The sequence below is a fragment of the Argiope bruennichi genome, chromosome X2, assembly GCF_947563725.1.
Source record: "Argiope bruennichi chromosome X2, qqArgBrue1.1, whole genome shotgun sequence".
NCBI lineage: Eukaryota > Metazoa > Arthropoda > Arachnida > Araneae > Araneidae > Argiope > Argiope bruennichi.
In genome coordinates, this window is record NC_079163.1 from 121446210 (window position 1) to 121590388 (window position 144179).

The window sequence follows — 144179 nt, forward strand, 5'->3', positions numbered from 1 at the left end:
ATAACAGATGGAGATTCTATAAATTTAATCGATTTGCTTTATTTATGGATTATTTTAATTCTTTTGTTAAAAAGAAATGTTATTTAATGTTCAGATATCATCCAGACAAAGACATTTTATTTCTTACCTTGCGATGAATAAAATTGGTGATTTTTAATAAAAAATTTAAATAATTATGATTGAATAAAGAAATAAATTCCAAAAAGATCTTACTTATACTAGATTGCCTGAAATTCTGCTTTAAAACTGAGCAAAGAGCCTTTATATCCATTTAAGGGATTTTTGTAATATCATCAAGACATAAATTAATTTTATTAACATAATAAAATTAATGTTATTTAATTAATTAAAATTAACATAATAAAATTAAATTTTTAATCTCAAAAGAAGCCGTCAGAATTCTCTAATATTTAAAAAATAATACTAATAACTTACCGTAATAAGGAAAAAAGTTTCAGGTAAATCATTGTTTAATAAATTTTGGAATTTAAATTTAAATCAGATATGCAGTTTAGGTAGCCAATTGGAGTTAATATATACGCTCTTATCTTTTATTAAGCAAGGCTATATAGAAAAGTGGAAATTAATTTCCTTTCATGTCATTTATCCTGCATTCTTTTATGATAGAATTCCTGAGACTAGAATATAAAGAAAGAACTTTTCATTTCAACGACAAATTTGAAACTATGTAACTTAATTTTCGGGGATGTAAATGACATTATATTAATTGCGTGAGTTTCAACGGCGGCTATCCTAGCAACTGCAATTACCTTCATAATTTCGAATGCCCTTTCGCTAGGAGCACAGTAATTGCTCAAATCTTAAACACGTTGCCATGGGAACACCCGGTTTTAAAATTTCTGGTAGTATTTTTCATTGAATCGAGGAAATAAACTTTTTTTCCAAGTGCTAAGAAAATGGCTTTCCGTACTACCGCTGATATGGAGGTCTGTGAAAAGGCGAATCAATTTTGAAGAATGAAATTGCAACATTATATACTCACGTGAATTTAAAAGTCATTATATTTCGAAACGCCCAGATTTCGCTCAAATGTAGGAATTTCTGAACTGCAGTTTTTCTGGAAATGGTTTTTTTGAGAAAATAGTTCGATTTTATTATATATATATATATATATATATATATATATATATATATATATATATATACTTGTAAGACTGTTTTAGAGTTTGCTGAAATAGTTGAAATAATTTTTTAATGTGTTTACCCATTTGAAGATTAAATGTTTGAGATTTTAGAAAAAGTAGAACCACTTATTTCATTTATAAACCTCTTTTAGATAAAATATTATGTTTACTTGCAAAAAAAAATTCTTAAACAAGTTTTGTATTCTGTTATTAAAAGACTTATTTTAAAACAAAATTGATCTGTCATGAAGAGCTATATCTGTGTGTGACTGCGTCAGATATCAAAGTCTTATGAAAGCTTTAAGATACCTTAAGAAACTCGAATTTTTCTCAAAACTAATGGGCATGTTAGTATTAATAAGGATATGTTAGTGTTAATTCAAAACTCAATTAAAATAATATTTTTATTACGATTGTTATAATTTTTTTGCTGATTAGATAAATTTCCAAATTCTCTGTTCGTTTTATCCAAATCGATGAATATGGTTGCATTGTGAAGTTGCGAATCCTTTTTCTTTTGAGAAAGAGGAAAACTCCGTTTTAAAGAAAACTTTAATCGAATATTTTTGAAGACGAAGCAATTTCTGAAAGCTTTTCAGATGAAAGCAATCAGAATCTTCTTGAGATATATATGCATGCTTGCAATCAGATATTCATATTAAAAATGTTAGCTTTTTTTATAAAGATTTTCAATAATAAGGTTAAGTCATCATTTTAAAAGAAACACGATGTATACTTTAAAGTCAAAACTAAGTTTCTTTTTCTCCTTTAAATTAAATACACCCAAATGCAACGTAGAAGTAATTACCTCTTTTGTCAAAAATAAGAAAGACCCTTTTTTTGTGTATGTTACCCATGCATGGCATTCCATGTAAAAACGATATGTCTCTGTCCTTCATACCGAGCAGATGAGTTCTGAAATGCAGATTATTCTTCCGTGCTGAAATTTGGAACGTCACATCCTCAATTATAAGTTCCGTCCTGACACTGAGATTAATCAATTAGTCATCCTGTACTTGTCTAACGGCGAGAGAATGAAAGAGACATACTATACAGTAAAAAATGAAAGAGACAATATGGCCGTGACAAATTGGTTAAGTATTTTCACTAAAAAGGGAGGTTAAAGCGACTTTTTAATTCTGTTTTGCCATTTTTTTTATTACTGAGTGTTTTTAAAGGAAAAGAAATTGATAAAAAAATTAAAATGTGTTTTAAGGAATAACGGAATGCGATAGACATTTCAGCCTTGTGTGCCATTTGTGAAAGGTTCATTGTTTGAAATTGTTATTGTTGTCATTTTAGCAGTAGTTATATTTCCTTCTATTTATTTAAAGTTTAATAATATTTACAGCTAAAAGTGAGAAAATTCTCAAGGATAAAATAATGTATATGAAACGTTATTTAATCATTATAAGCATGAATTTTTATAATTTGTTATAATAAATAGTTTTATTTAGTTTAGACGTAGTAGATTACTAGAAAAATGCTAGAAAAATTTTATTTCTTTTGCAAATTTTCATCGTTTAACTAATTATTTAAAATTATTATGCAAAAAAGTAATGAATAATTTTTTTAAACATTTTGTTTTTGTCTTTAGTGTGTTAGAATGCATAAGAATTTTGATGAAGCGCATGAAAAACCATTCTTAGAAACGTTTATCGAATCAGCATCGAAATAATGAATATAAGAATATTTCTTAGAAAAAAATGTTTTAAAAAACTCAAAATTCTATAAGGATTTAACTCAGATTTTTTTAAACACTTCATTAACAAATGAAATGATAAAACTTAACATTGATATCTTACTTAATTTTTTCAAAAAATTAATTTTCTTTAGTAATTATTCATTTAAAAAATCAAAAAAAATGAATTATTTGATGAGTACAAAGAAGTTTCTTTGGAAAAGCATTTTAACTATGTTCAAAATTCTATGAGGATCTTAGTACGAAGAGGAATTCGAACTGTTAAACAAATTTTACTGCATTTTTCCAAAACGTTAATTTTTTTAAAACAGTAGTCAATTTCTTAAAATATTTTTATAAAACATTAGTTAATGATGAACATTTTTTTCATTTTTTTTCAGTTCCTCTAGTTTATATTTGAAAGTAATCAACAGAGAAGCTGCAGTTTCAAATCATCAACCGTAATTGAAGAACCTAATGCCATTTCAGTTAGTAAAGATTTATGTTATCTAGCTGTATATTTAATGATTCTATTTTTAACGAAGAATAGAATAGAATGATTTCGATTGTAATAGAGATTAGTTACTCAATATCATACAATATTAAGAGAAATATGATATGCATTTATTCATTCATAATTTGCGTTCAAAGCAAGGCTTTCTGTTAAATTGTGTACGGCAAAATCGTGAACGATTCGCTATTCTATAATAGATTCTCCTATAGAAGAAAGTAACAATAAACATGGAAACTTCTAAATTGAATAACTTCTTTGAAATATCAAAATAGATCGATCAAATTAAAATTATTTTTATATTTTATCATTTGGTATTTCATTTGTTTATTTATATGTTAAGTATGTTCACGAAAAGGTTTTTCAGACAAACTTTGAATCCTGGTTCTTCACCATTTTTATTAGGCGAAAAGAGACTGTTAGTTTAATTTATGTTGCATTGATTTAAAAAATGAATAATTGATTTTCCTGCACCGATTTGAAGGCAGCAATGGGTAATAAAGTGTTTGTATTAAAATTTTAAAACTATTATAATTTAGAGTGGTTTGAGTAAAAGTCAATGTAAAAAAGCAGCAAAATTTTTGAAATAAATTCTTAAGCTCTTTGCAATTTACAGTCGAATAAATAACAATTATTTATGTGTAATAGAGCCCATGCCTATCCTATACATATTCAAAAGAAGCTAAAGGAAGGATCACTCACAAAATACGAAGTAAAATGCCCTTGAATATGTTAATATACTCTGAAATTACAAAAATGAATGCGTTTTTTGTGATTTTTTTTATTTAAATGAAATAAATGAGCATTGTTTTATTTAGAAATTAATTTATTATATATCTAATAGATTTATTTCACAGAGTGTCCTTCTAATCGTGGTCCGATGGCTAATTTCTAAATCGTTAGAGATAAACATATGTTTACAGAGGGAAAAATGCTTTAAATGGCATAAGGAATCAGATTCTATGTTTGAGTAAATAAAGGAAATGTTGAAAAAATTACTAAATCTACATTTTTATGCAGTCTCCCGGTTCTTTAGGTCATATTTCGTAAAATATTTTTATTACAATAACATTGACTAAGACTAACTGAGTCATGAAACTTTGAATATCATTAGTTTAGACGATTTCACCTACAACCTCGAATAACGCTCCAGTCAACAGATTGCATTCTATCGAGAGTGCAAACGATTGTATTAATATCTTAAAATTCACTGCTTCGTACCTTGCTCAGTTTTAGTCGTAGAAGAGAGGAAATTTATTTGTGAAAAATGTTAGTGGGTCAAAAATATTTCATGTAGTATGACCAAGGACTGTATAAAAACTTAGATTTCATAATTTTAATAGTCATGTATTGATTCAAACAGCAATGAAATAATTCTTTGTAACATTTAAAACATTTCTCCTCTCAGAAATATTTGCTTATCTCAAACAGTTTATAAGAAATAGTTAAATATTGGGTTACGATTAAATTAAACATCCTGTGTATTTGAAAATAATTTTGACAAGAATAACAAAAAAGTAGTGATCAGAAATAAAATTTGGATTTAAATAAATGTAAAATAAGATTTAAAGTAATATAATTTCATAATAATCTAAAATGGGAGAGGAATTGGGTTACATTAAACTCACATGACAATATATTACGAAATGACATTACTTTATTTTCTCAGCTGCAACACGAATTGTATTTTGAAATAATTCGAAAGTACATCACCTGCCGCGTTTGTGTTAAATTTGGCAGAAACAAGCTTTCATTTAATCAGAACAATCAACTAACAATCTCTGCTTCAATTCATATTAAATTATTTAAAGTGTTATTTATTCAAAGGAATATGGATGTATGCATTCTAAAGCATTTTGCTGGAGAGAGCATCTGGAATTCGAGGATGGTGTTTTAAGATGTTCGTTGATTTAGCTTTTAATTATCTAGAAGCCTGAAAAGAAATAATTTCTTAACTGAATTCAATTATGATTGAATATTTCTGGAATATCAGCATCATCATTAGGAGAATATATTGCAGGAAATCTAATGATGGTATGGGCTGTGGTTTTCATAGAATTCACTTGTATGGCATAATCCATGTCAGTTTTTTCTGCTGTACATATGTATTTTACACTCCAATAATATCTATAAAATGTGCATATATATTTTTAAAAAGGATTTTTCAATCAAAATTTCAGAAAAACTTGCAAATTTCTATCTGTTCACATTTATCAGAATTTTTTTTTAGAAAGAAAAATCACAAAAGAATTCTGTGTTATTAAAAATAAGGTTATTATGGAAAAAGTACACATATTTTTTGCTAAAAATTCGAGATATGAGGATAATTTACCAATATTTATAATGAATAGAAATATATTGAATGTAATTTGCCTGAGTAGAGTGGCTTATAACGAGAATTTCGATTCTCAAATTTTTTTGTGTTGTTTAATTGATGAATAAAATTATATTTGATCTCGGATGAGGGATATTCTGACAGACTGTCTAATTTTTCTTTTCATAAAGGTTATATGATTTCCTCATTCATATTTAGAGAAACATTAAAATTTTAAACAGAGAAAGGTAGAATGTAATTTCTTATTCCATGAATCACATAGCATTCGAACCATTTAAAACCCAAAAGAAAAATCCCTGCTCGAAGATTGAACCCAATTTTCAATATTTAGTTTGTGTAATTTAGTTTAAATACTGAAAGAAGCAGCATTTATACTATTGATGGTATTGTAATTTACACATTTTATATATAAATATATGTTTTGGCATAAAGTGACAAAGACTGGTGTTGTTTTAATGCTTAAATTAATTTATCGCTACTAGAATAAATTTCAGTATGTTCACTTTCATAAATTAGCAAAAACCGAAATAATCTTGGTCTATTGTTTACTTTTTCTAAGAATTCGGTGAATCTAAATTTTTTTGGGATAATAAGTACCATGCAATAATGATGGATTAAGTATTATAGATTTTTTTTTATCTTTTCGAATATTCTAGAATCTTTTATAACTATTTTAAAAAGCTACTTAAAATTTTAAACGAGCTTTTGAAATTTCATTTCAAAATTAGTTTTATTTAAACTTTCATTAAAAAAGAGTTTTTGCAGAAGAATGCAGCGAAACTGGACGTTTAGTGGAAAGTATGTCTATACAATGGTTTCTACTCAGCTCTTTTTATAAAGCAACAGAAATTTTTTGTGTGAAATAGAATGTCGTGAGAAATAAAGGTGGATTACATGTATTCAACACAACAAATAAACAAAAAAAAACAGAATAAACTTATCGCAAAATTGATTGCTTATTTTTCATAGATAAAGCACATAAATGAAGTAAACAAACGTTAAAAGATTGTATACGATTCATCTAATCAAACATTTACATTTGAAAGATTATAGGCAAAGTCATTTGAACGACAAAGATACATTTAGTGAAAAAAATAGAGTGTAGAAATGAAACCGTCATTTTTTTAATCTTACGTGTAAAATCAAAAACTGAATATTCAGAAGTATGCACAAAACATAATTTAATACTCTCTTAAAAGGTTTAAGAACCTCGAAAGTAGCGATCAATTTTAAAATGATCTTTTTATTTTTATTTTAAATCCTGATTGTATATTCTAATTAATCCGGTCTTTCTTATGGCCCGGCGTTTCCAGAATTAAGGGCGAGTCAAGAGTGGTAAAAAGAAGACATGTCACTGGTATGGATTTTCGTGACTTAGGCGAGCTGAGAAAATAAGGTTTTAAATTACATTTTGGAATATTTATTATATGCATATGATGATTTTCTGTATAATTTGGTACATTTTGTATTTTTAATATTTTGTTTGCTGAACGTGGGTCAGACTATTAAAATAGGTTTTTTTAATGAAGTTCATGCCGACTATTTTAATTAAATTTTTCTTTTCTCTATCTTATAATTTGTTGCAGAAAATATCAATGCACATTTCTCTAAAAAAAAAAAAAAAAAAAAAACTTCTTTCTTTATTTGCTAGTATTCTTTATTATTTTGCTTCTTAGCTAAGAGTTGTATCGAGATTCATAATTAAATTTGTTTCAAATGCAGCTTTATATGCAAAATCTCTGTATTATTAGTATACAATCTTAACGGAAAATCGAATTTAATATATATTTTCTTACATTTTATGTAAATAGATTATTAATTATTGCCATTTTATTTCTTTTCATTAATAAGCATTTCCCTTCCGTAAGCAAATATTTATTTAACAAATTTCGCCGCATGAAAGAAATTTTTTTAATAGTTTATAATATAACGAATAGTTTTTATTTTTCCGATTTTTTAATAGAAGCATTCTTTGGCTTTGATTGAGAAGCTAGAAATAAAATGAAAGTAATAATGAACAAATAAATAAACACATCATCCATTTTTTTTTTGGCAGCGTAATAGGTTTTGGCTCATCTTTAAACACTTTCTAACAAGCGAATGCACTTCCGGCAATTTTCTAGCAAAGAAGGAAAAAGCACTCGCGATAAACGGCTGCGGTTAAGTTAAAATTCTAGAAACGATTAATTACTTAAAGAGAAAGTATTTCTTATGATCTATAATCGCCAACAGTTTTCTAAGGCGATCACTATTTCAGCCTCAAAGATGTTCAAGCACAACAATTTATTATGTTTCTTTTAATTATCGAATCAATTTAGCTATAAAATTTGCCAATCAAATTTACCAAGAGAAAAAGTAAATTGCCGTGTTTCAGTAAAATATTTCTTCTTCGGTGTAATATTAACAAAATACAATGGAATTAATTAATTAGAACGTTCTTAATTTGATTTTTTCGGTACTTCAAATTTTTCTGGTTTATTGATTTTCTAGTTAATATAAAGTTAATATATAGTCTATAATTTATTCGCAGTTTGCAGAAACCACATTCATTTTTTTTCAAAGTTTCATTTATCCTGTTTTCGGATTCTAATGGAATATTTTCATATTGTGTGAAGAAACGATGAGTATTAGAAAGTTTTTTTTGACCAGTATGCAAGAAACTGAATGAGTACAGGAACTGCATTAATCATTGACTCTTGTTGATACCAAATGGAATTGATAACTCTGAAAGATGGCTTTCTTTTATAAACGTTTTGTTTTGTTTTGCAGCTATATTAAAATTATAACTACTTTACTTTTGTTTTTCATAAAAACCGTCGTGATGTGAAGTGGATGTTGCTTATTGCTGTTGTTTCTTTTGGCACTTGCCATGGACAAGCCCGCTGTTACAAAGACAGCGATTTTAAGCCGGTGGGGGAGCGTCTTCTGTTTTTTTCAGTAGCGCCAAGAGTACGACTTTGCTACTTACGTATCTCTCATTCGCTTGCTCAACCCCTTTTTACAGGAAGGCACATTCACACATCTCACAGATAGAACAACCATGACCAAACCAGGACTCGAACCCAGGAAGCCCAGATCACGGGGAAGACGCTCTACCCCTATGCCAGGACGCCAACGAAGTGGATGTGATGAACCACAGTGTAAAAAAAGTGGAAAAAATCGTCAACCGTATGGAAGAAATCTTATCAATAAGAAATTGAATTAAGAAAGATTGATTAAAACTGAAAGTATGTTGCAATATATTTTTTGATACAAGTTAACAAATTTCCGGAACTGAATGCTATGCTTTTTACTGTCTCGTATTCGAAGTATGGAGGAAGTATTGTAATCATCAAAAAATTCAGACTCGAGATTTTGACGAGTACACGTACACGTTTCTACACGTTTCAGAATTCCCTGAATTCGGAAAACGTATTTTTGATATTACATATGTCTGTCGAAAAAAAGCCTCTAAAATACCAATTGGATTTTTGGGCACTTGTGTATTAACCTCAAGCTAGGGATTAATCGCCAAACATGGCACAATAGATTCAGTAAAAATATTAGATTCTGGCCAAAGGTTAATTTTTTGCAACTGTTGTACACCATTGCCTTGTAAAGTGTTCTCTGGGATAACACCTTTATTAGAAAGTATACGAGTATGTTTTGGGGTGACTATTCTCAGTATTGTAATTATAAATCCATTATTATAATGTTTCTGATATTGATAATCAAATTTATTTCTAAATTATTATTAAAAATTTATATTTCAGAATTCGCTCAGAAATGAAGTTAGATAAGATTCGATAATTATCAATACTTAATTGCAATGCAATATAGTATAAAACAGACAAGTAAATCCTTAAAATATCGAAGGCAAGTTTTCAGTGTAGTATTCTCTTCAATCATTGATATATTTTTTTACACGAGTCATAATGTCTAATTGTCATTCTATCACGTATATCAACGACTACGAATCTTGCTTAAAAGAACAGCAAACATAGTTATAATTGTTATAGTCCCAGTTGGATGATTTATTATGTTCCCCTTAAATCGCATGGACCGTGATTAAATGGATGGCTCCTGATGCTGAAATCTCCCCCACACTGACTGTTCTCACCAACTGGAGGATGTTGAACTCCCACTGAATTCATCCTGCACCAGTCCTTTGTAAATGGAATGTCTTTAGGGAAACCTTGTCTCGAACCGCTCCTTGCAGGTGACCCTCGTCTGTTACTTGATGACCAAAACTCAACCATCTAGCTACCAAAGGCCGCAGCGGACCACGGATTTGAAGAGATTGTTAGCGATTAGAATCCTGGACCTCATTTTTTAAATTGTTATTTAGAAAGAAACAATAACTTCTATATGTTGCGAAAGTTGGACGTATGGGAGATTTAAATTCATGCAGCATAGATGTGAATCAGGTCAAGAATACGCATACATTCTGAAACTAACACAACCATCACTCTATGTAATAGTTTAAGCTTATGCGGCTTAATAAAATCTTTCTTCCTCCTTCGGATGTTTCGAAAAGTTCTTTATTTATCCGAAGGCTGAGTAAATGAAATTAAATTATATTAACGTTAAATATAAAACAGAAATAGAGAATTTATCTGGAAAGCAATAAATGCTACAAAGTATCTTGAGAAAAAGATACTTTATATCATTATAATGATACAAGGTATATTATATGATATTTTGTATCGTTATAATGTTAAAGAGTATCTCCTAAAATAGTTCGTATCATTATAATGTTTCAAAGTATCATAAGAAACCTTTAAAATAAATGAACTCGTAGAGTGACAATAGAAAACGACCTTTATTTCATCAAAAATAAGCTTTCAATCTTCAACAAAAACAGGAAACAAGGTTTCAATTTAATACCATGAAACACATCATTATCGACCATCTTCATAAAACACTATATTGAATAAAAGCTCATTTAATCCGGTACAAATGATACGAGTTTTTTATTCTCGTCATTTCGTTGTTATCTCCGATTTTTGTCTAAAAATAATTAACATTAACTTTGAAACAGACATTGATTTCTAGTAATTGATATATTAACAAAATGTTGGAAATGAGATTGATTTAAGAAAGGAATTTTAAAAAATAGCTTATTAGATAAAATTAATATGGCCCACTAATTAGATAAGTTAATATTTAAGTAATTGATCATAATATTTCGTTATGGTTATAAGAAATTGAAGCATCCAGATATTAGTTTCATCAAAAATTTACTAGAAACTTATGGCAATTTTCTTTTTAGCTAAGGTATTAATGCGTTACTATCTCTAAATAGTAAAAAAAATTAATTTGATTTCAGAAGACCCTATTTTGTGGTCAAAGTGTATAATTATAATTTCTGGAGTTTTTTAAACTTATGAAAAGACAGCAGCTCTATAGACAGATGGTAAAATAGCTTGCATTGGACATTTACAAATTAATTTTCTGGTAAATATCGTTTATTCTGCCTTAGAATAGATAAAGTAAGCCCCGAATTTTATCAGGTTCGGAAAAGAATGTTTTTAAAATTCTTTTATGGAATTTAATTATTTCTAAATACATTTCATTTATTAAATTACTTTAATACCCTAATTCTCATATATTTGTTCACCAAGGCTTCGTTGATTTTTTAAAAAATATCATGTTTCATTTCAAACTGATTTTTATTTTAACTACAATGATGGGAAAACATTCTCTCAACATTTTAAATTTCCATATAAGCTTTATTTAAGTTGTACTGTTTTCAAAATTTATTTCACTTGGTGTTCATTTTTTAATTTTGGTGTGTGATTTTATAAACACAAGTGTAGTTCAATTTATTTTATGCCAATCGGTTAAAAACAATGCATGTAAAACGCAAATTCGATTTTCAGGTAATTACTGCTAAATGCCGAGGATTAATTGCCAAAAGAATTCGCCAAGGATCACACAATATGTTCAGTAAAAATGCTCAATTCAGGCCAAAGATCAATATTTCTCAACTATTGTTCGCCAACGCCGTGTAAGGTATTCGCTACCATACCCAAGGTGCACAATTTTATGCGGAACAGAGGGCTAAGGCTTTTATTAGATACTACGCGAGAAAATTTCAGGAGGACCACTTCCACAGGTTTTTCTTTATTGTATGAGGTACTGAATGGAATGTTTTTCACATTTTACTGATTTTTATATGGCTACAGTAACTCACAGTTTTAATAAACTGACCTACTAAAAGACGCAGTATGTGTTCTTGCAATAAATTGTTGAATGAATGGAGTGAAAGTCAGAAGTCAAATAAAAAATACTGACAATGGTAGTATTTCAGGTTATTTGCATAGTCATAGTTCAGAAGTGGCTAATAAAGCATTAGTTTCGTTTAAAAAAACATCATAAGCAATGAGAATACAGTTATACTCAAAAACTAAAGCCTTTCATGCAGAAAAGTTTCTATAAGCATTAAAAAAACGGATAACTTGAACCAATTAAAAATTTATGTTGAAGAAGAATTAGCTGATTTTTACAACATATTTTTTTAAATTACCGGCATTCAAGGAAATGCACAATATAGAAGATGAAATTTTTTAAAAAGTTGTATTGCTATGAATAGCGTTAAGATTATAATTATATTTCCTTTATACACTATGTCCATTGAAACAATATGAATATTAAATAATGTACCTGTCAGTTTAAAATTTATTATATCATTGATTCAGTGCAAGAAAATACTCATTGAGAATACAAACGGCAGGAGTCTCGGACCCCTTAAATCATTTTAATACAAAAGAGATTAACTGCTTACGTGAGGTTTCATTACAGATATACAAAATCTACCAGGTAAAAAAAAATTAATGTTTGCTTAATTAACAAATTTAGCTTTGAACTGATTGAGAAATTAACAAATAATTAAGTTATTTACTAATTATGTATTCCTTATTAAGTTTGTTAAATACTGAAAATAAACCGTATTCTGACATTTCTTTCTTTTTTGTGGTGCCTTCACCTTCGAATTTGCTACATTTCTGTATCAAGTTGTGATATTTTATCAATTAGAATTTAAGATTGGAAAATTGTATTGGATCATGGATGATGAAATGCTGTCAAAGTAAATAGGAAAGATAGGGAGTTGAATTAATATTGTGACTCTGTCAATATAAACATGGTAAATGTTTACGCCTCTTACTTTCTTTTATGTTGCTTGATGCATTTTAAATATTTTATCTATACTGATAATAAAGATGAATGTGTGTGTGTTTGTGCTCTACAAGTCACATCATTTGATCTAGAGCTGCTAAACTTAGCACATGTATACTTTGCACCTCAGAGCGATTTCTTTTTGAAACTATAATTAACTAAAAATTAAGCTGAATTGTGCTGTTTTTCCGCAATAATTTCAGAAAATATTATCGCACAAGAATAAATTTTACTCCCTTTCAAAATTTAAAAAAATTGTCTTTTTGATGATACCATTTTAATAGTCGTGCAAATTTTTGCTGAATTTTGATAATGTTTTAAAAATAAATTTTTGCCTGATTTCCAACAGTAGCACACCATGTTGTCCTGAAATTCAAACTGCTTTCAATGTTTCATCAAATACTTAATTGTGGGATTTTCTTCCATTGTTGAAACCTAAGGAAGGAAGATTCTGCTTAATATCTTTGTAGTTTACATGACAAATAAAAAACTGAAGTTACAATATCAAGAAATTTAGAAGGTAAATGAACCGGATATTTACATTTTAATAGCGTTTTGATGTTATGGGACTTTATATGGACAATAAACGGAACTTAAAGTAAGACAATTAAAGTAACGCAACTTTAATGTCAGACAGTTTGGGTAGAATCATGAATATGAAGTCATAAAAAATGATTTATCTGAAGTCAAATATAATCAATATTCCCGGTGAACCAGCTGGTGAGCAAGGAAAAAAAAAGCAAAATTATAATACCAGAAAAGTAAGATTACTCTGAAAGCTATGTATTTAATAATACTATGATGTTTTTGGATTTGATTCGATCAGAATACACAATGAAAAGAACAGATATGAGGCTATTAAAGTTGCACGGCTTTCATTTCATAATTTGATACGTACAAATATTTTTTTGGAGGAATCATGAGCATTAAGTTATGTGCACAAGAGATTTAATTGAAAGTAAAAGTTACCAATTTTCGCGACGAACTAGTTGGTCCACAAAGGCAGCTATTTTGGAATAAGCATTAGGATTGTAATGGAGTTACTGAAAATTAAACATTCTGTAAATAATTTGTGAGTGAATTTTGGATCATTAAAGCCTCAAGGAGTGACTTTGTTGCATGGGTATAGATTTATTTCCATTGTACAAAGAAAATGCAGCAGACAAAAAATGAAAGCACGATTTCCTTTCTGAATTCTAAATACGCAAATAAATTAACGATTTCGAAAACTTGTCTATTAAAATTTAGCAGACAGTTTTCCTAATGGTTTGAAATAGCGTAATGTATAAAAGAAAAATGAGTATTGAATTAGAAAATTGTGTGTGTGTGTGTTTAAATTTTATGTATAACATCAATTAATTTTTTCTTTCAAAGAAGGGGGAAAAAATCAATCGAGAATTATCAGGAAAGATAGCAGACATTTCCTTTTCAGCGAGTATCATGCACAGGAAAGATGGAAGATCATTTTCAGTTTGACAAAACTTAAATTTCTAAATAATTATTTTGTGAGATTCTCGATTTGAATACAATTTTCTTTGGAGGAACATTTTCTAATACATTTTAAAGCTAAAATAAGTCAAAATACTAGTACTTTAAGAAATTATTATTGTGCTCAGATGGTAAAATACTGCGAATTGGGTATAGATCTGTACCAAGTACCGAGAAAAGAACAGAAATTAAATATTTGTATAAGCATCTCAAATATAAAATATTTCTTGTATTCATTTTTTTTTTCCTTTGTAAACTTACTAAGCACAACAGAAAGGAGGCTTAAAAGATAAATTTAACAACAAACAATGATGGCTTCATATGCCATTACAGATGTTAATTTAATTCTTCATATATATTTTTCACACTTTTATGCGATGTGAAAGTTGTAGAAGTACAGTACCAGCACATATACCATCCTTCTGACTATTGCTCCAAATTGCAAATTATGTTTGAAACATCCTAATTTAACTTCAGAACTGAAAGTGAGTCATTCTGAAATCAATATTCCTTATTAAATGGGCATATAAACTGTAAATTCCCAACAGTAATATCAAAATATAAAATGATTTGGTCTTTAAATAATATTAATATTTTAAGTGATAGTAATTTTTTTTTATTATTAATTTGGTTAAGCTTAATATACTGAAAGTTATAATACCGAATTATAGCTATGCAACCTCTGCCTTCGAAATTCTTTCGAAACGCTAATTTGAAGAAATTTCATTATTTTAAATGTTACTTAGCACTGAAAAGTATTATTTGTCGATCTTAATATTTTTAAGCATCTAACTATGAAAATTATGTTGATAATATTTCAATGTGTAAATTAGGTAACTTGTGGAGCTCATCAGTAAATTTTAAGTAAAACCTGCTTAAAGAAATAAAATGAGAACGCGTCCACTGTTCAAACATGAATTAATTTGATACAAACAGGAACGACCTTAATTAAAAAGTCAAACACAGCTTTAAAATTTTTTGCCATTCTTAAAAAGTCTTCAAATGAGAAACCGATATTATGGTGCAACCTTTCTATTTTTTGCTTCTAAATTTATTTCAACACAAGAAATTACTTTTCTTTTTCCGTGCCAAAATACGCCTTAACGATTTTCGTCGATGCCCAATATCGAATAAACTTCAACCTTACGCGACCCCCTTCTTTCATTTCCCCTTCCTGTGTTATCCAATTTTTTCTTTCTTTTCATGCTACCCCTCCTCTCTCCAATTTCCTTAAGATCCCTCATATAACCTAGGCCAGGTTCTCCAGAATATCCTGTATTCCTCCCATTTGGTTTCATTCTTTTCGACAGGGCGCGTGCTGTGCTCACAGATTTGGCGAAGTAGCTCTTGGCGATGAAGCAAACCTTCGCCTTTCTACAATATAACCCTGTAGAAGAGCGTGCGGTAGGGGAAAAAAGATGTCATCTCAAAGAAAATGCTGCAGCTCTCACGGAAGCTTCAGATGAAGGATCTAGTTCTGGTTATCAGAAGGGCACGGCTATAATTCGGATCTTCATCGCTAAGGAGCATCTGATGTAGAATAATCTTCATACTCTGAGGTAGGTTTTCTTTAAATTTCATTATGCCACTAGCTCCGTATTGTGATTGAAATTCCTATGTAGAGGCCATGGCCGTTCACTGCACCGTTTTGTTGTGGTCAAGAGCACTGAAAAACAATTGATTGAAAAACAATGGATGAATTAAAAGTAATGAATGAATGAGTCGTTAAGTTTGAATGTCGGCATCTTTCGTCGTTGAAATTGGTGTAATGTTTAGAAACTCAATTCTCAAAGGGAAATGTGTTCTCTGCATCGAAGATTGGGCCAACCACAAAATCAATACAGGATGGCGGGCTCATTCTCGAGAGAAAAGAGCGTACTTCGCTCTGTTTGGAAGCAAAGTAATCGGTTTTCATAGAAGAGGTGTGATGTTGGGGAATCTTAGGGATATTTTTAGATATTAATCGATTTTATTGGCGAGAATTCAGTAAGGAATTGCAATGACATGGCCTGAACTGAAGTTAAACGGAATCGATCAGTTTATTTAATTGATGTGAATGAATAGCCTTGAATGCGGTTATTGACGTAAGTTCATACTTAGTTTTTTAAAAACATTTCTGGCACGAAAATTTTTATTAAATGCTAATTTAATTTATCTGATGTTTAATATGTTTTTGGTTCAATTTGAAAAAGTGAACATTTTTTACATTTTCATTTTACTCTTCGAATGTAGATTTCCCAAACCAGTTTGATTTTATTTAAATTTGTGTATTAAGTTTTGTGTTTATTATTGCCAAACATAGCATGTCAATTTAATTATATATCAGTTTCTGTATTAACAGCTGTGTGTGCAATCGAAGAAATAATTTTAAAGCAGTTTCTTTTATTTTGACGCATTTTGCAAACCAACTAAGTCTTATTTCTAATAAATAGTAAATTAAGTATCGTTTTATTATTTTTCCTCATGTTGTTACTAAAAATATGGCGGATATAGTCAAATCATTCAGAAAAAAAAAGAAGCGAGTATATTATTTTTAGTTTAGCTTATACTTCTCCTTCAGCTCTGTCAAGAGCTGAAATAAGATATGACGAGCAAACATTAAATCAAAACTGTCCGTGGGTGAAAAAAAAAACAAACTAGATGCGACTTTCCTTTTTTTGGTTTACATCAAAGTTTTCGTCGAATTAGACTCACGTGTTTTTAATATGTTCTTTGATGTCATAGTTATATATAAATGACAGCACATTTTGCAGACGTTTTATATTGGTATCTTTAATCTTGTTAATACTTTTTTTTTGACTGAAGAGACATTTAAATCTAACCCGAAGATTACTTTATAATTATTACTTGACGATTGAAAATAAATTTTGTGTATCACAATGTAATCTTGATATGCTCAAACAACATATTTTCTTATTTTTATGTAGCTTCATCAAATAAAAAAAATCCGTACGTCTATCATGCGCAGTTTTGGCATGCAAACAATCTAGAGTGCTTGATTTTTATATGTCTCATGGGAGCAGTTGTATCAGCAATCACATCACTATTGTAATAACCTCTGCACGCACTATTAAATAATTGAGTGTTATAGTGGTCTTTATGCGGAGCAATTTTTTTTCAGAACAAGTTGCATTTAGATGTACGTTTATTATACGTTTTGTGATCATATTTTGGATGAAAAAATATTACATAAATTTTTCTGATATAAAAATAAGGCTTCGAATTTTTTTAAAAGCTCCTTTTAAATGCATATATAATAATCTGTTTATGAATCTTAAGAACTGAACGAAACTATAGTCAGTTATTGAAAATGCGATGCAGTTGTCCGAGATAGCTGTTTATTTAAAACATTTAAGTGAAAAGGGTAAAATTTTGCTTGAACAATTTTATTATTGTTAATTTTTATGATGATTTAGCTGATTAAAATCAATTACTCTTTTGTTATTTTAGTGCTGACTTTTTCTTTATTGTACGATCTCTAAATCTTTATATGATTTCTTTATACCTGAATAAAAAAGACATAATAACAGAAAAATAAATCAATAAATATAATTTGCAAACAAAAAAAATGTAACCCCAAGATTATCACTTCAAATAAATGAGAAAAAAAAAAAAAGCTCCTGTCAAAATAAATACTTCGAATTTAGTATAGATATTTGTATTTAGTTTTTCCTGTATTGTTTAGTATACCTTTTCTAAGCGTTCTGTCGATTTATTTTAATAAGATATTATTTCATATTTTTATTAATAAAATGCTTAATAGTAGTTTTTCATGATAATTCGAACCAAAACCTTAGTTTATTGAAATCAAAAAGCAAAATTGGATTACATAAAAATATTATATTCTGATGCAAGAATTCGTCTTAGGATTGCATATGAGTAAATTTTACATTAAAAATCAAGACATCTGGTTTTTTCATCCTTTTCATATCAGCTTTATAATTTTTTTTATTTATAAATTTGTGATCTATCCTTCTAGTTTTTATTTGCCAAAACCTATTTTTGGTTGGTGAATTAAACACTTTTGGCTGATTTTTCGAGAAAAAAAATATATATATATATATAAACTTATAGCTGTTTTTTAAAAAATTGGCTTAATGATTAGTGGAGAATATATTAAAATGCCAGTTTTTACAATAATCATAATTTTCAGTTTTAAAAATTACTTAACTTTTAATATTTCTTTTATATTGAACATATTTTTTCAAGATTTTATGCCGTCTTAAAACTATATGACTTATCTTTAGATCAAAATACGAAAAATTCTTCAAATTACCATTATTAACTATATTTAAATATCTAATTAATTAAAGAAATAGATTTATTCAGTGATTAACTTATATGCGCAAACAAAAGATTTAAAAATTTAAAGCATCTATTAATTTTTATATATGAATAACATTAAAAAATGAAATTTTATTTCTTTGCAGCCTTCTTAATATTTCTCAAAAGATTTCTAGATTTATGAAGAATATTCAAAACTGGTTTCTAGTTGCACTTTCAAATATTTATGGAATTGTTAAAAAAATATCTTATTAAGGTTACAAAGAAAAACTTTTAGCTCCTAGTTTTGAAAGAAAACTTTGAAATCGCGTGGCACCAAATCGAAGAAACTTCTACTCCTTTGAAAAGAAAACATCATTATTTTGGTTACCATGGGAACCTTACATGTTTACTCTTTTCACATCGTTCAATGAGAGCGTTCCGGGTAAAAAATAACACAATTGAAAATAGTTTCCATTCCATAGTGAATAAATGATAAAAATAAATAAAAAGGAATGTTCCAAGAAGATGATTTTAAATATTTTAACGTTCTTATCATGAATAAATTATTCGTGGATTTATTAATGAGCTGTTGATTAGGTTTATTGTAGGTGAAAAAGATTGGTATTAAAATATATTTTTGCTGTGCGTGAGAAATTTCGGGATATTTATAAACGAAAGGACTGAATTATGAATTGCCAGAAAAAGGTTTTACGCTCTGGCACGAAGCACGCATTTATAACTGGGAAAAAAAAATAGGAAAACTCCAATAGAATGCCTTATGAATATGCAATGCAAAAACAAATTATAGGTTTAGATAATCACAATACTAGTATGTATAGAATAAAATAACTTTATACATGGTTGAGTTCATATTTGTGCAAGTCTGCGTGTCGTTAAGAACAATTTTCTGTTATTTTTTAAATAATAAATTAAAATAATAAATAAAATAAATTGTGTTAATTTAAAATAATTCTGTATTTTGAAATCTTGAAAATCATGCAATTAAGTTTAATAATGGACACCGGACAATTGTGCAGCATCTTTAAACAATGTTTATATATGGTATTGCTTCATGTGCATACTAATACTTTACCAATGCAATAAAGCAAAAGAGGGGAAAAGAAACTGATTTAATTGTCATAATATCTTAATTGCAGAGCTTGGTTATTTATATTTTATTAAATTTTAAAATGATAAACAGATTTATCTAATAAAACTGGCTAAATTGGATAAGAATGTAGTTTCGAATGAAAAAAAATCTTGTTGTAAAGGTTCGTAATCTGTAACTAACGGATACAATTAAATCTAGATTTATTTTTGGGGAGGGAATGCTTGGTGGTCTATTTCAAAGATATTGCATTTGTTTAACAATGTCTCTTGTTCAAATACGAGATTTCCCGAAGTTTAACAATACATGGGAATATAGTACTGGCAAAATCGATTCGAAGGTATATTCGAATTCAAACTATAAATTTAACTTATGAGGAAGTTCCCAATAATCCACATACATTTTCAAAATGGAATGTTGCCTGTGAAGTTTCATAAAAATAATTTTTAAAAACACATTTTTATTCGTACGCTAAAATGAATAACTTTTTATTTTATTTTAATTGTTTTCTATTTTGAAGCCTTTAATTTATCTTTCATTTTTGTTAATATTATAGAAATATTATAGTCTTGAAATCATTTTTCTTAAATTTACTTCTAATAAACGTCATTTATATGGAATAAAAATTTATTTAAATTAATTGATCAACTAAGGAATAAAGAAAGAAAATTATTTAAATACTTTTTAATACTTTTAAAAACGTAACTTTTCAGTTAAATAATTATTTTTTGCCTTTTAGTCTTTCGTGTGTATGGTATCACCTTTCCAACTGGCATGGTATCACCTGCCGGTAATGAAAATGCTTGATCATTTGTAAAATTTATACCGAAAAGACAACTAAGCAGATAGAGAAAAAGGCAACAATGTGTTATCATTCAATTTTGAGTTATGTTTAAAGTTTCAATTCCTTAACTCATTGGGAAATTACTTTAAAATCGATTGCAAAATTTGCACAGAATACATACAGAAAAAAAAGTGACTTAATTAAAAAGTGTTAATAATAATAATAATACCGAATATGATATACTAGCATCATATATCGAATAAAAATATACAGAAAAGACAACCAAACAGACAGATAAGAAAGCGAGTTAATAATGCATTGTCATCTAGTTTTGAGTTATGTTTAAAATTTCAAGTCTAATTCATCGGAAAGTTAATTTAAAATCGATTTCAAAATTTGCACCGAATACAGATAGAGAAGAAAGCGAGATAATAAAAACGTTTTAATAATAATAAACACTTGATAGAAAGTAAATTATCGTTTAAAAATACAATTATTGTAAGATAAAAATTTTGAATTATCTTAAAATGAAATCCATTTGGTATTGCGGAAGGGATGTATTGTGGGGTTTGAACGAAAGAGACTTTTCGTTGTTTTAATCTTTTTATTTTTTGAAGGGAAATTGTATTTAGCATTGTTGTGAACAAAAAGACATTGAGAAAGAATGAGATGACATGGATTACCTAATAGCGAAATGAAATAAGTCAAGCTAAATAGTAGTGTATTGATTAACATACAATATGGTTAAAGACAGCAATACTTATAAAAAGTTCTAATAATTTTAAAAGAAATTCATTTTTCTTTTGTAAGATTTAAAGGATTCAAAACTTGAATCTTTTTGTAAAGGAAATTCAAAATTTTAAAGAATAAATTGTCTTGAATACACCTTCAAGATATTATTTTCTTTTTTTTTCACAATACTTCTTTTTTTGAAATAATTTACCACGAAAAATTTTCTAGAATCTATTTTGTTATAAATCTGTACAATGTAGCCGCGTTCATGGAATTTTTTTTCCTATTTCGGTAATTTTTAAAACAGTAACAAACTCGAGTATCCCAATTTGACCCAACACGGCAGACTTTGAGTCAAGAATTGCCATAATCGAATAATTATCTTTCCCATAATAACGTATTCTTGGCATGAGCATATTCAAACACGCAACAAAACAGTGCAAGAGGTCGCTAACCTAAAATGTTTCTTATGGTACCACAAATACAAAGTACATTTTTATTTTGGTTTTTCAAATTCGCCATTTACTCGACATCACTTAATTCCGTATTCAGCAAAAGAAATTTGAATCATTATTTATATTCTATAATAATTATATTGAATGAGCTTTAATTTTCGTTATTAAAATACCCACGATTAAAGCATACCGGAAGTTGATAATAAATATGTCATTGAGAGTGGTTATCATTTAATATTTACATTTCCTTTTTTTATATGATTAGTTCAAAGCACTAAAATAAGAAATGTTTTTTTTTTCAAGTGACAGAAACCGAAATTTAAATTCCGTAAAATAACATTGAATTCTTATTCTTTTCCAGGATGCGAATGAGTTATCAAATAATGTTCATCTCTGGGACCAATTTTCAAGATGCTTTATTCAATTGATTTTTCCGACCAACACTGCGCTTTTTGTAACAACTCAAGATAAAACATCATTTACTTTTATGACTCTAGATTTACGACAAAGTTTTAAAAGGTAACTACTTATTTTGTTCCTTGAAGATTAAAAGAATATGGCCAAATCAGCCAAATCACAAAGACTTGTCAAAGGTAGGAATGATGGAGCTGCCAGTTGTCAAAGGCCATCGGTTAACAGCCAGTGGTCTGTATGGTATTGTGTCTTCGCTTTAGGATTGCAGATCTATATTATGGCAACAAGTATTCAAAGGTTTACTCGCTACGTTTCTCTACCATGGCCTCCTCAAGGACAACCTTATTTTGAATTGAACGCCTACGTTGCCTTCATTGGAGCTGCCGTTGTTTTGATGCCATTTTTCGTGATATTAGGTCTCATGAAAGTAGGCAATTATGCTAATGACGGGCACAAAATAGGAAATGAAGAGCCCGATATGGTTGTCTATCAAAATTTACGAAAAAAGAAGTATTGTCGCTGGATGAAGTCTTTATGGAAGCATGGGGGTCCTCTTGCCCCTCTGGTACATTTAGCAGCTTCAATGTGCCTTTTACTTCCGAAGCTGCTTGTAGAAGCCCAGTTAATAAAACATGGTTTCCTTTCAAAAGGTAAGTTCTAGTTTCAAATTTTTTATTGATATATTATCAGTATAAAGCTTAAAATGACAAATCAAAAGAAAAGGGGAAAAGTTAATGTTTATTTGTATTAAAATTCGATCTCTGCTACTGGAAAAACACCGCATATCAGTATATTGCGTAAACGTTATATGCTGCATGTATATTGATGAACACACTTTTTTCTGTTACAGGAATGACATTTTAACACAAAGAGAACATATGAGCTCATTTTCTTTTCTTTTGATTTTTGGTCGCTTAGGCAGATGGTATATGAGCTTTGCTATTGTACAAATTTAATTTTAAGCTTATTTTTTTCTCATCATTGAGTTTTGAAAGTCTTTTTTGAAGTGAATTAGAAAAAAATAATGGAAGTGTTATTAAGGATTATAATTAATAACTATGAAGATCCTGATAATTAATTATTAAAATGACCTTAAATCAACAATGTTATGAATTCAGTTTTATTTGTTAAGGGAACAAATTATAAACAATAATGACAATTAAGGAACACACTTGCCCTAGTTAAGAAATCAGTTCTGAATTTACATCAACAATTTAGTTTATTGTTTAAACTTTTATTTTCAACTATATTTATTTTACATTGATAAAGAAAATGGAACTGTAATTCTTATTTTTGAATAGGAAAAGAAACCCTTCTCTTATTTAATCGAGATTTTAAAATATCTAAATTGCTTATGAAACAGGAAAGAAATTTTCGATCATAATCAATTTCTTTAAAATACGAAAAAAAAAAAAAAAAATACCTACTGAAGCAAAAGCTGGTCATTAGCATCCCAGAAAAAAATATGAAACTTCTGAACATTACGAAATCTCATCCTTCGAAGTTTTAAATTCTGTAAATGGATTTTATATAATGCATATCCTGAGTATCATGATATCAACTTTTTTACTGTTAGTTTTGCAATTTTTTTTTATTACATACTATAAGAAAATAATTAAAATGGTAACTAGCATTTTATTGGTTAATAGTAATATTAAATTCAGAAATAATGGAAAAGAATTCAGGTTAATTTTAATAGATTCAGCGGTAAACTTTAGTTTAACAAGAATGTACTTATTGTTTCAACTTTTTTTTTCAGGCAGAACTTTGTGAAAGCATTTTAATACTTATGAACTCTTTCCTAAAAGCTATATAAGCTTGAAAACCAATAAAAAATTATGAGTGAAAACTAATTACAATTTAGTTTTTAAGTGTTGTTTTTAATCTTAGGAAATAAATATTATTTTACTGAAGGCAGACAACTTTTTTTAAATGCAAAATCTCTCCGTCTCTTTTTTTTAACAATAAAATTTCTATAAAACTAATTGTTGAAACATTTAAGGAGGAATTTATCAGCTTTAAGAAAGTTCTGCCATAAAAATGAAAAATTTTGAGAAAACGCATCATAGAGAAATCGTATATTATTTAATCATTGCCTAACTTTTTTTAAGTAAATGTTTTTCTTATGGTTATAACTTTTATTAATAAAATTAAATGGGGAACATGTTTAAGCTAAATTTTTTTACTGTTTCATTGGAACCTTAACTTTAAATCCCAAATGAATGAGATATTTTACGTAAATAATGTATTCAATTTACATAAAGATGTTTTGAAAACATGAAATTACCCAGTGTTTTGTGACTTGAAGTCACTGTGCTAGTTCTATTATGAAAGTGAATGTAATAATAAAACTGATGACAAAGAGAACATTGAGTTGATCTTCCTATTCTCAGTCTCATCCGTTTTTCCGCTCTGTTCGGTTGAAAGCCTTAATTGCTGGTATGGAATAGCTGATTGGCTATCCCTTGTGTTGTCAAGGCCACTTGACAATTTTCTGACCTCCGTCTCATGCGATGTGAAGATGAGTCGCATCAATACAGCTCTGTAGCGTTCTTTCTCTACAAGTAATTAGAAAGTAGCATATGTGACGTCAAGATTTTATGACATCCTTCAGCTTGATGAGATGCACTTTGGAGTCAATTGTTCTCGGGAGTTTGATTAGGATCCAAGCCTACACAATACAAACAACAATTGAGAATATCTGGGTAGCAAACGTACAGGCAGTTAAGCTTTTGATATTTAGTATTTCCCACGGAAATATAAACACGAAATATTAAGCTACTCGCTGTTTTGTACAGGGGGGGGGGAGAAAGAAATCCCCCAAACACTATTTTAATTAAAAAATAATAGTAATAAAATTGGTTTACGTCTATTAGAAAGTTGCATAGAATCAACAAAAGTTATTCTTACTTATTACTTCCAGAAATTTTTATAACGATAAAAAATAGAAACAATTTTATTGAACAATTAAAATTAAATCTAATAATTTAATTTCATGCAAAAGGGAGGAATAAAAAAACTCTTTATAAATTTAGCAACATAAATGAGAGCTGCTCAACATAGCCTTCATAACATAAAATAAAACTGATTTGAGTAATTATTTCCAAATATGTGGAATAATTTTAATTTTAATTTCGAATAAATTCAAGTTGGTTTTTATTTCCAATAAATACTTCCTCCCTACAGATATTGTGTAGTAAAATTGGTGTTCTCCAATATTTTTTAACCAAAGAGTTTAAATAAGTATATTTTAACTAATGTTATTTTTTTCATTATCCATCATAAAATTACCCATTATATATTATTAATTAATTCTTTCAATGGATATAAAATTATCCATTGAAAGAATAATTTTTTAAAATGAGGTTTCATCCATTTCTCATGAAATCTGTTTTTCAGCATAAACTTTATTTTAGATAATGCGAAACCCTTTTTAAAATTTTGTGTCTCTGGATCTGTAATTTTTTCTAATGATAATGCAATTCTTCAAAATAACGATTATAAACGAATTTTAAATTTTCAAAACAAATTATTGAACGCAAATTGAGACTCAAATTGCTAAATGGATGCAGTAAATAAAATAAAACTTCATTGACTAAGAAAAATCACACACTAGAAGCTACTGTATGCTGATATTAATATGCATAAACTGTAGTTTGTAACTTGATGTTTTTTTTATTTCACTCTTTTTCGTAAGAACATTTATTTTCTTGTGAGAGAATGATTTGGGTCAGATATAATCCTATCATCTAATTTGTTGATTTAAGCTTTCTCATTGCTTTATATATGATTTGTTATTGATCATTATTTCGGATTCAATGGAATCAATTCATGGTTAATTAATGGACATCAGATATGTCACATCAATTATACTTTGTAATCCGATGCACATTGTGCATAATTAAAAACATATAATCAGAGTACAACTAAGATAGCATTGTGTTATATGTCATATGACATATGCGCCAACGTTTGTCATGTGATTATTTATGTAAAGGGATTTAATATAAGAATAAAATGTAGTTTGAAGTATTGATTATGAATTTAATCCATGCTATATGCGAAAAATATTCGTGTGAATTTTAGATATAATATAAAATGCATTACTTTTTTTTTTTGCTTCTTGTAAAGTTTATAAAAAATGGAAGTACGTTTGATCTCGACTTTTTATAATACGTTGTCAGACTCCCTAATGAGGCAAGAATATAATTGCTTTTTTTAAATGAATATTTAAACGATTTTTAAGAGATAACCATTATATGTAATAAGATATTTGACAATTAGAATAATTACTGGAACTTAATATACCTCTTTATATCAGATTTACTATTTAAGTCTATTCAAAATAAAATAATAATAATAATAACATGTTTTTACTTATTCTGGGCAATCAGTACATGTATATCCATTGTAATTACATACATGTTGACATAGCATTTCATAAATTTATAAATTAAGAAAATTTAAAATTCTTAATGCTGAAACTGTGTTTCTACTTAATTTTAAATGCTTTGATAACTTCAAAACAAGATATTAGTAAAAGAAAAGCCTTTTCTATTTAATGATAAATTTATAATGGGATACTCATAAATAGTTCATTTAATAACATGAATAATACCTAAGTAATGGGCTTTTAGAAAACATTCTAAAATATATTTGAAATCTGTTTTATTTAAGTCACTATAAAAAAACAACAACTAAACCACTATTAAGAACTTACTTTTCTTTAAGCTTCAAATAAAATTTTCTTTTCTAGTTTGAAATAATTTTTATAAGTATTCTTAAACGTGACATTATTCTTAAATTCTTTTAGTAAACAAGACGTAAAATAATCTGTCATAATTGCATATTTAAGAACAATTCAATAATAAAGGTTTACGTTATTTTTAACATGTTTGCTCCTAAATTACATTTTAAGTAATTAATCTATGTTTATCAACTAAGCTCATTTAATTAAATTTAATGCTTCCTTAAGAGAGCGTAGCTTTTAAGCCAAAGAAAGTTAATTAAGAATTTTACTGCTTTATTTTTAATATTTTTCATGTAAGAAAATATGGCCAATCTGAAGTTTTTTTCTTATAAAAGAAAAGAGAAAAAAGTTTTTTTTCTTTGATCTGAGATAAAACTAAAACTCATAAAAAAAGAAAATTCTTTCCCTTAATATCCTGAGTATTAAAATCTGTACTTCTCGTGACTTTTAAGCCGCTCAATACCAGGTTAGGAAAGAAAGGCCTCTTTCAAAGTGAAGACATTCAATTTGTGAAAGGAATAGAAAAGAATCCTATTCCCGCGTCAAATTCCTTGCATACCAGGGCGCCCTACACAATAATAATAAAAAAAAAGCAAGGTAAAAGCTCTTGCGAACATTATGGGAAATAAAAGAACTAAAATAAAATATTTGAACATGCTTTCTAAAAGTAGTATTAATTTTTGCAGGATTTTTTTTCTTACTTGAAATAAAAACAATAAGCTGTTTTGGCGTTTTAATGTTTTCGATCGAATAAGGAAAAAATATAGATGTCTTTTCAAATTTTAATTAAGTGTGGTCTATTATAGGTTTTCATTATGGTACTTCTTCTCTTTTAAAAATAAATACATTATTTTTTTGAAAATATTTTCATATAATTGTTGGTATTAGTAATTTCGACCAATTAATTTTAATCAAAATGATTTTTATAGACTTTTAATGAGATATTATTAATTGTAAGCTGATTGTTTTTTGCCTCTCAAAAATAAATTTTTTTGATAATTTTCTGGTAAAAATATGTTAATTTGATTTAGATTAGTCCGAAAATAATTTTTTTATGTAATCGAGGTATTATAATATATGGCACAAAGATGATGAGGAGCTGTTACTTTTTATATTTGTTTTGTTTTCGAGAAGTTACTCTGATAGACTTCACATTTAAATCAGTTGCTTAATTAAAAGTACAAAAGCTTTGATTGCAATCACAATACAATAAATATTAAGGGTAATTCTTTTCTTATTGCTTTGGAAAAAGCATTCATTTTTATTATGACATTAGCTTTTATTGCAACGTTAAATCTTCTTTATTGTTCATGTTCTATGTGGAACACGTTTAAAATTCAAGTTCAAACCATTTGTTCAAATGATGAATCTTTACTGAATAAAAATGTTAAAAGTGCCATATGCTCGATCTTGAATAGCGCCGACTATGTGATACATATTTCATGCCTAACACGTACGTTTTCATTGTAATGTTAAATAAACTTCATTATGTTATCTCATTTAAAAAGCAGTGGACAGTTGATCTTCTTCTCCGAAGAAGTGCTAACATTTATTGAATAACTCTTTCAAGAAATTATTTATAACTGAAAATAATCTATTCTTTTATATTTGTTTTTGATTAAAGATCACAAAAAGATTTTAATTAAATAAATTACTATACTTTTTTTTTGTGAATGTCGATAAAAATCAGAAATCTCTGTTATATGAATTGAATGGGATTGTCACAAGTTCTGTTAGATCAAACAAGATCTTACTCAATGTACTTTTATTATTATTATTGCAATAGTTTTCTTAAAAGTGTCCTTTCATTTTATTCTAACTGAAAAAATATATTTAAAAAAATATATTGCGGGATAAAAAATGTTTATTCTTTTTTTTTTGCATTATTAAAAACTTTTTGTGTATCTCAAAGAAAAAAAAAATTAGTGTATCAGTCTTAGTTATTTATTTAATGTTTATAACAATTCTACATAACCACTTCGGATAATTAGAAACCCGGTTAATTTTGAATCATGATTATTTTTTGTCAACAAGTTTACCAAAATTGTTTATTTGAAATTACAGAAATAGGACCTCAAATACTACAATGTATTAATATTTTAACAAACTTTTTTATTCGTTATTATAATCTTATTGGAAGATTCTCAAACATAACTGATTTTCGGTGTGTCCCTTGTTTTCTCCCAATGATTCTTTAAAAGTATTTTGATGAGAATATTTCCACACTTAACAATGTGAAACTTCCAAAATGTACTGTACCATTTTTCTGTGAAAATGTGTATAATTTACTCACATCACTATTTAATTACTGTAAATGAAACCTGATTTAAAAAGAATTAAAATTTTCTCTAAATAATTTTTTGTGTGGTAAAAGAACATTTTCTAATCACAATACTCTTCATATCTTTGAATCATGAAAATCCTTTCCAATGCCAACTTTAACATTTTTCCATGAAAAATTCGATTTAAAAAATGGAAATATATTTCGATTTTCTAGTACCAGGTATGTTAACAGAGATCTCCTTTGATAGAGGCCCGGATAATAATGTTTTTTGCTGAAACAGGCCACAAAAATAAATTCATTTAAATATAAAAAATTCCATCCAAATGTCTAGAGCATGATTTACTTTCGAAAGAATTTTAGTTTAGATTTTTCTTTTTATATTTATCTTTTTTTCTAAATCTGTGAGGTAGTCTTTGTGAAGGAAAGTGGTGATATATGTTTTTCAGCTGGAGATTTTTGTGCTACAATATGTTGATACCGTCCTATAGCCAAATTATTAATAATTAGATTTGCGATTTTTGATAAATATCCCTGAATCACTGCTTAATTATTTTGTGATAAAAAATAATTTAATTAAGAATTATTTAGCAGTAATTTGATTATCATTATACTATCTGTACTGAAGATGAAATGATTATTTTTGCAAAATATTAAAGGCTTAAATATTGCACACATAACGTCTGGATTATATTTTTCGCAGAAGTGGCATACCACCTGCTGGGAAATAAATGTATTGTATTTAATTGTACAAAGTCGAAGCTTCAAGTTATAGGAAAGTACTTAAGATACAGTTAATAAATAAGATATGATTTCTGTGTTAGTCGGAGAATTTTTCAAGGAGAGAAGAATTCGATTGTTTAGTGTCATGTCCTTGGAGTTCTCCGAACACTGACCTATTCATAGTTTCTTATTTATCCTTTCATTTGGGTGTCATTCATCGTTTGCAGACACACATCCGCTAAGGAACATTTCTTTTATTGCTTGTTCAAAGATGAGTGATAAAAGTAATTTACTGCCTGTATGGAGCTTTGAAAGTGATATGGACTTGTAACATGAATGCTTGAAAAAAGTATTTATAGATGTAATGCCATGTTTAGTGTTGCTGTTTGTGCAATCTTGTTGTCATAAACACGCTAGAATCCATAAAGAATTGAGAGATCTAATACCTTATATGATTTGTATTTTTTAAGTTTCGTTTTTAATGCAATTTCAAACTTTGAAAGTACGACATGAAATTGAACTAATTTAATTTGATATTTAATATGTAAAATTTGATGGCTTTCATTTTATTTTATTTTAAATACAATCAATTGTTATAATTTATTTTTTGAGAACAGGCAGATCTTTTAATCTTTAATTGGAATGTAACACAAAAGGTTTTATGAATAGTACTTGGAATTTTAACCCTTCTCAGCAGTTTATTCTCATAATATAAACCTGTATGAATTTTTTTTTATTATTTTAATAAAAGAAATTGACGAATAAACAACCATTAGATGAGCTTTCACAATAGTGAAAATGGCTTTGTTAAAGATTAGAAGATTAAGATTAACTTTATTAAAGATTAGCTCCCTTCAGGATTAAATACTCGTATTACAAAAAAAAAAAGCATCAATCTGTAATAACTTTTTTTATTAATAAATAATGTTTTCATTTATTTTGTGTATGGAAATTCAAAAATATTTTAATTCATTTCACTATTTTTCACCTTATCCGTTGCTTCTGAAGGATTTATTTGAGAATCAACTTGACATGTCTTTGGAGAAAAATTCGTTTGCATGACATTTGATTATTCTGGCCTTGCATTTTTATTTTTGCTTTACTAACAATTTATTTAAAGGACATTTCCGCAACTGCACTCCATTAACATAACATAGAATGTTAGTTTCGTTTTGAACTATATCTAAGTAAGACTTTAATGATATTTCACTTTATGTTCATGTTAGAAACAAATAATAAAAAATAACCACTTAGTAAATAGAAATATGTCGATCAAATATAATGGAGTATCTGACTGAAACAATAATGAATTTAATTTTTTCATTGTTACAAAATCTATTTTATATAAATTCACATAATCAAAAGATGACTTTTGTAATCATTTAACTGTAGGAAATTTATCTTTTCTATCAGTAATAAAAAGAACAATAAAACTCATTTTATCTTTCTTTTCTTAAAGTTTTCGAAATGCTGTATAGTTGTTATGATTACTTTTCCTCTTTATTAAATTACACTTTTTAAAGATTTTTGTTTGTTTTGTTCGTTAACCTCGAAGTCAACGGGTTAATGTTAATTGAATTTCATTATTCATTTTTTCTTTCTAGGAGCAATATGGAGAACAGATCTGGATTTTCTTATAGCTCACAAAGATCGCTTGGTAACCCTGCGTTTCATTTCCACTTTAAATGTAACTGAAGTATGGGGACAACAAGTTGATGATTCACCAAGACCGTATCTTAGATCAGAAATTCAGTCGGAAGAACATGCTGTACTTTCCACTGAGCTTATAAATTATGCTATAGCTCTGCTCGTATTTGCTGTTCGGTATCCTGCTGTTTTCTGGAGTGCTAACAAATGCTACGGATTCTTGTTCAGTTGTTATATGCTGTTTACAGCGTCTCAGCAGCTCTTGGTGTTTGCTGGATTCACAATTTTGTACAAAGTACACATTTGTGGGTCAAGAGATGTTTTGCTGAGATTCAGCTCTTTGCTGCTTAGTGTAAAACTAACCGTGTTGATATTTTTTCTGTACAGCATACTCTTAGCAGTATCTGGAACCGTTTTGTATTTTTACGGTCTTCAAAAGTATAAAGAATGGGTGGACAGTCGATTGCAATGTCAGCTTATTCGTTGGAAAAAAGAATCTCGACGTTTGTGGGGCGTTGCACCACATTTGACTGCTTTCCTGTTGCTTATATCCACAGCGGTATGTGCAGGGCCATTAATGTACGACTATACACTAGTGTATTGTGGAAGTTTGGATGGCATTGTCTTGGCTGGCGTAACGGGTACAATAACTCATTTGTTCCTTTGGATTGTTCTGTGGCTCATTTTAACAATTAAACATAAATGGATGTTTGTCTCGTCTTCTGTAAGCAACAACCTCCAAGCCAACGGATTTAAAGGCGCTGGTCAGGATGCTCCACTTCTCGTTATAGATCATGGTCAGACTTATCAAGTCAGAGAAAGAGATTCAAGAAAAGCTATCCTTAATGTAGTTCATAAGTCAATTGCTTCTATTCCAAAGATATCTCCAACCGAAGATGATGATATTTATTGGCTCAAACCTAAACCTCCACCTCCGAAGGATGAGCGAACTTCAACTTGGCATAAAAATCAGAGAAAATCTCCAGGACCGAAACATAAAGTCATATTTCAAGATGGTCTTCTTGGGTCTACAGCTACTTGTAAGAGAACTAGGTCTCTTAAAAAGTCTCCAAAAGTTGCCGGACGTTTCAAAAAGCAGAATGTGAAATTCGAAGAACTGTCAGATTCTGATGATGGAGATTACGCTACTTTAAGAGACATGACAGTAGTCAGAGAAGAGGGAGATGGTGAGGATGGAATTCTTTGCAAGGTAGGGATGGCATTTAAGTAATTTTTATATTCTTCATTGCTTCCCTTTTTATTCTTTTTTATAAAGTAAAAAAACTTTGAAGATAACAAAATAGCTAATACTTTTATATTTAAAAACAGTCTGCACTTTCATTATTTTCCTTAAAATATATCTAATTCTAAATTTTAGGACCTAATCCATTGATGATAAAAAAAAGAAATAACTTAGATTATTATATGAGGAATAATAATTTTATTTTAATATAATAGATTTAATTTATTCTCCTGATTAATGAATAATCGAATGACTAACTCAGTTTTCCATCCGTTGTAGAGGCTGCGCCCAAGAGAAGGGGATGATGTGATTAGAAGAGATTATGAGAACTTAGAAGTTCCAGCCTACTTCTCGAAATATGATGAGCATAAGGATGAAGGAAATATTAAAGATTTTGAAAATCCATTGAATTCTCATTTACGAGTACCAGTATCTGTTCATCGTCAGCCATCTAACGTTTCGAGGAGAACTGATTCTGGTGTTTCCGGAGGAGATGCTGGTGATATATCTCCAAGATCTGGTTCAGTCAGCGAATCATCAACTTCTCCAGAAAAGGGAACCAGTGAATCTTCAAGCGGTGTACATTCTAATAGTAGTGCAGGAAACAAACGTTCATCTAGTATGGAAAACGTGGGAATAATTTCCTTTGCTAAGCCTCCTTGGAAAAGTATGTCTTTACAGAGAGGTGTGGTTCCACCAACTAATGAAACGCCTTATTCCCATGTTTTCAGACAGAACAATGCAATGACTATTCAACGAAAACCAAACGAGGCTTCCAGCGCTTATGTTGAGCCCTTTGGAAGAGCTACTAACGTGAGACTGACATCCTTCACAGACCATTCGGATTTTCCTCCTCCAGTCATTAATAGTGGTAGTTCAAAGTCTCCTCTGCAATATACGTCAGGAAATCTGCAGACAATTCCTACCCATCAAAGAAGAGACTCTGCAAATTATTCTCTCGCTTCATCAGCTGAATCTGAATCTAGTGTGCAACATACATAAACATGTACAGTGTTTATTGTGACTGGAAGTTTTGTGATCTGTATGTGCATGTGTGTATCCATGATAAAATAATTACCTGACATGAGATAAATACAATACTATGCAAATCCTTATAAAAATATGAAAGTGGTCCTTTCCAATATTGTACATTCCTTTGTAAAATCATCTATTCTAGCGTAGATGCTCAATATCTATAAAATCTAAACTGTACTTTCAATAATTTTAATATCTATGTAATGTTTACCAGTGTTTGTCAGCATCTCCATATCAGTATGTGTGAAAATCACAAAAAAGTGGTGCAAAGTGAATTAATTTCATTCCTTTTCTGTGTACATGTTATCGCACAATATGCTCGTGTAATAACCGTTTAATGAAGCATTACAACTTTTAATTGGGGAATAAAAAGCATATACGGAATTATAATTCCATAAGAGTAATAATTTTGAAATTGTTTTCGTATGAAAGGTTGTGTTTTCAATGTATGTGTTTGACCTTAATGTTTAAAGGATTTTAAATAATATGTTGTCGCGTAATCTAATATTATCTTTTTAATTCTCTGAAATAATACAATAAATACCATCTCTCCTCTATATCAGTTATTAAGTACTCAACTGTTCATGTTTTTAAACAAACAAACAAACAAAAGAGACAAAAGGATTTCAAAAGAACCTCTTTTATCGGAAATATACGTAGACGTAATTTTTTTTATTTTATACTATGCACTCCTAATAACAACACTGTGTATATAATTCAAGTAGTTACTGTTATATATACTCTTAATGTCACCTTAAATGTTAAAGAGTGATTTGAGAGAACATTTAATTCCTTCTCTCGTATAACAGCATATTTGTGGCTGCAATATCGTGATAAAATAAGCGTAGTTTTATTACTTCCTTTACGTGTCATAACCCCTATAAAAAATTGTATTTGACTATATGATTGCGATTTTAAACAGAAAACTACTGCTCCCATTTTAACAATGTTCAACGCTGCATTTATGTTCACTGCTATTTATAATGTTCGTCCGTTTCGCTGAAATTTCCTAATAGAATTAGTAAACTATGTACGGCAGTGGAAATCTGTTACCTGAGTGTTGAATTATTTTCGATATTGCAAATTTTTTGAGCTTGTACGTATTTTTGAATCACAATTTACAAAATCGTTTTCGTTGTTTTCAACAAAAAATTGTAATAGAATGTTCAGTCTTGAATACCTCATTGATATAACTTATTAAAATGATACATTAGCCTCTGTATGTGCTATATTTGTGCTTCCATTCTCTATTAAATACTATTAAAACTGTACAACTCATGCTTAAAAAAAAGGGGTCTGTTTTTAAAACAATTCCTTTTTTAATTCTTTTTCATGGCATATATCAAAAGTAACTGAAATAGATGTGTAAATGCAATAATAAAAATACGTGTAAAATAGCAAGTCGGCTCATCAATTTTGTATATTCTTTTTTTTTTGTATTGGGCAAATATATTTGTATGAATTTTATTATAACATAAAATTAAAATAAGAAAAGCAAATATAGATGTTAGCCTTTGTTTTTAAATATAACAATAAAGTATCAGTAATTTTTTTATTTATTATTTACTGATAATCAATAAATTGTTGAAATCTTTTATTATGCCTAAATTTGATTTTTAAATAAAAAAAATATTGCTAAGGAGAATGAATATTTCTAAAACTGATGTTCTAGATTTTGAATATTTATATTAGAATCAGTTCTTTAGAATTTTCAGTATTTGAAAATATCCTGTCTGTATGAAAATTTTTGAAATGAAAAAAAAAAAAAAGTAAATCTTTGGAAAATATCTTCATAAAAACCAAATGTGTGTTTATATTGTAGTCTAAAAGTCATTTATAGTCACTTTTACTTACATTTTAATAAAAATCTTCAACATGTGGTGCATATTTCAGAGCATGTGCTTTAAAATGTATGCCTTTCTAAATAAAACAGGAAATGTGTTTCTTATTAAATTTACCATGCAACTTTTTTTATTGAACTTTCTATATAAATTTTATATACTATCATTTGGAGCATAATTATCATACTGAAAGTGAAATGAATTATTTGGTGTTAATTTTTAATATTCTTTATGGACATAATAGCCTTTTAACTAACAATTGGAGTTTTATTGTTTAAAGCATGTTAAATTATATTTAATTAAACATCATTTTCGGCTTTGTAACATCTTTTCATGTGCCTGTCGGAGGAAGTAATTGAAATCAAATCCTTATAACAATGTCAGCAGTTTGTTAGAGTGAGTATGGAAAATGTTTATGGTGTGTACAAATTCAAAACTATATTTCAAAAACCTGTGAAGTACAAAACTGTGCATTGTATTTAGCAGCATTAGGTTTATTGTCGAAAGTACCAAAATTTTGCTCAATAATTTTATATGTGCTAATTATACTATATCTTTTACTGTGTAGTTTTGTGATCATGCCTTTTAAGAAGGCAGTCCATTGTTTTAATTTTAACTGTTGGTTTGGGATTACTCTGATTATATTTTCTTTTTTTATAAATTTAAAAAAAAAACTGAAATATTTTTGAGTTTTGATTTTAAAAAATGAATAGTTAATATTGTGTAACTTTCATTCGTAAACTAATAATTTAAAGTAGCATAAAATAGCAAGAGTTATAATTTTTTAAATTGGAGCACAATAGTGGATGACTGAATTTCATATATTCTTTTTGGATATTTTCCAAGAAGAGTTGATTGGTCTGCAGAGTGCTTTTCAGTGTTATGTGAAAGAACTATTCAGGAGTTGAAATGAAGTGCCTGTGAGGTGTATATTAATTATTTGTTATTTTTTCTAAATAATTATTTTCAATTACTGTAAATCAAACTGTTATTATTTAGTTAGAAAAATTATTTACATCATTTAATTAGTTGTTTTTCCTGATCTTTGACAAGTAATATCGAAACATTGGGAAGAATGTTTAGCATTTTCAAATTTTTAAACAAATTCAATTGTAAATTCTGTTTTACAGAAATCTTTGTTAGCTCGACGGTGTTATTAACTTGCAAATAATTTCTTAGCAATAAATGAATAAAAATAATGTTTCTAGCTAAAATAAATGCCATATTTTTGACGATTATGATTAAAAGATGCTTTCAGAACATAATAAAGATAGGCAAAATTTGTTCTTTATCTATAATATGCAATGTACGGTTCAGCAAAAATAATGCATCGAGATTTAAAAGTTTTTGTCATAATTGAGTGCTGTATGCAATAGGAAATTAAATGGATATAAAAATAACAAAGGTGAATAATTATTTTCATTTCAGAACACTTTTTCAAAACTGTGAAAAGAAATTCGTAAAGCAAATAAAATGAAAGATTTCATTTTTTCAATTTTTGTTTTACGAGTAAATTTTCGTAGCTGTTATTTCGTAAATGCTAGCTGTTAATTGCAGCACTGCGCAAAAAACTAAGGGAAAAACGCAGAATTTAGCATTCATTAAGATATTATATGAATAGATCTGATATTTTTAAGGATTATTTATAACAAAAATACACCTTTCATATAAAAAAATTAATACAATAATTGAAACGTTTAATTAATTATTGTGTATAAACTAAAAATAAACTTCAAAAATATTATAAATGCTTGGTTCGTTTCTAAGGAAAAAAAAGTATATAAAAACCATAATTCTGTAGAACTACCAATTTGCTATTATTAAATGCTGTTGAATAAGTAAACTGAATGTTTATATTCACATTATGTAGGTTTGAAATATATATTTTGATACCAATTATCTGTTGATTAGATTAGGTTAAAATATGCAATGTCAAAAACTATAGTTGATTATTTGTTTTAAAAATGTATACTTTTTTTTCTGTAAATATTATATTTGTTTTGATGCAATGTAAATTATTTATGTTGGTGCATTTTCTTGAAAGTTTATAAATAATTTAAGATTTTATCTGATATTTTGATGTGGAAAACTATTTTTTATTGCTATGTGGAATAAGTAATTTTTTTCGTGATGTTGCATGATGAATTTTATTAGTTCTCTGTGAAATCATGCATTTGTTGCATTTCATATTTATCTTTCCAAGCGGCCAAGTTGACTTTTTTTCATTATTTGTATTCGGTTCCGAAACAGTTGACTCGTATTTACTTGTACAATTGCTTAATATTCTCCGGTGATGAAAGAATTTTTCAGGTTACAAACTTCAAATTAAAAATACGCTTTCCAATTTGAAAGCTCAATGTCAAAATTGTCTGATCAAAATAACTGGCCGCTTAGAGGATTCTTGTAGTTATCATCAATTTCTTTGGTTCCTTATGCAGTTTTTATTTGAATATCTTTTTCCTGATTTGTTTTGATATTTTACGCTCTGATTAGTTTAGAATCGTGAGCATTTAAAATTGTGAGAAATTTTGATGCACACTTTGTGAGAGCCATTAAATCCTAAGCTCATTTCCAAAGTTCAAAGAACATTAGTTTATGCAACCGGAGAAATCGTCCGACTAAATAGTTAATAAAATTCCGGGTAAGATAGAGTATTTTTTTTAACTTCAACGAATATCTTAGCATTTGAGTGGAGTCTAACGGTAGTTTTACAAAGATAATGCTCTCTGGGAGCAAAATTTTGTACTTGGGTGAGCTTGATTTTTTGACGTATACGTTTCGATATGCTGCCTTTGATTGTACATGATAAACTTTTTTTAATTGAAAGTGAAAGTCTCTTTGTCATTTCTATCGCATGGATGAAAATTTGTACCAAACATTTCTTTAGAGTTCTTTTCTACAGCATTCCCTATGTTTTTGAACTAAAGCATTTGCTTCGAAGATTGTGACATGATCTCTTATTTTATATGTATAAATGTAAACTTCTGTGCCAAATAAAATAATTGATGTTAATTCTTTTGACATTCTTCTTTTTTTTTTTTTTTTTTTTTTTTTTTTTGCTTAACATTTTATGGTACAACTTCTTGCAACTATTTGAAGCTATAAACGCGATTTGTATGTTTCACTTTATTTTATGTATTTTACATGGATTCGGATCATACTCACATAATACATGTTAGATGTTCCGCCTAAATTTAATTTTAAAATTCTTGGTAGGATTTTAGAGTAAAGATATTATTACTCAGACTGAATGTAAAAGCATTAGAGGGATAAACATTTATGGAAAGCATTTAGAGGCTTAGTTATAGCAGGTTGCGTTAAGATTAGATTAGGATACAAATTTACTTAGATTTCTGGATACAAATATGAAAGAAAGAAAAAAGTTTTTATGAAAGAAAATAGTTCTTTTCAGAAGAAGAGACCATTTGGTTCTAGAGGGTTCTAGAAAGGTTTTTGATGAAATCTTCAATTTTCGGATTTTCAAGATCTCTGTGAAGAACATCATTATGGGTGAAACAGAGTATATTTGCCATGATTCTAAGTGATTTGTTTTGCAATATTTTCACTTTTTTGATATGTGTCTTGGTTATGAAAACTCAAATACTTGATGCATGAGCGTTTAATCCATTTCGCCTCTTGCCTTAAGAAAAAGAATGGTACTTCAAAATACAGCTTAAGAGAAAACATGCAGGAAATATCAAATAATATTCTCATTTTTTTAGTCTTGCCATTGCGATGTTATAAAAATGTTACATATATAGATACACTGAAAGTAATGTTTTAGTCATTTAATATGTTTTTCTAGTGAAAAAAAAATATATAAATCAAAGATTTAAAAGAAATTTATTGCTAACCGTGTTATTAATGGAGAAAAAAAATTTGGTAAATAATTTGATGATCTCTCTCTCTTTTTCTATTTTACAAGATAAATGGCACATTTATTAAACAAAAAAAAAACAACGCCAATGTTTGTATATAAAATTTTACAGAATTAAAGGGCTTATTTTCAACGGGATGAATGTATCTGGTGCTTCAGTGGAGGAAAAATTCAAAATTAAACAATTCAAAATTTGTTAATAATTAACTAATGTTATTAAGGAAACAAATAAAAATGTGTAACTTATTTAAATATTTTCCCCATTTTCTTAGTTTTCAAAAATCGCTTTTATGCTGTGAAAAAGATAAGAGATATTAAGGAATACATCTTTCAGCTAAAAATCGTTAAAGCTCAAATGTTAAAGGCAGCACTTTATTATTTTCATTTCCTCTCTTATATAGCACTAAAACTTTTAGTTCATTTGTGCAAACAGTTAAAATGACGAGAGTCAGTTATTCATGCAAATTATTATTATTTAGAGGATAAAAACGAAAGTTTTACCATTCTCACATTTGATGTAAAGCTCTCAAAAAATATTTTATTACATGCTTATCAAAATCCACGAAAATATTTCAAGAGAGAAATGTAAGAAGTTTTTTGAATGCATCCCTCTTTTGATGCCTTTGCTATTAGTTAAAGTTTTTTAAAAGGCATTTGAATAAGTCTATTTATTTCTTTTATATAAAAATTATACATCAGATGGGTTACGAAATGAATAATTGTAGTTGATGAATAAAAAATGAATCAATTTGATTTCTTTGTACTGAAAAACATTTCTATAAAACCTACATCCTACATGTAACTTGTTGAATTGAGTGCGAAAAATCTTATGAATGTTGATGACTATGAGGCCATCTTCGCACTGTAAATATGTTGATAAAGAGAAGCAAGTATAGAATGCTATTATTTGCAAAAGGAAAAAAAATGACGACTGAAAATGTTGATTAAAATAATTTTTTTTTGCTAACTTTTAAAATAAAATGTTTACTGAATGTAGTCAGGGACGAGGCGAAGGGGACTGAATAGATAAAAGGAGCTACATTCCTCTAGAATTCTTCCCATATCTTCAAAATTTGGTCATTCATCGACAATATTTGAAGAGATCATTGGGCATAAATTTAGGATAATTTTGAATCACACTGAAATCGAACTCTAAAGTAAAATGTTCACCTATTTAATGATCCCATCATCAGAATAATATGCAAATGACAGGATTCTACTAGATGACACCGATAGCAAGTCACGATGACGAGAGTGTAAGGCAGGGATATAGTATAAGGAATGGTGGCAAAGAAGTAAAATGGTTCACAAACTTTCTGTAAGCTGTTCAATGCTATAATCGAATAGTTATGACACAGAAGACGCATGTGGATGATTTTTAGATTTTTTAGAATTATCATCCGTCTGGAATGTGAACATACTCAGATGGTAAGTATCCGAAAGAAATTGGAATCGGTCAAAGTGTCATGTCTAGGCTTTGGCAACGATTCCAAGATGATGGATAGATGTAGATGTCTAGTAGTTGTCAGTAGATGTCAGTAGTAGCACAGCATCAGACCTGTCTCGACAGATAACTTCAGTCATGGGTACGACAGTTTCAAACAAATTGTGCACAGACGTTTGGGACATATTGGTTTATATGCTCTCATGCCTGTCAGATGTGTTCCGCTCACGGCAACTCACTGTCGCCAGCGGTTAGCCTAGAGTATAGAACATGAAATATTGACATCGCCATAGTGGGCTTGTGAAATTTTTCCCAATAAGTCCAGGTTTAGTTTGCAGTCTGATTCACATCACTGTCTGAGTTACGTCGGACTTTCATATGGAGAACGCCAGGTACCCATTACCACCAAGCAAACATCATTGAACAACACCATTACTGTGGTGCAGGATTGTTCGTTTGGGGTGGAATTATACCTGGTTCCAGAACAGATCTGCATTCTCAAATCGGAACCATGGCAGGCTAAATTTATCGAATTATCATTCTGGAATAACATGTACGTTTGTTTAGGTGTGCCATGGGCGCAGAATTGGTGTTTATGGATGACAACGCTCATCCTCACAGTGCAAGTATTGTAAATGATATCACCAGTATGGAAGGGGCAGCATTCTCACCCTACTTGAATTCGATAGAGCATGTGTGGGACATACTTGGCCGACGATTTATAGCCCGTCAACCACCTCCTGTATGTGTACCAGAACTTCAGAGAGGATTGCTTGATGAGTGGAGTAATCTTCTCCACGATCAACTTGACTGTATTTCATCGTCTGGGAGACATACAATGTATTAACCATCGTACCAACCATGTTAAGATAAGTTTTTACGATATATTTTTGTAAGGAGTTTTTGGAGATATTTTTTGTAATTGCTCCAGGGAGTAAGTTTTTATGAATGGTATCATACATGCACCCTCTTTTTTCTCATTATCCTTTGTTTAATAATTGGGCCTTATGATTAAGTCACGTTTGTTTTGTTTCTGACCCCGTATTATCCTTAATTTATGGACATGAGTGTAATTTACTTTGCACATCGATGACATAAATATGGCAGGAGTAAAAAAAAAAAAAAAAGAAAAAAGACAGTGAAATTTTACTTTTCAATTCCGAATTTTTGAAAAATATGTAAAAGAAAAAAATGTATCTAGAATTTTTTGAAACAATTCAGTATCGAAAGAAAAAGTGTTTGCGAAAACGTTAAAACTATGTTTGTTCAGCGAAATTTTTTCTTTCTTTCTATTTCGTGTGAATGCAATATTCGTATTCACCAAACTCAACTTTTTCGTAGTAGATTCAAAACTACCTTTCAAATTTTTATATAGACTAGTAGATAGATCAAATTACTGATTTAAAAATCTATCAATTCTCTAGAGTAATTATATATCTGTTGGCATAAATAATGAGATTAATCAGCAAAGGGTGTTCATGCTAAAGAAAGTAATTAAATGGAATTGCATAAAATTCGTTATTTTAAGAAAGAAACAAATGCCAAAAAAATTCAGCCGATAATTTTTTTGGAAGACATACTTAATTCTTAATAAAAGAAATGCAATTTTTATTGTTTGTACAATTATTTTATTTGTATAAGCACAAATGAATGCACAAAAATAAGAAAAAATGACCGATTATTCTGTTATAAAATTTCATATCGATAATAACAGAAATAACCAGGCTACAAGCACACATATTCAATACAATTTACAGACATAATGAAGAAGTTAATTCTGTAATTGAGAGCAAGTTTGCATAATGCACTGGAAGCGAATCTTGGAAGGTGTCTTAATGAAAAATATTTTTTACTGGTTTTAATGACAGGAAACAAAAATGCCACTCATATCTTCTTCAGATTTTAAAAATTACCCAGTTACTTTTTAGTTCCTGCAGCTGTTCAAAGAATTCCATTTGCTGTGACGTTTATCTCATTGGAAAGTTTTTATACCCTAGTCCATTGAGGTTTTCTTTTTATTATTATTAAAACAATGTCAAAATATCGTCTATAACACTAATATAATAATATATTAATGTAATTCTATATACTAATATTCTACATTCTAATCGTCTATATACTAATATACTTTTGTCATTTCAATATATAAATTAAAACGTATTTATTTCTCAATTCTTTTTATTACTTAAATATATCCATTCTTTGAATTTTCAATGAGCTTTTAGGAATCATTTTTATATTTTTTAATTCATTCAATTTAAAAGTTTGCAAAAAAAAAAAAATTAATAAGCAATTAGCGAGAACAAATTTTAAGTGATTGGAAATCCAGTTCCTTACAATTTGAAATTTTCCTTTTTCCCTCTCCGCTTTAAAATTTTTAATCCATAAAATCAATTTTTACTTGCACTGCGTTAAAGAATGAATTGAAAACGTACGATATGGAAAACAGAATGCATAATGATACTCTCCTAAATATTGTATTACCTCTCTACACAGAAAGGATTTAAATAAAATGCATTATCACAATATTGATTGAATAATTAGATATTTATGAAGCCCGGTGACATGTCCCAACACACAGGTCCGAGGTTCGGTCCTCAGGTTGGGCAAGGTCAACTAAGCTTTTCATTCCTTCAGTGGGTCGATAAGCTGAGGACTAAGCTTGCTTGGGAACCAAACACTGGGGGAGCCGGTTAGGCTGACCACCTAACCGGACATATGCCTTGCAACCCAGGGCTCTCGGTCAAGAAAGCAGATATGGGCACTGTATTCCTTGGCCCACATGGGCCGTGGGATTTTGAGTTTTCGAATCTTTGAAACATTTTGCCATTTCAACAAAGATAAATTTTTATTCAATTAAATCAATAAAATTGATGCAGAATTTCATTTTAAAAACAGGACTGTTTACACGATGAAACTAAAATGCTTCTAAATTCAGAAAACGAGTGGGATTTCTCCGAAATTTTTTCGCTTACTGTCTAATAAAGGTGATATCCCCCCCTCCCACCTTGGCTTTAAAATTGTGGACCTTGGTCAAGGTCATGATTCCAACGAATACTCAGATTTTAATTTTTCCTAGCCCTTTACACGAAAGTTTTGTGTTTCGTAATGTAGCAATAGTAAACCGAATATGTATTTTTGATGCTTTTTTCGATCTATAGAAAAATTTGACGTAGAATTACAGTTTCAGTCATAAAATCATATAACAAATTTCATTTATCTAAGTTGGCGTGTTTTTAAGTTATCGCATTTGAATGCATGCAAAAGTACAGACCGACAGACAGTCAATTCCTTGACAGATTTGGCTCAAAATTTGATGCAATTCTAGAAAATCTGTGAACCAACTTTTATTCATCCAGCTCGTGTTTATTTTTACTCGGGCAGCCAAACAGACTTTCTGTAATTGGATTTCTTTGAAAATCAGTAGAAATCTATAAATTTGGTGTTAAGATCGAGTGTCAATCCATCTAGCTCAAAGCGTTTTTATAGACAAACAGATATAATTTCAAAAGTTTCTTTTTCCGATTCAAGGAGGTGTTCTTCAAAATCTCAAGAACAAATCTTTTGACAAAGATTTGCTCTTTCTCTTTGTATATTTCGCATAAGAGAATGGAGAAATGTTTGAATTTTGAAGAAGTTGTTTGTTTTAAAGATGGGGTTTAAATTTCGAAACGATTTGCCTTTCAAAATCATTTGTATTATTATAATATTATCTTCAGAAAGGTGATTTAGTGTACTGAGTTTTATTTTCAAGCATATTCAAAAGAACATAAGTAACATAAATTAAGTAATACTGCTTTTTTTCTTTAAAACACGAGGTGACAGACTTGTTATTCATGATGTTGTTAATAAATGCTCTTAATTAATATTCAATAAAGCAAAGCTGCAGATCAAAATTAATTTAAAATTAAACTCCATGAGATTATTACACAGCTGTATAATATTATTAAAAAAATAAGTTGGATCTTGATGGAATTTTTTTTATAATAATCATTCATGAATTTTCCTTTTTACATTTTTAACTCCATTAAATTTTTTTCGAGTTTTCTCATTACAAAAAGCTCTTCGCTTTTTCATTGCTGTATCATTACTTTGCATGATCTTTTATCGTATAATAGACTTTGCATAAAATAAAATTTTCCAATTTTCAATTAAAAATGAAGTTAATCAAAAATGATGTCATACCTCACACTCCCCCAAGTACGATTATGAGCTAACAATATAAAAATAATTGTTTCATATGACAACTTTCATCTCAAGATGTTTAACTCTTTCAATGAGATGCTCGCCACTTTTTTTAATGTGCTTAAAAGACGTTCTTTTTAATTTGAAAAAAAATCAGCCATACATAAAAATATATTTTTAGTTTGAACTTCTGAAATATCTAAATGAATGACAAATACGAAATATTTAAAAATATTTAGCAGAAATGGACAAAAAAGTAATATATATATATATATATATATATATATATATATATATATATATATATATATATATATATATATATATATAATAAAGCGTTTTATTAATAGGAAAATAATGCAATATGATGCAATTCGCATGATTGACGAAATATTTATAATGAAAAAAATTATTTTTAAACAGTACAATGCAGATAAAAATAACAGAGTACTGCCTAATTTTTACAAAAAAATTATACACTGCTTCCACTAGAGTAACTAGCACATTCTTTACAAAATAAACATTGAATTCTCTCTTCACTGGTGTCAATACGAGAGTTTCCGCTAGGAAATGCTTCAGCGAAGTCTGGAGATATTGTTTCAGGGAAATTTGGTGTGTCAAGTTACTCTTGAACACTGTAAGAGACATGAGAAACCTCGTTTGATTTTTTTAAAACCATTTTTTCATGTAGTTTTTCAGTTGTTTTTTTGTTTCAGCTTTCAAGAGATGGCTTCAAGGTGACAAATAAGGAATGCTATCCGAAACTTATCATCCTTCTAATATTCCATGTTCATCATCTACTGTGCATTTGGTTTGTGAGATTATAAATATTGATTTGGTAATCGAAAAAACAGACTTCAAAATGTAAACTATTAACCTGAATTAATATCGCAAGCCAAGAAATAAAAGTTAAATATGGAAATAATAGGGAAAAAATGACTTACAGAGATTAACATTTTCCAAAAAATAAAGACGTTGGTTCTAGAAACTGCTAGATAACTACAGCAGCACAGATAATTCTGATGTAATGGCGGCTTAAAGGGAAAGTGTTTGCCTTGTTTATATATAATCGCATCTCAACAAAGGATAAATCGACCTTTTCCACGTTTGTCTTTCTTTAACTATATTTATTTAAGTACATTTTCTTGTTAATAAAGGCTTTCTTTAGTCTTTTCCTGTTTAGTTTAGATAACTCATCGAAATTTAATTATTTAACTTCAGTTTCACTCCTAAAATCTTAGCTAAAGCAAATAATTTTGTATTAGATATTGTGAGTTAAACATATTATTTATGCGATTTCACAATAAGATCGATTTGGGTGCAGGAATATCATAACTAAATGCTGGTGCTCATTCTGAATTGTTGCTAAAACTATTTTTGATAGACATATCAAAACCGTAATGACTAGGAATGAAATGCAAAAAAAGAAAAATGAAAAGAAAAAGAAATGAGAGAAAAAGGGGAAAAAAGAAAGAAAAGGAGGGGGAAAAAGAAAAGAAAAGAAAGGAAGAAAGAAAAGACAACAGACAAAAAAAGGTTAACAACCATCTACAGCCATATTGACTGTGATAAGAATTTTAAATAAGTTAAATAAGTTAAGTAAATTTTAATAAGTTAAATAAGTTTTTAAATAATTTTTAAAAAATATTTACCAAAGTTCCAAATACTATGAAAGGACTTCCGCATGGCTTCGCGAAGTATTTACTATGCGTAGGAACCATTTTGTACTGTGAGGGAAACAATATTTAATACGGTTGCGATGAAGTTAGAATCCGTTTAATAAAAAATGAAAGTAATGAAATGTAAAATAAAGCACCTCATTAAAATAATTGTAATTGAAAAACTGGTCAAAAAATTTTTAGACGTTTTTATTTAACTTGTTTTCTTATAAATTTGCAACTTTTGTACTTATACTTGTTGTTTTTCATTCGTGTCTTCATGCACTAAAACTATGAAGTTTTGTAGAGTTGTGAGAATAAAATATTTAAATATTTTCATAATTAAATTATTAATTAATAATTTGAATTTAATCATATTTTGTTTCCACATGAAATGCCCCTTTTGGTAGTGAATTCAATAAAAATCCCAAAATTTCATATTTATAATAATGAATAGTGAAAAATATTAAAGGTGACTAAGTAAGAAATAATAAGAAAACACAATCTTATTTGTGTACTACAATTAGAAAAAAAAACCTTTTAAATCAAAAATATACAGAATAAGGCCAAATCTGAAAGCAATACTGTAAGGAAATGAAAGGATAGTAGAGGTTTTGTAGCGACAACCAAAAAGGGGTCTTCAAAGTTTTTATTTTCTTTCTTCATTAAAATTTCATTTTCTTTAAAACTCCAAACTTTAGCCTTGAAAAAAAAAATCATCTCAAGGATCTAAAGAAAAAATAAGAGGGACATAAAATTGTGTTAAAGATGAAAATATTGTTTTTGTCTTATATGAGATATTCCCTGCTATAAAATCAGACCGCATAAAAGGTTCGGATTTTCTAAATTTAAAAATACCTTGAATGCTGAAAAGATAGTGCTTTTAAAGAATTATATTATTATTATTGCTATTGAATCGGCTATCCCTGCTATCCTTAGAACAGTGTACAAACATACAGAAGATACGGACATGTTTTAAAAATATTTCTTTTTGCATCTTGAAAATACCAGAAGGACTGTAGATAGCTGCCATCTAGGGATGAGATTTAAAACTAAAAAGAAAGTTTTAAAAAACTGAATTAAATATACATTAAAAAAATAAACAAAAGAGAGATGAAGGAGCGAAATTCTTAAAACCATTTTTTATGAGCTTGTATGAATTTTTTTTTCAAAATTCTATATTGTGTATTGTTATTCGAATAAATTCTTCTCCAACAAGTACAATACAGAAACGCGACATTAGTTCCACTCTTTTAACAATCACCATATTTCAATTATTTCTTATTTATTATACTCAAGCATATACACAAGATTAAAATTTTTAATTTTATCATATAGTTATTAGAACTTTTAGAATTAGCCTAGTTTCTTTTTTTAAAGGAAAAATACAGGTTGATTGACATGGTGCCGAAAGCGAGTTAAAGCAGCTCATTGTTTCCATATTAAAAAAATAAATTTGACCATATAACAAAAGTTCTAAATTGAAAAATGCATTTTATAAATTATATTTTGCGCATTAAACTTAAATTCTGTTTAAGTTTATTGTCAAAAGATTGTTCACTATTGCATGAAGGAATTCACGAGTAAATTAAAATAAAATACTGTCTCACTCTCATAACATTAATGACCTTTCTTTTTAATAGATGGCGACAGGAGCAATGGTAATTTATTTTTCCAATTCCTGAAACATCTCTGAAACTTTCCCATTTACAATACCTTTTCTCGACGAAAGAAAAAAGTTTGTTAAACAAACTTTCGTTTTTAGTCAAAAGCATTACTTTTTTTACTATTTTAACTGCAAAGAAGTAATGAATCAGCAACAAGAAATCATTTCAAAAATTTCCTCGATTCTTAAGGTTAAGTTGCACGATTTTATTTTGGGGCGCGATTTACAAGTGACCAAATAAGAAAACGAACATGATTTATATTATTGATTGTGTTACTTCCAGGTTTATCAAGCATAACATTACAGATTTATTAATTAATGACACCCATAATTTGATGCACAGAGAGATTAAAAAGTAATTCAATATGTAAGTTAAATTAATGACACTGGCAATTAAATAATTTACTTTATACTTTTCAATGAAATGACGTTTCTTATAGAACATATTTTTAATAAATAATAAAGCGTTAAGTGGATATTCTTGTGGAAGTATGCAAGGTATTAATGCCCCCTGTGCTATCAAAAGTAATTAATTAAAAATATTAAACTTTCAGAAAATAAGAAATGCTTAGAGTTGAGGCAAGAAAACATGTACTCATATACATTCCTTCTTTTATCTCGAGTGCCATATGATTTACTTTCAATACACGAGATAAAAAGAAATCTAAATAACTAGAAAAAAATCCCGTAGATGAAATCAAAGTAAAAAATCTAAAAAAGTATCCTTAAGTGCACTTTTCACTCTTCATGCCATTTTTCTGTTGGTGGGTTGTTTAATGTCATGCTGCCTTTTTACATGGTAGTTTTGCTTGAATTTTCCATTTTAACAGCTACAATGGATAATCAAACACCTGCAATCAAGCATGGTCAATCTGCTCTCCTATATAACATGGCACTTTTTACATAGCAAGCTTTTTCTTTAACAAGGTTAGAGGATTAGTGAAAATTTTCGAAGGTGGATCAAAATTTCAATCTAAAAGAATTCAATGAACGAACATCGGAAAATTGAAAATTTGCAAATAACATATTAAATACTGTCGATACTGCTTCGTTCAGCGGTAGCGGGATGGCATGCTTTACACAAGAAGAAGCATATAAAATAATAAAAACTCGGCAATAAAGATATCAAGAAAATTACAGTAAAATCAAGTGATGAAAGCAATGATGAAAACGTAGAGACAAATACAGATGGAATAATTTGTCATACATGGATGAATCGAAGAGATGATGGTATATAGCATTTGGACAATGACGATGAAGAGGAGACAGAAGAGATACCTGCAACAGCCCGCAAAACTCTGCCAGCTAATCGACTCTTAAGAAGATCAAGCCGATATCGTGCTGAATATTTTGCTGAACGTTATTTATGTGAAGGGTTTACTCAACGGATGCTTAACCTCTTAATATTCCAGATAATTTTTGATGAAAATTTTAAAAAAACGAAATAGGTATGAATATTTTTCAATATATATGATATTTTTTTATAATTAAATATATATGATATTTTTTGGCCTCTTTGCATTACTACACAATTGTATTATCTTTAAGGTATTTTGGTTGCACAAATCATTTAAATCACTTTGAGCTCATGTCAAAGTGATCATTACAATCGGCGTCCGCTGTACATAGGAAAAACAAATGGATGAAAAGATCCTAACATTATTACAAACAGTGAGCTATCGCTAACCAATTACCAAAATCATCTGTTTAAAATCCAATTTACCGTAAATTGAAACAAAAAGAAATACTTGTACGTTTCGGAACATCTAATGATTTTATCTCCACTCTCAAAGATGACTGTTGGAATGACAGAAGCCACTGCAATAAATGCAGGGATAATGGCTTGTTTTCTCTATTTGATGTGAAGAAAATCGATTTTAACGTGTTACATACTTTATACATCAAAGATAACAATGGATCAAATTGAATTCTGCTAATTTTCGAAAAATCTTTTATCAAATGTTTGTAGCTCTCTATCAACCGATTTTTCCATTTACTATTCAAACATTATTTGACGAATGGAGTATATTTCATTAAAAATCTGTTCACTTATCAAAGAAGAACTGTGGGAGATAAATTTCTTGAATTGTATCGCTTTATTTTAAGAAGTAAGATAATTTTGATTAATAAAGTCTTAAAAGAGTTTTTAGGGAATATTTAATGATTAAACAGAAACATTAATGATATTTCTATAACTTTATAACTATTCTCTGCATTCATAAGGAAATAGATTTTTAGACTGCTATGCAACATCATTACATTAATGTTGTGATTAAGCAAGATTGAAATTGCGCTTTATTAGAATTATTACAGCGTAGTTGGTTATTTTGGACAATAAATCATTTTTTAGTGTGTGAATCCTTATCTTAAAAATTAAAATACATAATAAAGTCTTAAAGGAGTTTTTAGGGAATATTTAATGATTAAACAGAAACATTAATAATATTTCTATAACTTTATTTCTATTCTCTGCATTCATAAGGAAATAGATTTTTAGACTGCTTATCATTACATTAATGTTGTGATTAAGCAAGATTGAACTTGCGCTTTATTAGAATTATTACAGCGTAGTTGGTTATTTTGGACAATAAAGCATTTTTCAGTGTGTGAATCCTTATCTTAAAAATTAAAATACATAAACAAAAAAAAAAAAAAAATTGCCAGAAATATATACTTACATAAAGATAGGGAAAACGAAGATTCTTCACATGCATTGAACTTGGTTTTTATGCCATTAAAAAAACAACAACAAAAATAAACTCTCTATTTTAAAAGCTCTTTTCTTTTCAGATATATTGAAAGAACTCTGAAGAAATATTATTTTTTGTACATTTCACAGAATTAGAAAAACGGATGTTATTAGAAGTTTTTGAGTGGAAAAAATAACTCTTCACATTCTAAGTTACTTGTGTGGAACCTACTTATTTAAGCGAGTGAATTAATTTTGTCTTAATCACGGAAACTTCCATATGCTTATATTGAGTAAACGGAATTCAGTTAAATTTAATAGCATTTTTATCCTTAGAAATCTACTGATAAATACTTTGATTTGATCAGTTGTTAAAAAAAAATAATCAAATTTTCTTGCTAATTTGCTAACTTGTAAATCAATATCTTAAATAAAATATATTATCCTTTTTGGCAAAACCTTAAAAAAAATATTATTTTCAAATAAGTGGGAACATAAATAGTTTAGAGAATAATAGAGTTTTATGCAGTTCTTTTATATCATTGTTTTATGGTATATTTTTAAGATATTAACTTTTGTGATAGAAAAGAAAAATATATATATATAGAATTCAACAAACTTTCTCTTGTCTCGCACTTCTCTTAATTTTTGTTACATAATGAGTTAACGAATCAGACAATTAGATCTTATTGTTATATCGTTATTACATCGAAAAATGCTATGGGTGAGTTTGGCTTCGTATCTTTTCGGAACAAACTTTGGTTTTTTTTATAGTTTAAAAAATATATATATTTAAAAATATAATCTCATAAAATTATTCTCCTCTGCAAGAAATTGTAATTCCCTCATCCCCCTCTACTTTGTCTCATTAAGAAGTTTTTTTTTTAGTTCGATATAGTACCCTCCGTTTCATATGAACTTTATACCGTTATTTTGAGACATGTTTTCACCATTTTGTACTTTCTTTAAAATTCTAAAATGATTAAAATTTTTATTCGAGGAATTAATTGTAAATAGTGAATTATCTTGTAGATTATGAAATTATTGTGAGAATAATAAAACATGTGAGAGTTGCGGTAGTAATAAATACATGCAAACAAAATTTGCATGAAATAAGAGTCAATATCATCAGGGAACATTTTATTCTGATATATTGATAATAAAGATGGGGAATCACAAAAAATTTCAATTACAATAACTTAAAGCATAAAAAGCCTTCAGGGTTCCACATTTCAATTTTCCACCTAACATTATATTCATCATGTACATGAGCTGTGCAGGAGAACATATTTCATCAAAAAAAAAAAAAAAAAAAAAAATCTGATCCAAAATATATAAATCCTTTTTTACTGTTTGGTATCACACAAATGGGTACACATTTCAGGAAATACTTCTATGAAATATAAAATCATGCAAATGGTATTCACGTAGATATTAAACACTTTCATTGGGAAATAGTATATTTTCATTCATTGATTTTCAATGAAGAGGATTCGGCAGCTACAAAATATTTTAAATCACAATAACTTAAAAGAAAACAATTCTTCAGGGTTCTATATTTCAAAATGTCTTTTACACATAGCATAACACTCAGCATGTGCAGCATAATCTGTGCATGATTACCTATTTCCTCCGAAAAAAATTGCTAATACAAAACATATAAGTCATTTTTTTACTATTTGGGGTCACATAAACAAAGGGTAAACATTGAATGAAATATTTCTATGAAATATAAAATCATACAAATGGAATTCACATGGAATATGAGACAGTTATCAGGAAATATTGTATTCTGATTCACTGAAGCACAAGGAAGCAGATTTCACAATTACAAAAAATTTCAACTTACATTAATTTAAAATCAGTAACCAGAATTCTACATTTGAAAATATTTTTTCCGTTAAATATTATACTCAGCACGTACATAAGCTGTGCAAAATTACCTATTTTATCCGAAAAAATTTTTGATCAAAAATATATAAGCCATTTTTCACTGTCTGGTGTCACAAAAATGGGTTCACAACCAATGAAATATCTCCATGAAATACAAAAATCTTGTAAATGGAATTCACATGGAATATGAGTTACTTTCATCAGGACACTATATTCTGATTCATTAAAACACAAATAAGGGTATTTGATTGCGACATAAGATTTCAAATTACAATTACAGAAAACAAAACAAGGGTTAAACATTTCAAAATAGTTTTTTTCCAACTTAACTACGTACTCAGCATGTGCATAAGCTATGTAAGATTACTTATTTCACCTGAAAGAAAAAATCTGATCCAAAATATAGAAGTCATTTTTCACTGTTTTGTGTCACACAACAAATGGGTATACATTTAATAAAATACATTCACGAGATACAAATCAACCATTTTTTTCCAAATGGTCAGAGAAATTCATTCCTGTTGGTTACCTGCCGAGCTATTTTCTTTTCTCGAAAGGAACCAAACCTTCATTGGTTCCTTCTTTCCTTTCATCGTCACAAGCCCACGATATTCGAAATGAAACTGAGGATCAAAATTTTCTGGTTTCATCAAATAACTGTAAAAGAAAATTGAAAAGAGTTATTAATTGTTTGATAGAAGCTTTTTGATTGTCGCCCTTTCATAAAAGGCAAGGTCTGTTTTACCATTAAGGAACCATAATTGTAAAACCGGCCCTTGCGATTATTTATGACAAAGTAGCAAAGGCAAAACAAGCACCACAATAAGTGTGCTTGTCTGTGCAATAAAACTCTCATATGTATATCCACACTCTTCGTAATAAATATTGGATCGCAATATGCATTTAACTATAACCATAAATTTATTATTAAATATATATTAATGGATTATTGATGTTTAAGAGAAAAATAATGAATATTACTGAATTTTTTGAGTAACTATTTTTATAATAATTAAGAAAGCAGCACCAAATTCTTTTTAACAAATCCGTTTATATTCACTTATGTCTGACTCTGCGTATGTATGAGTAAGTTTTGTGATGATTGGTGCCTTGCTAACAGAAAAATATCCGTAAAAGGGGTTTACTGGTAAATAATACATAATCTTTTTTTTGTATCTGTCTCCAAGATACAGTGAAATTTTAAACATGAGTTGGAAACGAAAAAGACAACGATGATGAGGAGGGAGAGAATAAGAAAGAAGAGGATACACAGGCTTGAAAAGTTACGTGGAAGCAAGCAGCCGAAAGATCGTCGATTTCGACAGAATTTGGGAACTAATACTCATCCCTGTTAGCACATGTTATGAAGCTTTATTGTATGTTTAAAGGATTTTTAAAACACTAATGACAAATTTGAAAACGGTTAGATATTCAGCTATATGTCGTCACACAGAAAAATGCATGTGATGATATGAACTGTAATTTTAAAATGTTATTGAGTCTTGCTTTATATAATTGAAAAATTACGCGTATATGCTGTACTTCTAAATAATCTGTTTGACGCTGAAAAATAGGAATAGCCGAATTATAGAAACGTATATTCAAGTATCCGAAAAATTCTATTTTCCATCATCGGCGAGGTTTCGTTGTTGCCGGTGAAGAGAGATTATACTGATATTGAATTAAGAGAAATTATTTTGTAAGTAGCTTCCTACAGATGTCTTTTGAATTATTGATCATAACGAAGGAAAACTATCCACAAAATCGTTATAAAATTTTTAAAAGAATTATATTAGATATAATTTGATGCAAGAATCTTTATATTTAAGGTACCAAAATTTTGGATTAATCAAGACAACAAGAATAGCATATACCTGTAAGCATCTTCAGATACATTTATTTTTCCAGATGCGCCTGTCGTCTCAGTTCTGCTAGTAAGATTGACAGTATTCCCAAAGAGACAATAACGCGGCATTCGCTTTCCAATGACACCTGTCACTACTTCTCCACTGTGGATTCCAATTGTAATTTCCTATTGAAGTATTTGAATAAAATGTTTTAAAAAGGAAAATGAAAACAGTTGAAGGTTTGTTCAGTTGAAAGTTTTTAAAATAGTTCTTCTTAATAGAAATTCTTGTTTTAATTAGTGAAAATAAAATCTTCTTTGCTTAAAGCCATCATTAGAAGAAATAATGTCATTTGACTGTGATCACGAAAAGGCAGTGGTGGAATTCGAAACTGTATATATACAAAAAATATTGCGCATTTTTGAAGCAGGTCTACACATTTTTAAATTAATCTTGCATTATTGCGTTTTATCTGGCTTAAAATCCCTTGCTTCAAATTAAGAATTGCTGAATAATTTTTTAAACAATTTTTTAATAATTCAATTTTATTTTAATAATTTAATTGCTGAATGATTTTTTAAACAATTTTTTAATAATTCAATTTTATTTTAATAATTTAATTGCTGAATGATTTTTTAAACAATTTTTTAATAATTTAAATGTAATAATTTAATTGCTGAATAATTTTTTTTTTCGAAAAAATACTTAGTAAAAAGCATTTGTTTATGCTTATTGGCAGAATGAATATCTGAAAGAATATAATATTCAACATAAAGATCATAAACAACAAAACAATGTATTATAAAATAAATAATAAGTAAATGTATAGCTATAAATATTGACTGTAAACAAAAGTGAGATGAAAGTAAAATAAATTTGAAATAAAAAGAAAAGAAAAATTACCAAACTGAGATAGGAATTTTTTTTATTATCTCAAAAATGCTCTTTATTCCAACGTCTTTGTAGAAGAGATATTAAAAGTTCGTGTATAAGTTTGCAGAATAGTATCTTTCCGTATATTCTTCGTAATAACTTCCCTTCCTATAATAAATGCGCAACAAAATGGTTCAAAAATCAAAGAAATATAAATAAAAATAATAAATAAAACGTTTTGAAAATCATATAAATACAAATAAAATGCAGATCCAATTTTTTTATTCTGTATTTTGGTGCTTAAATTAAAAACCTTTGACAGTGTGTCATTGGGTGCCATCTTTGCATGATAATCAACTTACCAGGGGATCTCCTTCTTCAGTCGTCACTTGCTTCGAAAGATCCATGAAATCCAAAGCCAAACGTGCAATGCATTTGGCATGACTTCCACATGGCTCTGGTAAGCCACTGACAGCCATATACTTATCACCAACTGTTTCTACCTTAAAGAAGAGGAGCAAAAATTTAGCATAATTTCTCATCAATTTATTCTTCATTAAATCAACGCTCTCTGAAAGAGAAAAGGGAGGGATTCATGAGACAAAAAAGTTTTAAGATAAAAATGGAAGAAAGCGTACATGTCATTTAGCATTTTGTCACACGTTGTCTTATAGTGTGTTGTGACGTCATATAGCTTCTACTTTCCTGCAAAATACGTGACGGCTTATAAAAAAGAATTTTTGTGACTCATTTGAAATGTACCACATGAGCGTGAATTGACTTCACTGACAAGTAATCAGAAACTGAAAACTAGGCCAATCAGTATAAAAAAGTAGCATGAAATTTAATCTTTTAAAATGAGAAAATAGATTCGTTTCGCATTTTGGCAAAAATAAGAAAATTCAGTGTTCATTGCATGTGAAATTTGTAATGTTTTTTTAGACGCTTGCTGTCATGATGACCGCCTATTATTGGAATCATCTATCTAACTAGAAGAATTCTTCTTTACTATTTCTTAAAGACATTAGAGAAGTGATAATCTAATTAGATAGTTGGTGTGAATCACAGGAGATGAACACGACAGCCATTGTGTTAAATTAAAACCTAAATAATTTCCTGTTTATAGTTCCGTTTCTATAAAATATATTTTAATCATATTTGATTCTGGAGTATTTCAAAACCTCGTTGCAAGTAATAATATATTACAAAAAATTGTAACTGCAGATAACTAAAGCAAAAAGGTTTCATCCTTACTGTAAAAAAAAAGATCTTTCTAATAGCACTTTGTTTTGAGATAGCGTATACAATTATTTCTTATAATCTGTATTTCATAGAATTGAATGTACAAACAAGACTGTATTTTTTTAGTCAAACTGACGCGTTATTTCGATTTACTTTATTTGGAAACGATAAAAAAAATTTTTTTTGAAGAATTTAAAAAAAAAAAAAAATAGAGTCGGAATGAAATGCTTGTTTAGGAGAAAATTTAAAGGAAAAATTGAGTTTTTTTTCCCTATTTGGCCTATTGTTTTTTTTAGGAAAGTGCATTCTTAAAATTTTAAATACTTATCTAGACAAAGTAGATACTGTAATGGGTGTATTGGTTCATATAGTATTCCTAGATTTGAATCTTTAAAATCGTATCTAAATAAAGGTCTAGTTTAAAGAAAAATCCTGATGCATTAAATTAATAATCCTGATGCATTCGATTTATGAGATAAATCATTTTTATTTCGGGAAATATAAACTTTACCTTATAAACATTGGGATTTTTCTTTGGATCAGTCAGTACATCAAAAGTGGTGTAGATTTTATTAAGCAGTTCCACTATTTTCCGAGCTCCGGTCGAGTCGGAATTTTTCGAACAATACTGGGTGAAACCAACGATGCCACTGAAGAGAATAGTAACGGCTTCGTATTTCTTAGCTGGTACAGGTCGATGATGACGGAGCTCATTGGCGACCGATGGTGGCAAGATGGAGTAGAGGAGTCTTAAAAAAAAGACAAATGAAGGTAAATATGCACACAATTCATTGACATGAAATAAAAGATCAGCTTGCTTTCCAAAGGTATAAAAATAAAACCAATGCATATATTTGATTATGAAAGGATATGCAAAGTTTTCTTTCATTACTTGATTAATAATCCTATACCAATGATATGATTAATAATCCAAACGGAAATTTTTATTTTCCTTTTCAGAGAAAGTATTGTAATATTCAAAAAATTCGAACTCGAGATTTTAACGAATCTCTAAGTTTTAGAACTCTCTGAATTCGAAAAACAAATTTTTTAGAAAATCTATGTCTATCTGTATGTGACAAAGATAACTCAAAATAGCTTTGAGCTAGACGGATGAAATTTGATATACGATATTTACATCCTATTTATAGATATCTATAAAAAAGAGAAAGCCTAGATTGATAAAATTCGGCACACAGATTTAACATCTATTGTGTAGATATCTTCCTTATTTTGAGCCAAATACAACCAAGGATTAGCCGTCTGTCGGTCTGACTTTGAGAAACATGTAAACATGGTAACTCAAAAATGCAATGACTTAAATAAATCAAATTTGGCGCAGGAATTTGTAACTACAAGCGTAGTTTTATGTATAAATTTGTTTTAATAGGTTGGGGGAAATGTGACTAAAATATAAATTCGATTTTTGGATATATTAACCACATGCTAGGGATGAATCGCCAAATAACTCGCCAACGATGCAAATGACAATTCACTAAACGCATAACAAATTCATTAAAAATTCACTAAATTCAAGCCAAAGATTAACATTTCTTAAATATTGTACGAGTTAACATTTTTATTAGACAATACGTGAGAAAGTTTTGGGGAGACCTCTGCCGCTGGTTTCTTGCTAAACTTTTATATGTGGGGAGCTCTTTATTTAGTTCTCTCTTTCAAAAATGAATGCTCTTTCGTCTTTTCATTAAGTCCAATTTTGTTAATTCTGAATTCATCCAAGGAGGAAAATGTATTCAAAAATAATTTGTTTAAGTTTGAAGAATTTGAGCGTGTTCAAACACTGTTAAAGTAATAATTTAGTGTGACTGTTAGTTTGTTTTCGAAATGATCCGAAGGCGGGTTTATTTTAATTATATTAACGTAAAACATATTTATGTTTGGTATAAAACATTTTTATCCTTTAAAGCAAACATTCAAAAAAAAAAAAAAAAAAAAACTTTAAAACTCTCAGAAGCAGAATACAATAATTATTTTTAACATAAATATTTTTATAAGTAAAATTTTAGGAATCAATATCATGAAAATTATATTTTTGCTTATATTCTAATTTGTAAAACTTTTTGTTGTATATTAAATTTCATATTGACAATTTTCAGATTTTTAGACTAGTTCTCTCTCTCTCTCTATATATATATATATGTGTGTGTGTGTTTAAACGAAACGTTATTTGAAAAAAAGTAGACTAGTTATCTTTTAAATATTTTCTTTATTTAGTTCATTTGTTTTCATTTAAAAAGTTTCATCTTTGAGACAATTAGATAGTTTTTGCCAAATAACCATGACTAGGAGCCTGAGTAGCTTTCTCTCATCGTCAATACCAAGACAGGAAAAGAGATCCAGAAAACAGAATCAACCCTTGTATCATTTTAAAAACGGCTTTTTCTCCAAATATAGCTGACCCAGATGTGTGATTTCAACATGATATAGAAGTTCGGCGATGGGCAGTTAAAGCTACCGAAATTTAAAGGGAACCATAACTTGTAGAGAAAACCAGAAGATAGTAAACAAACAAAAAAAAGTGCTTTTTAATTTTGAATTTTAGTGATTTTTAGTGAATTTTAATTAAAAATCATCACACCACACAGAAGAAGACAATCACTCCCTCCCTCCGTCACACACACACACACACACACACACACACACACACACACACACACACACACACACACACACACACACACACACACACACACACACACACACACACACACACACACACACACACACACACACACAGATAATACGATGATACGTTATTTTTGGGAATATTTACTTGTCAGTCTTCTTTTTCTCATCTTCTAATTCTCGGTATGTATTCTGGAGCTTATCGGTCAGAATTTCCAAATTTTTCGTCAGCTTGTACTCTGCAACAAAATGTTCAGACAGCAAAACCAGATCCCTCGTAGCATCATGGAGTGGGATATCGCTTAAGTAGAGACCTCTTCGGTTAAGATCATCCAAATTCAGAACACTCGGAGAACACAGGAACAGCATATAATCAGTTTCAGGAATATAAAGCATTTGTCCTTTAAGTCTCATGCTAAAAAAAAAAGAGAGAGAAGATGTTTTTGAAATCTAAAACGATTAGGTCGAGAACAATGGTAGAATTTATTGTAGCTAAGGATGTTAAAAAATCAGGGATATTTTATTAGGAACAAATTACTTTACCCCTGGTCATTGTTTTCTTTATCCGAAGTTTTTAAAACAAACACAGTGTTGATGTGAGCTAAGATGTTGTTGAAGGTGAAGCTCACATGAGGTCGAACCAATTGGAACAGGTCGTTCACTTGACAAGTTGGGTGCGTAAGAGCTGGCAGAACTCTTGCCACAGACGTTCCAGCCTGCCTGACGAAATGCTCGCGGTCAAACATGATGTGGAAAGGAAAAGCTCTGCAAAAAGTAGCTGGACTGATTTTGTTTTCTTTTGACAGTGCTTCAAATTCTTCCGTGTCTTGATCAGCTTGACTTTTAGCTGCATTCCGATCAGTGATTGCAAATTGAACATGATCACAAGTGACACTCTTTTGTTGCACCACTTCTACTTCTACTTCGGTGTTATGCAACTTAGAAGCGACAGCCTAAAGCAATAGAAGAATTTTAGCAGATTTTAGTAGACTTTCGGGTGTAAATAAATTAGAAGGTTTTTACAGATCACTATCACCTTATAAAGCTTAGTTTTATAAAATGGTAACTTAAGAGTTAGTAGAATGTGTTAAGAACAGATGAATCAATAAAAGTTTGGAAAATAACAGAATTTGAGTTCCCGGAAAGGATGATGAGAATTCTAATAAATTCTATCTATTATTCATTATTTGGAGTTCAGATACTCGTGTTTTAAATATGAAATATAAGTTTATTATTAATTAACTTATTGTATAGTAAATCAAGTAAACATACAAAACTGGCCTTATCTTAATATTATAGTACATGCACGGCAATGCTATAATGTAATAATACACCTGGTAACAAAGGAAGCATTAGTTCAATTATTTGTCCTTATTCGGAAAATTTTCTTCTACTTACTTTTCTTAAATTAATTCGTTTTTAATATATCATACTATTTTTTTTAACTTTAGGTTTTAAAAATTCATTTCGTAATATATTAAGAGATTCCTTCTTTTCTTACTCGAAGTTCATTGTGCATTTATTTTCGAATACTAAATGAATAGTATAACACTAAAAAACAGAACCAAAAGCTCGCTTCACTTTTATTAATGTAAAATTATCAAATAAATTATTGCCACTGTCGAGTTTTATTACTCCTTTAACTATTCTGAACGTAGTAAATAATTTTTTAAAAATGAATTTATTCACTGCGAACACTATTTTGACTCTTTTACTTAAAAAATTTACATAATTATTTTAATTATTGCAAATAAAAAACTTTAATCCATGTCTCACCTTTACTAAACCGATCACAATGGGTTCTAAACCAGCTCTTTCCGAATAATAGTGCAAGATCAAAGTCCCATCTTCAGGCCTTTCCGTGCATCGGAAAGAAGGAGCTCGCATTCCCGGATAAATGGTCGCCAAATGATCATGAAGGGCATCCAAATTTTGAAGGAAATCTCTTGGTGTGGCTCCCAATACTTTTAAAATTCGATCGTAACCAGATTCTTGACAAAAATCGAAAAACATCCGGCCGAAAAGCTCGAGAATATCAGCAGCTTTGATCCCTAAAGTGAGAAAAATGAGTTTAAAGTAAACCCCAAAACTGCAGTGTGTCGGTTTTTTTATTATAAAAAAAAAAACTCAAACAAAAAGTTTATAAAATCCATTTTTCTTATATTAAAATTGGCTAAAACGAAACTATTGGCTAAGTAATTAAATGCAATTTCTAGATTGCTTTCTTGTAATGTTTTCATTGCGTTCCTTAGTTCTTTTTTTAATTGCCTTCCTTTTTTTATGAACATCACAGGTTTTTTTTTATATTTAGTGATAATAATTCAATTTTTCATAAATTAAATTCATGATTTCTAAAGTTCTAAGTAAGTTCCCAAAAACTTTACTAAGAGTTTAATCTACAACTATCTTGCTATTAAAATCTATCTTGCTAGAATACAGTTCTCTCTAAATGAGCAAGGGAAATTTACTGAGGGGCCCAACTGTGCTAGGAAGAATGCAAAATAATTTCTAAGCTTTTCTTAGATCTTAATAACTAATCATCTCATTCATGATATTTTATTTCGTCGACTAATAATCATGTTTTGGCAGCGACAGAAGCATAAGTATGTACTAGCTAATCATAACTGCATTATGTGTATAAATTAAAATGAACTAAGCAAATAAAATATTAGTGAAATTATAAACAGCTTTTAAACTGCAAAATTGAATTTCTTTTTGAATTTTGTTTTAAGCAAAGGATATTTTTTGTAAAATTCCAGCTTCCGGATATATGGATCCTTTTAAAGCTATATCTTGATAATCAATGTTAAGATTTTTTTTTCAGTTTGAAACATTTCACAAATAAATGCTCATGAGAAATGAATATTTTTGAAGCAATACTGTAGTTTGTTATTTTAATTTCTTTGTATTTTTAAACATATCTTTCACCCTTCTTTCTATAATGTAGATCGAAACGATTTTCGGATTGAAGGATTTGCTTTGTACATAATATTTGGTTCACCAAATTTTATTTCGATATCACTATTTGTATTTTATTCAGCATTGAAACATTATTTTGAATTTCATTCATTTTTATACATATTAAATTAATAATCGATCATTCTCATAAAATTTACAAATTAACATGTGGATATTTGAATCTAAAAAAAATGTGAATATTTCATGAATACCACTGAATATCGTGTCAAGAAAAATAATAACATTCAAAGAAATTAAAAACAAATGACAATTGGCATCATTCCCATATTCAAACAGAGTCTGTAGAATGATATTTTCTATGAATGGTACTTACCGAGACATTTTTCAGCTGCAAAAACAAGTTGGTAGGTGATTTCATCCTCATAAATAATGCGGACTAAAAATTGTCCCTCCATTACAACATCCGCTTCTTCCCTAGAAAGAAGAAAAATGTTTGAATAGTTTTCTATCGTATATATTTGAATTGAAAACCGATAATATTCCTGAATACTTTTTTCCCAGAAACCTACAATAAAAACCTCGATGTTCAGATAAAGACGTTGCCAATCAAGATCATAGGTCACTATCGTTGCCCAAAACAAGTTCTGTGTTGCGGTTTGTTGGGATCTGTTCCTGGAACTTCTTCATATACCAAAGAATATTTTCAATTGAATACTTATTTCAAAATAATAAGAGACGAATAAAAAATAATACTATAATATATATATATTTCTCATAGAATGTCTTTATTCTATAGAATCAGTTTTTTTAACTTTAAAAGTAATTCGACCAAGAAACTATAATCCAAGTAAATATTGAAATAGAATGTTTAAGGATTAACAATATTATACAAATGTATCAAATATTCATATTTCCCCCTTTTTTTCTAGAAAACCATCTTTTTTACTTGTATTTATTTTCGATTAAAATCATAAATATGCATTTAAATTTTATGAGTCCTTTTTTCCACTAGGGAATTCTTTTACTCTGTCAATAATATTTCTGAAATATATGAAAAACGTTTCAAGTATTTCTATTTGTTTTTAGATCTTAATTTTTTTCCTCGTTTATTTTATAGTTTTTTCCTACTTTATTTTTTAAAAATAACACAACCATAAAAAAGTTATAACCAAAGCTGTTTAGCTTTATAAAAAATGCACACATTTTTACAAATTCTACAAATAAAGTGTTACAATCTCTAAACGTATTACGAAAACTGTTAAAGGAATTTAAAAGTTCCCACACATTTGCAATGATAAGCAAGAATTTTTAAATAGACTTATTTCCTGCATAAGTGTTTCCCAAATAAAAATAGTTTGTTCAGAAATATATATTAAAATGGAAGATATGGCCACAAAACTGGAAAATATATGATGATTGGAATTTGTTACCCCGATAGCATTGACTTTTAAAAACAACAGTTTGTTAAAATGAATGAAGACCATTTCTTGTTTCCTTTTATAAAAGAGCACAGAATGGTGTTTTGATTTCTCGAGAAACTCATGAAAAGCACTTAAATTCCAAAGCTTCGTCCTTAAATAGGTAAAAAGAAATTCTTTCGCCATTAAACTTGTTTTGAAAATTTGACAACACAAAATGGCTTTTATGAATCATTTTATTTTAATGAGCTCAGAGTTTAGAGAGAAGTCCTTCTTTTTATGTGAAATTTGCAACACTGCTTCCAAGCATTATTTGAGGATGATGAGATCGGCTTCATTTAAATGTTTTCTACCATTTTTTTCTTCCTTGGCAAAAGTCAATTTAAAACTTGGAGAAAGCTGTTCAAAACAGTCATTTTGAAATCGTAGTGCTTGTATAGTTGAAAGAGAAACATCTTTCCATTTTCATATACATAAACTAAAAAAAAAAAAATGTTTATATTTTTCAAAATGTTTTTCTTTTAAATTTATTTAAAAAGCTTAAGATTAAGAAGTTATCTAAGATGTTTTTCTGAGCAGAGAAAATTTTATCTTCATAAATATTCAATTTTATTCCTATGATTTGAACAATTTTTAAATTATTATGTTAAATATTTTATTGTTAGGCAAAGAACTGACTCATTTATTGTGGCAGTAAATAGTTTGTTAAATGTAAATATAGTTTAAAAAAACGGGCAGCATATTTCTTTCAATGGATATTAATAATTTACTTACTTAATTTTTTCCCACATTTCTTCTCCAAAATTGCGCACGATGAGTAGTTCAAGAGCATGATTGACGAATCCATACTGTAAAAGACGTTTTAGCTCATTTATTTTGCATGATATATACATAGTTAATCTAATGAAATCTATATATGTATGTTACCGTCAGTGGGATTAATTGGTTAGTATTAATTATTAATAATAACCGATTAATTGCATTGCGGATCACACACACACACACACACACACACACACACACACACACACACACACACACACACACACACACACACACACACACACACACACACACACACACACACACACACACAGAGAGAGAGAGAGAGAGAGAGAAAGAGAATTTCGGAATGGTCTAGCAAAGTGCATTACTGAACTTCAAAAAATATCTTTTGACCAGAATTTAAGAGTCTCAAATAATGATATTTTTTCTTCGTAATTTTTCCTAGTCAATTTCTCTTAAAACTTTTTTTCATTATAACTTCTTTCCATTTATTATCGTTATCTCCATCGCATTCACTCCAAAAGTTCTTAGCTATCACCTGGAGGCACTCACAGCATTCGCCGAAATATCGTTATTTGGTACGGAGTAAACATCCAATTTTCGTACACATAAACATGACCACCGCAATTTTTTTTATTTTAAATTCTATGACAAGTTTCTCAATGTTCAGTAAATTTGATTTGTTACTTTTCCATAACTATGGAATTTCCAAATATTATTGTGATTGAATGAGGAATAAACCACTTGTTTTTAAAAAAGGCAAATAATGAAGAACGTATTTAAGTCTTTCATTTTTTTCCTTTATATACAAGGTGTTCTAAGAATGTATGTTCACTTTAAATAATTATTATATTAATAAATAATAGAACATATTAAAGTTGAACAATGCGGTTGATATTTGTAACAATGCGGCTAACTTTTTCCTTTATCGCATCTGAATATGTAAACAAAACTTATTTCAGTATTTCCTCTTCCAAAAAGACATAACACGTTCATAATTTTTATGGAAGGGTTAGGAATTTAATTTAAATCGTAATATTAATTCGCTAAAATCATTATCTTTTTTTTTAAAAAATGAAAAACTTTAATATTTATTTCTGGCAGAATTATTATTTTTATACATTCTGAATTTGTATTATTTTAACTGTTAAACGTCTTTGGGGCAAGTATACAAAACATTTTAAAACATGTTATTAGATTCAAGGAAAAATATAATTTATTTATAAAGTATGCCTAAAATCATAAAAATATATTTTTGTTTCCAAATTTTGAAGTCCTCCAATATTCAAACTATATATCATCAACACAGTGATTCTATTGCCTATGCAAAGCATTTTAGCTTTCATTTAATAAGTCCGCTGTTTATCTGCACTTCTTTCTTTTTTTCATTCGTGCAAGTTTTATTCAGAGTTGAATGCGATACTTAAATTAATTAACTAAGTTAAAAGAAAATGGAGTGTTTAAACACAATTTTTAATTTATTTTACTGAGACTTTACCTATTTAAATTATATTTATTGCTTTAATTTCTTTTATTCAGTTTGGTTAGAAATTGCTTGAAAAAAATTTGTGTTGTTCACAAATACAATACTTTTGATTACTAGAAATATGCTTCTATCTGCCAGAAGATTGCACAGAATATTGTATCAAAAGAACATGTTTCATTCTATATTTACTAGTATTCTGTAAAAAATTTCACAGAAGTTATCATAAGTTTGTTAATTGGATTCCAAGAATTTAAGTTATAAAAATGTATTTGACTCAGCCTTGATAGACATAATAATTTTTGATATTTATTTACTGCAAAACGAAGGAAAAACTCTTTTTAAAAACTACTTGATATTTCTCTGGAGAAGATTTTAAAAAAATCAAGCATTTAGATATTACTGGAGAAGAAATTAAAAGAACAAGTGCTAATCACATGTTCATTTATATTTGTGAAGAGATGAGGATTGATAGTTGAAAGGAAATGCATAATAAACTAATAAATATAAATACCTAAAATATAAATTTTCTAAAATAATAGTTTTTACATCAATTAAAATTAAAATAACTCATAATAGTTGCATAAACAGAATACAGAAATGTATTCAAGAAACTAATACACAAACACACACATACAAAAATATTCAAACTTTACAATACTTTCCTATAATTAATTATTTTTGCTAATCTGAAGTCATATTTATAATATAGGTTTCTAACTATGTGAAAAGTTTTTGAAATAAAACCAAGAGTTACAATAAGTGCATAAAAATAAAAATGAATTAAAAAAAATTAAGTATTTATAACTTGAAAAATGTTAAAAAAAATAATTAATTATTATTAATAATCCAAATGTTTCATAAAAAAAACCCCATCATTTTTCTTTTGCATTATTTTTTTCTTATAAATATTCCAGAAGTTTTTATAGGAGTGACTAAAAAAAAAAATTCTTTCTAAGAATTAGCTTGTTTTAGAACAGCGTGAAAGAATATTTTCTCTTTAGATAGAAAAAAACTGCCACGAAAAAAAGGAGGAAAAAGAGAAAGAAACCTGCGGAGCGAAAAGTTTTGAACAGTCATTTTCCATTTTCATTTAGTGACTAGGTTTGAATACAGTTCATAGTTTTGAAATCAAAAGGATTAAATATGAAAAAAAAAAAAAAATTATCTGAAGTAAAAGGGGAAAAATCACTTACCATCTCTAACAGAATAAAAGAAAAAATTAAACTTTCCGCTTGAGCTGATAAGAAATGAAATCTTCTGATCTAAGTGAATATTCGGATGAGCTTCATGGAAAGGAAACTCTGCTCTACTGAAAGATGAGCAGCGCGCAATTCTCCTTTCAGGATGCTCTTCGTATTCACTGTATTGATCTTTTGCGACTAGCGACATCTACTGAGCGGAAAACAAACAAGAAAAAATTTGTTGCAATATTTATGATAAAACTTTAAATTTATATCTAAATTATATCTAATCTTTTTATATTTTAAATTTATATCTAAATCTTTATATGTAAATTATTTAATTTTATTTTTATAAAAATTTAAATTTATATCATACAACATGATAAAATATCCACAAAGAAAAAGCAGTCTTAGAATAAACTAAATTTTCAAAAATTAATAACTCTGTTTTTGTGTGAATGAAGAAGAGTAAGTTATGAGATGCTTTTGGAAAGGGAGTTGGAAAATCTTAAAGAGTCGCATTTCCATTAAAAAATCGGAAAAAAAGAAGAAAAATATTTTATGCACTTTAAAAATTAATAAAAAATAATAAAGATAAACCCATTGCAGCAAAAAGACCGAAGTGATATTTCAAATAGTAAATGAAATTTCTTAAAATGAAATAAGTATGTAGTCTGCATCATCTTTAACTTGATATGTTACTGAATAAATGAAAAATAAAATACAGCAAAAACATAATACAAATGAATACTTTTAAACGAAAAAAATTATTCTTTTCATACTTTTATTGGTACCCATTCTACAAATTAGAAAATAAATAAAGTAAATATAATCGTATTTTGAGTCTCATGTTTCAGAAGGAAGCCTTAATTTGCATTATTTTCTCCTTAGTTTTGTGCAGGCGCGAGGTAAATTTCTGGTTCACGCATTTTAAATTCAGGCAAAGTGATAGTGGTTGATGTGAAACTATTTAAAAAAGAGTTGATAAAATGATTCTTAAAATTTTTTAGATTTAATGATGGAGGAATCGTGATCATTCATCTTAAAGTATCATTAAGTTTCGGTATTTTTATTTATTTAGGCAGCCATATTGAAAGATGATAAATAAAAAATATTCCACATCGTACAAAATAGCTATTTCAGGGTGAGTAATTTTTCTATACGAATGAAATAATCGAATTTATTTATATATTTTATAAATAACAAACTTGTAACTAGAGGATAATAGATGAAACCTTCGTAATTTTTGAATGCCAAAAGGCTTTATCTATTTTTAAATTTTAAAAATAACATTTCTGCTTTAGAGAAGAACGGATTTTTTTAATGGAACTCTGAAACACAAGAGTAGTAATAAAGGAGTGTGTGTGTGTGTGTGTTGGCACTTTACAGAAACTGGCTGTTAAATCTACAGCTGCCATGTTTAGCACGGAAATGCCTTGGTGAGTAGGAAAGCGCATTTCGGAGCGATTCTTTTTAATTTTAAGAAATTAAATTAAAACAACATTTTGAAGTTTTTCTAGCATAACTGCTTTAAATGTACCAAAATAAATTTTTATTGTCTTAAAGTCCAATTTAGTACCTCTTCAATGATATTAAAGTAGTTGCTGCATGGGTTTTTTTTTGTTTTTAATTAATTTTTTTTGACAAAAAAGAGTTTGAGAGTCAAGAAAAATATTTCATCTTGAACTTTTTGTTTGTTGGTGATGAAGCTATGCAGAACGGTTTGTTCACATGGTGTTTTGTTTAAATGTGCTTTTAATAAACATTTTAAAATTGTGATTTAATTACAGTCAAGGTTTAATTTCTCAAGTAAGCAATTATGAATATTTTTAAAAATGTTTCGATTTTCAAAAACCGCTGCTTTTCATTTAATATTATTGCATGTATAAAAATACCGTCAGAATGATTAAAAAAAATTTAATGAATAATCCTCTGAGATATTAGATTTGAAAACTATTCTGTAGTACATATAAAACTTCAAAGTTGAACAATTTTACGTCCTGTCTTTTTAATTTTAATAAATGTGTTTTTGTTTCAGCAAGCATATTATTGGATTAGTTCAAGTTTAATAATTTACATTTTAAATTAAGGCTAAAAACTTTAGGTGAAATGACAGGAAGATCACAGCGCAATGAACAGAAGAAACTTCTAAAATAGTGAGTGTTCTATCAAAATTTGAAGTAAAAAAATGTGAAGAGTAAATCTTTTACAGCAAATTGCATAAAAATTTAGTTTTAAATTTGGCTATCATAATCCCTTCTGAGCCAGTTGGTTGCCAAAGGCGGTGAGTAAATAAATAAAGAATAAAAAGTACAGAAGAATAAAAAAGATAAGACAAAATCTATAATAGATAATTTGTTTGTGAAGTTTGAAAATAAATTCATTCGAAAGAAAACTATATAAAATATTTTAACTACATTAAAACTTATACATTATTTTTTAATTTCTGCATTAGACGCGAAGTTATTTTGTGCATTTCAAATTCTAAAAATATTAAATATTGCTTGAAATCTCTATTTTCTTTAAATTGTTAAAAGAATAGATAAAGTATCAAAAAATAAGTATCAATTCACCGTTCAAAGCTATTTCTTGCTTTTAAATGTTTTCTTGTAGAGTATCATTATAGCCCCAGTAAAACCTATTATTGATAGTTCAATGGAGAATTAAAATAATTTGCAGTGAATTAAACATTCAAAATCATTTAAAACAGAAAAATTATAATTTAAAATTATAGCCGAAAACCTTTAAACACAGTTAATACATAAGTATCAGGAAAATGAATATGCATTTCATAAACCTTTTTTACTATCGAACCGAAACCAAAATTTAACAATAATTACAAATGAAGTTAAAGATAACATACTAAATATTTAATGCATTCTGTTTTCGAAATAGCGCATCTACATGAAAGTGCCGATTAGCAGATCAACTCCTTGACTGATGTGATTCAAAATTTGATACGTACCTACACTTTAAATGTTAAATCTGTATACCAAATTTCATCTATCCAGCTCTCCTCGTTTTGCAGTTAGTATAGTAAATTATATTCTGAAAGGCACGATATACATTCTTCTTCTGAATGAATTTCATCCAAAATCTAACAGAAATTCTTGAAAAATTTGCTGTAAATTTTTGATTTGGTTTCATACGTATAGTTCAAAGCGATTTTAAATTCTCGTCTTCACAGAAAGACATAATTCCAAAAGTGCGATCAGACTTAAGGAGGTCTGAAACTCGTAGACTCTTCAAAATCTAGAGTTTGAATTTTTTTGAAAATAATAAAATTTTTTCTTCTTCATACACGAGGAAGCAAAATAGATAGTATTTGTATGCTTTCACACACTTGAATAGAGCCCGTGAAATTTTAAAAACCTAGAGAATAACAGTGTCAAAAACTTACCTTCTCATAAATACAACTGACTGAATTCTGCTTTCTTTGTAATGGCTCCCAGGACATTTATTCCTTTTCACTTTTATATTTTTACGTCACTGGCCAGGTGGCAACGATTGAGTTTCAATGGATGACGAGTACATTCAATTCAGTCCTATCCAAAGTTTAAAAAAGAGCAAAAATCGACCAGGGAACGAAACGAAATCCGAATTCTCTGTTTTCTTTCATGCCTGAAAACCGAAAGTCCGAGGAACAAAACGGCAGTTTCCTTTGACGGACAGGCGCCCAGCCATTTTCGTACCCCTAGGCAGTCGTTTAAAAAGATGTAACAGCAAATTCGTCTGTAACAAACTGTCCAACTATTCAAAAAGTTATCGCTAAAATCTATACTAGGAGGGTCTTGAGAGAGATTTCTTGGTGTAAAATGTTATTGAACGAGAATATTTAATATTTTATGGTTCGTACAGCACCTAAGCTATTATTACCTTTACAGATGAACTATTTTCTGTCGTAATAATATTTATACTAGCGAGTTTTTAAACATTTTCAAATATCCTCTGATTCGGGATTCGAAAGTAAAAAGGCCGGAATTCCATTAAAATGCGGAATAAATTTGGAACAGCAATCGATTTAATTCAGTATATAGTAATAGAGGGAATTCTACAATAAAGGAAATATGATTCTATTAAACGACTGGTTTTGCATTTAGATTCATTAATTTAAAAAAATGGGAACTTGGTTTGTCAAACTAGCATTTAGATTTTCAATTGCTGCATACAGTAAGTCACGAATCTATAAGAAATGACTCCCAGGGCAATTGCTAAAATGATGCTTCTCACCTCATTTAAATAAGAAAGCTTTAAATTCTCAGGTTTAATTCTATCATGGATGAAAATGTGCAATCGATATTCACTCATGTTCTGAAATTTTGTGCGATGAATGATAGCTCCCAAAGAAAATAAAATATTTTAATAAATTTAGAGACCTTAATTGCCACTTAATATATCGATTAAGTTAAAAATATTTTCACAGAGGAGTGCTTTTTGTTTATTAATTGGAGAAATATTAATTTTCATTACATTAATAACTATGAAATTTATTGAAGACCAAAAATATAACAAATATTCAAAATAGGAAGTTTTAAGCTCACTCTTATTAGTGTTGCATGAAATAGGAAATAGTGTTTTTTAAATTAAAAAATCAAGCAACAATATAAAGAAATATAACATATTCCATTCAACAGAGAGAAATTATGGATATTCATTGAAAATTAAAATGTATTATAGATATAATTAAAATTACAATTTATTTAGAGTTATTTTGATTTGAATTTTAAGATTTTGTTTTGTCATTCTTAATTTTGATAAAAAAACCCAGTTAAGTTTTGTTGTTTTAAGTTGTTAGTTTAAGGAAATTTTCTTCACAATGGAATTTTCGATAGCTGTTTAGAATATACATATAAACTTAAAATAAGCCAACAAATTTGGTATGGGGGTTTGCGTACGGTGTGTCAATGCTGAATGACTGCATTTGAACTCTGCATAAGACTTCCGTATTTTGCTATCTTTTTTAATCTAAATGAGCGTCATGACGAAATAAATCTAAAATCTGGATGTTGATAAATATAAAAAACTAAAAAAAGGTTTTGTTAGTGTATTAAAAAAGAAAGATAACTCCCCCAAAAAATCTGCAGATCAAAGAAAAAATCTTAAGTGTGGGGTACAAAAACCGATTGAGTTTTCTGAGTTAGATTTTTTAATACACTTGAGTTTAATACACTTGAATACACTTGAGTTTAATACAATTGAGATTGAGTTAACAAGAACACAAGAAATAATTTGACATAAAACAAAAACAGTAAGAAGAAACAAAGCAGTTTCTTCTTACTGTTTTTGTTTTATGTCAAATTATTTCTTGTGTTCTTGTTATCAAATAATTTTATTTCAAATCAATAGCATTCAGTTGGAAAAGCACAACTGCATTACATACAGATAAACAGCATATAAACAAAAACAAAGAAAACATATTCCTGAATTAGTCATTTCCTGTCCTAATGCTTTCTGGTACTTTATTAAGCTATTAACTGGTTATATAACCTTCGAATAGGTGCTATAAATCTTGATTTTATTCGCGTCCCCAGGGTCACTTTGATTTTTATTTTGCAATAAATACTATGTTTTTTGTCTAAGACTTCAGGGATTTTTACATTGATGCAAAATTCGGCAATTTACATGCATCTGTATTAACTATAAAACAAGTGTACATCACTTTATTCACTGCAGAAAAAGTGTACAAGAAGCTGATAATAGTCAATAAAATAATACAATGCAATTACCGTTAATGTGTATATACAAAGATTTTAAATATTATCCTTGAAGTTATGAATAGCTGATATTTTGGTATTGTAAATATGTAATAAAATAGGAATCATCGTTTGGCTGTTGAAGATTTTGAGTAATCAAATGTGAATTGTTATAATGTACAACACTTCGTAAGATTTAGAAAAGAAAGATAAATGAACATAATAGAAAAAAGGGAAATCACCCTCAAACAGAATCTGAAATTTGATACACAATTAAATATAATTTGGGTAAAACTTTTGAATTGTATTTATAGCGTAAAGTATTGGGAAGGAAAATGGAAATTTTCTACTTTATTAATGAACAATTAATTTAGGATAAAAAGCGTCATAGTTTTTTTTATTCTCTGCATTGGATTTCTTGCTACGCAATTAATTATTTTCTTTTCAGAGGTTAGAGAAGTTATAATGACTATCATAACTTTAACCAAAAAAGCATAAACTTCACATTATTTGAGCAATTTAATCTTGGAAAAAATATAAGCAAAAACTTTTAAAAAGTATAAAGAAAATAATGTCAACAAAATAAAAATTAAGAAAATAATGTTCATTAGGTTAGAATAAAAATATCTTTATAAAAATAAAAGTATTAAAAATAATTTTATTTTAAAAATAACTTTTCCTCATGCTAACATCGAAACTTGATAGTGATTACAATGGCTTATTTTTGTATTATATTTTATAAAATACTATTTTTATATAAAAGTACTTAGAAATTTACTGTTGCTTGCAATCAAAGAAACAGAATTTAAAAGAATCTCTTAATATTCTCATCTGTCCTATTCTATTCTATTGTAATGAACATACCATAATATTTAGGAAAACATTTTAGGTAGATTCTTAAAAGATGACTTTTTATTGCAATGGTTTTTATAGCAAGACTTCGGGAAAATTTCTTCACTTCTTCACCGAACATGGTCCCTAGAGCCTCAAACCCCAATTCGTTGAAAAGTTTATATATATATATATATATATATATATATATATATAAAGAGAGAGAGAGAGAGAGAGAGAACAATATCTCTTAATATAATTTAAATCTAAATTAATTTTCTAATTTTTATCTTATTCCATATTAACTTCATTCTAATATGTCCTCTTATTTCCTGATCCAATTCCACCTTTTTTTTATTTAATTAACGCTACACGCTCTCTGTAAAACTGCTTTAATCAGAAGTTTTAATTCACGCTCCGAGTGAAGAGATAAAAATCTGTAATGTTTGCAACATTCTTTTAAAGATAACTATATTTCCCTTTCCAAAATACACACCTGTCAAAGAAATCCTTATCAAAATTTCATTATAAAATCACTGAGGGAAAAATTTCTGTCGATCTTTTGCAATTGTATCGGGATGTGAACGGACGTCAGCTTCATCTTCGCATGTACATAATATGCCTCCCGGATGGAATAAATCGAAGTTAAAAATTTTCGAAAGCCTCTTCTATTCGGCCACACAACTGCTTAAAAAGTGTGTTTACACACACACACACGCAAACACATTATCTTGTAAACAGGATAACTATAATAATTTTGTTTGGATTTTAACTAGTTTGAAATATGTTGTTAGAAATGTCAAAAACTATGACGTGTTCGTAAATAGCTCATTTAGCTCAAAGAGAGTGGAAATGGTAGGGTGGGGGGCAGAAGTTTCATTTCTTTATAACTTTCTTAATATTGAAGATAGAAAAATAAATCCAATTAGCCAAATTTGAGCCTTATTAAGAAAAACAATTTTAGTATTTAAAGCTTTTCGATAGTTGCAATATCTTACAGGTTAAGAGTTGAAAAGTGATTTTCTCGAACTGATTTTGACTGTTTTGAACATCAACAATTTATGTTGCCAGATAGTAGATATAACGGAATATACCCTTGCCTTTCAACTTGCCTAGAGGAATTTTTAAAAAATAAAAACAGCTAATTAGGATATTTTCGGGAAAAATTTGGGTAATTAATGTAATTTTTAGGTCCAATTCATGGAATTCGAATGATATGGAATTCATGGGATTTCATATTTACGTATAAAAATACATAATTACAGAAATCTTTAGAACTTTTTTAAGATTTAACGATTTTTTAAGATTTAATTTTTTTCTTTTGTTCTATTTACATATTTGAGTATTCAGTCACAAGTATAAAAATTTCCCTCCTAATGCTAATAACTTTCAGAATTCATTTTTTCTTAACCTTTAATCTTAAAGGAACAGAGTTTCTGTTGAGTTCTTTTCTATGTTTTAATAGTTTTGGAGACATCATTTGATTTCAGTGGCAGTAAGACTCGTTTTTCAGGGCTATCTTTTACAATCTTTGCTTTAACTTTTGGCCCTAATTTTTATATGTTACTATTCTTCGCTGAACTTTAGCAAAATGCGCACATTTTCACAAGATATTTCTGTTGAAATCATTGGTGTATTTAAACTCATAAGACTATGTCAGAATTTGTGTGACACACATGCAATGATTGAAACATGAAGAATATTTGGATAAATCATCGGCCTGTCAGTTGAACTCATCAAAAGTTAGAAGGTTATTATTCAAAGTAATAAAATTTATAACATTGAATTCTCCCATGATATTATTTGGAGTCATATTTAGCAAGAAAATTTAGCCAATCATATATAACAAGGTTACCATTATTATTTGATATTAATATCCAGTTATTTATTGCCTGGTTGTAATGTTCCAAATGGGCTAAATACATCCTTATCGGACGGATGCGTTCCACTATTGCTATGAAGTTGAAATATCATGATAACCATACCATTTTTTCATTTCAATGACAGGAATAATTATAGGAGTTACATGAGTGAGAAACAATAACATTGCAGGTATTTCAGCGCTTGGGTGGATATGACGGATAAGGTGCTTAAATAATTGAAGAAAAATAGTCTTGTAAAATAACCTAATGATCGATAAGTAAACTAAAAGTCTAAAAGCTATCTTGTAAGAAAATAATTGTAGACGAAAAGTATTCTAAAGATAGAGTCATTTAAAATTAAGATATTGCGTGATATAGTATATGATATAATAGACTGAAATAATTCAGAAATAGGTTAATTGAACTTTCTTTCAAGAGTAAACTTCTGATTCACAGAGAAATGAAAACAGAAAATTTACTTCCGCCCCCCAAAAGATATATACCTTCCCGGATTTACAATTTTTTTTCCAATCTTTAATTGGAATTAAAATCTCTTGAAATATATCATATGATCAAGGGTCAAATAAAGATGGGATACACAAATTATCATCCACCTCACAATCAGAGAAAGTGATCTCGGATGAAATATCTTTAGAAATAAGAAAAATTGTACCTCTGACCTGGTAAAAGGAACAACACATCATGGTGGTCAATGTTACAACATGGTACAGTTTCACATTTAAACCTCAATAACTAATTTTTGGTTACGAATAGAAAAATCGGAGTATGCACAAAATAAGATTGTTGGTCGGTCCATAGTATGCATACACTAATATCATTTCTTAATTGTATAAAAAAATTCTATGAAACAGAAGGTTATGTTTGTAATATTTACTTTTTAATAGTGAATCAGATAAACATCTTTATTTAACAAGGTAAAAATTTCTTGAAAATAGCAACAAGTTAAATTAAGTAACTAATAGTTAATTTTTGTAATAAACACAAATACTTTCAAAATGTGCCACTTGTTGCCAACATAGACAGAAGTGGTCAAAAGTACGACACTCTTCCCTATATTATCATCAAAGTTTTTATCTTTGACATGAACAAACATGACGGATACAAACTCAAGATCCTGTCCTTGCCTATTGCTTGTGGATTTACTTCTACAAAGAACGATTGCCACTCATCATTAGATCGAGTTTTACCACCCTCGCATCATGAAAAATGGACTTTATTATGACATGTTCCCCAAAAAGAAGTTATTAACCCCTATTTTTGTGATCACCCTCCTGCGGAGGGCAAATCTGAGCAAAATCAATTAACCTATGCACGTTATTTAGTCCTCCCAAAAATTACAAAAGTTACATTTCTTCTGTTTATCAGATCAATAATGATTTATGACAAAAAAGAAAATACAACATTTGTAATATTGATTATGCATATTTTTCTAAGCATAATATCATAAACATATTTTTCCAATTCTTTTATATTTGAAGATGGATTCAATTATATCACATGCCACAAAGACTCGCATATCCCACAAGTCATCTATAAACCATGACAGAAATTACTTATTGCAAATGGACTCTTCAATGACAGGATCTCAATATAAATGATTTTTGTGATCCCTTTACTGCTGAGTACAAACACGAATATGACAATTTCATTTTCAAAAAAAAAAAAAAAAAAAAAAAAAAGGAAATATTTTTATATTTTCTAAATAGTTTAAGTTATCATAAAAATTTCATGAAATATCATACTTTTTTTATAAATGTTGTTAATATTTAATTATTATTTAATGCCATACAGGTAGCACAATATAACAGCGATTAGCGAGAGATGGAGACCTGAGGGAATAGAAGGCCTTCGATTTACATGTTGAAAAATTAAATAAAATGCTTGCATTTAAAAATCGTGCTTATAAAATTGGATTTCAATAACTATCCTACTTATTCATAAAATATTTTTGTGAACTCTTTCAATAAGAATCATAAAAGCTCAATTTTGTATTTATATATTTTATTTTTAATATACTCGTTACTAATTTCAAAACAAACTGTAGCGATGGAATGAGTATACAACAAAATATTTATTTTTTATTTGCTTTTGCTAATTTTGAATAAATAAATAAACCCCTTTCAACAAATCTTTTAAAATTTCTCAAACTATCAAAATGTTCCCAAACATTTTTTGATCATTAAGCGTTAAAGTTTTAGAATTAGAAGAATAAATTTTCTATTATACATATAATGTTGTATGGTCTCTTAAAACATTTCAATTACGACTTTTGAAGTTTTATCTTATTTTTATTTCATATTTCCTGCTCGTAATTAATTTATTTAAACAATATTCCTGGTCGATTTATGCCCAAAAACTTGAAGAGCAAACGTCTAACAGTCATCTCTTGTGTTTTCAAGTATTAATAAAGTTTGCGTATTTATAAAGTTGGAAAATTCTTTTGAGAATAATAAATCACACTTTTATGCATTAGCTAAAATAATAAAAAATGCTTATATAAGAACTTTTTCTACTTTGAAGTGCAAAGCCTTAAAAGTTTATTGAAATTACTGGAATACTGAAATTGAAAATGATTTGAGACAATATCTTCTTTACCAGAAGTGAAAGAAAAACTTCGCTTGAATAAATTGTTAAAATAACAAAAATTTCGAATCTCATTATTTTTATGTTACCATTCACAGTATATTCTTCTAATTTTAATAATTTTCTTTCATTAAACCCATTCCGGGAATTGTAAACTTTTCCTCTGCTTTATTTCAAATGATAAATAGTGTTTTTACCATAGGCACCAAGCTTGATTTGCTTATTTAATTGACAAGGGAGACAGGAATGAATGCAGCAATTTCTTGAAGTAAATAAATTTTAAAGGAAATATTATTATAGATTACGAATAACAGGACTTTCCCACATTTAACATTTAAACACACACAATGAATCTATGCAGCGAAAATGGATACACATTCAGTTGCATCTCAGTGGTTACGAAAGGGCTGAGAGTGTAACTGATTTTTTTAAAGAGAACACTTTCTTTAAGTGTGTTTATTTAGGAAGGCAGGCATATTATTTCTTTACTTTCTCTTTGATTTTCGACATTTTATAAAAGTTAATAAAAGTGCTTTTGAAAGGAGGAGGAAGGTTTCCAATTAAATTTCATTCAGCTACATTTCCTAAAAACGAAATTGAAAAGGAAAATAAATTCATCTTAAATAATAATAATAATTCATCTTAAATAATAATAATAATTCATCTTAAATAATAAATATAATAAAATCTGTTTCTCGAAATATAGTGAGTGAAAACATAAGATACATGTTACTCTTTGAGACGCTTTCAATAATGGTCCCATTTATACACAACTCTAATGCAGGACTCTTTCCCTTTAAAGGTTAAAGGGAAAGAGTTTATTTGTAGACACGTGTACCTATGAGCGCGTGTGCTTTCTGAGTATTTAGGAACAGCTATTCTACTGTTGCTTGTTTCGATAACTTAATGCTGAAAATGTTTTTCATGAAATCATCTAATAATGTCCATTCTCTCAGGTTTAATTAAAACGGTTTTTATGAGAAAGCAATTTTATTTAAGGGATTATATATTCACGAATAGATTATAGTTCTTTATTCAGTTAAAAATTGATTGAAAACCCATAAGAATCAAGAAATCAATCAAGTAAAAATACATTGAACAATGAGATATTCTGCATACAGCATTGCATCCAATTCCAAGAAAAAAAATTAATTTTCGAATATACAATGTGTAACTATTATACTATTTACAATAAAATGATATACAGGGTTTGGATTTTCCCATTGAGAAACTTAAAAACATGTTTACACTTTCTTAGATACCCCCCTCTCGATAGTCATATTTTGTATTCTTGACCTCTATAAACTGTAATTTCTTTGATTTATTGCCTACATCTAGCCAATAATTTTGTCAAAAAAAGAGAGGCAAATATCCGTCTACACTTTTCTATATTTTCCATCTACATTCCTCTTCCTCAACACTGTTTTTTTTCCTGTAAATTTGTTTATTCATTCTTCGTCCAGCTGGAATCAGTCTCCCGCGCACATATAAGATATCCTAAGTTGAATTATCATTTCCAACTCTGTGCTTAACCGGCATACTATTGATATAAATACTGCAAACATTAAAAGAAGTTTTTTTGAAATTCTTTTCTCTTTATTTGAAAATTGCTGAAATATTATAAATTTAAAAATAACCTAAATATTAGCTCAGTTTTCTTCCATTATCGGTTATTAGTATTATAAAGCACAATGAAACAACAGAATTGCAAAATCAACTCATGTCAAATTTGTCAGAGAAGTGCACATATAAATAGTTCGATTCATTGACCTCTAATATATGTATGGATAAAAACAGAAAAGTAACATTATTTTCCCGTCACATTTTGATACTTATACTTCAATCTTTACTTCCTAGTTGTTTCCAATGTCAAAGGAATTTGCTACGAATTTGCATAGAACATCCAATCAAAAGTTCTAGGAAATATTTTATTCTTGGAGGTATCCCGCCGTAAATCTTCAGAAATAAAAAAACAAATCTGGGCATTTGAGGAATACAATCTAATTTATTCTTGATTTAAATAAAATCCTTTATTTCGAGGTAACGCATTCTGATTTCAGTAAAAGTATTCTATTTTAATTTTCTTTACAAGAAAGTATGTAGTATGACTTTGAAAACGATAAACGAAGCTTTTTACTATTGATTATCTTAAGAATGTTTCATTTTAGAAACTCATTGTTATATATGATTGAGCAAATTTTTTACAAAGTGCTGGGTTTTTCTAAAATGATTAAGTGAGCTTGTTTCGCATTACCAGTAGTTTGATCAGTTTTACTGAAGTACTAATTTGTACAATCATCTGCTTAAATTAAATAACAGATACAGCCAAATAACAACGACTCACAAGGGCAATTTAATTTTCCAACAGAATTGGCAGCACTTTCTTGTTTGTGTGTCACAAATTCTGTGCAATTGGACATTAAATTATGCATATTCGAAAATCGCTTTATTTGTTCATTCTCTATTGTATATAATCAATACAGATCTGCTAAATCTTATCGGCAAGAAAAAAATATTTCTTTCACAAGTATAGTAAAGCTTTTCTGAGAGAATATTCAGAGAGAACTTTCTTCAGAGAGAATTTTCTGCTGTTAGCTAGAACCATTTTTTGAATTTGTGAACTATTTCTTAGATTGCTACTTATGATTCGGGTGGAATCAAGGAAATCTACTCAAAGATAAAATGCATAGAAGAATACCTTTTAACATAATTTAGTAATTAAAATAAATTAACCCAAAGATTATTTCACATCTTATTTCTAAATAAAACTAATCTTCGAAAAAGTTAATTGTTTCATTAAATTTTTTTAAAACTAAAAACGTTTCCTTTTCAGGTGGAAAATATAATAAAAATATTAACCAATTTTTAAATGCCTCTTAATTAATCATAAAAAATGCAAGAAAGGCAATGATGCAAATGAAAATAATTGTATAGAGAAGGTTTAATGCGGCAAGATTCTTTAATCACTCAAAATTTCGGCTATCTTTCAAAATATTTCTCTTTTTAGACGTAAAAAAAGTGTTCATAAAGACCTGATCATGAAATACAATTTTTATAATAAGAATAAAATGCTACGAAATGCTTTATATTTCTTAACATGTCAGAAAATATATAAGTGAGTTTGCATATTAATTTTTCACGATTTAAAGGTTAAATTCATTGTACTATTCTTATATTTGAATCTTAAGGATAATAATACTGTATGAATAAGTTTAAACAATTGAATAACAAATTCCACTTCGAATAGAGTAAAGAATCATGATTTCGGGAAAAAAGCAAAATTTGTCAAAGTATTCAATATCAGTAACAATCAAGTTTTTGATAAGATTTTTCATCAACTTTAATAAAACAAAATATTATATGAAATTTATTTTCATGTAACATTTGTTTTTATTTAACACACACTTTTTATTTTCAACTTTCTTTATGTAACGTTTACATCAACTCGTGAATGAATTTCCTATCAAAAGTAGGGTGTGCGGCTATTATTAGTTTTTATCAAAAAAGATTTGCTAGAGGATAAATGTTTAAGCGTCGTGCATTAGAGCTAACTTTGTCAAAAACATCTGATAGGACTTAATGACTAAAAATACCCTGGACAGAAAATGATGTTTTTTGTATGCGGTGAAAGTAACTCATTTTTCCAGATGATAAAGATGGTATCGAAGAAAAGTAGAGCTACGTGCCTTGCTCCCAGTGTAATGAAATCGATTCTCTCTCACAAAATAAACGAAACGTGTATGATAGGGGAAAGTAAAATATGATTTTAAACTTCAGAAGCTGACTTTCTCTGACAGTTTTACCATAATAGCTAATGTCAAAGTCGACCAAAGTTAGTACAAATTACTCTAGATAAAACTTCTGCAAATCGGGTGGAGTTCCGCAATTCTCCAGAAAAAAAAATGGTAACAATATAAAGAGTGGAATGAATTTAAATTATTGAAGGAAAAAAAGAAAAATATCCACATTCTGTATTTAGCTCATAATGGGTATATATGGATTATTAAATGAGAATGAAAACATTTTTATAAGTGTTTAAAGTCGAGGCTTTTTTTTTTTTTGAGAACAGAAGTCTGTAGTTATTTTTTAATCATTTCTGCAACAGAAAACAAGGGAAAGAAATTATATATGAAAAAAAAACCGCACATGATAAGTTCTTTTCTTCAGAAGTGCTACAAGGGAAATAAAGGCAAATTTAGGATAAAAAAGTTCATTGTATGAAATTATAATTAATTAATTTAATTGCATTTACTAATTAATTATATTTGAACAAGTCCTTAAATTCTTGTAAAGATTTAAGCTTTTAATTGGAGATTACTTATTGTTGAAGGTGTGGTGAATCGCATATAAGCCAGTAACAGCGCTTCTGCCCGAACAGCTGTTTTAGCAAAATCGGCTTGTTACTGGGCTGCTAATCAAAAGGTCCCAGGTTCTATCCTCATGCGTCTCTTACCCTCTTCAAAGGCAACGGGGGTAAATTTCTAATTTTTTGCTTCCCTCAAATAAAACATATGGCTCAGTTTGAAAGTTTTTTTTTAACTTCATATACCACTGTTCAATAATCTGATATACTTTAACATGCTATTTGCATATAATTTCATAAGATAAAGAAAAAACTTAGAAATAATTTGTGTAAAAAAATAAACCAAACAATTTTGCAATGAAATCTAATGAAGAATTTAATTTGGTAGATCTTCCAGCGATAAAGTCTATCCTTTACATTTCATTATTCCATTGATAAATGGTTAATCCTTACTTCATGTCAAATGTTTCAGCTCTTTTTATTTCTTTGAAGATTTTTAAGTAATTTCTCAGTACTATCATAACATTATTTAGATTATATAGAACTATTTCCTAATTAAAAATCCTTAAGAGCATATTTTGTGTCCAATATCCAAAGTGCCTTTTGACATATTTCGTTTAACATTTAGCTACAACATAAATCCAATCGATTCCGTAAGAAGAATGATGTGTGCACTGATGTAAACATCATGTACCATTACCAATAAGAAGAATGATGTGTACAGTGATGTAAACATCATGTACCATTACCAACGAATTTATACTTCTAAATTAAATTTACCTTTCTAATGACCTGTTGTTTTATAGAAAGAGGGCAAGCAAACGTTGAAGACAGTCCCGAAATTACCTTTGTTTATTATCACTGTACAAACGAAAAGTTCACTTTAACCTTCTACTATGAGGCAAATAATCGATTGTTAATCCAGCACAAATTTTCTTGAGTGAATTGTTCGATGTTTCGTGTCGCAAGCCGTTTGCATTATCGAACGAGTACTGCAAAACACTATTTAATCTTTTCAATCCTTGTTTCAAGAGATCAGTTCCCTTTAAATAGCGAAATCAGATAATAAAACTAGTTGATAAGATGGGTTGACTGAAGATTTTTTTGGAGATTTTTTTCTTATCAGTATTAAAATTACAGTTGAGAAAAGTCATCCTCTCATTTATTGGATTTCATTATCGCCGCATTTCAGGATTTGGCTTTTTAAAGAAAAAGGAATGAGACTTGTGCAAATTTATTTATTTAGTTCATGGGTTAGACATAGTTTCAAAATAACGTACAGAGTTGTAAAGATAATGTAACAAATATTTAGAGCTGATACAGTCACCATACTAGATGATAGATTTATGTATTTGAATAAAAACTGCATATAATTTCTTTCCCTGCCTTGAACTTGATTTTCATTGTCAGAATATTGGGAAATGTCTGTAGTTGTTATTCTCTGCAATATATTCAAAAGAAACAAAATTGTTTTGTTGCATAGGATTTATTTCATCTAATTAGAGAAGTGCCAATTTTCCAAAGTAGAGCATTTTAGTTATAGAATCCAGATCAATTTTACACAAATGTTTTTGCAATTACTATATACAAAACATATCGAATAATTTAGATTTGAATTATAAAAAGGGGAAAAAGAAGTGAAATATACCCTTCCTAAGTAGTGAACTTATGAATAATTTTGTTTGATGCGAGGGGAAAAAAGACGAAAAAAAAAATAAAAAAACATGAACAGATTAACCAAACTTCAATGATCTGGAAATGTACACTTCCTTCGAAGCAAAATAAAAGCCAAATGGTGTACAACAATGTCTTTTTTCCTTTTCAAAACCCAAGATAAATATTGACGGTTCTTTTATTTTCATATTGGAAAAAAATCACTCAATAAAAAAAAAAAATTGAAAAATCACGTACTACTTAAAATTATAAGAAATGATTTCACTTTTTGAGCAAAAAGCATTGATGTGTAATAATATTTTTATTTAATTAGTCGGATTTCTAAATCGATGCTTATAAATAACAAATTACGGTTTCTTTCTAAAACAATAAACATGAGAAACCTTTAAAAAGAATAAGAAAAGAAATAACTCTCATAAGAGAATGCAACATTGAATATTATTGAAATTATAGTTTTATTTGAGTAGTAAAATTAAGTTAAATCACACTATCAATTAATAGGGTAAATATTTTAATTTAACCTCCTTCGACCTCTTCGGAAAATGGGTATTTAAATTGTGTCTCAAAAATGTAGCGATGTCATTACTTATTACTCCTGACGAATAAACTCATCATAACGCAAAATGTTGTACTTTTTCAGGACGAGTATACTCGTCAAAAATAGTTAACTAGCTAAAATAACTGGAAAACAATTGTACACTGCAGTGTTCTGAATTTCTGCTAATAAAGAACGATTTTGGAATGAATTAAGTCCAGCATTGTAAAAAAACCTTTTATTTATTGAAAATAAAGGCACTGTTATTTACCAAACAATAGAAATTAATTATTTCGTATAATAAATAGCAAAATGGTTTTTAAGCCAAACTCGTGCACAATTTATAAATTTTTTTTTTAATTATTAGCGAACGAAAGGTGTTTTAAAATTTCTACGACCATTTTGATTTCAGAAATTTTTAAAAACAGTAACTATTGTGCATAATAATGCATAAATGGAATTTAATTGAAATCAAACCTTCATAGATTATTAAGTAGAAAAGAAATTATGAATCCGTATTTGAATTTCAGTCATAACTTACATTATAAGAATTCTTAAAGAAATCACGTTATTTACTATAAAGATCTTTCCGATCAAGGCAAGGATTTCTTCATTTGAATTAAATAAGGAGCACCTGTTTTACTTGCTTACTGAAATCAATCAATGTTCTTTCTTATTGCATACATCCAATCTAAGTACTTTTTTGATGGAGCAACCATTTAGAAGCTTTTAAAAGTTTATTTCAATTTAATTTTCTACGAAACGACGCCGATGGCTTCTGAGACTTAATCAACTTACTTACATTTGGGATTTTTATTTATTTTAAGTAATTTTTACTAACTAGACATCCCTCGGAGTTCAACCGAAAGCCAGAGTTGTTAGTTTTTTAAATGAAAAGAGCAAACTGCGAGCAAATAATCCCTAGGGCCACATTAGCGTCAATGTCGAGAGAAATGCGGATCTGTTAATCTTATCAATAAATATTTGGAGTTACTTCACAGGCTTGTATGTCTTTAAAACGAGTAACCTGAATAACTATATTTACCTCCAGCATCAGTTTCTCAATTCTTATTTTCCATTTTTTAAAGGAAGAATTTCCACAATTTTAGTCCTTACAGAATGCATTTAGTTGTTTTGTTTAAAATAATTAAATGGAAGCTTTTCTTCACGAAAACAATAAATGTGTTTTGTTTGATAAGAAGGAAAAGATCGCTTTGTGGTTTCTGTATGTGTATAACGAATGTTCTTCATAGATTTAAATACAGTTCGAGATCTGTATAACGCGTGAGATGCCCTCTCCTTAATAGAAAATTGTGTTATACAGAAAATGCAATATTGTGAATTAATGCAAATAGACTGTTAATGATAATTAACTTTTTAAAAATACATACAATGCTATTTGTACTTAAAAAGTGATTTAAAATATTTTTTTTCTTATACCTTTCCACTCAGGGAACTCATATGTAGGAATAAGAAGCTTCAAATATGGGGATTTATACCGGCTTCCCTGGTGGGTTAATTGAGAAGGGTTGAACAGAAGAGGTTGTACCGTTGCCAATGATAATTATTAGGATTCAGCTTTACTTTTTGCGTCCGTGCAGTCGCCACGATTGTAATTCAATTTACCCTGCATGCTTAGGCAGTTGAAATATTATCGTTGATTAAAAATTTTAATAATTTGCATTAAAATTAATGAATTATCATGTAAGACATTTCTAAATTGCTTACTGTGAATTGATGTACTATATAAATTTATTCTACCTCATAAAAATTCCATCGCTGCTGTAAACATTAACCCTTCATATTAATTCCTATTACAGTATATTAATGTGGAGAGTATAATCAAATGAGTTTTATGTTGGTTGTGGTTGTTTTGTATTTTATTTGATCATGTAAACACATTGAACCAAATAAATAAAATTTAATCAAACGATAATATTACACAATCTGAAAAACAAAATTTCTTTTCTTTAAACTTGTACCTCCCACAGTTAGAGAGTTGAAGAAGGAACAGTAAAATATAAAAATAATGGCTTTTATATTTTATTTGAATTTATAAAAAAAAGTGATAAAATGAATCTGAGACCTTATTCCCCGTTGAAAACTGAATTTCAGCTGTACTAATGTTGGCTTTTATGCATTTTTTTATGTAAAGAAATTGTAGAATCTGAATTTTTCAAAACCAGATGCATTCAGATGACTTTAACGTTTGCTTTTTCGACTAATGTATGCTTTTTCGACTTTCTATCCCAAATGAGAATCTCTGATTTTATTTTTTGAACATGAAATTGGTATTTTAAAATTGATAACTAGAATTCTGCTCTGACTTCGCAGCACCATCATTTTAAAAGTTCTGAGAATTTATCGGAGGCTATTTATAACGGTAAGATGACTTTATGCGATCTTTAAAGTTGGCCCATTGATTTCATCTGATCTTTAAAGCTGCGTCAAATTGCTTGGTACGTCATTATATAAATTTCTTGGAATTAAGGTTGTTTAAGAAAGCAGTTTCTTCAGAAAAGAATGATAAGCAATCTACTTTACACTTATTTTGCTGATTTTAACATTTTATCCTTTGATGCATTTCCATTTTCAGCTTCAAATCGAGTTTTTAAACAGAAGTTTTCTATTTGAAACTAACAAATCAAATAGATTCTTATTTATGATTAAAGACATTTATATGAACAATTAAGTTTAAAAATTCTATCACTTTTTAAAGAAAGGAAAATCCCTATATTATCAACTTTACTATCAAGAGAAAGAATTACAATTTTTAAAATCCTTAAATGAGTAAATTATAATGAAATAATTATAATTGGGGATAAGTGTTGTATCGCAAATTATACTATTTATCTAAGGAATTTTCACCTTTCATGATGATATTTAGTAAGTGATAATAGAATTCCCCATATAATGTACAACTGTTAATCATATTTTGAAATAAAGTAAAAGTAGTAAATGTTTTTAATTTTGGGTTTATTTGAATGAAGATGAAATTTGATGGTATGGAGTTAGATGTTTGAATTCATTTAATTGATCTCTATATTTTAAGTAGATTCCTATAGAAAGTCTACCTATTGCAATGGTTCTCATGACAATAATTTGGGAAAATTCTTCTGTTCTTCACCGATCATGGTCCCTATAACACAAAACCACCCTTCGTTCAAAAGTTTATTTATATGCATGCGCGTATAACGCTTACCCATGTGAAAAGGATAACTAGAGTAATTTTGTTTGGATTTTGATTGGCTTGAAATGTGTTGTTAGAAGTATAAAAAATATGACATGTTCGTAAAGGGCGCATCTAGCTCAAAGGGGGTGGAAATGAAAGGCTGAAATTTTACTTTTGCTATAACTTTTCTAATATTGAAGATAAAAAAATAAATACAATTAGCCATATTGGCGCCTCATTAAGACGCACAACCTTTGTGTTTAAAGCTTTTTGATAATCTTAGGGGCTGAAAAGTGATTTTCAAACATCAACAATTTATGTTCCCAGATAGGAACTCAGATGTAAAGAAATCTACCTTTGCCTTCCAGCTTTCCGAAAGGAATTCTTTTTTAGTTAGAAAGCTCATAAAATTCCAACAAATTCCATTAATTGTACATTCATCATAATATTTATGTAACAGCTAGGAATGATAAGCATAATATTATTCACCATTATTAATGAATTCATCTTAAACCGTAAATAAAGAATATATTTTTTATTTATTCTTCATAGGCTATTAAACAAAAAACGTATAAGATGTGTTTGAGGAAAGATTTGTTTGATTCATATTCTAGCTTTGAATCAAAACAATTGATGAATAATAACTAGCTTTATTTTAAATGGTAATACTAATAATTTGTACTTTCAAGACATGTATGATAAAAACAGATCATATTTTATTTGTTACATACTTTGGGTTCAAGTGAATGTAACAGCAGTTTGAACAGGGCACTCATATAAGTAACTAAATTGTTTCTAAAGAGTGCAGAATTATTATTGTTACATTTTTGTATTGTAAAATGTAAATAATAATGATAATAATAATAAATAAATAATAATAATATCTGTGCATAACACTTTCACGATCTCTATATTTTAAATACACTTTTTACCAAACAAATAAAATTGATATCAAGCGTACTTCACAATTCTATTTAATACTTTTATTTGTAATCATACATATCCATACACATCTCATACATACAGAAAGTGTTATTTTTAACGTGAATATATTTGATTGATAGTTTTTCAGTTAAATTCGATGCAAATTCTTTTGAAGAATTATAAATATTGCTGTTATATCAGTCCAAATAAATACAATCAGAGAAAATATTTGTCAAAATTTAGGAACTTATTTACTTGCAGTTATTAGAAAAAATATGTAATAAAAATACATATAGAATTAGAAAACATAATTTTATATAAAAACTAATTTAGAAAGCATAAAAAAGTTTCTTACCATATCTTTTTATTCTAGATACCAAAAGATAATGTTTGTGGCATACAAAGACAAGGGTCCACTTATTGCCTTTTTCATAACACGATTTCTTTAATATCGATAATCATTGCCAATTGTTCAAATCCTCAAAAACGCCCTAACTTATCTTTCTGCTTGGCTATTTTAAATAATAAAGAAAATGGACTTATACTGCTAGAGAAAGGAAGTTCATCTCACAATATTTGGTAAATTCATACCGCTATTAGTAAAAAAATGCAGCCGTGTAATTAACATTAAGATTTTAACAAACAGAAACTTGTATATTTTGTTTTGGAACAGCTGAAAATATTTCAATACAAAACAAAATTAAGAAAAAGAATAAAATCTTTTTATTACAGCGCTTTTCATTTTCGAAAATATGTGTTGTATTTGCAATGTATCTTTTGATATCATGCCCAATAAGTTTTAAAATACTGTTAGGGCAAACGTTTGTTATAGAGAATTGAGGATCAAATATTAGTGACAATCGATTTCTAGTTCCATTAGAATGTTTAAGAAGCTTTCTGAATTGGAAGCTTTCAAATAATTTATCTTAACTCGACGTAAACAGTTTCATCACACGGGACTCCATCTTGCATTCGAAATCCACATTCTCTGTAAAACACATACAGAAAAAAAGGTTTTCTGAAGGTATTCCTGTAATGTCAAATTCTTTAAATATGATCGATGAGAGTGGAAGGCAGTAATATAAACTTTTATAGGTTAAGTCGTGAATATTTAAGATGAAGTTAATGAATGACCTTGTCATCGTTCGTGGATCGGAAGAGATAATTCTAATCCTTCCGCTCTGTCCTCTATCATAAGATAAGGCAATGATAAGTCTAGCTGGGCCATTTTCATTACAAAAAAAAAAAAAAAAGAGAATTCAAAATTTAAATTCAAGCAAGGTTTTGCATACATCAACCTGTATGGAATAGCGATGCTCTTTTTAAATTGCGTCTGTTTAAATATTCTATGGTATTAGGCTTCATAAATATTGGCAGTTCATAATGGATTGGTAGAAGACAAATTATAAAATTTCTTGATATCAGAATAATATTCATTTAATATATTGCATTAAATATATTTTATAGCTTTTATTAACAAGGTAGACACTGCAAATAATTGAATATAAATAAAAATATCTGGTTGTGCCATATCATTCATTTGAAACATTTATAAACGCATTTATTGATGGATTATTTAATGGAATTCATTTTTGAGCATTTACCAATGAAACTTTATTTTAAAAAGTCAGGAGGAATACTGTGCTCATGACATACGAGTCAAAAGTAAATATAACCTGTTGTTGCAAATTTAGTCCTATTGAAATTCATGAATTCAATTTATAAATTAATTGAATTTAGTAAAAATACAATAAAACATAACATAATTATATATATTATAACTAATAATATATTAATATGTATTAAATATTATAATTAATCCTATTAAATATAAAATTTCCTTAAGAAAAATGTTATGTATAAAGAACAAAATATTGATCTGCTTCGTAGTTAATTTACAGAAACAAAACAAAGCAATAATCTTCCTCATATTATTTAATGTAAAGATCACAAGCAATTAAAAGTTTAATGTTATTTTAGGATTTGCCGATTTTCTCTGTTCTAAATTGGGATGCATTTAAGAACATACTTATAAATGTGTCTGTATTTTTTAGTTTATGTTAATCACAACTTTCCTCATCCTAAGAAAATGCAGCTATTTTCATGACAAAATATACTGCCTCATTACCTCGTTAGCTTCCAAATTAATCAAAATTAACTTCTGACCGAAAGCTTCAATAAAGAAGCCGTGGCAGAATAATGTGAATGAAATGTTTATGGCTTGCATGAATCATTAATTTTCCCAAACTAGTTTGGCAGCATGGAACGATTAAAATTTACTATAAGTATTTCCATGGACTTTAAACACATACAAAATGACTATTTAAATTGATATAATTACAATTCTATATTTCAACTATGGAATGTTAATGTAACATCTTTAATTTTTAAGTGATTAATGCTTAAAGTATCTTAGCATTACTTAATTACCTAATTAATATTAAACGCATGATGTGATTAAATACATCATGTTTTATTACCACTTTATTATTAATTACTTTTTTAATGTAAGTAAAAATTTTTTTCCATTAAACTGGCACCCTAGATTAAAAAAATTTTAAAGCATAACATTTTGATATAATTTATTGTTTAAAAAAATGTTTTAATCTATAATATATTGCTGGAATTAATGTAATTTTATAAAATGTATTTTTGACACTTAAAATGACAGAAAATTTGTATAAAGCATTCGTGCTTAATTTTAGAAGCACCTTGTTTAGCTTTTTCCATGCCTAGAAGGAAATTAAATTTATCTTAATAAAAAGCCGAAAGAATCTCTATGAAAGTAATTAGTAGAATGTTTTATTATTAATCTTATTTTATTTTAAATCTAATCATTTCAGTTACAGTGTTATATTCAGCTTTACTAATTGATCAAATACAGAACTTTTCTGCGTGAAAATTACTTTTATCAAAGCGCAAAATATATTTATTATCAAAAATTTACTGTTACAATAGAAATATAAGATGTGGTTCGCATGGATGGTGTCGTAATATAAGAACATTAAAGCAGAATAAAGCGTCTTTAAACTTACCATGTTTTTTTTATAGAAAGGCAATTGTAGTAATTATCTATAATATGAAACGCCTTAATGTTTTCCTGTGAAATATGCAAACATTAATCCATATAGTATTCACCGTTTGGTTACGTGTCGTTGTTAGCAAATAAATAAATAAATCCGTATAGTTGAATATTAAAATATATAACAAAACATTTGGTCATTTCAATCTGGTCTTGTTTTTAAAAATACCTAAACCTTTTATTAATTGTGGTGTAAATTGTTAAATCAATACTAGTACATATCTAGATCTGTAAGAAGAAAATATCTTCATAAGAATTTTGGGCATATTTTTTTATGCAGCGTGTTTCAACGAGATTTATCGTTTAATTGCATAATTGAATTATTTATCAATAATCATTTGCTGATGATATGGTTAAATATAACAATTTTTCAAATAATGCAGATAAAAATTTAAAAAGTTTCGGTGAAGTTTTAATTACATTAGAATTGTATTGGAATTTATTATAATATGATAACTAACTATATAATATTATGCGGCAGCCTTTTAATTAGTATAGTTGATTATCTATCGTAAAACTTGGCACTGCTCTTTAAAACACATGTTTTAAAGAGCAGTATTAGTTGTTTATACATTTAAATGTGTTGTAATATTTAGTAATTCTTAATTTTATATTTTAAGTGCCATTTCTCACACATTTTTATTTAATTTCACTTATTTCATGTTTACAATGATGGGATTTTGCAATACTTTCAGCTCTTTCCCTTATCCATTAAGTTTTGAAGTAACATAACTTCATTTGCGTGCTCTATAAGATATTTCATTATTAAAATACTTTCATAGTTTGATGATTAATTAATCAATAATTTTAATTTATTGTTACCGCTTGTGAAACAATTAGATAATAAAAGGTTTCAAGATTTTATAATGTTTATAATAATGAATTATAAATTCTAAAGAATAGAAAATATTTACAACTCTAATCTTTAAAACATCAATGAAATGAAATATAAAAATCGTTTCTTTCATTTTTAACTATATAAGAAATTTCGAAACATAGAATTTTCTTGAATAATTCATATTCAATGATTCTTACATTATTATAATCCATCATGGAATAGTTCAAGAGCTACAGCATATTCTCGTCTAGTAAATATGTGAAGATAAAATGTAACTAGAATAAAATATTTTTTTTTGCAGAGAAACTGAGTTTCCTTTGTGATCAACATTTAAGCACTGACGTTATATAATTTATCATTAAAAACAAATTAATTATATTTCTTCAAAATGTTTATAAATTGTTAAATGCAAATGATAAAACTTTAAAATAATATTGTTAGCAAATCATAGATTTAAACTGACTATTGACATAAATTTAAAGTGACAAAAGAATGGTTTCAAGCTTCATGTAGAAATCTTATAGTAAATTATGAAATTCTAGAAACATTGAGCTCATTTTACTACGGCTACAGATTGCAATTTTATTAAGAACGTCACAAGATGACTTTTAATCTTAATACACTCGTAGTGTCATTAAATTACTCGAAAGTGTAAATATTTAAGAACTGCCATCTTTCTAAGTGCCAGCTTCGTCTTTTTGCGTTGGCTACGAACGAATAATGACATCTAATAAAGACGGTGATGACTTCAAAGCTCAGTGGTATTCAACAGGCAATTTTGAGGCTACGAGTAGGAACTCTCAAACTAAGTAAACCTTCATGATCCTAATGCTCATAAACCTAATTCTAAAGAAAGTTTTAGAAATGCTTGACAGGTCATCATAATTCATGATCAAAAAGTCATTGGCGCATCAGAGTTGTCGTTAGAGAATAATATTAGAAAACTAAATTTTATTAAAGGAAGAAAATAGGAATAGTCTAAGTGCATTTTATGTTTTAATTTTCTTCCTGCTTCGTAGTTATCTTTTTGCCATTTAAAATTATTAGATAAAGTAGCTTTTAAACAGATGTGATAAATTTCCGTGTTTACCAACTGAAACTACTTATCTTTGTTAAATTAATATAAATTTCTCCATATTTAAAATGGATCCAAGACAAATTGGGGATAATACTGGAAATTAAGAAATCAAACATTCCAAACTTGAGGATGGATTTTCAACATTTCCCTGAATATGGAACCATTCTGAATTAAATCATAACAGTTTAAATAAAGTAAAAGTATTCAAAAGACATATTTAATTATTGATCCTTTGTAATTTGTAAGTAATTTAAAGCTTAAATTTGCCGGCTTTATTGTAAATGCTCATTATAGTGCCTTGATAGATGTAAAGCATAAATGCTGCATTTTTCATTTCCTGGAAATTTATCTGCGATATTTTGCGAGGTAGGAATTTTCACAACTATACTGAAGTTTGTAAAAAAAATTGAATGATGTGAGATTAATAAGAGTAATGTGGAACGGTAACTGCAGTACGCCCCATTGATGTCTTAGTAATCTGTAAAACAATTGGTTTCTTTAAAGCAATCTGCAACAAGGTAATAAAACTTTCTCTCCTTATTTCAGTGAAATTTTCTACCATTTATTCACTTCAGTTGCAATTTTACTGCTTTAGTATCATTAATAATTCCATGCATCCCTTATTTACAATGCCAGTTGCTAAGTTATACATTTTTTTTAATCTGCAGGATATAACGATGACGAACAACATTAAAATTTTAAATTTTATTCTGAGAAAAAGGACATGGTTCTCAATTACCCTTGAAGATTTTTATCGTGTGTTAATCAGGAACAGACTTTTAATGCAATACAAATTTATATTTTTGATGCATTTTTAATAGTTTATTATATGATAGGAAGCGACATTAATTTTATGCATCACTTAGTGTCTTGTCCAATCAAAAATGTTTACTATTTAGGCCAAATTAGCAACTGTTATTTGATTGCGATTTGAACTACAACAGACTCTCAGCATTTGACCTCCGGAGCATTAAAAGGAAAAAATTACTATATAGGGATGTCAGTGACTTTTCAGGAAATAAATAATCACATTTTTAATTATATTTGGGAATATGTTATTTTCTGTTTAGTATTTATTTTTTGTGATTAAATTTGCTGTATGCAGTTGTGTAATTTTGTATACCTCTGTAGTTCCTTTTAACTTATATGCTATCTTAAACCGTACTTAGCTGAATTTGCTGATGTAATACACCAGCTCAACAGATTCGTACTTACTGTTCAGCATTTAAATAACCTATGTTAAACTATTAGACAGTGGACTTAGGAGTCTGGCAGCATTAAGAGGGCCAACATTCTCAAATGATACGATTTGTCTTAATGTCCTTGACAGTGCTTAAATAACCTTAAAGGTTGCAAGAATATGGAGTGGCGCTATGCTATGTATAATTTTCACATTTTGTAATATTTACTCAATAAGCACAGATATTGATATCAAAAGGGGATTTCAATGAATTTTTGCTAATCAAACATTTTTATTAATCAGTCAGCCCTTAATCTGATACCTTACTGAGAATCTACTGATTATATCTCTGCTTTGCTGATTATATGGTCTAGGATAAAAAAGAAATTGAAGGTACAGAGGTTTTTTAAAGTATTGGTTACATTAATGTTGTTAAACTTTTGTGCTTTTCTGTCCAATCTACTTCTCTTTATAAAATTAATTAACGTAATCACTTACTATAGAAGATTTGAAAAAGTACTCGACTTGGTATTGGGAAAATTAAAAAAAAATCCTAATTTGAGGCAAAATTTTGAAATAATAAATCATTTTTAATTATCAGGAATAAAAATGCTATTGTAATTATTATTTAAAGTACATATGTTTAATTTCATAATGATTTCAGCAAATTTAAACTAAGCGTGATTGTAATTTTTGTGATACTTTAAAGCAGTAAATAATAATAACTATAGATATAGAAATTGTTTTCTACCGACATTTCTTTCATTTATTTTCGATGAGAACTTCCTCTTATTCGATCATCTTAAATCATATCTCCAAGGGATAAGCTTTTTATTGTTTGTAAATAAGATTTGTCTAAGAAGTTATAGATACCTTTCATAAAATTAGATTACTAAAATGTTTTCCAGAAGTTCTGAAAGATAAACATATATGTTTCCATTTAGCGATGAATCAAAACTAAAGAAAAGCAAAGCTAAAAAGCAAAATAGAAACATATAATGATTAATAGTTTTAATAATGGTTTGCAATAACATAAAAAGGAAATTATATCTGCTTAATTTTTAATTATTTATTTTAAGATTACATCGCTTAACAAACAACATCACCTATCTCAATTTTCCAAATTTTTTTTAAAATTCTAAATATTTCAGATTTTTTTTACATATAATATAAAAATCATTCTGCTTTATCTAATAAGGTATGAAAAATATCAGAAATGTTTCTTATTGGTTAAAACATTTAGTTATTATTTTTTTTTTATGAAATTTAGATAATTAAGATAAGTGTTGTTGGTTGTTAAGTTGCGATTATTGGCATGCAATAATTTGTTAGAAAAGAATTCAGTAAGTTAAATTTATTTCAATAAAGATCACAGTATTTGAAATACTTAACTCAATATATTTTTTCAAAAAACAAGTGAGAAAGGGTAGTTAAAAGTTTTGTGATGCATTTAATTAATAAAAATTTTTTGAATGCGATTCTGAGAATATTTTAGTTGTGAATTGATTCACCAGATTGCATAAAATTATAAATTCCTTTTGAATTTAATGTATTCAATGAAATAAAATGAAATATGTTTGTCATACAAAAAATTAATAGGACTGTTGGTATGAAATGAAAATGATATTTTTTTCGTTTTGGCATATGGAATAAAAAATGGCTGAAAATCTTCATCAAGAAAAATCAAAGAAATTTCATTTCAATATATGAAAACTTCATTTCTCTATAGAAGTATTGCTAAAATTGCATAATTTGAGATGGAAAAAACATCCATCAGACTCAAAATTGTTGCGTTTCAAAGAAAAACAAATTATAAACTCTGTAATTTGTATAGATTTCGTTATTCAGGTAGAAGTTTGTTCCTAAAGACTCTAATTAATATTGTTCTAATTTAGTGATAGAAGTGATCGACTTTTAAAAAATCTCATTAGTTGAATTGAACTGACTGTACTGTGCATGAACGTAGACAAAACTTTTATGAAAAAACAGCAAGTGATATACTATTAAGAAAAAACTTCTCTGATTTTGTGAATATGGGAAAATACAGTAAAACTCTAGTATTAGTAGAGTATCCGCATTAAGAACTTTCAACTTAAATATTTATAAATAACAAATAGTTTCCAAAAAGAATGTTTTTTTTTAAATGAAAGAATGTAAATTGTAAATTTGTTGAATTATAATGAAATATATTAATTGAAGTATTCAATCTTCAAGATAAATTTTAAAGCATAAATGTTTTTCTGAAAAATTGCGCGATTTTGTGAGGGGCATAAGATTTGATAAATTTTCTATTAATTTATTTAAAATACTTATAATTTTACTTTGCAATTTTGAAAATTATAGTTAAATTATTCACTCTTCTTTTGTTGGCGGAAACTTTTATTAATTATTTCTGTGCGATGAATCCATATTTTTTCTCAATCCCAAATAATAAATAAATATAGCATCCTATTTTAAAGCACCAAGCTTACATTTGATTTGAAAAATAAGTTCATAACTCCATTTTTGAAGCACCCTTATCTGGTGATGACAAATTTCATGATAGAATTCGCTTTGCTTTTTATTGACTTAAGGAAAACTGAAAAAAACTTCATCTCAAATCTTTGCATAGGCAAATACAGTTTATTTACCATCTCTAGAATTACTATGAAACAAGCGTGATTCGATAATCTTACAGAGGGATTTAAAGAGTGACTGCAGAAATTATTTTTTTATCTAAAGAGGATCTTTGATATTTTCTGTAGCTCAAGTGTAAGCAAATCTTTTTTCGCAGCATAAGAAGCAACGCATTTGGCAACAGTTTTTCCCGATTTCCGAGGATAATGGAAAGGATTTGCTTTAGACTTTTTTTGGCCTGTTGATAGAGTTTGGCCGCGTTGCACTAAACGTAATTTTTGCCTACGTTTTGCTGCTTTTTTCGTAGAGGATAGAAATTAAGGCTCGTGTAATGGAAGAGTTACTGAAATTAAGCAAGTTTTCTACATTAGAAAAATGAACGACATTAACATTTAAGTAATAATTAAATTTTGTTAGAGGAAAACTTAATCGCAATTTAATTAAACAAATTTCTGCTCTAATCTGTATTAGCATACTCTTGGAATTCTGCTATTATAAATCACCACCAGTGCTATTGATAATAAAGTATCGACTTCGGAATTGAAGGATTCCAAGACTGAAAACCAACTCCGTCAAAAGTCTACCCAATAGTGCGGTCCGAAAGCTTAGCATACGAAATTCACGGCTCAAATGTAGTCCTCAGCATCTGACCAAGGTTGAAAATTACGAGGTGCATCTCATATTAACATTCATGTTGTTTGAAAATGTGAATTTAATATAACTAAACCAAAACAAACATAAGCAAATGGAAACTTAGATAATCTTTTCGCAAGTTATCAATTCTTGTGTGATTTCCTTTCCTCTGATTTTACTACAAATTGTAAAAAAAGTTTTAATTAAATCACTCTATACCAAAAATTTAAAGTAGTTAAAAGTAGAATAACCTTAATAAGAGGATTTTATTTAATCTTTTTAATGAGACTGGTGATGGTTTAGAATTGACATTAAAATGACGTAGAGATGATCTTGAAGGGCAAATATTCTGTGCAAAGTATTTCAAATTAGAAATTGCTTACATCAGTTATTACAATACAATAAAATATCGTTCACTGGCAGTTGCATTTCATATCAAAAACTTATTTTTACAATTGATTGAATAATAATTTTTTCAAGCTGTTCTTTAGGTCACTATTGTATTTATATTCCACACGAAATCTATTATTGCTTTATTTGCTCTAGGATATAGATTATTAATTTATGCTGTACCTATCACAAATAACTCTATTGAATCATTTTATGCATTTATATCTTTTTTCAGAGTCAATTAAATAGGTAAGTAACTTCTTCTATTTTCGTAATGTTTCTACTCTGAAATAGTTTAAAAACTGAATAAAACAATATATTACAACAGAATAAACAACATAAATAAACAGTTATATAAAATTACACTTATCCAAAATAATGAGGAATTTATTTCTTTTCTTTTTACTTAAATGTAAAATCCTTTTTCCTTTTATATGTTTATATTAAAAATAAGTCAAATTGAAGTCATTAAATTTTTATTACAAAGGATTTGGATTTGAAAGTTCATAGTGGTTAAGTAAAATATAATTAAATTACATGCGAAATAATCAAAAATCCTTAAAATTAATTTTTCAGAAACTTTATCTTTGAAATTTTTTTAAACAGAGTTTTCATTTGAAATTTTTCCAACAAAATTGTTCAAAACTTGTTTTTAAATTACAACTATTTTATGCACATTCGATTAAAAAGCAATTAACATCTTAAATTCTTCTATTTAATTTATTTTATATACATCGTTTGTTTTAAATAATGGAATCCACGCATATATATTTTTAAAACGCCTCTATGCTCTTCTTTATATTGCATGAATTTGTACTGATTTTAGTTATTGGTTTGGACGAAGAAATAATTTCAACGAGTATTTAAAAAGATAAGAATATTTGAAACGAGTATTTAACGAGTACGAGTATTTAAAAGAAAGAACGATTGAAACCTATGGATATTCATTTTTTTCAGTAATTTTCTTTGAAATTGTAGTACTGAATTATCTTGCATTTCTCTTATATATAATCGTCAAATCCAATTTCTTTTACTCGTTGATTTCATTGAACTGTATTTGTATTAAATGCACTAAATTTGTTTTATAACGAAATCTGATCCATAATTTTGTTGAAAAGTGGTTTTTATCGAATAGAAATTACTGACAGGTCTTGTATGAATTGGTTTTAAAAAGTAATAAAGCAGTCACGGTTTTCAGAACAGCTTTTCAATGATAACAATTTTTAAGCAATTAGAGAGGAATAATTTTTTTTTTCATGGCAAATATTGAAAACTAGCACCTTTTTCATTTTTGCTAACAGTTTAACATTTCATTTTGTTATTTGTTTTGTTCATTTGTTTGTTGCTCGATTTTTGCTTTAAATTTAACTTTATTGAAAATTAAAATAGCTTAAAAATGTTTTAGCAATATCCACCTAATACAGACATTCAAGTTGTTTGTCCACAAGATCTTCCATGCCTTTTCACGAATTAGGGAGATCACAGAATTGCAAATTCCAGATCAGAAGACTATATTTCGTTACCATATTCCGCCCAAGAATTGCTATAAATGAGAAATAAGTCATGAATGTGAATTTTTCGCACTATTTTCGATTGAAATGAATGATAGAAATTTTTATATTTCGTATTAAAATGTTAAATCTAATACTGTAGTTGAAATGTCTACATTTTGTTACAGTATATAAACTTTTAAAGCGGGGTCGTTCAGGTGATTCTTTATTTATTTGATAACTTCCAAAATCCCTTATAGCGCATGTGTCTTTGCCTTTCAGGAAGGAAACCGGAAAATAAAACGTGAGATTTAAAACTAATGAATAATGTATGCCAAACCGAGTTTTACAGAACTAATAGAAATTACACAAAACAATTTTTATGTAGTTTCAGAAAAGTATTGGAATCAAATTATTTTCATCATACTTTATATATAGCCTATTTGATAGCCATGAGATAAGAGACAGTTGAAGATTGGAAATAAAAAAGCTGACCAAGTTGGAAATTCTATATTAAGATCACTTATCACGGCATTTATGCCACTGGGACATGAGACCATGCTATTTAAAAGTATTTATGTATCAGAAGCTTATATCATTTTCTAAGCTGAAACCCTTGGCATTTACTATTTCTGACGCTGAAAAATATATTCTGACACTTACTGCGTTTTTCGTTTCCAATCTTCAGTTATTTAAGAGCGAAAGTGCAGCCAAAGGACAAAACGGGAAAATAAAACACGAGGTCTGTGCTTAATAAAACTTGTGTGCTGGATAGATGTTTCGGAAACATTTAGAAATCGTGCCAAATTATTATTCCTGACATATTTTCTGAAATGAAATCGTTTGGACGCAAACGAATAGAATTTTGCTCATACTATATATGTAATTAGAAATGTTTCGTCTTTTAATCCTGCAAAAACTCATCTCTTTTGATTATAATTTAAACCTTCGTTTCTCTTTAGGAGAACTTGAAAACGTTCATGATCCCTTACTGTATTCGAATTTCCCTTGTCAGATAAACTCAAGAATTCTTTGAAAAGTACAATGCTCGGGGATACCCACTTGTAAAATGTCATTTCTCAAGCAAAATGATTCCGGTTTAGCAGCGGTCTTACAATATTTGAAATATATTAAGATCTCAAGTTCTAATCATTTTACAGATTGAATTTCCAAAACGGTCTTACAAATTTCAATTTAGTGGGAAATTTCAAAAGCCTTCTTCTAAGAAATAGGGCTTTCCGGATTTGCTCCGGAGATTCACTGAAATGATTTCACAAACTTCGGAGATAGCGAATCCTGTTTATGCTATATTTGGATTTTGCTCTTTTTGATGCTATATTTGGAGCAGTATGTATTGAAATGAAAATTTCATATTGAATTTTTCAATAAGAGATTTCCGTGAAATACACTAAGGAAAACAGGTAAAAATCTAAATGTTTATCGTTCGAAATTATATGTTATTATGCATATGTGTAAATGTTGTACACTTTATATTTGATGATGAGTTCTTACATCATTACTTTTTATGATCAAATTTAATACAAACTAAAAAAAAATTGCTTGGTGTTAAGCATTGTTTTATATATATGTATATTTTTTTAACATATTTTAGTTGAAGCATATTTTTTAAAGATCCTGTTTTAAGCTGAAACAAAAAATATTTTATGAAGAATCCCATCGTTTTAACTGTAATTACATAGCAAGGACACCTTGACCAAAACCCCACTATTAAAACTACCACGCCACATAATCATAAAGACTTTGACCTTCAAAGACGAATTTAACATTCTTGAGATTCAAATTCACGGTGAATTTTCGATGGATTCAGTTATGAGTAAGTGGGTCTCTAAATTGGGAACCATGCTATACCACCAAGTCACTTCCTTTCCAGATTTCGATAAAAAATCTCTAAACTTTCTTTCTTCAATGTTGATAATTTTTTAGAACCGCTGAGGAAATATTAAATCATTTCTTAAAATCAATGAAAACAAATTTTATTTTTTTTTCTTCCAAATCAAATTATTGTTGTTCGTTCCTTGTCAACTCTTTCTTTGAAAGGTTTATGATTACTAACTAGTGATCACTAACATGGATCACTAACTAGTATAAATAAGCTATTATATAAGCATTTGTAGAATCAATAAGCGATCCCAGTCTCAAGTGATCATAAAATTATTTTTAAGAATTGGATGAAATTACGAAGATCTTTTGTCTTGAGATTTAGCCTGTATATTTCAGAAACACAATGTTTCCTTTTAATTTATCAATGATTTTTAATTTTGAATGGGCCAAGGGAAATTCTTATTTAAAAAATTATAAATTTTCCTTGTAACGTTTATTGATGTTATATATAGTTAAGTTAGCTACATAAAAAAACATTGCCGCTTCAAAGTGTTTTGTCTTCTGTTTACTATGACAACTTCTATCGGCCAAAAATATTTTTTACTCCTTTAAAAGATGCTATATACTTTTCTTTTTATAACTATTTGTATAATATATGAATTAATGTAACTAATTTTTAAACAAATATTCGAACACATTGGTGCATAACCCATCATGATATCCAGACCATTTTCCTAATCCCAACACAGATATTTGATTTCATTTTTAAACTCTTCTTCTTAGATTTTAATAAATGTAAATAAATTCCTATTCACCTGTAGTAGAAATATATATAAAATATAATTGCTTTTTATCTTTGTGACTTCTAAAAATTTGCAGGATTAGTTGATGATAAATTTATTTTTAAAAAATTCTCAAAGGAGAGTCAATATATTTTCCTTGCACTTGACAGCTTTGAAAATGAATCAGCTCTTTGTTTATGGTTCAAGAACCACTGGAATAAAAGGTTAATCGTTTTAAACAAGCCAGAGACATTTTTTAAAGGAAAATTAAAGATAAAACTTGAGTTCCAAAGAACGGTTCTTATTTAATTACGAAGCAAAACAACTTTTTTTACCTTATTTATTACTTTTAATTAGTAAAATTTAATTAATAATGTTTTTTTTAGAATGCTGCAGGTTAGTTAGCTACTCCCGGATTTATTGAATTAAATAGGGAAAATATGTAACTAAAAAATAATGTAATTCGCTAAAAAATTTTCTTTGAACTTTTTAGCAATGTTTATTAAGTTTGAAGAGATTTCCTCAGATATTAGTTACAAATTTTTTTCAGGACAATCTGTTGACTTTAGAATTATTAAATATCAGACAAAAGTTTTGTAATATAAAGTTGTTAAATTCTTGATATCCTTAGTCTCATTTTATTTCCTTCAATTTTCAATATTTTTGGATCTAAATTTTTTAAGAATCCTAAAATCACGGAATTTTTAAATCTTCAAGGAATAGCCTTTCGGGATAAAAGTAATAGGTTAAATGAACGAAACTTTTTAAAGCAACAATTTTCATGCCACCAGATTGTAATAATTGTTTATATTCCATTTTCATAAAAAGTAGTGATAAATTAGATGGCATGAAAATTGTGATGATGTTAAAACTAGATATGTTAATGCATTAAATATCTTAAAACTGCTTCTTTTTAATAATAAATGCATCTGAAAGTTTTTACAGCTATTAGCAGCTATTTTAGACAAAAAAAAATTAAATGAAGGTCCGCAATTATCTTGCTAACTGTGTTATATTTTAGTAGTGGGGTATGGTTTACTATCAATTTGATTTATTTTAAATTTAAAAATTTTGAGAATGTTTTTGACATCCCTTTTATGCCCGAAGTTTTGAGGGTTTAGTGATCTGAGAAAAGATACGAAAATATTGAGGTGTATGTCGATTAGAATAACAGTTTCAGAACAGCATTACAAGTAGTGTAACGCATAATTACAAATTATTACCATTCTTATCAAGTAATAAACTCTACTCGGGATTTGATGTCAACATATAAAAATACTATAAAGCGTTCTGAAAATCCATGTTGATGGCTTGAATGCTAGTTCTTCATTTCGTTTCTTCAACATTTATCAGCATTCAATGTTTGATAAAGAAAAATAAAGCACTAATTTATTTATGAAAGATTATGATTCAATTTTTCGTAGATATAATACCACCGACATGGGGCACATGCTTTCCTTTTATTTCAGGTATGCCATGGTCTTATAAATCAATACACAATAAATTTGAACCGTGTTGAAAAGTTAATTTTGGGAGAAATTACTGTATATTTATTTTTATTTAATATTATTATTTTCTGAGCAGTTTCCTTTATAAAACCGTTGAAATTTTGTTTCACCCATTATTCTTTGAGAGATTGCAATTAATTTTTATACTTACATACTTCCTATTTTAATGCTATTTTACAGCTTTACATTCTATTTTCTGAAATTCTAAATTTTGGTAAAATTTTTTTGAGGAGAACCTCACAAATTAAAATCTAATGCATATTTTTAGTTTCAATTTAGTATAATTTTAAAGTATATCTGTAGTTTCTGACCAACAGGATAAGCAATCTGTTTCTTTTAAAATTATTTTTGCAATAAGTTTTAACTATTCATATTGTGAAAATATTGAACATTTCACGTTATGCAACAATTCAATATTTAAACATTGAATAAAATTACAGCTAATTACTTAGTTCAAGAATTAGGTAATATATTTTTTTATTTATAAATTTTTGAACACATAATTTGATAAATTTTAAAATTACATCATTTTTGATTTATAACTCGTTTCAGTCCCCTCGCCTCCCCACTATTCTCCTTACTTTATTTCTAACTATATTTCTTACAATCTTTAAAACACTTTTTCACTTTTTGGTTTTTAACTGATATATTTTTATTTCACTGGTGTTTATTCAATCTAGTTTACAGAGAGAAATAAAAAATATAATATTTTTCTGAAAATTCTTCTCTAAAATAATTACATATTTTAAAGGCTATATTCGTATTTAAAACCTATTCCTTTCTCATTTAGATTATGCTGATCAATTATATTCTCCTTTTAGATTCTCTTTTGGGAAACCAAAATATAAAGAGTTTCAAGATTATTTATTCATTTTTGAAATAATATAAAAAAATGGAACGCTCTATTCCAGTAATATCTCAATCTAAAATAAGTATTCCATTCATAATCAGATTTTTAATTTCACTTGAATATATCTTTAATCTATCAGCGACTTCCCTGATGAGCTGGTTAGAAGGAAACAAGCTCCTATTTTTGAGAAGAATTTTGTTCCTCGGTAATTCGTTTCCGTTTTAATTATATTTAAATAATAAATAGATTTATTGTTTCATTTTTTGAAGAATTTAAATTAAATTTCTTTTCATCTGTTGAATCCATTATTGATCTTTATGGAATGGTTTCAATATGATGTGTGAATTATAAGATGTTGTTTTTTAAACAATGAACGTTTTTTCAACTTATGATTACAATTAATTTGAAGCATATCTAGATTAGTGCAGTTTAAACCATAACAAGTTGTTACTGGTGCAATGACAAGGCCCCCAGGTGTAAGTCGTCCCGTATATCTGAATGACTGGCCACAGAGAATAGATTGATAGGTACAAAGGGTAGTTACAAAATAGCCATCACCGATCCGAATACCAACCTGAAGGAGGAATGGCACACCATTGGGATGTGGCCAACATGACCATCCCACCAGTGCTATAACATCTAAAAAGGTGAGAAACCAATAACTTATCCGACAATTTTTCATCCACGTGCTCATAATGTTCTCAGTAGGAACATTATGATGACACAAAAAGCTGACTTTCTTTTATTCACTGAGACTATGAATTCGTACTTCACTATAAATTCTGTAGCTCTCTTGCACTATATTGGGACTTTTAGTTTTGTTTAGTTTAATTTAAATTCTTTTCGATTGAATGTGGTGCTAATTGTTTGTGTTGTAAAAATTAAGCTAATTTACTATTTCATTAACTCGTTGGGCTCATTGCTTTGTAAAAAAAGGATTAATTTCTGAGACTGGAATTTTTAAAAATTTTGGATATTGAAATACGAATAACAGCTATTTAAAATTGTGAGCAATCTTTCTCGTTTTATAAGGTAACTTTTCTCGTATTATAAGATACCTAAAAGAAAGGCGCACTGTTATAAATGGCGACCTTAACACGTGTTTAAGAAAATTTCATTTTAAACTATACATTTTTGCAAAAGAGATTATTAGATTACTAGGAAATGTTAGCCTTTTTATAAGTATTTCATTGTGTATTGCTACTTTAATCCTGATTCCATAAATCATCAATCATCAGAGTAGCATTGAATCAATTGAAATCATGCGACTTGGTTCGGAATAAATTTTAGAAAAGTATTATAAATATTTATATTTCTGATTTTTCTGCGTCAAATAAATTTAAAAACATTATGAAACAAATATCTATCAGTTAGAAGCTTAAGGTTTCATAAAGTTATAAGAAATATAGTGATTTTGGCTGAGGAGAAATTTAAATAAAAACCGTCAAATTTAAATATTCGTCAAATGACTTGTTCACAAATTTGCAAATAACTTAAGAAATGTATTACCTAGCTATTGAATAATAAATAAGCTATATTTCAATTTAATCTTTAAATACTGGCGTAAAATCGAAAATTTTCCATGAAATATCATGAAATTTTCAAATTTTTCACATTATATTGCATTAAAACAACTATAAATCCTTTTTAAACAGCCAAATTACTTATTCTGTATTTCAGAAACTGCAAATCATTCTAAGAATTGTTTATGAAATAAAAATTGTTATAAAATTTGAAAAAAAATATGCATTAGATCTTAATTTATAAGGTTTTTCATATGATAATTTCGCCAAAATATAGATTTTTCAGGAAATGAAATTTAATAATGTATTGAAACGTAAATTATTCAAATGTAATAATCAATATTACTTACCAAATAATGAACATAGAAATAAATTTGGAACAATTTTATGAATAAAATAGTTAAGAAAATAAAAATATCGTTTAAAATCAATTGTTATTTTTGCCAACAATTAACCGTTTAAAGAAGTTACCTACCTTAATTTTCATAAAATTTTTTTCTCAATATAAAATGCAGTTGTAGACGTATTTATATACGACAGCAGTGCGACACTTTTAAGTTAGAAAACTCTTTCTTCAACAATTTTGAAGGATTTCTATCATTTGAAAAACAACGTTAAGAAAGATGAGTGAGTTTACAGAACATGTTGATTTTTTTTCTTTTGGTCTTAAAAGATTTATTTTTGAATTTTTTTAAAAAACAAGTTGAAACGGATTAATTGAAGGAAGAAAGCAAACTGGATAATATATCACTGGAAAATATTTCATCAGATGTTATCAATGAATTTCTTTTATGAAAATGGTACAGCATTTTTTTCCTTATATGTATTTTAAATTCAAAGATTTATCCCAACAGTAAGTTAATTAAATGAAATCTGAGAAAATAATAAAACGCGTCATAACACAGTTTAGAAAAAAAAAGTTGTTTATATATTCACCTAAATTATTCATAATGCGCCTCGCAAATAACGGAAAAGATTAAACTGAGAGTTTTTCTTCTTTTCTTAAAACGAGTACCATTTTGCTGAATTGTGTTTTTGTAATAGGTCTTTAAAAGTGGAAAAATGCAAAACGCTATCTTATGATTACTGGAAAATTCTGATTTTATCGATAAAAAATATTTGTAAGGAAATTAAATTCCTCTGTAGTTGATTCGCAAATGCCACAAAAAAAAAGAGAAGAGATCATTCTAATTTTGTTTACATATGGAGTCATTTATTCAAGAAAACAATAAAAATAATTTCCTTTTTACTTATTTATTTCAATACATTATTAAGGCAGAGGCTTTTCCGTTTACGTTTTAAACATAACATTTATGTATTTTATTTTCATTTACATTTTTTTTTCTTAGCCAAGTAATTCTGTCTTCTAGTTTTTTATGAACATAATGAATACAGTTTGGTATTTATACTACAGTATTTGGAGGAGCAATAATTTATTTCTTATTTTTATAGAAATCATGTTAAAATAATTGAAAATTAAACAAAACATTAAAAAAACTACGAGTAAATCTATTGAAGAAGATATTACTGGAAGGAAGACATTTATGACACATTATAGGAATAAATAACATTGAATATTAGAAAAACAAGTGAAAAAATAATGAAAATAAAAATTTCAACCTTATTATTTTTAAATCCAAAAATTTAGAAAAACTAATTTCTTTAACAGAAGCATCATATTTCATTGTTCCAGAAGTTAAATAATTTTTGAACTTGACAACTTTTCAATATCCTGATGAATGAGTTCAGTAAAAAATGCCGATGCTTTCTTAGAGATTATAATCACTTGAATTTATAATTAATTGAGAATGTAAAAGAAATAATCAGCAATTCTCTAACATATCAGCCTGCCACTTACCAGATACAACAAGTTGTAGTTGCACTTCTAATATATTGGATTTGCACATTTATTTACAAATGTAAATAAATTAAAGATAAGAATACATTTTCACTTTTAATTGCTTTATCATTTAAATGCATTTTAAAGAGCCAAATTAGCGGAGAACAAATATAGAAAGCTTTTAAATAGTGATGAGAAAATTCAGCATCGTGAAAATTTGAATATTAACAATTTAATATCTGAATAATACGAACGAATGATAAATCATTACAAAGAGGATAGCAATGTAATGACAGAACAAAATCCATAAATACATTAAGTTCAAAATTACCTTTCACTGTATGTAAATTGAAATGGTAATTGGCATATACAAGTTTTTCTAATGAAACTTATTGAAATAATTCCATGTTAAATTAATTCACGAATAGCTGTTGATTTTTTATTTTTAATTAATTTAAATATTTATTGAATCATATGCATTTTTATTAAAACGGAAAAAAATGAAATAAGAATTTCATTAAATCTCTTTCTTGCATGAATACTGCATATTTCTGATATAAATGCGTACATAACTGAAATAATTAGAAATATTTTCTGATCAATTTGTAAAACATATATCCTTTTCTCTGTAAAAATGTGTTATATCACATTTTAAAATGTAAGCAAAGTCTATTTTTTATGTCTGAAATATATTTCTTTATTAAATTATAAGTTGTGACAACCTATTTTTTTATTAATGTTTTGTATTATTTTGAAATGTCTTCTAAAAATGAAAGATTAAAAATTACATTGAAAATGCTGGCTTACAATTTGCTTTAAATGTCTTATTTATGATGAAAAAAAAATGTTATCGGATTTTGTAAAAAATAAATTGCAATTGGAAAATTTTTGTGTTTAAATTTCCGGTTTTAGAAAATGTTGATTTTTCTTCAAAAATCTAAAGTAGCATCATGTTATTACATTATTATAAAACGCAATTTATATGAGTTTAAGAGAAACTGATGAGATTGATCACTCGGTTGTTTTTGACTATTGAATATTCTGTGGATTCATAGTAACGATATGTATTTTTTAATAGGCTGAAAACATTTTATTGATATTATTATTTACTGAAAACATTTTATTAATGGCAGTAAGCTATCATTTGATTGATAGCTTACTGCCATCTTATTTAATTTATATAAGATTTAAATCGAGAAACATTCAATTCATTGGAAATAAAAAGCATCAAAACGAAAATTATAACTTATGGTTCTGCAAATCTGATTGCATAATTATGTTTCCAATTTTAGCTCATATAATAGTCTCTGAAAAACCAAAAGAAAGTATAAATATATAAAATTAAATAAAGTAAAATAATTGAACATAGGGAAAAACAACCCTGAGCTGCTGCTCTCAAACAAGATTGTAGTAGATATATTTTCCAAGACATATGCGAGATAAATTTCGTTCGTTTGCAAAACTATTAAAAACTTTGTAATTGTTCACCTTTTTGAAATATGAGTCCGCGGTTCAGAATAAAAACACATGTATCAAAATAATATAAAAATAATATAGATAGATGAAAGTAGAAATGAGCTCAAATCCATAGAGTTGTTGATTCTTGGAGAGGTATTAATTCTAGCTCTTAGCAAAGAAATTGTCCTCCAGTTGAAGTCACGTCTGTCAAAAAGGGGAAAACTGGAAAATTTGTGAAGACGATAAATCAAAGCGGATGTGGGAAATGGGGAGAAATTCACATATATAAGTTAAAGCAATAAATTTGGTTGCTCATACCGACTTCTCTTCAATGAATAAATTTTCAAACCACATAAACAAAATACAAGATCAGAACTTTTTGAATTTTTCACTCTTGATTCCTATTCGAGAGGAAAAAATGTTTCTGATCTTATATTTGTATGGGAATTATCTTGCGACGTGTGAATACAATTAGAAAAATTAAATGTGTATAAGATAAATGAAAGAGCTACAGTTTAATAAAATAAAATGGCATTTTAATGGCGATTGGATTCCGAATAATTTTTTTTATAAATACGTAATATTGAGGTGGATGGCATGCTTTTAGCATTGATGACATAGAAAAATAAAGCTATATCACAATTAGGAATAGGATTATTCGAAATGTCTTAATATGAAAAGTGCTATAGGAATATTTTAACGAGGATTGTTTTTCTTTTTTCTTTTTCTTTTATATGAACATTATTGAATCTCTTACTGCTAAGCTTTTTATAATGTGATAAAGTAAATTTTTCTAAAAAACATGACAACTAGAAATATTTTGAACGACTTACTTATCGAATTTAACTTCTTTCGCGCAATACTTCGATAAAAAAGAATAGGACTAATTTAATAATGCACTAAGGCCCTAATTTAAAGCATTAATACATTTTTATTAATGTCTTCTGTACTGATTAGTAATCTTCTTTTTAAATGAAACTTTAAATCAGTTTGCAAAATATTTTTTGAATAATTTGTAACGTTCGTTTAAAGTGTAATGCATATTTAAGGGAAATTATTTAATAATTAAGTAGTAAATCTGTCTTAGTATATCTAAAAAGGCTTAATAGATCTGTAATGTTGTTTATATGGAAATAAGTGATTTTATTCACTTACATTGATAAAATATAACCATGGTTTCATTTAGTTTTGATATTGCAAAAGGAAATAATTGTTATTTTATCATTTATAAAATTTGGTGAATTAATTATTCTTTGGAAAATTAATATTATTAGTGCTTTACAATCGTTCGTAATAAAATTTCTTTCTCTAACAAATTTTAAAATACTCCTAATCATTTAAGGTCGAAGTGAAGGACTTTTACAACCATTCTGTTGCATAGCAATTCTTTTAATTTTATTCATTATTAAGACACTTTTTGAGCATCATTTAGAATCTTCTTTTTGTTGAAAACAAACTTTGCACCTCTACCACTAAAACATGCAACCAACTGCCAAAAGAGCACATTGATCAACTTTTCTTAGTTAGCGTTCATGTAAATGTCAGTTGCGTATTTGCTTTTTGATAGATTGATGAATATGTTATCGGAACATTTGCTCTCAATCCTTATTTCCTTTATACTTTTACGCTACCCTGCTGTGGTAACAAAGAGATGTTTTGATACCATTCATGTTGTTTATATCAAAGTAATATTTCTTCGTAAAATTATGCTTTAGTATTAATAGAAAATAAAATTGCATCATTTTCATCAATTGCATGCATTATTTAAGCTATACCTAAGATAAGTTTATAATAAAAAAATTGTTACTTTTTTACTGTCTTGTAATATAAACATTCTTCTTTTTATGGTATGTTAAGATAAAATTTTTAAGAGGCAAAATATTTTTTTATAATATTTATAAAATATTTTTTATAAGATTAAAATGTTTTTTATAAGATTAAAATGTTTTTTATAAGATTAAAATGTTTTTTTATAAGATTAAAATGTTTTTTTATAAGATTAAAATATTTTTATATATTCTTCAAAATCTGAAAACCTTTTAATTAAAGTTTCCTCTATTCCTGGATTTGAAAAATGCTATTTAATTCTTATAAACATTAATATTACAGCATCAGATCAAAAGTTTGCAAGTAATTAATCCGCTTAGATTCTAAACAACATTTGAAACCAATTTTCAATAATCCATATAGCAATTAACAGTATTATGCATTCCTTGACTATGGAATGACCCAACTGAATTTAATGACCAGCCAGACGGAGATTAAAAATAAATGTAAAAGTTTAACATTTTAAAAATACGCTTTCACTAGCATACTGAAAAATGAATGCTATTATGATATTTTTTTTTTCCTTTTCACTCTCTTATTTATTATTTCTTATCATAAATGTTTCTGAATTTTGTAATTAGTTTGCTTTTAAATTCATTACCTGGTGGAGTCACTCGTGTAAAATACAGAATTAGGTAAATTGAAGGATAAACTGGCCAGTTTTAAATTTATAAATTCTTAAAATATTAAAATAGTGTGTTGCCATCAGGCACACTTTAGTGCGCAAAATTTGAAAACCACACATCAGAAAATGATGAGCAAACAATCGATTAAATATTGTATCTTAATAAAAATGAAACAAGTCAACTTAAATATAAGTGTGCAGTAAAAACATTGAATGTCTGCTCTAGTGAAAACAGTTCTCCAATTTTTAAGGTGCGCATTTTAAAACCACCTTCATTAACTAATGTGAAAGAGCTTAAAAATTTGATTATTAATACAAAAGTGGAAAACAATCAATGAACCTACCGTATCCTGGTGTTAATGTCTCGATTATGTAGATTCAGAAGATTATTCAATCGAAATCCAATTCCACCGAATATTGCTTTGCGTCCAACCTAAGGTTAAATAGATATTTGCCTTCACAATGGTGCTTTGCAGAAATTAGAAATGTTGAAGTTGACTCAAGTACTTTCCTCATTTGTTCATTGTTCATTTTCATGAGTACTGCATCTTATTACCTTCGTACGGATTCAAAAAGTGTTTTTGGTGTGGTAAAGGTAAACTTCAGTTGTTAATTTGATTTTGACACATCTCGAGAGTGTGTCTCATCTTTTATTTCCTGATACATCATTGTAGGACCTTAAAAAGGTTTTCTGATATATAATTGGCTTATGAGACTTCAAAAAAGGATTTTTTGAACACTGTTATTGTTTATTAGTTTGGAAAAGATAAAGAAACCAGAATTGCTTGTATTTCTCAAAATATTTGCGAAATATATTTCATGAAATTCATTAAAATGTTGGGGGACAAAAATGACTTAATTTCGATTGTATGTCTGTTAGTCACATGACAGAAAATCTCATGAATGTTATTTTTTTGAGACAAATCGACTATGAGATAATTTTCCCCCTGAAACCTAAATTTTGATAGGCAATGATTAATGCAAACTAATGTAGTTCAGTATTTATAATTTTATATCATCGAATGGGTACAGCATTTAAAAACTCTATGATTAACCTCAGAATGATTTTTTAATTTCTTTCTCCAACAAAAAATTTAATATTTTTCTAAATCAAGATTTCTGTTTGGAAAGATATCTGCTACAAGATTTCTCTTATAGTTTTAATTAGTAATATCAGAATAAATAAATTCAAACCCGGTCATTTAAACTGAAATTTAGTAAAAAGAAAACAAATTTTGAAAAAATTGTAAATTAATTGCATGAAATTGTTTGAATTCTCCAATAAAAAAAAATACTGTCGAAGAATTTAACTGGCACAACTGTTGAAGAAAGAACTTGCACAATAATAGAGGCAGAAACCTTATAAAAGATTAATGGTTAAAATATATAATTTTTTATAAAAAAATAGCAAGAAAAAAAAAGTATCTTTAAATTTAATTCATCATGACTTTAATTATATTCTTTATTTTTTTTTGTAAAAATAAAGCAAAAAGAACCATCGGAAATGGTTTTTTAAGATGCGATTTTATTAGTGTGCTATAAGTTTATTCATATTTTATATTTGAGTCTTTAATTTACGATTCATTGTAATAAATTCTATAAAATCGTGTAATCAGAAACCTTGTAACTATTTTCTTTTTTAAAAAATTCATTGCCAGTTGGGACCAAATGCATAGAATATAAATTTAATAACATTGATATGTAAGTTCTCAAAATATTTAAATATTGCGTAGCCACTTAGCGTTCAAGATTTCAGAATTTCAGAATATCAGGAAATGAGTGAAAAACTGATGAAAAATTCCATCTTTAGAAGTATTAAAAGTTAAATAAAAGAATATAGAAACTCTGAATATCCTCGAATGAAAAGGGATGTCCCCATATAGCTTTTTTCTGTACTTTAATATATATTTTAAAAAGAATTTCTTCATATCGCACCCCAATTTGTAATTCGTATATATATTTGATTTAATTACAAACACAAACGCGCATGTACGCCCCCCCCCACACACACACACAATTGGTTCGACTGCCTCAGAAAGAATTTTCCTGCACTTTTAAAACGTGTCATCATAAATATTGTTCGAATCAAAATTTAATATATATGATAGAAGTTCACATATCGACAAGAAGAAAATTATTAAGACAATACATTTTTACTTAAAGGCTAAAGTTGAATTTTTATTTTGAGATCAATTAAAAGTAGGTCTATTTAATTTAAGTTAAAAGAAAAATTTTAGCTGCTGGTAAGAACATTAATTTTAAAATTCATTAAAAAAACTATCTTGGAAATTATATTTAAATATTAATGACGAAGAATTAACAACATTTCATTGCTGCTGTTAAACTTGTGTAAATACAAATATAAGTCCTTCGGTTTATCTAATGTTTTTCAATAATATATTCTAAATTGAATATTATCTGATCAAGACTTTCTGAAATTGCTTTTTAAATTTTATATTTTTTTCATAAACTTGCTTTTACGATCATAATTTCTTAGAAATCCCATGTTATCTATAAACAGAAATTTCAAGAAAAGATCCACATATATGCATTATAGGAATTTCATGATTCCAAAAAAAAAAAGAAGTTAGATATCACTTTAAAGGAAAATACAGGAAATTGGTAAATTTGTCTGCAAATACTCTAAAGCATGCATCTATTATGACAGCATCAAATAAAACAATTAATAAGAAATCCTTTCCTTTGCAATCTTTCAAGCTGATCAGAATCTAAATTTATGCAAATGCAGCAAAATTCCTCTTTTCATTTTCTAGAAAAATTCCTTCTATTTTGTCAAAGAAAAAAAATTCGAAATCGTTTAAAAACTTCGCGACTGAGTAAATAGATAGTCGCTCTCTTGTTCTTCATCGACTTCGAATCCCTTTACAGGAAAGAAACCCAAACCTTCTTTTTTGAATATGAGCGCAAAAGAAGAATGTATGCGGAATAAAATGTGCGTGCTATAAAATGGAGACAGTATAATCTTTCGTGAATTATTGAGAGACGAAATAGTCGTGCTTGTTAACATCTTCACAAGAAAAAGACAGACAAGATCATGACAGGAAGTTAGCGGAGGTTTTATATCAGCAATAAAAGATTAACATTAGGTTTGTGCTATATTATTTCTCGCATAAAAATGTTCAGCTAAATATATTATAAAATGAATTACATCAATGGAAGCTGGTTTTATGTTCTGTGAGCTGATAATTAAGATAGCTATAAAAAGTTTCCAAAGAACTTAGCAATCCAAGCAGATACCGAAAGACACGGAATAAACAATAAAAGGAAATGTTTCGACGAATTTTTGCAGGCCCTTTCATTTTAAAATTAGAACTGCCCTGCCACATTTCACGTTTAATTGATATGTAAATTCATAAGAAGGTTATGTCTACGCATTGTTGATTTGCTCAAATAATTATAAGATTTTTTCCATGTATGTTTCGAATTTTAAATAGTGAATCATTAAAAAATTAATTTTTCATGTCTTTATTTATTATGACATAAAATATGATTTTCTAATAATTAAAAAAAACCATTGGATATAAAACTAACATATGAGTCTGCACGATCTTCTCGTTTGGAGCCAGGAAACGATAGTTCTAAAAATTATACATTTGTTTCAAGTTATTTGTAGCACAGAAACTTGTAAATTATTTAAAGTTTCTAGCAACATTTTGAATAAGAAGATGAATTCTTTTCCGAATGAAATAAAAATTATGTCTCTTATTATACTTAAAGTGCAAATAAATATGCATATCCATTTTCAACAATTTTTAAGCGGAAAAATACATTAAGAATTAAAACTAATTGGAAGAAACTAAAAATATAATTCCGATTAAATCCCTTTTTCCTGGGGTGAATAAAACAAGGCATGTTTGCTTCATTGACCCTCTAAAAAAAATTAATTTTATTGGATTTATCTTCTTTAAGTATTTTTTTTATTCATCCAGAATGTAAAAGATTTTAAAATTTCAGTTTAAGATACTTTTCGATTAAACGAAGCCATTTTGATTAGTAAGATGCCGATGAAAATTTAAATAAAAGCCAAGAATGTTATTTTTGAAATGAAAAACCATTCTGTAAATAAAATAACATTGTGGGACATATTAGCATCCATGTCAGGAGAGATATGTCGATATGCTAATCTCATCATTAAATTGTCCAAAAGTCTTTTGAAAATCAAATTTTCGCCTACATGTAAACTACAAAATGATTAAATTGCACAATGATAAGAAAACCCTAGCATCAGTTCCTCAATCAATTTTTATCCTGTTTTTGGAGGGAAAAAATTATGATGTTTAATTTAGCGTTTGAATTTGTGTTTTTCAAAGAATAATAAACACTGAGTTTTCAACTTTTGAAAACTGATTGGGAGCAAGTTTTAAAAATAACTTCTCTCTTTCAAATTTTGTGGAATTTAAACCAAAATTTTAATTTTAGTTAAAAGAATTCCCAAAGAGTATAGATATGATAACAAATATAATTTAAAATCTTGTATCTACTTGTTGTAATAATAATTAAATCTTTTCGGAATATATTTTATTAAATATTTCATTCTGTGCTAATTTCAAAATTAGAAATTCCATTAGCTATAAGCGCATAAGTTGTATATGTATGTGTTTAGTCTCGAATGAAAATATAAATTCTGAAGATGTTATCACTATACATTTCTTCACAATTTGAAGCAAATACCTAGATATTGAATTCAAATATTTTTCAATAAATTTAATTTTTACCAAGCATTTGCTATTTTTATTTTAGAATGCAAAATAACGGGAATAAAAATAGAGTAGTTTTTTTTAACTAAGAATATATTAATAAAATATTTCGTGAAGCAGATATTATGTTTTTTTTTATTGCGCAGCTCTCAAACTTTGAAATGGTTGTGAATTTATGAACAATTGAAGACACCTATAAAGTTTCACTCAAAATCATAATAACAGAAACAAGCAAATCTAAATAAGCATTCATAGGTAAAAACTTAATTTTTGCAGAAAAAACATTGGTTTTTGTCTATTTTTGAAATGCAAAATGGAAGATACTCACGTGTGGAGGTGAGTTTTAAAGTATATTTTTTTCACTAAGAATATCTTAAATATTCAATTTCTATTTTGGACGCATCACTGTTAGATAATTTAAAACGATCTGAAAACTTAGAGAAAGCAATTTAAAACGGTAAGCAGACTTTATGATATTTAAATTTGGATAATCAATTCATATGTTCTTTAAAGCTGGCTCAAACTTCCTTGTATCTCATTACCTGAATTTCTTCAAATCAAAGTTGTTTATGTAAGGATTTTTTTTTCGTAAAAGGATAGTAATCAATCCACTTAGCATCCATGTTTCTGAAATGAAATGTTTTAATCTTTAATGACAAATTTGCATTTTGATTTTGTTCTTGAAATCTGTACTTTAAAAGTTTCTCTTTTTTGTGTAAAGTTTATAATTTTTAAAATGCTTAACATTTAAAAATTTTTTCCCTGTGGTCTGTATTCCAGAATGTGTGATGAATAAATGAATTTTCAAAATTTTATTTAATTATTTTGTTAAAGAATTGTGCCATTTTTTAACGCCGATTATATCGCAAATTTTGATCGCTTTCAAAGAATTCAAAATTTTTATGAAATTTATGTAGAGAACGTTTAGAGTATACGAATAACAAATTTACATGACTCATTATCAGCTACCAGAAATAACTACAGCGCATCAATCCATCAATGCAGCTCCAAATTCAGATGACTAGTCATAAATCAAACACATTTAGATAAAGAGACTCCTTATGTGCAAACAAATCTTTTTGCAATAATAAAACTTTAAAACTTAATCTGTCAGACTGCAAGACAGTGTACTAACCATGAAGCTTCAGGATAGGGCTTAAGATTTGTAAGTAGGAGTTTTTAATGGATAAAAAAAGATAAATTTCTCGCATCTGCTCTACTCCTTTGTCATTAGGCATAAAATTAGTAAGTCGGCTTAAAATATTGAGGTTGTATGCAAATAGCTAGCAAATAAAGTTGCAATGAAGATGGGTTGATTTGCATCAAAATTTTATGCGCGTCAGCCGATAGCGTACTGGAAGTGTTGTTGTCCGAGACTCAGCGCTTGTAAGAAAATATCTTACAATATTTTCATGAGCTCTGAAGCCATCATTCTTTTTAATGTTAGAGAAGGTTAATAAGCATCGAAGTTTATTCTATGGCTTTTGGTATCTTATATTTTTTTAACATATTAAAGTGTTTAGAAGACTTATTTCTTTAAATTGGCATATAAAACTTTTATAGCAAATATTACTTTATATTATTTACAGACATACTGTTCCTCACTTCATTTCGGTAAATGTTCAGCCTCTCACTCAAATTTAGAAATAACTCAAAGAATCTTTTAGATATGTGTGGGTATTATGGATAACATGTGGGGTGTTATTATGTTGTATAAGCATTTTTAAATGGGGCTTTCATGACCAAAAAATTTAATATTTTTACTTTACTCGAACGTAAGAGCAACATTTATATGTATCATAAAAATAATTAAATGGAAACTAATGTTGCATTGAAGGATATAGAGTCAGTTATTTGATTTGATACAATTTTTTTTATTATTTTGCACGAATATTGATCGTACCTGATCTCAAATTCTTATTTTTCTTTGTTTTCTTTCATCACTAAAAATTAAATACTATTGACAATATTTGCAGCTTATTCTGCGCCAAAGACTACATTTACTTGCTCAATAAAGTCGTCTTCCTCTCTGGAATTTGCTTTCCATCATTTTAGAATAATATTTTATAATATAGCTCATTAGAAAGTTATTCTAACGAGATACGACAATGTATCTTCTTTAAGATATTTCATATGATAAAATGTCCACACATATTCATTTATCTGAGTTTTAATATCTCTTATCAGAAATATCAATATTTCCCTGTTTTTTCTTAAAATACGCCTTCTTCCGTGAATTCGGGGATTATTTTTACTTCAATAACACTTATCAACATATTGGGAATGCCCAAAAGAAAATATTCAGCATTAAAATTATTAGATTTCTTTTTAATAGTCTGTTCTTAATGAACAACTTTTTTATTTCTTAAATTGCATTTTTAACAGTCATTTGATGAAGATAGCGATAAAAATGTACTATATCTTTTCTCTTTACTAAAATGTACTTTTAGAAGGCAGTTAAATGTTTCATGATTATTGTGAATGTATTAAAAATTTACATTGATATTATAACAACAATGGCAAGTAGTAAAATGTTAAATAGTAATATGGAGCATTTTTTTTTGTATATCGAGTATCTGTAAAGAAGTATCGGCAGACTAGGTTTTTTTTTTGACGTATTTGGAGATGTATGCTGTTAAGTGAACTAACTCAAGGTTGACAAATGTATCGACAATCTAATTTAAGGAATAAAAATTGCTGATATGCTTTCACTTATTATTAATTATTAATTATTTAACAGTCCAAGTATAAGACATCATTTTAACTAATAATCATACACTTATAAACAGTAACTAAATTATTGTGATATTTGAAATTCTTAATCTTCTGATATTCCTTATCTTTAAAAACCGTTATCTTATAATTCAAATTAACAATATAGCATTCTATTCAAAATGAAAAAATATTTCAAACAAAAAATTGCGCATTAAAATGATGCAACTAATTTTATATCATTAAATATTTGTAATTATAATCTTTAATGTTGGGAATTTTGCTACACATATGACAAAAGAATACAGGTGATAAAATTTATAGATTCGAAATTTTATGTTAAACGCGGAAGTTAAAATTTTTTTTTTTAAAAAAAAGTAGCTTTCAGTTTTGTACAACTACAAATCAAAAATGTATTAAGAAAATCGTTCATGACTGTAATTTTTTAAACACTTATTAAAGATTCCAATTAAATTCTTCACAAATGTTAATATTTTAAGGAACGCTTCGGTCTTTCTAGGGCCATCGTTTTGTGTTTTCTACAAAAGAATGATGACTTTTAATGATTATCAGACAATGTTAAGCCATAATTACCGAAATTTAATGATTGCGATAGAAAATTTTTCAATGAGAAAAATTCAAAACGAGAAAAAAAAAAAAAAAAAACGAGAAAATTTCATATCCTTATGTTCATAAGCCAAATTCAAAAACAAGATATACTATTGTTGAAAGGCCATCATAATTCATTATCAAAAGATTATTTTTGCTTTAGGGTTTTCATTAGAGAAATATTTTAAAAAACTAACATACTGAAAAAAGAAAGGGAGAAGTTATTGAATATCTTGTTATTTCTTTTCCTTTTTATCATTGCTGAAATCTGTATTATGAGACAAACAAAGAGCTGTGTGGAGCTATCTGCTGTCATTTGTAGTAATTAGATGTCATCATCATATTCATGCTATCGTTTATTCAGTACAGGTTTGCCATTTAAATATATTTTTTTTATATTCAATTAGAATGATAAGCCTTTCCTGAAGAGTGATTTTCAGCTTCTTAGGTATTTGATTAAGCTTGCTTTTTACCAAAACTTGCCGAATCTTCTTTTTATCTAAGTTATTTTTGAATCTAAGCTTTTGATTCCTCAGTGGAAAGATCTTATCAATTGCATTTTCGTACATCTTTTTTCATAATCAGATCGTCAGTCCTTGTGAAATTAGAGCAGGAAATGTTGTAGAAGGGTATGAAGGATGATTCATGGCTTGTTAGCAGAACTTCCACTCTTCTGGTGACACCAAAAAAAGGGCGACTTCAGGATTACCTGTCGTGAAATCCACCTATTCCCTGAAAGATGATAAGAAAGTATTGATTGGCGATGGTATGTATTTTGAATCATCTATTTGTAACCTTTGTTTTCGCTGTAACGTAGTATTTTTACTAAGAAAATCCCTTAATATTAATGCACATTCTCAATAATGATTTAATACAGTGAACGGGAAAAAAAACCTAAAGAGCTAGTAGATGGATTCTCCGAATACCTTCTTCATCCATTTTTCCGGGAACTTCATATCATCCAATTATCTTAAATCGGATCTCTAGGGGATAAACAATTTACTCCTTATAAATCGAATTTCTGAGTACTGGTGGATAAATTCAGTAAAATAAGATTACAGAAATATTGATGAGAAGTTCTAAACGATAAACATATAAGTTTCTTTCTAGCTACGAATCAAAATTGAAACTAAATGAAGGCGAAGAGCAGAACAGAAACAAAAGAATTATTTCGAATGAAATTTTCCAAATATCTTGTTAACGGATTTTGCTTCTGTTTTCACTGCTGGAAGGCATGCATATTTTTGTAAACTGAGAGCATTGCTGTTTTTGAAGGAAGGCAGAAGATTTTGGAAGGTTTAAAAAAGCTTTAATTCATTACATTAAATATTGAAAGATATTTTAAAACTAGAATTAATAACTGTCACTACCGAATTATGCTTATTTATCCATTTTAAGCCGATTAGTATACAAGAACTTCGTTTTAGGAAGAAATTCCTTCTTTGAGATTACATTTATTCCACCAAGGGCTATCTGATTTATAATTTTAAATTAACCAGTAAAATAATGCTTTCAGACATAAAAATAGACAAATTGAGGAATGTTTGTAAGATATTCAATAGAAGAAATATTTGTATATAATTGGCTATGAATCTCGAAAACATTATACTTAAGTGGTTGTGAACTTCCGATCGCACAAAATCTCATAAATTATTTGATGTTCAAGCATTTATTTATAAATGGATTTGAAGTATAAATACTTGAACATCAAATAATTTATGAGATTTTGTGCGATCGGAAGTTCTCTTTGTCTATGAAGCTACTAAATAAGTAAATTGAAATAGATCAAGAAAATGTTTAGTAAAAATCTGATTATTTGAAGTTTGAAGAAGAATTATGCATATTTTAATAATAACATATTATGTGGTAATAAAATGTGCGAATTTTCTTGGACATTGCTATGCCATTCCTTAAAATAATAAATTTATGCTGGACTCAAAATTTATTTTTGCGATAAATAAGTAATGCTTATTTTTTTTCTGAATATTCATCATCTTATCTAAAATCTAAAAACTATTTTTTTAAGAGACTTATTTTATATTGGCTAAAAATTAATTTACCTGAGCAGTAATTAGTGCTTAAAAACAAGAATTATTTTTTCCTTCTGAATATTTATTTAAGAGTTAAAACCAAAGTCCCTATTTGTATTCCATATGTTTCCTTAGAATTATTAGAGATATCATTTAAAAAAATAATGGAAGCTTAGATAATTTGAAATAAATATTAGAAAAAAATATTCAGATATATATATTAATAACATTATATATAATTTAGGCAAATTCATTCGGTTAATTTCTGTACTAATTATAAAGTGTAACAAATTATTTTATGCCTTATAAATATTCGGACAGATACACTTGGTCATAGCTTACTTCGTCATTCCTATGTTAATTCAATAAAACTGAAAAAAAGTTTTAATATTTCAAGCATATTGCTTGCCTTTCAGAGATGTTCTATTTTTCTGCAAAACAGGCTTTTTTGACATATAACGTTTTTAAAATATTTATTTCTGCCTTAAAATAAAAAATAACAGATAAGTGGGTAACAGATAACAGTGGGTAACAGATAAATTTAAAAGTTTGAAGAATATTAATAAAAATATTGTTATAGCAGCATTCTCATTAACTTCGTAAAAGCATTGTTAAATTTTAATTTTCTTGGAAACAAAATGAAGTACATTATAGAGTAAAAAATGGAATTGTGTCAGAAGCTTCATGAGAAATTTATGAAAAAGTAATAGGTATTTACCTGAATTTTGAACTAATAAGTTTTCTTAAGAATTAAAATTTGCGTGCAGAAATTTATACAAATTGGACATGTTAAGAAGTAGATCATGAAATGAATAATACTCCTGGGAAATAAAAGCATGCAGTTTTTTCCTCAAACAATTTGCTGAGCCAAAACTAAATGGTTCCTTAATATTCTTATTTGGTTTGAGCTACACACATAAAAGAATGGTAAAATTGTAAAATTATATTTTTTTCAAAAGTTTTACAGCGGCGTAAATTAGTTTAAGCTTTCAAACTGTCAGATAAATTTTTACGCTTAATTTTTATCCTGCGAAACATAACCGTATCTCTTATGGTATTAATAGAGTCGTTAAATAATAAGTAAACAATTCACAGTTATTCATTTGAAATTTTTAAAATGCTTTATACATTTAAACATGCTTTCTTATTTTTTCCTTTTGATAATGGAAACTCTTTTTAAATAATTATGCTTCATAAATCCTTATATATTTCTTTCTTTGTGAAGGAGGAAACAGCCACAGCTTCTTATTTGAAATTTTAAAAACTGTATTCCATTTGAAAACATTCATAATTGCTTTTCGTTTATTACAAAGCATTCCTAATTTTAGATCATACATTTCGCGAAAGAAGTTTTTTTTTTTTATATTTCTTTATTGATGGAAGAAAACAAAGAAAATTTGTTCTCAAATTGTTGACTATATATCTAAGGCACATTAACCTCCTTTAGGATCACTATTAAACATGCGATATTTGAAGAAGGATTCACAGAATAAATGAATAATATTTTCTTTATATATAAACAAGACCTTTGTTTGATGTAGATTTCAACTTTTGTTTTTGCCCTAAAATGGTAGTTTTTGGTTATGGAATTCAGAATTTTTTTTTCCTTTGAGGATTGTTGCAAAATAATGTTCTTTCGTTCGCCTTCAATTAAAGAGAATTAAAAAGAAGAAATGCATCACTTGAACGCAGTTCTAAATATTAATTTTAAAAACTGATTTGTTGCAGAATTAGCAATCATAATATCGGAGTAAAAATTTTATTTTGCATAATTGAAAATATATGGGTATTTCGATTAAAATAATTTCAGCTGCAGATTTAACTTACATAATTTTCAAAAGTGTCTTTTTCTGAATTCAAAAAATGTTATGAAAGAATGATCATTATCGACTTTTTGCTTTTTATTTCTTGTACTGACAGAGCATGAAAATATACTAACGCTGAATAAATTAAAACTGTTTTTATATCGGGATTCAAATGAATTCTATTGATTATTTTTGTCTCAACGATACTTTGTAACATATTTGCACTAAATTGTAAGTAGAAACAATTTTGATAAGTGATAAAATATTACTTGACAGTAGAACCTAGTGTGTTTGAAATGTATAATAGAATAAAATCTCCTTAACCAACAACTAGTCTGATTTTACTATAAATTTTCATTGCTGAAAAGATTTCATTGAATGTTTTAATCCTGAAAATATATTTATGTATGCGCTTTTGTCTATTAATTCGATTATATACCACAAATTATTAGTTATTATCTAAAAATTTCCAAAAGTAATACTTTTTTTTTGTTTTAAATCGAATTGTTGTAGCATGCATACTTTATCTGAAACTACATACTTTCAGAATTGCAGTTGAAATAATAATCTGATTAAAAAAGAATTATCTGGAATAAAAGAAACTTCTGCGATTTCCACAAAGTTTCCTTTATGAAATTATTTCATCTTATTCAACTGATATCTGTTACTTTTATGCAAAATTAGAGCAAATCTTTGATTTTAATTCATATGTATTGTCTTTAAAACATCCACCAAATCTAAATTATTTTTTTTAAGTTTTACTTAGAAGCAATGTGTATGCAAACACAATGCAACTACAATATTCCATTTATTTTAAAGATTATTTAATTTTTGTAAAAGCATTTTGTACACAGCGTTCTTTTCTCCATTCCTTAACCCAATACCTGCGCCCGTTTTTCCAGCCACAAACAAAATAAACTACAACCAGCAACTAAAACCATGAACATTAGAAGAGGCCAAATCCACTACTTTTTAATGTTTTCATGTTCATTAGTTGGTTTATTGTGCAGGTTTTACCCTGTACAATATAAGCTTTAGAATTCTCATAATCCGATATGTTTGCATCTTAGAAATTCTTTGACCCGTAGAAAATTACTAGATATATTAGAAAAAAAATTAAATTATGTACTAAGTGATATAAGATTTTTAATTAAAAATATTGATTATTTCTATAACCTGAAGGTTATTTTTAAATACAAATAAAATATATTTTCTCAAGACTCAGAATCAAAAAAAATTGTGGAAAAAATGACTCACAAATATGCCAAAGGAGAAAACATTTTATAATTGCAGTTTGAATTCCACAAACATCAAGGAGAAAAAAGTTATATATATTTTCGCCTAAAAATTATAATAAAAAATAAATAAAATTTTAAAAAAATGTTGGATTTATTTTAAAGTAAATTTTACAGATTTTGATAAAAAGAATATTTAATCAGACATGAAAAAATTTACACTACATTTAAAAGTTGTTGAAAGCCTCACGTTTTACTATCTAGCTCTAAAATTGAATTAATAAACTGTCGAGAATATATGGAATCTTTGAAATCTAAGGATATGAATTTATCTAGCAATTTTCTTTGTTTCTGAGATTTTCTTTTACATTCATTCAAATATTTTGAAACCTTTACGAATATTCGAAAAATAAGATAATAACATTAAGCTATTGTGAATCCCCTTTAAGAGAAGATAATATAAATTTTTGTTTTCTAATTTTAACTTTGAATTACCAAAAATATTTAATTCATTTTAAGAAAAATACTAATGCAGAAGAATTATATGCTTTATTAAACAATGTATTGTGAGGAGTGAAAAATCTATTTAGGTTACTTGAAATTTAAAACATTTTTTGACATATTTTTTAAAAAAAATTATTCCATTATATTCTTCTTAAATGATTAGCATATTTTCTAAAATAAAATCGGACATATGCATTTTGTTCTCTGTCGTCTTCAAAAAACCAGAAGAAATGACAATACCCCCTTTTTGGATGGCATCAGAAGATATCAAAATTATAAATTTTGTTAGAGGATTTCTTAATTTGTTGCATTTTAATCAAAGCAGTTTTAAATCAACTTGAACTTAAAAACAGGCGAAATAATTATTCACCTTTCCCGACCAAAAGATGGTCATAATGATATGGAATTTTATAACTGCATTTTTCGCTTATAATTTCACTCTGCATTATTTTATTTTTACATGGAGTTTAGACTCATTAAAAACATAAGCATCTAAAATAACGGTTTAACTCACAGATGCAAAATATTAGATTTTAAGCGATTTGGTCACGTGCTCTCCATTGAGGATTTGAACAAATCACAAAGCTAATATTTAATAAATCTTGCACAAATCACAAATATTTAACGAACTTACAGATATGAAGCAGAAGATTGATATAAATTCTAGGAGATATCATAATTAAATCTTTTAAATTAATTTGAATACGCGTGGATTTTTTTTTGTATAATTTATATGCAACTAGAAATATTTGCTTCGTTAACATTGGTAAAATATGAGCACTTTCAAATAAGATTTAATCTTTCAACTCCATTTCCAAGATTAAAGTGTATTTTACTTTCTACTGCGATTCTCAAATTTTTTTCTTTCCATAAGTTTAAGAATTCTCTTATAGGCGCTTAGTTTAAAATATCCAAAAACTGAAAAAAATTAACTTTAAATATTCCATAAGTTGCAAGTGCTGTATATTAATTAAAATATTTAAAGACTTCTGTTGAAATCTTACGGTTAGGATTTTACTTTCTTATAAATTTTACTTGAGCGGGAATTTTAATGGCTTTAATCATTTATTCTGGTTTTTGAGGATTTATGGTATACTTTAAATTTATTTCAGAAACTCTGAAAATAGCAAATTTCCTTCATTCCTTAAACTCCAGAATTAGGCGTGTTGTTCAAAATACCCACGAGCTGTTAATATTGTACAATAATCCAAACATATAAAGATTTCTACTTCAAATTGTTAGATTATGGTTCCCTAAGTGTTAATGAGAAATTCCGCTTTGTTGAGAAAATTTAAAGGATTTAGCCGCTTCCGAAGTTCTTAGCAGATATGCGGAAGATTTTGAATTTATCTTAGAAACTCTTTAAATAGATCATCTGAATTTATCCTGTTATACTAGTGGCGGTACGCATTAAAAATCAATGTCTAGCATTTTAGTTGCATATATTTTCTGAAAAATAAGATTAAGTGATTCAATCAAAACCATTATCTATAGAAAGCAAATAGTTTAGGGTATTGATGGAGAAAGTTCGGTTAGTTGACGAATCATACACCTACAATAAAAAAGAACGAAAAATATAAATAATCCCTACTGCATTCGAAAAAGTTTCTAAGAATTTAAAAATGTATCGTTACGATTAATGATCGGTATTAAAATTTCATACAGTGGTTGTCAGTTCATATTACTACAAAAATCAAGGCTTATCCGCAAAAAGAGCTATTTTTATTTAATAAGGAAAGTAGAATTATGATTTATATTTTGGTTTCAATTAAAGGTAGTTCTATATAGATTTAAATTAGAAGCATGGTTTAAATAATTGGGGGAATACTTATTTTTAAATTCTTTCCAAAATATCTGCCATTTCTCACAGTGCATTTAAATACTAGGGAAGAAAAATCAAGAACACTTCCTCGCTTCCATTACACTCTGGCAAATAAACAAACATACGGTTTATTTAATTTTCTTCATAAATAATCCTAAAACAAATATTTTGTGAATAAAACTCTGAAGTTGCTTTCCTTGCTGCATATTTGTTTTTTAATATGATTTCCTGGTGTTCATTTCTTAGAATTCCCTGATGATCTAATAGAAATTTCGGGAAAACTCCAAATGGATCCATTATATCAATTTCACAATACCGGAGAAAAAAAAAGAATTTACAAATATCCTTTTTGAATGAAAATCAGTGAATTTACTTTGCTAGTACTCTAAAGCATGCGACTATTATGACAGCATCAAATAAAATATTGATATAAACAACATTCCATTTCAGTTTTCGAACATAATCAGAATCTCATTTCGTATAAATGCAGTACCAATACTTTTATTTTCGTGAAGAGCCTATTCGTTTTCCGCAATAAAAAATTACTTGAAATCATCTCAAAACCACTCAATTCGGTAAATAGAAACGGATTTAGTAGCTCCGCTTCGTCGACTTTGAATCCGTTTACAGGAAAGAAATTCAAATTTTCCTCTCTGAATATAAGCACAAAAAGAGAATGTGTACTGAATAAAATGCAGTTGCAATAAAATTGAGGTCGTATAATCTTTCAGGAATTATTAAAAGACGAAGCAGTCATCCTTTTACCATCCTCTTAAGAAAAAGAGTGATTGAGAAGATCGTGACAGGAAGTCAGCAGAGATTCAATATCAGCAATAAGGGATTAACACTAGAGTTACGCTATATCATTTCCTGTATAACACAGTTCAGCTAAATATTTTATGAAAGAAAGTACATGAATTGAAGAACTCTTTGAGGAGTTTCTGAAAGAACATAACTGTTGGCGCTGCCGAGCTTTTTTAATTCTTATTTCTCATCAGAAAAATTAATAAGGCAAAGACTGCCCTTTTAGTAAATAAATGTAAACGAAAATAATTGGCATGACACCATATTTAAATTTTTTGACAACATTTAATTGACGTAGGACGAAACATAACATATATGAACACTATTACAAAATTTAGCATGAGAACATCATAGAACTCCGAACATCCATCTCTCTCCTCTCTCGGCACCGTCTCCCCCGCCGTCCTCCTTCTTCACACTCTTCCCTTCAGTTCGTTTTCTGGTTCTAATCACCCGCAGCGCCCTCACAATAACAATACAAGAAGATACAGACAAATACGAATGAAAAGCAAATAAAGAGAAACAATTTGGGGAGTATTCGCAGGCCAAAGGAAAAAATTGAAATGCAAATTTCAGTTTTTGTTTATGCTTGAGTTTGATACAATTTTAATTTAAAATATTACCAATATATAGTTAGAAATATAAGCACATACAACCAGTTTATTCACACAAACATAAGATATTTCCAAAAAATATACTTGCAATTTCCAAAAAAATCTAGCCTATGCAACAATCTTTAGAAAGAGATATGACTTGTTCAGATTTACTTTTAAATTAATTTTGAAACGTTAAAGCGACAATTTGGAAATAATTATCTGTGGATTAAAACTATATATATGTTGCCCCAAATTTTATAGAAAATATATTATAATAATTGTTTATGTAAGGATTTTGTATCCTTTTTCCAAGTAATGTAATCTTTAGGATATCTTTTTTGTGTGCAACAAATCCCCCTCCCCCAAAATGAAGTCTTAAAATTGGTTTAGCCTTCTCTAATTTAAAAAAAAAATCACGAAAACATTTAATTGTTTCAAAATAATAATATAGCTGAAGCCTTATTTTGTTGAAAAACTTTTTCCAGACAAAATGACAATTATATCAAGAATGCCTTCTGTTTATACTTAGTTTAAATATTAGAAACAAAGAAAATGGATGGATCAATCTTTTTTTTAAACGTGGAACAGTATGGTTGCCGTATAGCACAGAAAAGTGTAATAAAATATATAATAAAGTATATAAAATTTTTGAAAAACCTATTCTGGATTTTTAGAAATTCTCTTTATTTTTATTAAAAGAATGTACAGATAAATGATCCAAATATTACATGTATACAGTCACATATCTTCACCTTATTAAAAAGGCATGCACATGAGACTTTTAATGAATTCCTGATATCTTATAACAGCTAAGTAAAAATAATGGGATCAGTGAATATAAATTAAAATATTATTTATGTTTTCCCTTAATATTGATTACAAACTCTTAAAACAATTCATTCATACGTTTAAAAGTTCAGAAGCACATTATGTGATTTTCATTCAATAATAAAAAATAATAACCTTGCTTGCATTGCGAATGTTTAATAGCAACCGTTGTTGAGGTAATTGCTTGACAGTGATTAAAATATCTCTATATAAGTTTGATGATGCAACACTTTTCACGTCTCAAATGGTTACCAATATAAGCTTTTATTTGTAAATGTGTCTGTAATATACCAACGTCTGTGAAGCACAATTTTTCTCAAGATAATAAAATGGAGATATTTTCATGCAAAATAGGATAAATCACAAGTAGAATTTAAGGTAAAATTAATCAGATTTAGCTTCTAATAGAAAACTGCAATAATGAAGCTATGACAGAATAATTTGAAATGTTAATGATATATATGAATTATTAATTTTCTGAGCTGTTTTGAAACGATAAAAGCATTCAAATATATTCAAAATTTCCTCTCAAATTTAAACATTGCGAAATAGCTATTTAAACAGCCTTTAATGTTGATGTAAGATGTTTACCTTTCACATGGTTAAATTTGGTACACGCATAAAATTATTTACTCATATGATTGTTTTACTCGTATCACTTTAATATATGGGTGATTTAAATCAATAATTATTTTCCTATCTTAAATTCAAAAGTTTCTAATATTTAATTGGCATTTCAAATTATCGAGATATTTCTGAATCGTAAAATTATTCTTAACAGAATTAAAATATATTTGCCTAACTATATTGTTAAAGGGAATATAATTTTAAAAAACGAAAATTATTTTTTAAAAATTGATAAGTTAAAAATGCTTGCAATTTGCTTTGGCATGTTCATATTTGGTTTGAAATGTTTTTAAATGAAAGGAAAATTACCTTTAATTTGAAAAGATTGCGTAGTCTGTATTTAAGAAATTAGTAGAATTTTTCATCATTATTCCGATCAATGATATTTTACTTTCACATGTGTTTTTATTAACTTGCTACTTAAAGAAATTTTCCTCGATGAAATCATTCGTTAACCTTACAAGGATACATGACGTTTTCTAATGAATTGTTTGGTAGAGTCATTCTAGTGAAACGCCACATGTGAATGCTTTTAGAATATATATTTTTTGAGAAAATACATCAATAATTACCCATTCAGTCGAGTTTTAATATATGTTATTAGAAATGTACGAATGCTGCGCCTCTTCCTTATTTCTAAAAGTACGTCTTATCCCGATTAAGGTTTGGAATATTTAGATGGCATTGATACTTGTCTGTAAAATGAGCGTGTTCAGGATAATCTATATAAAATTGTTCCAATTTTTTTCGATATTTTTAATACTCATCTCTTATGAACAGCTCTTTTATTTATTAAATTGCATTTTATTGATTCTCATTTGGTGAAAATAGCGATAAAAATATAAGACATTCTTAACGCATTTTTGAAAGAAGGTAAGAGTTTCAGAAGTATATTCAGTGAATCAAAAATTCATGATGGCTTCTTTTTAAGTAATCCAGTAAATAAAGTAGCAAAAATAAATAGCTTTTTAATTAATTTAGAAAATAATTAAAATTTCGCTTGCAAATTGATTTTATTTCAAAATCTAGAATCCTCCTTCTGCCAGTTGTTGAATATTTTTTAAACACATTTAGAGCTATGTGTAATATTACTAGGTCATCTGATCCTACACTGGTACATTTTTTCGGACAAACCCTTTTCAGTAAAGGAAAGTCTCATTAATAAGTCTTCATTTACCCTTGACCATTCTATTCATTCATTATTTAATAGTTCAAGTGTAAAGCATTATTTTCAGCTAATCTTGCTCTGATAAACAGTAATTAAGTTTTTGCAATCTAATATTAGAAAATCGTAATATTTTCATCGTTTCTTATCTTTGCTTCTTTTGATACAAATTAATAGTGCAACACTTTATAAAAAATTAAAGAACATTTATAACCAAAATTTAATTATTTAAAGCAAGTAGAAAATTTCAGGATCTCTAAATAACCATTGCTTAACTATAATCTTTAAAGTTTGAAAACTTGTTTAAATTAATTTGGTAGTAGAACGCAGATCTCATATCGGAATTCAATTACATATAATAAGAAATTTTTACTCTTCAAAAAGGAAAATTTTAAGTGAGCTTAATAAGTTTCATAATGCTAGTGAAAATTCTATAACATATTATAAAAAAATATTGAGAGGTCATCATAATTCATGATCTGAAAGTCGAGGCTTCATTAAGATTATTGTTAGAGGAGAAGTTTAAAAAATCGGGAAAAAGATTGAATATTTTTTTTAATAATCTCCTAAGTTTCTTTCCCTCTTTCATTGTTTCTTAAATTTCTATTGGCAATCAAATGAATAGCTGCGTGGAGCTGTTATTTTTCTATTTGTTTATTTATATTTTGATGCACAATTAGAATGATAAATCTATGCCGAGAAGCAACTTTAAACGTTCTGGCAAATTATCTCTTGAGTACTGTTTTTAACCTAAATTTGAAAATTGTTTTTTTAATCGATGTTTATAATATTTTTTTAAGAAATATCTCATTATTTGCACTCTTTGCAATTACTTTAATAAGTCCAGCCCTTATACAATTGGAAGAGGAATTTGGCGAGAATAGGTGGGTAGCTTTCTTTTTTCTTATATTTACGGATAAAAGAAAACTATATTTTCCAATTTTCCAACAATAATGTTTTCTTTTTGTTATTTGTTCAAGTGCTCGGAAATAAAAAAACAAACGTAAGGCCTCAGATTTATAAACTGTAAAATTTCAGTAATTGTTGAAATACCACGAAATAAGAGGCATTGATTATTCTAATAATGCAGTTTTATAAAAAATCAAATAAAGACAAAGAAGTTGTTTTATCCACATACTTTCTACAACCAGTTTCGTGGAAAATTCAACACATGGGATAGTCACAAATCAAATCTCTTGGGGATAAAGAATTGCTCTTTATAAATCAAATTTCTGAGAACTGGCGGATAAATTTCTGAAAATAAGATTACTGAAATATTTCTGTGAAGTTCCAAACGATAAACATATAAGTTTATAAGTTATAGTCACGGATCAAAATTGAAGCTAAGCGAAAGTGAATAGTGGAATAGAAACAGCAATTTTATTTAAAATGAATTTCTCTATACATCATGTAATCGGATTTTATTTCTGTTGAAAGGCACTGTTTCCATTGCTGCAAGAAAACAGTTTCAGTGCATTGAAGCTTTTAGAAGGAAAGCGAGATTTTGAATCAATATTTTGTAAGGATTTAAGTAGTTTATTTCTCGTCTCATTCTATTTTAATTAATTATAATAAATACTGAAAGCCATTTTAATACCAGAATTATAAAGCTGAATTGATTTCATTAGTTGATTTTAAGTTTACCAGTTTACATAAATTTTGTTTTGAACAAAAATACATTCAGTCAGATTATACCTATTCTATCATAGATTATATGATTTGTAATTACTCCTTACATGTAAGGAGTAATTATATGTCTTAATATATAAAATAATGCGAGAAATCATAGAATTTTTGTACAATATTCAACAAAAGAAAATTTTTAATATAGAATGAAATATCAATAATTTAGCATAATACAAATCTTTTTTGTTTATAAAGCTACTAAACATGTAAAATGAAACGATCTAGCTGGTATTTAATGAAGATATGATCTTTTGAAATGAAAGAAGAATTATAAAGATTTTGATAATAAAACTCTTTATAAAACAATAAATCATGATGGAAAAATGCACTGCTATTATTTTTTTAAGAAAGTAATTTTCTGTTGCTCTCAAAATGAATTTACTTGAGCAGTAAAAACTAAAAAAAAAGAATTTTTTTTCTTCTGAATATTTACCATATGCGTTAAAATCCGTATTTGTATTTTCTATGTTTTCGAGAAAAGATTATACATTGTATATTAAAAAAAATACTGAAGTTTTAAATAATTTGAAATAAACATTAGAAAACAGCATTTATTTATTTTTAATATAGTAATTAACATCTTCAGTAAATTATTCAGTTAATTTTTGCCCTAGTTATAAAGTGTGATAAATATTTGTATAGTATATATTTTATGCTATATTACTTGTTCATATTACTTTAATTTTCATCACTATTGAATAACAATAACAATAGAATACGATTGTTTACAGGAAATCTTATGTTTTGCAATTTAAGTAAAGTTGTTTTGTAGCGATTTGAACGTGGAAACATGTGAAATAATTTTCAACGGATACCGATTAGAAGAAGCACGTGCCATCCCTGTTATATAAGTACCATTAGATAATAGGGACAGACATTTAATAATTAGCCTGAGTGGTACGACCGTCTGGGAGGAAAATGGGAAATTAATTCAGGATACTTAATGCTTATTAAATCCTGCTTGTTAGAAGGATGTTTAAGAATTGTACAGAAATCGAATTTAATGTTTTTGATATATTTTCTGGGATGTATTACAATTTAATCCTTTTGAAGAAATTTCAAAATCCATAGCATTTCTACATTATATTCATCCAAAAATATTATGTTTCTAAAACTTAAAAATTCGAGCACTTTTAAATATGGCTTAATATTTTTAAATCGCTTTACCAAGATATGCCATATTCCATTGCTCTTCTGAAATCTTCATTCTCTTACAGGTGCTTCATTAGAAATATTCACAAACAGCAAAATATTAGTTGAGAATGTTCCATAAGCTGCATGGTAATTAAAATATTTAAATATTTCTACTTCTAATCATTTCGCATCTAAAATATGTGCTATTTAGAAATTCTATTTTGATGCGGAAAAATTTAAAGATTTTAATTGTTTATACAAGTTTGAAGATTTTGAATTTATTGCATAAATTCTGAAATTAGCAAATCTCCTGCACGGGTTTTGGTGATTTGCAATAGTGGGAATTACAAATTAAGAAGTAATAATTTAATTCCGAATACTTCCCTTAAAGTAAACGTTAGCGTACGAATCGAAAGTTTAATTTATCTTCCTTTTTTGAAATATTTTGAATTTAACCAACAGACAGTTTAGTAAGAGAGAATTGCCTACTGGTAAATAATTTGTTTTAAAAACTTTATTCAGAAGAGGATGGTTTTATGTGGATTTGATTGATTTGGTTAGTCTCGTATAAGGTGTGCAAAAATAAAATATAACTGATTTAGTAGCTTTTTACATTGTTGTATTTAGTATTTTTTCCAATTTTTTTATAGTGATATCCAGTAAATCATTCACACTCTAGGGACTGGCTGTTTTCAGATATGGAAACCCACCGATCTTTGAATCATGTACGAATAAGTTTTGATATCACCGAAATAGAGATGAGATGGCCGATGGAGGAAGAGACTTTTATATTTTCCTAAGGAATATGTAGAAACATTATACAGTAACGAATTAAGAAAAATAATAGAAAATGGAAATAATATTCAGCAAAGAATGGAAAAAGAAACTTGCGCCTACAAAGAACTTTGGAAAAGTACTTTTTTACCCACTTCTCATAGCTCCTCTGGAAAGCAAAATCTTATGAAAGTGATAGGCATATGATTCTGAAAAGAACAAAAAGCGTTATTCTGCCACCGTTCACCACATATTCAAATAAAAGATGTCATCTTCTAAAAAGCTTCATGACAGAGAGAATTTTAAGCAGTCATTTATTTATTGAAATATGTTTAAGCTTTAAAGATTTCAATAACAACTCTCCATTATTAAATAAATGCACCATGGCAAAATAATGACGTATGTAAATTTTGGATTGATTAAAATCATTACAACGGGAGATAACTAGCTTTATATGTTTACATAAAGGGGGGGGGTCCATATTCATATTGACTTCTTTAAGCTCTATACATGTTTATAAGAAAAATGAATATACTTGCCATTTAAGTAAGATTTTAAAAACCATAAACTCATAAAATACCTTTCAATATATTACAAATATTTATCTTACTTAAAATTTCTATAAAAATTAAATTTTGCAATTGTTTAAAGAACGCTTTTCTTTTTACACAAATTATTTTGAACCAGAGCCAGTTTAAATCGTTTAAGTTGAAAAAAATCCTGTTACTTCTAAATTTTTGTACAAGGGATTATTTTGAATTAAAATGAATTAATAGCTTTGCGAAAAAAATTTCGTAGTAAATTTATTTATAATGCAAGATTTTTTTCGCTCTGTAAAAAACAAGCAAGCTAAAAAAAAAAAAAAAAAAAAAAAAAAAAAAAAAAAGGCATCAGCCTAAGTTATATACATTAAAGGGCTTTTTCCCAGCCAGACTGAAATGTCAAAATAGGGGAATCATATGAACAGTGGAATATATATAATTATTGCAAAACTTTAGATTCGTTCTTTTAAAATTTCCAAATACATTGTAATATCTATTAAAACATCTGCTCAACATCTGTTGACCATTTTAACTTTGACAATAATCTCCTAAATGTATCGCATAGCGGGGAATAACTCCTCAAAATTTAATATAGATTAAAAATTGCCAATAGGACCGAAGTTTCTATATATAACGACCTCCTAACAACTTTTCTTGTATTTTTTCTTTGAATTATGAATTTTCAAAACGCCATTGAGGATTTTGATTCTTTGCGTAATATTTATTTCTGCATGTATGTATATATAAGTGAACGTTTCTTATTCTTTTTCTTTCTCTTTTAACCTAATTATCATTTTTCTCAACTATAATTTTGTATTCTTTTTGACATTTTTCTTTTATTCATAATTTTTCACTGTTTCAATGTTTAAAGTAATATCGTCTTTCTTTTTAAAAATTTTTTATTCTATTTTCCGTACAAAAGCCCAACGATTTTCATATTTTTCTTTGGTAATATTTATTTTTATTTGAGTATAGTTTTATTTTTATTTCTATGAAGCAAAATTTTATTTTGTGATCCTTAATAAAGTTGACGTTTTCAGGCTCATTCTCTTGTTGAGTAGCCATTATGTTTGCAAGTACGGAGATATAAAACGGTATTCTATAAAATAAGTTCCTAGATGAATTTATTTTAGAATTGGTAAAATTTATCAATGTTATAAATTATGTTTTAAAATTAATTTAAAATAAAATTATGTATGGATTTAATAAGGAGACCGACTGCTGCATATTGCTCTGGTCAATTAATATATTATTTTTTTAAGGTATGCATGAAATTTTATATTAACATTAAAGAGCCAAAATGTTATTTTTGCATACTTGGAAAAAACTGCATGTAAAGTAATGTAATTTGATAATCAAATATAAATTTTAACAGAATTTCTAAATGCGTTGGCAAAAATGGTGTTGCTAGTTAAAAATTGAGTGTTCAATCTGTCGGCAAATATTTACAAAAATGTTAAGAAGAAAATTCTCAAGAGAAGACTTACTTTTTAAAAACGATATTATTTGTGCGAATATACATAAAATAATACCTATATAAAATGTACAGGTTTTTATATTTATTTTTTTTATTCTCAGAACTCTACTTCTCAAAATTTTAATCATTGATACTAGATTTATTCTAATTTCAAAAGTCTTAAGGTATGATGCATATACACATATAAAATATAACAAATGTGAAGAAATAACGCTTTATTCATTTAATTCAGAAATATTTATGAAATTAAATAGCTGCGTGAGAGCTGCCTCTTATGAATAGCTTACAGGACTATTCGATAATTAATTTGTTTAAAGAACTTCATAAAAGGAAGCTAATATAATTTCTTTGCTCTTGAAAATGAATTAGCTCTGCTTTCACAGTTGAAGGACTACACTAGAATAAAAGATTCGCAATCTTAAAAGAGATTTTGACGGCTTTCAAAAGAAGCTTGGAAAATTAAAGATAAAATTTGAGCTTCAAAAATGAGGATAATTTAATTCAAACTAAATTATTCTAGCCAATTTTTGTAACAAGAATAATTTATCATTTGTAATATAATATTTTTCTTTGCAATTTTCCTTTCTTTTTTTCATATTCTTTTGAAGACCTGAAATTAAACAATTTAAGATTTAGAATTAATTAAGGTGAAAAAATATTATTTCAACGAATTTTTCTTCGTTAAAATATAATTTTTCATTTAATTAAATTTTCCAATTTATTTTTCCGAATAATCTTTTTAAATATAAAATTTATGCATTTTGTTTTGATTTAGTTTTGCATACTTCTGCCTAAGAACAATCTTTTTTTTTCCATGGGAGTAATTAAAAAATATTTCGATACGTAACAGATTGTTTTGAGTAAGATATTAATTTTTTCGTTTGTAAAATAATAAGATTTTGCTTAAAAAGTAAAAGTAATAAAAAAATGATTAAAGCTGTAAATAAAGGTATTAACAGAAAATGTTAGACTTTTATCGCTCATTAAAAAAGGAAAACAATATTTGTTGGCAAGCGTCAAATAAAAATATTTATATTAAAGTAATGTTATCTTTAAATACTTCGAAAAAGTGAAAATATTAAAATTAATTTTAAAGGGAGAAATATAATTAAATATTATTCCTTGAAATAATGAATGTTTTTTTCGGATTTTGAATCTTTTCAATAAGTTTCTGAATGAGGTGAATAAAAAACATAGACATTTTTGGAAGATATAATTAATCATTTACAGAAAAAAAATATAGAATAAATCTTCAGTCTTTTCGTAAAATATCCTGCCAGCACTGGTCGCTTTAATTACAGCAATGAATAAATTAAGAATCGCAGTTTATTTCTTTTTTCATTGTTCATTTACACAATTCTGAAAGAATGCATATATAGGGTTAAGTTTTAAAACTATGTAAATGAGTTTTATTTAGAAAGTAAAAAATATTATAGCAGCTAAATACAGTTGACCAATATTTACATTCCACTCAAAAAAGTATTTGTAATTAGCTTTAATACTCAGACCATCAAATGTGGTTTTATGTGAAAAGCAATAGGATAGAAATATTAATAAGTATTATTTTAAATCTAGAATTATACATTTTCAACGTCAAACCTACCTATTAGAAAAACAGTACATTAACTTACATATGGATATGAAAATAGGGATTGAAATTTACTTAAAGAACAGTCAAAGAAACAAATGGGCTCGGAATTTTCCTTATTAAGTTGGTTAAAGGTATTTAATGGAGACAATACATTATACAAATTATAAAAAGGTTTTAAGATATTTTTGGTGAGCATTTTAGTTCGATTTTTAAGTTTCAAGGACGTTATTATTCATCCAAATAGCATTCGGAGTAGCTACATTTCAATTCACAAAATGGTCTGAATACGTTCAAATCATTCAGGAGGAACACTTAAAGAATATAGATATTTTATTTTTCAATAATTGATAGAAACGGTATTGCATGATTCAATAGACTAAGATAATATAACTGCGGAATATTAATTAAGCTATTTTTTGTTTATTGACGTATTTAAGGTTCGTGAATAAATTGGTTTTTATATAAAAGACAATTCAATTCATTGCAAAAATAAAAGAAGTAAGAAACCAATGGTTATTTATATTTCTGAAACTTTGATTGTATAATCATATTTTCAAGTAATAAGAAATGTAAATTTTCAATGTGCATGATATATTTATTAGAAAACTTAGAGGCAATACTAATACGAAACTTAGCAATGAAAAATATTTTCTAAGAGATTAATCAGAATAAGTATAATAGCAAAACGCATAAAAAGGCATTTTCTGACACATTTTGGAAATAATTTCCTTTATTTGCAAAGCTATTAAATATTCTTGTTCTGTTTAGAATAGAAAATCAGGTTTAGAATGTAATCATCATAAATTAACGAGGTCGTAATACTATAAACATATCACTTCCTTTATGTGACATTTTTTAAGAACCAAAGTACCAAGAAAAGTTCTAACATTAGAGATGATAATTTATCTGAAAAAATGTGACTTAATTTATCGGACATATTTGATTTTTGTGTATGAAACTCTCATAAAATTATCGTCAACCAGCAGAGTACAATCAACAGTGTCCTCTTGAGAGGAAAACATTTGTATCTATATGTTTAACAGTTATTTTTGTTATCTTTTCTTTTCAAAAGTTATGAAATCAGTTGAATTTGGACCCAAGTTAACTAGTAGATATTTCCTTAAATTTTTTTTTTTTGAATTTTTTGATCGAACGAAGGGTAATTTTACATAACAAAGTTTATGATATAACATTTAATTTAGGGGAAAAAATACAATAATAGGTCTTTAAAAGTCAACAAAACAATGATAAGAGAACAAAAGGAGTTTTAGTCAATAAATATTAGACAGAAGGAGTTAGTAAATAAAAATATAATTTTTTAAAAAATCTCTATAAGGATTCAAATAAGGCTCTACAAGGCATAGATAGCGCAAACGTAAACTAAAAGCTATGTCAATAATATGAATAGTTACACTGATTCTAAAAATTCTCTAGAATCTCTTATGTGCACGTTAAACCCCAAGAACCATACAACACTATAAATATATAAAAAAGTTAATATTTTTTTTTCTCTGATGCGTAGTCCTATGTTTTTATGGGGTTCTAAGTGGGGAATATTTTAGAAATTCAGCTATTTTATGCTTTTATAAAATTACTGAGCAAATATTCAGATATGACAAACATTTTCAGACAAACAGATAATGTAAAACTAAAAAGAATCTCTTTACGAGTTTTTTCTTAATATTTATGTAGTTTTATATAAACAAAAAAAAACCTTCATCATAAAGTAAAAAGGGAGAGTTTAACTATAGATTTGTAAATAGTTCACATTTTCCACTGAAATATCTGCTCTGATAATTGGACGAAAAATGTTTTCTTATTTGATATATATATATTTTACAAAATGCAGGAAGCTAAGAATGCTTCTTAGATTTTGATAGGAAGATATACACACGTTGAAAGTCAATTTATGAAATGGTATTATAATGACAAGGAGTGAGTTTCCGGGATTCATTCTCTTTTGTAAAGTGGTAATGATGAAATAATTTCATCTTGCATATATTTTATACATATTTTAACAACATAGATGTTCTAACATCTATGTTGTTAAGAATAATTTTTGCTTTAAACTTTTAGAGTCCTTTTTCAACATATATTGTTGAAATATATAATGTATGACTTGATTACAAAATTTTCAATTGAAACACAGTTTCTCAGCCATTTGAAAAAAATTTCAACGAAATATCTCCAAACTGACTTTAACTTTCTATATCTACTTTTAGAATATTTAAAAATTATTTCATACTTATGGGAACAAATTTCTTCCTTTCAAAATAATTTTAATATTTAGCTAGCTGTTCTGTATAATTCATCCTGCAGAGTTCTTTAAATCGAAATAATTTGACGTCTGACGACAAGCCACCGCTCTCTACAAATTTTATGGTTAATGAAATTAAAACTGTTATACTGAAAAGTAAAAAGAAAATGTCATGTTGATAGAAGAAAAAAAGAACCTTAAATGAATATAACTACGCTCAACACAAAACAAATCACATGCTGACCCTCCCATCACATGGATCTCACGATGGGCCTTACATTATTTATTAGAGGGCAATGTTCCAACTTAAAGCACGAGAGATAGCATGGAAATAGAAAATAAGTATTTTAGACAATTTTTCCAATTTCAGTCGACAATCGCTTTTGCTTAAAATATTTTAAAATATATAAACGTTAAATTTAAACTTAGTTTAGATGAGTTGGCAAACATAAGGGTAAGAGACGAGTTTAATCCACGAAATTTTTTATCTTTAAGGATTTGTAATTTCAACACGGACAAAGAAAACTTGAAAAGTTGCAACCTTTTCTTCGAAAATAAGAACTTGAAGATTTGTGAATTCGATGAATCATACTGAAGATGGGAATGGCAGTAAGTTCACGTATTTCATTCAAAGCAATAAATTTAGTCAGTCACCCCTTGTTCTTGCACGAATAAATTTTAACGTCACTTAAACAAGGCATTTGGTAAGAAATTTTTGAACGCTTTCCCATAACTATTTCTATTCCACCAGAAAAGCTACTGAAGTTAGTTTTCCCTATGTCTTTATTTAAGAGTAAGATAAAGTCCGCTAACAAAAGATTGAAAAAGACATATATAGAGAAATTTTAATATAAAGATTTGATTAAGTTTAATAGGAATATATTTAACAAAAATTATTTTTCGGATCATCATTATGCATTAATTTGAAGAAACATTATCGAATCACCTGCTGTTGAGCTTTTAGCGGCCATTCTATAGCAAAAGTATTCTATACGCTCAATAATGCGATTCAAATTCATCGCTTAAGCAGACATTTTTCACCATTGTCAGGTATCTAATTAACAGAGGGATGTTATTTAACTCCCGCGCTAATTTTGATTCTTTCCGTGTTTCTAATCAATATAAGAAATAAATACACGACTTAATGCTGATATTCGAATTTTTTTTGTAATATATTACATTGCATGTATTAACTGTGATAATTTAAAACTTCCATGTTTCAATTTTCAAAAGAACATTTTGATTAGAGTAAAATAATCTTTATTTTTATTTCTTTTGTTTATTCATTCGTTTAAAAAATGAATACATTTAAATTATGAAAACACTAAAAATCTACCTTATAACTTGCATAACATTATACGTATTTCCATTATACGTATAATACAAAATTATGGATTTTACCATAATAAATCATGCGAATGATTTTATTTCTGTATTAAATTGTAAGAATTAAGCATAAACAGCGTTTTCATTTATTGATTTCTTCTAAACCTTGTTCATGTGTTTTAACTTTCAAATAGCAATTACTGATGTCATTCGATAATTAATTATTAATAATTTACGACATGTGTGATTTTTTTATATGAACTCAATTCCAATTAATTACGGAAAATTAACGACTTTAACATTCACTATATTTCATAAATATTCTTTAAACTTTATTTATTCTTTATAATTAAATTTTAAATAAAATTCATAAATAAATCGTTTTGAATCTTTATCTTGATGAAAGCAAACGTTTCATCCATATCACGCCAGCACATCATCAATTGATAATAGCGCATCCTGTCCCATTTTTCTAAGTTAAACATACTTGTAAATGTCAACTGGATTTCAGCTTTTGATAGATTAATGCTTATGTCAACGGGACATACACCTTTCATTATTGTTTTTTTCATACTAATCAAAAAAGAACTTCCCCTCTTTCTCGCCTGCCATATTACTATAGAAACAAGGAATATTTTCGTAGCAGTCATGTTATTTAGCAGCGAGATAATAATTCTTCAAAAAATTATCATTATGAATCCTTATATATTACTGAAGTGTTAGCACAAAAATTTATTAATTTCATTTATTTATTTCAAACATATCCTCTTTTAGTAAATTTATTTTCATTTGCGAATTTCCAAACAAATATAAAATCGAAAATTTCTTTTCGCAATATTTCTGGTTTTTTCAAATAAAGATACCTCATTTTTTCTGTCTGTTCTTTGGCATATTATTAATTTATAGTTTTCATATTGACTTTATATACTAAATATTAAGTTTTTTTGTGGCAAACAAGCAATAAAGTATTTATATTTTTTCTGGAGTTCAGAGCGTGATTTGCAAGAAAATTATATTAACTGTAATAGTATCGGATACAATACAGATATCTATATTATAAAAAGATGTCTATTGAATTGTCTGTCGGAAAGAATGTGTTTGAAGACACTACAAGAAAAACAAGGAAAGTTTTTCTAATCGACGGGTCGTGTTCAGAAAAGTATTACAATGTTACAAAGTTGCAGTAAAAAGAAAATACACGATCTTCTAGTTTATACAATAATACATAATTTGATTGAGTTGCAGATAGTCAAATGAGTGAAAATAAGGTTATTAATTTAACTTCCAGTAAATAGATAATATGATTATTTCAATAAACTACACAAAATCTAAAAATTCAACGCAAAGAATTACCATACATTTTACAAAAA

General features: G+C 27.7%; 2 protein-coding genes across 3 annotated transcripts; one reads left to right on the forward strand and one right to left on the reverse strand.

Moving 5' to 3' along the window:
- The first annotated feature begins 15733 nt into the window (after nucleotides 1-15733).
- LOC129960412 (uncharacterized) lies at nucleotides 15734-35360 on the forward strand. Its single transcript, XM_056073834.1, has 4 exons — nucleotides 15734-15877; nucleotides 22025-22727; nucleotides 31436-32688; nucleotides 33001-35360. Exons 2-4 carry the CDS (start codon nucleotides 22220-22222, stop codon nucleotides 33721-33723), a joined length of 2484 nt encoding a protein of 827 aa, XP_055929809.1. The 5' UTR covers nucleotides 15734-15877; nucleotides 22025-22219; the 3' UTR covers nucleotides 33724-35360.
- Nucleotides 35361-52289: 16929 nt separating this feature from the next.
- On the reverse strand, nucleotides 52290-67518 carry LOC129960368 (guanylate cyclase soluble subunit beta-1-like). 2 transcript variants are annotated; one of them, XM_056073775.1, is made up of 10 exons: nucleotides 67420-67518; nucleotides 64729-64802; nucleotides 62910-63010; nucleotides 61394-61668; nucleotides 60161-60570; nucleotides 59766-60032; nucleotides 57483-57720; nucleotides 56092-56232; nucleotides 54884-55041; nucleotides 52290-53666 (listed from the first exon to the last, which is right to left on the reverse strand). In XM_056073775.1, the coding sequence occupies exons 1-10, from the start codon at nucleotides 67420-67422 to the stop codon at nucleotides 53522-53524; spliced, it is 1812 nt and encodes a 603-aa protein (XP_055929750.1). In that variant the 5' UTR covers nucleotides 67423-67518; the 3' UTR covers nucleotides 52290-53521. The 2 variants fall into 2 exon arrangements, with proteins under 2 accessions (XP_055929750.1, XP_055929752.1); XM_056073777.1 differs by lacking the exons at nucleotides 52290-53666; nucleotides 54884-55041 and adding an exon at nucleotides 55773-55897.
- Nucleotides 67519-144179: the final 76661 nt, after the last annotated feature.

Excerpts from the sequence above, each read along its gene's own strand:
- LOC129960368 (XM_056073775.1), bottom strand. Across the intron at positions 63,011-64,728 it reads GAAATGTGGGAAAAAATTAA|GGAAGAAGCGGATGTTGTAA; the intron begins GTAAGTAAATTA and ends TCTTCTTTCTAG. Across the intron at positions 55,042-56,091 it reads CTGAAGAAGGAGATCCCCTG|GAAATTACAATTGGAATCCA; the intron begins GTAAGTTGATTA and ends ATACTTCAATAG.
- LOC129960412 (XM_056073834.1), top strand. The coding sequence starts at position 22,220 with ATGGCCAAATCAGCCAAATCACAAAGACTTGTCAAAGGTAGGAATGAT. Across the intron at positions 22,728-31,435 it reads ACATGGTTTCCTTTCAAAAG|GAGCAATATGGAGAACAGAT; the intron begins GTAAGTTCTAGT and ends TTTTCTTTCTAG. Across the intron at positions 32,689-33,000 it reads AGGATGGAATTCTTTGCAAG|AGGCTGCGCCCAAGAGAAGG; the intron begins GTAGGGATGGCA and ends CATCCGTTGTAG.